Below are 121,896 nucleotides of genomic sequence, written 5' to 3' on the forward strand. Positions count from 1 at the left end.
ACAACTAATTTCTGTAGCAAATAACACAATTTCTTATTAAACTTACCATTAAATCTATATTGAATTAATTTTCGATTGTCAATCACACCCTCAAAACTGGTGTCAGTGGGCACCCTTCTTGCAAATGGAACAAGTTTGATTTTATTTTTCAAGAGCAAAGGTGCCTGTACATCTAGTATACTTAGAGAAGATGGAAAATTAGAACAAGAAGAAGAGTAGCAGATACTTTTCCAAAATGACTTCCTTATGGGATTCCATATGACCTGAAACTCTCATTCTTCAACTCATTATTGTGACATATATCTATAGAGTCACTGTATATTTTTATTATTTTCTTGATTATAAAAGTACTGCATACCCACTGTAGAAAATTTTGAAAACATAACAAAGATAAGAGTCAGTTTACCTCTCATGACCAACTTGCCCTTTTGTTCTATCCTGAAATTTGCCCTCAGCCGCAAAGAGCTCTTTTTGCCCAAACACTGTTCCATCCCTTAAACAATCAAATGCATGTAAGTTTTAACCATGAAGTTAAATAACTCTTTCCTGAAGGCTTGAGTGATGACAGGAGTAACTAATCCTCCTACTAGCAGTGGCCACATTAAAAACCAGGGCCCTATATATCTGAAGAAAAGTCTAATTCGAAAAGACACATGCACCCCAATGTTCATTGCAGCACTATTTACAATATAGCCAAGACATGGAAGCAACCTAAGTGTCCATCAACAGATGAATGGATAAAGAAGATGCGGTCTACATATACAGTGGAATACTACTCAGCCATAAAAAAGAATGTCATTTGCAGCAGCATGGATGGACCTAGAGATTATAATACTAAGTGAAGCAAGTCAGACAGAGAAAGACAAATATCGTATGATATCACTTGTATGTGGAATCTTAAAAAAAAGGTACAAATGAACTTATCTACAAAACAGAAATAGAGTTACAGATGTAGAAAACAAACTTATGGTTACCCAAGGAGGAAGGGGAGGGAGGGATAAATTAGGAGTTTGGGATGGGCAGATACAAACTACTATGTATAAAATAGATAAACAACAAGGTCTTACGTATATATCACTGAATCACTTTGCTGTACACCAGAAACTAACAACATTGTAAATCAACTGCACTTCAATTAAAAAACAAACAAACAAACAAACAAAAAAGAGCCAGGGCCGTAAACCCAACACAGTGTTTCTCTACCTTCCTACAGGCTCTCCCACCAGGTAGGAAGCAGCCCAACCCCACACCAGAGACATTTCTAGATTTAAATCCAGTTTACATTCATTCAGCTTCTATTAAACTTAATTTATATTAAAAGGTAAATCTTGATTAAGAATAGAAACCCAGTATAAACTGATGGTTACCAGGGGGTAAGGGGCAAGGGGAGGAAGGAGAAATTGGGAGATTGGGATTGACATAAGCACACTACTATATATAAAATAGATAACTAATAAGGACCTACTTTATAACACAGGGAACTCTACTCAATACTCTGTAATGACCTATATTGGAAAAGAATCTAAAAAAGAGTAGATATATGTATATGTATAACTGATTCACTTTGCTGTACACCTGAAACCAACACAACATAGTAAATCATCTATACCCCAATGAGTTAATGCCCTCTCCCAGGGCAGAGGCCATTGAACAATTTGCACATGTGAAAAAACATACCTGACAAGAGGCACCCTTTTTTCAGCCCAAACTCATAACTTTGGCACATTTCCACACCAAGGAGAGGCTTGGGCGATGTATCTCTGTTTTGAAATACACATGCTAAATTGTTTTCCTTATAGTAATATGTTCTGACCTTGTGGGACTATGATTTTTCCAAATATATTCAAGTTACTTGGTGCAAAAATAATTAGCTTTCAGAGATGTCAGTGTTTACTTAAGAGGGAACATCATGCTTCTTTATCTGATGCTACAATTCAGAATCTTTCCAATTTATCCTTCCTGATAAATTAGGTTGTATCTCAATAGTTTTAACTTTTCTGAGATGACTGTATATTTTATTTCTGCAGCAAGTATGCAGTAACCCCAGATTTATCATGTTTTACTCCATTAAAATTTTTATATGTTTACACTAAAAAAAAAAAATAATAGAAACCTGGAGAGTTCAAAAAAAATAGAATATCAGTGGCCAGCATAGGGGTCTGGCTGCTTAGAAGGGTGGGGTCGTCTGAATTGGGCTGGTGGAAGGAAAAACGTGGCACAGACAGGGAAGCCTTACCAAGAGGGAGGGTGGTAGGGAAATGCTGAAAATTGTGTTCCTGGGGAATTGTGTTGTGTGAGACCCTCCCTTATTTTGCCTGCCTGGGAATGGCCCGAAATGCCCTTGTGCCTGTATCTGACAGCCCTGTATTCCAGAACACAGAAATGGAAACCTTTAAAAAGAAAATAAAAGTGCACCTGGACAGATGGCCTTTTATAACTTGTCTACTGGGGGAGACTCTTACTCACTGGGTCAGCAGCCTGAGTCAGCCCTGAAGAAAAGGTGGCCTTAGGAAGTGAACAACAGATTGAGAGTAATTGCTCCCCTGGGGCCTCGCAGATTTTTCAGAATGACTCGGAGTCTGCATACCTCTAACTTGGGGAAATGAGCAGACAAAAAACTAAACACTGAAATTTCCCATTAAGAACACTGATAAGGACCAGTTTCATTAAAAAAAATTTTTTTTTTAAATTTCGAAACAATCTCAAACTTAAAGGAAAACGACAAGTACAATTATTTTCCTGAAGTACTGAAATTGGGGAGTGGGTTGCTGACCTGATGCCCTATGACCACTGTATACTTTAGGGTATACTTCCTATAAAAAAGGACATTCTCTTACATAATCACAGTTCAGTCGGGAACTTAACATTGATATATATTACTACTTTAGTTTTTAGAGCAGTTTTAGGTTCACAGCAAAACTGATTGGAAGGTACAGAGTTCCCACACACGCCCTGGTTCCCACACATGTGCATAGCCTCTCCTACTGAGAGCACCCTGGCATCTGTTATAATCCATAAACCTACACGGACACATCATTATCACCCGAAGTCCATGGTTTACATTAGGGTTCACTCTTGCTGTTGTACAGTCTATGAGTTTTGACAAATGTGTAATGATATGTACCCACCATTATAGTATCAAACAGAATAGCTTCACTGCCCTAAAAAAACTCCATCCTCTGCCTATTCATCCCTCCTACCAACCCCTAGAGCCCACTGATCTTTTTACTGTTTCCATCGTTTTGCCTTTTCTGAAACTGCCACATGGTTGGAATCATAGAGTATGCAGCCATTTCAAACTGGCTTTTTTCACTTAGTAATATGCATTTAAGTTTGTCTTCTCCATGTCTTTTCATAACTTGATAGCTCGTTTCTTTTTAATGCTGAATACTATTCCATTGTCTAGATGTACCACAGTTTATTTATCCATTCACCTATTGAAGGACACCTTGGTTGCTTCCAATTTTGGGCAATTATGAATGAAACTATAAACACGTGTGCACACATTTTTGTGCGGATGTAAGTTTTCAACTCTTTGGGGTAAAATACCAAGGAAAGCAATTGCTGGATCATATGGTAAGAGTATGTATAGTTTTTTTAAAGAAGTCGCCAAACTTTTTGCTTATCGTTGACCATTTATGTTGACTTCCTTTTTTGATTTTACATACAAGGTTGTAAAGAGAATTTTGACACCCAAGAGTTTCTCTAGAGTGTATTCTAAGAATGGAATTGCTGTCACACAGGCTTTGTGAGTATTTAACTGTACCAGATAGTACCTAATTGCATTCCAAAATGATTGTAGCAATTGACATTTTTTATACCAGGAGTGTGTAAAAATCGCCCGTTACTCCACATTCTCACTAATGCATATTAACAGACTTCTTTGCTTTTTCCAATCTAGTGATATAAAATGGTATTGCATTGTTGACTTAATTGGCATTTTCTGATTACTCATAAGATTGAACATCTTTCCATAAGTTTATTGGACATTTGTATTTCCTTTTCTATACAATGTCTATTAATGCATGTTACTAATTTTTCTACTGAGTTGACATTTTCTTACTGGTTTGTAGCTCTTATGTGTCCTGATTACTGATGCTTTATTGGTTTTATATATTGTAAACATTTGCTGCCTGTTTGAGTTTTTACTTTCATTTTCTTTGTAGTGTCTTGAACTGAAGTTCTTGGTTTTACTTTCATCAAATTTATCAATCTTTTCTTCTATGTTGGTATTTTTTGTATCATGTTTAAGAAATTCTTCCCTACCTCTCTGTCCTAAAAAGATTTCTTATATTTTCTTCTAAAACTTTTCATACTTGAGTATTTAATTTTGTGAAAAGTATAAAGTAATAATCCAATTTCAGTTTTTCTTTAGATAACCAAGTGTCCAATACAATTTATTAATAGTCAGTTCTTTCCCCAGCAATCCATAATGCCTGCACAATTATAAAGAAATTTGCATATATACCTTTTCTCATTAGGCCATTTGCCTATGCCTGACCATAATTACATGGTACTGATTACCATGGCTTTACAGAAAGTCTTCAAATTTGGTAGAGTAAGCTTCTCTATCTTATTCCTCTTTAGAGGTATTTTAGGTATTCTTGGACCTATGAACTTGAATCTAAATTTTAGAATCAGTTTGTCACCATCCTCAACAAATCCCATTGGGATTATTATTGAAATTTTATTGGATTCTACCTCCATTAATATCTTTATGACAGTAAGTCTTTCACTCCATGAATGTGAATTATCTTTCCATTTATTTAGCTCTTATCTAGTGTCTCCCAATACAGTTTAACAAATTTGTCCATACAGACCGTGCACTCATTGCGTTAGATTTATGTCAATGTACTTTACATTTTTATTGCTTTAAAAATGACCTCTATATTTTGTTTTTAATTAACCTTTCAATTTGGAGATAATTGTACATTCACATGAAGTGAGAAAAAATAATACAGAGAAATATTGTATATGCTTCATCTAGTGTCTCCTAATGGTCACATCTTGAAAAACTACCTTTTTGTTTTGGCTGCATGGCTTGCGTGATCCTCCATCAGGGATCGAACCCATGCCCCCTGCAGGGGAAGTGCAGAGTCCTAACCACTGGACTGCCAGGGAAGTCCCTTGCATAACTGTTGTACAATAATACAACCAGGAAACTGATATTGATAAAATCCATGCATCTTATTCAAATTTCACAAACTTTACGTGTGTGTATTTAATTCTAAAAAATTTTATCACATGTGTAGATTCATGTGACCACTATCATATTCAAGACACAGAACAATTCCATCACCACAAGAACCCCTCTCCGCTATCCTTTAGCAGTCACCACTGCCTCCTTCCTACCCACTCTCCAACCCCTCTCTAACCCCTGGCAACAACTAATCTGCTATCTACAATGTTGCCGTGTCAAAAACGTTACCTGAATGGAATCATATATTATGTAAGCTTCAGGGATTGGTTATTTGACTCAACATAATTTCATTGAGAGCCATCCAAGTTGTTGCACATACCAATAGTTTCTTCCTTTTCATTGCTGAGAAGTGTTCCATGGTATGAATATACATATATTCAACCATTCACCCATTGAAGGACATTTTAGTTGCTCCCAGGGTGGAGCTATTATGAATAAAGGTTTCATTTCTCTGGAGTAATGCCCCAGAGCGCAATTGTTAGGTTGTATTGTAAGCACACGTATGGCCTTATAAGAAATAGCCAAACTGTTGTCCATTGTATGTCTGCACCACTTTACATTGTGTTTGTGAGATTAACTGAACTTGATCATGTTGTATTCTCATAGTTATATGTTACTGGTCATTTTGGATTACCTCTTATTGATTGTTAAAAAAGAATTTACCCTTCATTTTGTTAAACAAATTCCAACTTGATATTTATATTCTGTCTCTGATGACGTCAAAATCCGAAATGTTGGAGTCCTAACCTAATTTTTGTTGTTTCTGCTGAATTTCATTCAGGGTGATTTATTTCCTGGTGTGTTTGATGGGTTTTTTTTATTAGGAGCTCATATTTAGTTGATCTTAATCTGTGGGGAAACTGGAGGCCATACTTGAGTATGATTTCCCTCCGGAAGGATTGTGTTCGTCTCTGCTGGGAGTCAGAGGTACAACCTGCCTGGGATGCTTTTAGCTCCTTTCCAGTAACCTGCCTGGGATGCTTTTAGCCCCAAGTTTAATTTAGGACTCAAATTCCATTCCCCCAAATTGCACTTATTTCACACCTTGGTCTCCCAATTAAAAGTAGATATGGATAGGATAAAGTAAGCAGGGAGACAGCAGCGTGGAACCAAGTGCTGAGTGGCTTGGGACAATGGCATGGCACGAGCAAAGGAGGTAGACCCAGTTGCAGTCTCTCAAAATGCACATTGAGCCCTGCATAGGAAGAGGCAGAATAAAAAAATAAGTATGAGGATTCAGTGCAGAAAGGGTTCTGTAAGACCCAACCTGGGAATGAAAGGTTTTCAGAGGCAAACTAGTACCTTCTTTCAAATTTTACCTAAGACCAACCCTGGAAAAAGGCCTTTTTGGCAACTTTCAGATATTTGAAAGTCTCCTTTCCAATCTTACTAAGAGTATTAAAATAATGAGACCTCGTTTTGCTAGAATTCCAGCCCATCTAAACTGTCATGTCAGTTAAACAGCTACTTTAGGTAGTGAAGCTGTAAGTAATGTTCCCTGAGACCATTGTGAACTAGAGCAGTCTCCATTTATGGGGCTTGTAGCCCAACTTTTCCATGAGGCCACAGTTACTTATCCTGAGCTAGGGGATATTTCCATGCACATAGAGTTAGCCAAACCTGGATACTATATTAAGTGGCCTATTTCCATGTCTAACAATCCTTTTTGTTGCATAAGGATACTGAAACATAAACAAAAATGTAAACTCTTGGTTATATATCCCTTACCAAGTGGCAGAAGCCTGGGTCTACCAGTGTTTAAATATTTCTATTTTGAATATTTTCAAACATACATAAAAATAGAACAACATCATAAACTCCCATAGACCCACCACTCAGAGTTAAAAATTTATCAAGATTTCTGTCATACTTAGTTTACCCCTTTTGAGGTTCTCTTGTTTGTTGTGTTTTGTTGTTTTTTTGAAATGGATTGTTGTTTTTGTTTTAGCTAAAAACTTTTAAAGTTACAGATGCGATATTTCAACACTAAATCGTGCAATATTCATTACTAATTATTATGAGTCCATAAAATTATCTCCCATATGCACAATACCATTATTGTACCTAAAAACTTTAACACAATGCAGGCTGCACAGTAAGGATTTTTCATAATTTTTTCAACCCGTCCTCTATAGAGGATAATTTGGGCTATTTCTAGTCTTTTGCTTTTATAAGTAATTATCAGACCTTTCATGACTAATTCCTAAAAGAACACAGAAGTTTAATTTTGCTTTGAGGCTCCTCCTTCGAATATATGCTTGTTTTACACATTCAAGTCCCCCTGTATGTAACCTGCTCTGGATTTTGGCAGGAAGAGTAAATATGTTTACTGAGAGCATTTCTTGAAATGTACTAATGTGTTTTGGTTTCCTTGGGTGAAGATGACTGAAGTCAATGTCAGACAGACAAATGTGGCCAAAAAAAACATGTAATTTACAAATAGAAAGCAAACCCAGCCTCTGGTCATCCTAAATGAAAAAGTAGTTTGGATTGCTTCCCACTGATTTTTTAAAGAACAAATCTTGGAATGTTCTCAATTTCCTTACAATCTAACATTTATTGGCTTCCATTTCCGTGAGTTCTTTTTAATCAAATGAATCTTTTGAATATCTGAGTCAGTGTGAGGTCAAGTGGCAAATTTTTATATTCACCATTTGTTCAGTGAAATGGAACTTCTAAAAGACAGTCAGTAAATCACTCTGTCATTTGAAAAGTGAGCTAGAAGAAAGATAATGGGAGTGGTAAGAAAAATTATAAAATGCCAAATATATTCATTGCAATTCATTCATGAAACAGAAGAGAACCAATTTCAATCTTTGAAGCATAATTCCAATATAACCTTTCTTTTCTTTCACTCAAGGAGCTCAGAGAACCAACCTCAGCTCAAATGTCTCTAAATATAGAAAATCAGTTTAACTTGGGAATATCGGCCTGTAAAATGTTAGCAGCCTTTTTTTAAGCTTCTGAAGTCCCAGTTTTCACGTGTACACTCCATGTCTAGTGTAAAAGGTGAATATCATCGACTCTCATTTACTCAGGGCAGGGCCTCCTTGCTCTCCCTGCCCTGTTCTCTAACAGAATCCATCAGAGAGCAGAACAGCCTGTGGAAAAGCCCAGGCCCTGGAGTTGGGCAGAGCGGCATTCCAGCCCTTGCTTTGACACTTACTGGCTGCATGACTTTGGATAATTTATTTATCTTCTCAATATTACTTGTGCCACTATATAAATTTGGATTATAATACCTGCCCTCTAAGGTGGGGGGAGAACTGAATTGAGTGGTTCTCAAACTTCATTGTAATTTAGCATCACCTGGGAAGCTTTTAAAAACCCAGATGCTCAAGCCTCATCCTAGACCAATAAAATCAGAATCTCTGGGGGACACCCAGGTATCAGTGTTCTTTGTTAAGCTCCCCCAGTGATTCCACTGTGCAGTTAAGTTCAAGAACCCTACTGCTCTGGTATATATAAGTATCTAGTATACCTGTCCCTCAGCAGACTCTGTATGTGGTGACTATGACTATTATGTCCTATCCAATTTCAAAACGCCTTCTTTCTTTCCATTTTCTCATCTGGGATGTCTCCAGACTGTTAAACTGGGTAAAATTTGATATTAGAGCTTCCTTGCTCTCACCGTCATCCTGTTTTTCCCTTTGAGATTTCCCTTTCCTTTCTTATCACCATTGACTCCTTTAATAAAATAGCCACCTAGGGAACAATATTCAATATCCTGTGATAAGCCATAATGGAAAAGAATATGAAAAAGAATGTATGTATATGTATAACTGAATCACTTTGCTGTACAGTAGAAATTAACACAACATTGTAAATCAACTATACTTCAATAAAATAATTTTTTTAAGGCAAAAAAAAAAATAGCCATCTAATACCCCCAAAATTAAACATGCCAAGAGAGGGTAGAAAGTTAATCTCTCCAAGTAGAATTTCATACTGCCTGGCCTCAAAAAGTGAGATGGAGATCACTGGGTCATCTTGGTGATATCTCAATAATAATCCTTGTCACCACTTACTGTACTAGGGTAACCATGGGGTTAAAATTTATGAGTCACCATTTCCCACTCTATTCAGTGACACAGTGTGGCTGTTTCGGTTCCTTTTTCATACGATTCCATATTTTTATTCCAGTTCTTCTTTGTGCAGTGCAGTAAAAATTGTCCTGGTTAATTTCACATCACCATTGTCATGGGTGCCATGGCACGTGGCCAAACCAACACTGCAAGCATCTGACTTGAGACACATCCATTCCCAGGGTTGCCAGACTGTGATTTGTGTGCTTTTAACTGAAATGAAAATATAAGTTAATTAAGATGAGATGATAAGTGATGAGTCCGTCCTGAGTCAGAGAATTGTTGCTTCAAGAAAACAAGTTGTAGTGTTGCTGCATGCATGAACCAACTCGTGTTTATACTGACGTGCTTTATAAGTGTATGTCAACCATCCTCGGTAGACTTCTCACACAAAGATGAATAATTTTCTCCAAGGCTTATTTTTTTTTTTTTTTAGAAAGTGTTCTTTTTAAAAAAATTTCATTTATTTATTTATTTAATTTTGGCTGTGTTGGGTCTTCGTTTCTGTGCGAGGGCTTTCTCTAGTTGCGGCAAGCGGGGGCCACTCCCCATTGCGGTGCGCGGGCCTCTCACTATCGCGGCCTCTCTTGTTGCGGAGCACAGGCTCCAGACGCGCAGGCTCAGTAGTTGCGGCTCACGGGCCTAGTTGCTCCGCGGCATGTGGGATCTTCCCAGACCAGGGCTCGAACCCGTGTCCCCTGCATTGGCAGGCAGACTCTCAACCACTGCGCCACCAGGGAAGCCCTGCAAGGCTTATTAAATCAAGGTGACGATTGAAAATTGACAGATGAAAAGTTGAACCTCCCAAGTAAGGCAAACATTCGAACTGAACAATATGAAATTTCAATCTCTGCCTCTTTAACATCTACAAAGTCTTCTATCAGTTTGTAGCTCAGACTAATAACACGAATCGACGAAGAAGTTTCATTCTTGTTGAGCCATCTCCACGTCCATGAAGATAAGGTTTTGAGGGAAGGTATACAGCAGCATTTAGTTTCCATTGTTCTGTGTTTGCTGTTCAGCTGCTTCAAAGAGTAGTCGACATGTCCACACGGCTATATTTAAAATGGATGACCAACAAGGACCTACTGTATAGCACAGGGAGCTCTGCTCAATACTCTGTAATAGCCTAAATGGGGAAAGAATTTGAAAAAGAATAGATACATGTATATGTAGCACTGAATCACTCTGCTATGCACCTGAAACTAACACAACATTGTTAATCAACTATACTCCAATATAAAATAAAAATAGAATTTTTAAAAAACACAAAAAACCATTAACGTTGCAACATATCTAAAAAAAAAAAGAGTAGTCGACATTCATATCAACCATTTCACAGCTCAGCTCCCTGCAGTAAGTGGATATAAGAGGAAACCAAATTTTAACTCAATGTCTAAGTACCTTTGTTTTGATTGCCTCCTCTTTTTTTTTTTTAATTTTGAAATAGTGTATTTTATTTTATTTTATTTTATTTTTTTAACATCTTTTTTGGAGTATAATTGCTTTACAGTGGTGTGTTAGTTTCTGCTTTATAACAAAGTGAATCAGTTATACATGTACATATGTTCCCATATCTCTTCCCTCTCGCATCTCCCCCCCTCCCCCCCTCCCCATCCCACCCCTCCAGGTGGTCACAAAGCACTGAGCTGATCTCCCTGTGCTATGCAGCTGCTTCCCACTAGCTATCTATTTTACATTTGGTAGTGTATATATGTCCATGCCACTCTCTCACTTTGTCCCAACTTACCCTTCCCCCTCCCCATATCCTCAAGTCCATTCTCTAGTAGGTCTGCATCTTTATTCCCGTCTTACCCCTAGGTTCTTCATGACCTTTTTTTTTTTTTTTCTTAGATTCCATATATATGTGTTAGCATACTGTATTTGTTTTTCTCTTTCTGACTTACTCCTCTTTACTCCATAGGTGAGGGAGGGAATCTCACCCAACGATTTCAAGCCAACCTGCAACACCCACACTGGACAGATGGCAGTGGCAGTAGTTTATTAGTTACATATACTCCCAGCCCGAAAGAAAAGGACACCGTGCCATGCAGGGCCGCCCTGGGGGTGCGCTCTGGAACAGGGTGACCAGTCAGAGGCTGGGAGAGGCAGGTTCTGTAGTAACAGGAGGGTGGGTGACCCCTGGTTCCAGGGCAAGGATGAGATTGGCTCGTTTGAATAATTCTGGGGGCTGTCAGAAACCTGCTCCTCAGGGATGAACAAGCCCTGGGCCTGGCTCCCGCAAGGAGTGAAGTTGTTTGGCTGGGGGACCCCATCCGGGGGAGCAGAGCAGGGAAACTTGCAGTTCTGCCACTCAAGGTCCTCCCAGTTGTCCCCACATGTCAAGGCACACAGTACTGAGCTTTAACTTAAGGTCATATTCCAGGACCTTATACATTGAGGGCTGTCCAGTCACCTGATGGGATAATGGGAGGGCGAGATGACCAGTGGTTGGCATTCTCAACGGGCACTTCCTTGTTTAACTGTGTATCTTTCCCATTAAGTTGGAAACTTCCTGCGGACAAGGGCTGCGTCTCTCTCGCTTCCCGCTGTCATCCCAGCTCCACACAGAGCACAGGACATCCATTCATTCGTTGATTAATGTCTTCATCAGCTCTCGAAGATCCTCTGGACGTCACCATTTCATAAATCTGATTCAGGGAGGCTAGTTCAGCTTCATGTTGACAGAGAGAAAACATATTAACTTCACCACCTTGTCATCTTCAATTCTGCAGCATCGCCTAATCCTATCCTACTTCATAGAGCTCTGGTGAAAACAAATACTAAATTTCAATCTCTTAATATTGTTTTTTGACATGCCTGTTGAGAGTCTAAGGGCTACGAAAATATAACGTCGGCAGAAACAGAGAACAAAAAGAGCCAGCCTCTAGCCAGTGAAAGTGAGAGTGATTGTGTTAGCTGATATATGCCAAGAATCCTTTCCTTCATTGCTCACTGCAGATGTCAGGATGTACACTCCTTTGTGCTGCTCTCTTCAATGTGTATAATTCTGGAAAATGAGTCAGCCTGTTTGCTTCCCCCTTACTCCCTCTTTAAAATTCAAAGGCAAGGCCCAATCCCAAATACTGTTTCTTAAATGTTGACTCAAGAACAAAATATACTGAGAGACCATTGTTTAAAGTGAATCTAGCAAGAGCTGCCCAGAAAAGAAGTAAAATAATGGACACCAATATCCAGATGGCTTTTCTGGTGAATCAATTGGATTAAATCCTATCTAGTATCCACAAGCTTCCTTCTCATATATTGTAATTTTTCACTATTTTGGCTGATACAATTTCAATTAATAAAGTACACATGACACAGCAGCCACTTGAAAGTGATTTCAGTGAGAAGAAAATGATCTGTAATGAACTGTTTCAATGGAGATTAGAAAATATTTCACTCTTCACAATTTCCCCCTACTAATTAATCCTTAGTGGAAAGAATTCTGAAGACTTCAATCTCCATTTTATAAGCTATCTGGGCTTGGAGATCACAGTCTCTCCAAGCTTCAATTTCCTCATCTGTGTAAAGTGGGGACAATAATACTTGTCTTGCCAAGTCATCTTGCAAAATAAATGAGATAGTACCCCTGAAAACACTTTGCAAAGTACAGAATGTTATGTACAAATGTAAGATACTATCAGACCAAAAGTTCTTTGGTATTTTCATTTCATGCTTTTTCCCCCTGAATCCTCCAGTTATTTTTCTGTCAATAAGTGAAATAAAAACTAAAATGTTGCTATTACTACTGAAACTGATCTCTGTAATTTCACTACTCCTAAATGGGCAGCCCAAATGCAATCTCAAACTCCAAACCCAGACTCCAAACAGAACTCGTCTATGGAATAATGATTAGAAGCCTGGTCTCCAGACCCAAGTGCCTGGATTAGATTCTTGTTCTGCCGCCTCCTTGCTGTGTAGCCTAGAACACGTCATTTAATCTCTCTGAGCCTCCGCTCCCTTTACCACAATATTGGAATCATAATGGCTTCTCCTTCATAGTTCTCATGAGCATTAAATGGATTCTCATATGTTGTGTATCTAGACAGTGCCAGACATGTGGTAAGCCCTCAGTAGATCTGGTTGTTATGAGTTGTATTACCTCCAGACTCTTTCCACCTGCTTCTCCCCCGACCTGGTGCCCGACTATCCAGCAGGTTTCCTGTTTCCTTGGGGACCCGAGGGCTAGAGCCTCCTATGCCGCCATCTTTCTGATGTCATTCCTCATTCCTCGATTTCTAAGCCATTTTCACTTCCGTCTCCTCTTTCTTCTTTTCTTTCTTAATTTTCTTTTTTTTTAATCCCCTCTTCTCTAATCAGTGTCACCTGGCCCCAAGTACTTTTCAATTTAACAATGCTTTGTAAAGATACTCAGATACTTTGGGTGCACAAAAATATTGCTAGTCAAGGTTAAATAGTATTTAGAATTGATATGAAATGAAGGTAGTCAAACTTAAAAGAAAATTAAACTCTTCCAGGGTAGTCTCTTAATATTAGGAATCAATATTTAGACAAACAGCATCTACTACTGAATGCTTAGCTGGATTTGGAAAGAAACGCTTAGTTTCTCTATGGTTTAATCCAGAGATGTCTCTGTATAACCAGAATACTCAGTAAGTAGTACACTAATAATGACACTAAAGCCAGGGCCAGCTACGTAATCTGCCAGGTCCAATGCACATTGAAAACGCAGAGTCCCAGCTGAATGGGGGAATCAGTCTTCCCTTCCCACCAGGTCCTCTGCCCCCACCCACAGCCGACCACCGACCCTCAGGGACTGCAGCCTCCTCCCAGGACACACTCAGTACCCACGTGGGCAGTGGGCGGTACCTGGAAGGGGATGGACCAGAGCACCCAGGGCTGCTCCCCTGCCAGAGTCCTCAGGCGCGTGCGGACACTGTCCATCCAGGTGTCCACATCCAGGCCCCCAGCCAGGGAGAAGGCGATGGCAAAACGGGGGCTTCCTCCCAACCAAGCCGTCCTGTCAGCTGCTGCCTCGACTGAGAGTGGGCAGGGGCGGCCCAGGCACCAGGTAGCCAAGAACCCATCCCAGGAAGGGGGAAGGAGATGAGACAGGCAGAACCACGAGGGAGCCAGTCTCGAAGCCCCCAGCACGTGCCCCCTTCAGAACACAGGTTCAAAGATAAAAGTATTAAGAATTTCAAGACAGCAATTACCGAGCATTATACCCCAAGCACAGAGCTCTTCTGAGTGAGTTCAGTGCAACTGCACTTGTCACTGCCGAGGCAATGTAGTTAAACGTCAACTGAAGAGGAAAATAAGTATATTATCCATCAAAGCTAAGGTTCTCACTACTCAGCCATAAAAAAAAAAGAGTGAAAGAAGGCCATTTGAAGGAACATGGATGGACCTAGAGATTATCATAGTAAGTGAAGTAAATCAGACAGAGAAGGACAAATATCACATGATATCACTTATACGGGGAATCTAAAATATGATACAAACTGACTTATTTACAAAACAGAAACAGACTCACAGACATAGAAAACAAACTTACAGTTTCTACAGGGGAACGAGCTGGGTGGGGATAAGTGAGGCGTTTGGGATTAGCAGATACAAACTGCTACATATAAAATAGATAAACAACAAGGACCTACTGTATAGCACAGGGAACTATGTTCAAACCATAATGGAAAAGAATATGAAAAAGAATATATAAAAGAAATGTATAAAAGAAACTGAATCACTTTGCTGTACACCTGAAACTAACACAACATTGTAAATCAACTATACTTCAATAAAAAATTTAAATTTAAATAAAGTTAAGATTCTATTTGTATTCTTATCAGTCATTAACTAGTGTTTACTCAACACCTACTGAGCCTTGTATTGGAATTAACTAGGATTGCTGCATTTTAGAAAGATGGAATCCAGGTACATACTTAATTGCATGAAACCTTTCTCGAATAATATTGAATTATTAGGATAATGATGATGAGAAAAAGGAGGAAGAAGAGGAGGTGGGAGAAGAAGGAGGGGGAGAGGGAGGAGGGAAAGAGGAAGAAAGAGGAGGGAAAATAAGAGGAAGAGGAGGGGAAAGAGGGAGGGAGGAGAGAAAAGTGGAACAAGGTGGAAAGATCAAACAGAGCTCATATTTTTAGTAAATCACAACAGTTCCTACTAATTTCTTCTTGCTGATAAAAAAAATCACATAATATGTCAATTAGGCATGATTAGACAGAATTCAGACAGAATAATGTCAATTGTTTATGTCATTAGTCACATAACTAGTTTAACTTGCTCTGAGTTCTCCTACTATAAAGCAAATATAACACAATTTACTGAAAGCATTTTACCAGGCTTTAAGAACACCACAAGCTCCTACTTTTGTTTCCTAGGCATATATTTATGCAATTTTACTTTCATAGTGTGTTTAGCTTGTTTTTTTAAAAAAATACTTACAATGATGTTTCTGCAAATGTTCTTATTTACAGATTGAGCTGTAGTTATAAAAACTCATTTAAAAAAAAAAAAAACTCATTTTGTTTGCATCTGACTTTCAGAATTTGTAGAGTGACATTTATATTAGCTACCCCCCAAAATGAGTTATGTTTTACTGCTGCTATTACTATTATTGGCTCTAAGCAAGACAGAAAATCAAACTTAATCTAAAGAAGCTACAAAGATTTTTAAAAAATTTTTATTGGAGTATAATGTTGTGTTAGTTTCAGGTGAACAGCAAAGTGAATCAGTTATACATATACATATATCCACTCTTTTTTAGACTCTTTTCCCATATAGGTCATTACAGAGTACTGAGCAGAGCTCCCTGTGCTCTACAGTAGGTCCTTATTAGTTATCTATTTTATATATAGTAGTATATATTTTTAAGGATGTCCATTTTATGTGTTACTTGTAATGATCTTCTTGAATACTATTAAAGTACCAGTCCAGTAGTCTGCTCTGCCTTTCCAGTTTTGATATTAATTTATGACATAAACACATTTTTAAAAGACTTTTTTCCTTACCCTACAAAGAACCGTGACTGTTGGGTACATGGGATGAGCTCTGATGACTGTTTATTGAGTGCCTACCATGAGCTGTATATCTTCTAAATATCATGTAATAATATGACACTCACAAGAGCCATCTGATGTAAATGCTACTCATCCCCACATTTTCTTGTTTAACAGATGAAAAAACTGACGTTCAGGTAGATTAAGCAATTTGACCAAGGACGAAACAATCCCTAAGTGGATTCAGTCCATTCCTGAACGACTCCAAAACTGTTGCTATTTCTTATCTGCGAGACTGCCTTCCTTCTCATGGTGGATAACTTTATATTTCATCTTGTGAGGCAGTTGTCAAACTTTTAGAGTGAAAAGAGGTGCGGGACACCTTTAATGAGCCTCAGTGTTTTCCAAAATAAGCTTCCTAACATCTCTGATTACATATGCATAAGTTTTGACGTTCTTTCATTCAGCTTGAATTTAGGAGCTCTAATAATCAGTACCCTCTACTCAAAAACAACAGTAGTTTAAGCCTTTGAAGTCTCTGACGTTGGTTCTGCTTGAGTCACGGTGGGGGCGGGGTGGAGGAGCTGTGGGTCTAGGTTCATCACAGCCACCTGAGGGGCTATAGGACCCCGAAGAGGGGAAGCTGGCCTGGCAAATGAGAGTGTCCTGCTTTATGACGAAGGATCAGAAAAAGACGGGATGGCCTGGGTGGTGCCGCTTCCGCTGTTATCCACCAACAGGACAGTCGCTCTCTAGTCTAGCGTACGGTGCCTAATACAGCACCCAACAATACACTAGGAATTAGAATTTTGAGCAAGTAAATGTCTGAGATTTTCAATGTTTTGAAACGGAGAAATTTTACTTCCCTATGACTGTTTTTAAATGTTAGAAATGATCAGTATGTTCTACAAATACCTACTCTACTAAAAAGCTCAGGGAAAAAAATTCTTTTCAGAAAAATCACTTCTATAGTTTATGTATTAAGAAAATCTATTTTGAGGAAAAAATTGCCAGTCTTCCATTCCTGGCAATGTGAATGACAGAACCAGATAAATTGCATATACACTCTGACAAATTTTTCAGAGATCTATCACTGTATTATTTAATACAGTTAAACAACAAGGAATCTACCAGGAAATTGTGCAGTCAAAGACATGAAATGTGTGGATGCAAACCCAGTCAGTTTTAGAGGAAATCTTGAGCTATGAAACTCCAAGTCCTGATAAAATATCAACCACACACCATGAATACACAGAGGTACCAAAACTGCCAGAAGACAAAGGATGAACACGTCCAACAAGATGTTTTTCATTGTATAAGTGTTTATTACAACACAGATTTTAGGGAAAGACACGTTGTTTTTTTAGCGGGAAAAACACATTTTTCTTAATTATAGTAATTCCTGCTGGCATTGTCTGGGAGGTCTCAAGGCATTTAAATATGCTCTGTCAGTGTAAACACCATATAAGCTGTATTAAATATTTATTTAATATAGTAATTAATCATCTTTTTTGAATCCCAGATCCTTTGAGGGAGGTGATGAAAGCTCTGGATCAAATTTTCAGGAAAATAAGCCAGTTGTGCCCCAAATTGCAGGTGCTCCATGGACCTCCGGTTAACAATCGTGTAGCTGCAAATATCCAGGAGCTACTCAGATCTTTAAATATATGGATATTTACTATATATTATTTCACATAGTATAATATAATATATATTTATCTTCTGCAACAGAATAGTTTGAGACTATTTTGCAAAAGGAATCACATTATATAATAATTTATTACAAAATTAAAATTACAGGAAATAAAAATGATTTAAACTTTATTATCTAACTAGCAGGGTTTCACTGATCTCTGATGGATAATGTAATAATATAATAGAAACCAGTAAACAAAGAGAAGAACATTTTCATAATGAGCAAATTTAGAATATATTAGGATTTGAGGAAACTTCTTTTCATGGAGCATAATATATCAAATTACCATGAAATGAGAATATAAAACCTTTTTTAAAATTCAGTTTGCTTACTTTAGCAAAAATGACTTCAAGATAGTCACTAGTTTTCCACCCTTTGCTTGACCGTGACATTTGTCTAATTTTAGGGGCAAGGAACCATTTCTTCGTTCGTTCGCTTTGTCAAAAACATCCCGTTATCTCCCATGAAAATATGGACCGTCCAGGCTCAAAACTCTCTTCAAAACCCGACCTTTACCTTAGTGCCATGTGCTGCTGCAGAATAGCAAGAATTCTTTCCAAGAAGAAGAAGCTTCGAGAAAGGAAGATCACCATATCTGGCATGCTTGTGGGTGGAAATACAGGTTCTTCAAGGAGCTGCTTTATCTGCTTCATCTTTCTGTCTTTCCCCCATGACAACTCCATGGTGACTCATTCAGCAAGGAGGCTGATTGAAGACACACACACACACACACACACACACACACACACTATAAGGTTCCAGAACTTCAGCCTTGCGCACAACGCACACTGTGTATAATGGTCTACAGAAGCCAGTGCTTTTTCCTGCACAGAGCAGCTGCTCCACGTTTTTGCAGGGAAATGAAATTCTTTTCTTGTTGCTTTTTCCCCTGTAAGTTAGAAGCAAACACTTGCCACCTGGACTCTTTCTGGTCTTCAGCTTCTGTTTGATGCTAAAGCAAGCCTGGTAGGCCAATGGATAAAAAAATATGCTTCTAAGACCCAGACTAAAAATAAGAGTTAGGCTTGTTCATGTTTTACTCATATTACTGAAACAAAGCCTTAACCGCATTGCAGCTTTACAATTTCAGGACCAGCCTTTCAAAATCAGGGCGGACAGCCAATTGAATTGCCTAATCCTGGATGCATATTTCTTTCTTTGAATTCTTCCAGTAATTGTACATATAGCACTTTAAGGCGCCCTATAACATCAGCGTGTTTGTAGCTGTGTGACTTATTAACCAGATTATATAACACCTCCCTGATCATTATACACACCCTTTCCTTCCTCATACATCCAAGGTCCTTAGGAATGTGTCCATCCTTTTGTTGAAATGAGCGTCAAATATGTGACTTGCCTTTAAAACTATTTACAAACAGCACGTAGATCATAGACTCTTTAATTTCTCAAGCTGGTTGAGCAGAATTAAGAATATACAATTCTTTATGATGAGTAAATAAAAGTCACATAAGACACTCAGCATAGTACATGCAGGTACCCTGCAGGGCCTTGATCAGTTGCTGTTTTGGTTGTTATAGTCTCCTCATCAAGCTCAGCAATTTGTAAGTTATAGGAGTTCAATAAGTATTTGGCTGGATAGATGAGTCAATGATTGAAGAGAGAGTTATCTCAGCCCTGCAAACAGATTTTTTGAAAATAATTGCCTGGCATCAATAAATTAATTAAGGTTTGCTTGAGAGTTTTCCATACACATTAATATTAGAACAGAGGAAGACTTTATGGACTATACACTCCACTCTAGCGAGGTTTAAAAGTTCACACTAGTCCTGGGACTTCCCTGGTGGCGCAGTGGTTGGGAGTCGCCTGCCAATGCAGGGGACACGGGTTCGAGCCCTGGTCCGGGAAGATCCCACATGCCGCGGAGTAGCTAGGCCTGTGCGCCACAACTGCTGAGCCTGCGCTCTGAAGCCCACGAGCCACAACTACTGAGCCCATGTGCCGCAACTACTGAGGCCCCCGTGCCTAGAGCCCGTGCTCTGCAATGGGAGAGGCCACCGCTGTAAGAAGCCCGCGCACCGCAAGAAAGTGTAGCCCCCGCTCGACGCAACTAGAGAGAGCCCGAGTGCAGCGGCGAAGACACAACGCAGCCAAAAATAAATACATTAATTAATTAAAAAAAAAAGTTCACACTAGTCCTGATAGCTACGTGTCTTCTATTAATCCAGACCAAGACCTACTCTTTAAAAATCATTGATTAATATGATAGACGACTCAGTAGGAAATGTGATCAATGGAAATTTCACTCCGGATTCTCAAGGGACCATAAGAAGCTCATTCACTAAAGGTGAGGTGACCCTAGACCCTAATACACTATTTTCTCCGACTGACAAGAACCTGATTTTTAACACAAAAATACATAATATGCCTATGTCTGCATTCATTTAAGTGCAAGAATAAGGAAATATAGAACATATTAAGTATATATTGCTTACGTTATAAGGAAATTTAAGTATAAGAGTAAGGAAATATATGCTACCTGGGTTGATGTAGGTCGTGACTAGAGACCAAGCAGTTGATTGGGAAGACGTTGAAAACTTAATTGCTATTATAAATAAATATTGTTAGTTTTGTACTTCATTTGAGAAGGGCAAGCTTTTACCTCACCTCAGGTATTAAAATAATATTGAGTGGGCCTTGATGCCTAGAGGAAAAGATGTTTTCATTTCACTACCATGTGAAATTATAGGTTATTTTCCTTTATTCCCTGATCTATTTATTCGATCGATATTTACTGAGTACCTACTAGTTGATGGGAGGGTAGCTTGTAACCAGCCCCTTATATGTGTGGTTCTTATGTGCTTTGATTATTGAATTGGCAAGATCTTGTTATACCATGGGGGCAGAAAGACGAACAGTACGTAAAAGGTAAAATTTCACAGGAAACAGGAAGTCATTCATTTTGAGAAAGGGGATCTTTCTGAGCCCAGAAATCGGAAACAAACAGGAGGCTTTAGTTGGGCAGAATTCAGTATAAAACACTATGCCTGGAAGACTAGAAAGGCCCCTTGGCCTGAATGTGCTACAAATCAATGCAAAGGGAGAATCTACTTTCTTTGGGCAAATTTGTTGGTCCTGGTTCTACATAAGAAGGATTCAGAATAAATGTTAGGGTCCCGTGTTGTTTGTGTATCTGTCTCCCTCGAGACCTCAGCTTATCACTAGCAATCATCAGTTAGTAGGCAATGAGAGGAGACAATGTCTTGCATACCATTTGACCAGTTATATTTGGAATGCTGCCGGAACTCAGAGGAAAAGTAAGCGATACGTTGGGTTAGGTCGGGATGTCATTACTGGGATGGGATTTGAAGACAGAGCAGAAGAAAGTAAAGACATGCTCGGAAGCAGGAACAGCATCAGTAAAGGTACAGAGGTGTAAAAACATTTGTTTTATTTGGGGACCGATAGCGAGCAGTCTGATGTGGCTAGGAAACAAGGAGAAGAAGTAATAGATTAGCAAAACAATTGTTAATGCCTTTAATAGTGGAAAAACACCTTCCTTAAAACAGAAGTTTTAGGTGTGGGACCTTGAACAAGCATCCTAACCATTTAGGACCTCAGCATCCTCAACTACCACAGAAACAAAGGAAGGTAGATAATCTCCAAGATTCTTCTCAATGTGAAACACTCAATGATTTAGGAGACAATCAAGTGAAAAATGTACCTTAATACAGTGCAGATATTTATTCAACAAGTTTTTGTTATGTCATAAACTACACAGCACAGTGGGGAGAAAAGAAATGAAACCAACACCGAAGATTTTTAGGGCGGTGAAAATGTTCTGTATGATTCTATAATGATGGGTACAGGTCATTCGTTACACATTTGTCCGAATCCATAGAAGGTACAACACCAAGAGTGAACCCCAATGTAAACTATGGACTTTCGGGGGATAATCACATGTTAGTGTAGGTTCATCAGTGTTCTTTGAGGGGCCAATGGTAGGAAGCACCTATTGTGCCATTTTGCTGATGTCACCCTGTCCAGAGCCCTGCCTGGCCCCTTCTCACGGTCCTTCTACAGCAAATAACATTTGAGTGCCCTTGCTTCTGGAATGGGGCCTATGAAACTGCCTTTTAAGCAAATATCTCAACTTACTCTGAGGCAAATAGCCTGTGAGCCACACTGTGAAAAACATTTCAAACACAAAGCCTTCAAGTCAGACATGTCCCTTCATTTTTGTGTATTTGCTTTTTTGATAGTACAATAATTCCTGCATTAAAGACTAACACTGAATAACAAAACTACTTATCTAAGATACATTAGGACATCCTGTCTTCAGGCCAAGTCTGAGTCCTCTATCATTAACTGTGATTGCTAAAGCAGAGCGGCCTCAATTAACTGAGAATATGCCAAAGCTATCATCAATACTAGATTGCTAAAATTGCTAACATCATTGGGAAGAGGAAAGAGAAATAAATGGGCCTTTTCAGGCAAGGAATTAATAAGGGGGAATGGCATCACTTGCCAGGAAAATAAAAGCTATTCCTTACGTCAAAAGAGGCTTCACAAAGAAGCTTGAAGCCGAAGCTTGCCAGTGACAATTAGATATCAGCAATTCTACCACTGTCCAGTTAGCAATAGGGTAAGTTCTCAAAAATGTGTTCCCCAGGCCAATAACATTAGCATCATCTAGGACCCTGTTTAAAAAAAAAAAAGGTAACTTCTTGGACCCCTCCCAGCCCCACTGAGTGAGAAACCCTGGGGATTAAGCCCAGCAATCTGCACGGTAACAAGAGCCTTCTGACAAACACAGTGAGTGCTGGTGAGGATGTGGAGAAATTGGAACCCTTGTGCACTAACAGTGGGAATATAAAATGGTGCAGCCACTATGGAAAACAGCGTGGAGTTCACTCAAAAAGTTAAAAGTACAGCTACCATATGATCCAGCAATCCCACATCTGGGTATATACCCAGAAACAGTGGAATCAGGATCTCGAAAAGTTACCAGCACTCCCACATTCATTGCAGTATTATGCACAACAGCTGAGATGTGGAAACAACCTAAATGCCCATGGACAGATGAATGGATAAAGAAAATGTGGCGTATACATACAATGGAATACTATTTCATCTTTAAATAGAAGGAAATCTCACAATATGTAACACCATGAATCAACCTTGAGGGCATAATGCTAAGTGAAATAAGCCAGTCACAGAAGGACAAATACTGAATGATTCCACTTACATGAGGTATCTAAAGTAACCAAAGTCAAAGAAGCAGAGAACAGAATGGTGGTTTCCAGGGGTTTGGTGGGAGAGGGGAAAATGGTGAATTACTAATAAATAGGCATAAATTTTCAGTTAAGCAAAACGTGTAAGCTCTAGAGATCTGTTGTACAGCATTGTACAACCTATAGTCAACAATGTATTGAATTGTGCACTTAAAATTTTGTTGAGATTAGATCTCATGTTAAGTGTTCTTATTAATACAAAATAAAAATCCCCTGGTGATTCAGATACAGGCTAAACTTTGAGAACCCCTAGTGTAGAGAGAAGTCAGGAGCCAGCTATTTCGCTATCATGCTATGACTGAGAGTAAAACAAACAAACAAACAAAAAAAAAAAACAAAGCTAAACTCAAGTAGTTACAGGAAAGGATGTAAAAAGCACTAAGAAAAAAAAACCAAAAAATAAAAACTCCAACACAAATCAGATTTACATTAAGGAATCTGGTTATTTTCAGACAGCTGAATCAGATGTTTAACCTTTTATAACATCCTACACCTACCTCTGGTCTGTGTCTTCCTCCCACTGGAAAAATCCTTCAGCTCAATTTAATTAGCATGACAGTTTACAAAGTGGGTTCATACACATTATCTCATTTGATCCTCATACTAATCCATGCACTAGGCAGGGATTAATCCCATTTTATAAGTGAGACAACTGAAACAGATTAAGAGATTTACATGAAATCACACAACTTTTAATCAGCAGAGGCAGAACCTGAATTCCAGACTTTGTCTCATTCCCTAATCCATGCTGCCTTTCTGTCGACTCAACTTACCTACATTCCGGAAATTCCTCCTAAAGGATTTAGTGCAGAATTTCTCAACCTTGACACAATGGACATCTGGGGCTGGTGAGTTCTGGGGTGCTGTTTGCTGGGGATGGGGGCTGTCCCATGCGTTGTAAGATGTTGAGCCGCATCCCTGACCTCTAACCACTAGATGGCAGTAGCACTCTTCCCCCAAGTTGCCACAACCAAAAATGTCTCCAGACATCGCTAAATCCCTCCAGGACCAGGTGGAGGGTAATAATCACTCCTGTTGAGAACACTTGATTTAGTTTAACTAAGCCTCCATCAGAATCAGCTGAGAGCTTCTTAAACCTCAGATGGCTGAGCCCCACCCCCTGAGCTTCTGATTCAGTAGGTCTGGTGCAAGACCCGAGTATTTGCATCTCTAACAAGTTCCCAGGTGATGCTGATTCTGAACCATTTGTGAGGTCAGAAAGTATATCCCTAAAAAAGATGTTTGCTTTTTTTAAATATTTCGTCACAAAACAATGAATAATCAAAACAAGCAAAGATTGCCTTGATCCACAGCCAGCAGTTCTATATACAACATCTTCCTGTACACCCGCATGAGGTTTCCATGATTAATACATGGCCCTTGAATATTATTTAAACAAAAAGTACTCTGATGTTACTGACTGGAAAATCCCTCATACTTCTTACTTCCTACATCTCTGTATGACATTTTAAAATTTATTAGATCTTCAAATCCCTCTTGTGACACAGGAAAGACAACACTCTAGCTTTTTTTTGCCTACCACAGTACTAGAGTTAGCAGGCCAGATCAAGAGATGAAATGAATAATTCTCTCTCAGAATTACGGGAAGGATCATATTTTATAATGAATTTAAAGTGCTCTCTGTGTGAGAGAGAGAGAGAAATTCTGAAGTCCCAGGTGTAGAACTTTTGATAGATGTTATTCAGAAGATAAAGCAAATCTGTTTCTGAGGATAAAAGATTCTTTTACATTGCTTCCTGGATTTTAAGGAACTATTAATATGGCTCATTCAAGATGTCAAAATCTACCCTCTTAGTTTCCTTTAAAAGTAGATTTTAAAATTATTTTAAGGAGTTTTTATTTAATAACTCAGATTTATCTTTAGAAATTTGAATCTTAAAGTAAGATTTTTAAGGAAGTTTTAAGAGAATAAATTGGCTTTTATTCAAAAATTTTAGAGTTTTCTAATGATAAGGAAATTGCCCATCGTAAATACTCTTGAAACAGTAGGAAGGCCAGGGAAGGGGAATTATCTCCTATGATGTGCATTTCATGGCCAGTCTACACAGGCAGACCTCAACTCTGTCCAGCAAGTTGGTTTTCAAGGAGTGCTGAGACAGCTAAAGGTTTGAAAAGAAAACATTTCTCTAAGTCCTTGATGGTTAAAATATAGACCATAGACCAGCAGCATCAGGCATCCCCTGGGAACTTGTTAGCAATGCAGAGTATCAGGCCCCACCCCAGACCCACTGAATCAGAAGCTGCATTTTAACAAGATCCCCAGGGGGATTCACATGCATTAAAATCCGAGAAGCGCTGCCTAGCAAAAGCTGGCAATTCTTCAAAATAGAGTTATTAAATAGGAAAAAAAAAAAAGAAATCTTGGAGGTTAGAAAAGGCCAGAATCGAATCCTTTTATAAAGGAAAGAAAACCAGACCTATTCCAGAAGCTCACAAATGTTTAGCTTTAAGCTATAGTAGAACTGTTTTATTGAAGATGCAAAACTTCTCTGAATTTTTAGAAACTAAATAATTAATATGGGGGGTGTCTGTAAATAAAAGAATGTTACTTTCTCTTTTCATATGTACTCTTTTTAATTAAAAAATATAAAGGCTATAGCTAAGATTCATGGAGAATATCATAGTTAGCAGAATTTTATAATTGAAGTATAGTTGACTTATATTAGTTTCAGGTATACAGCATGTGATTCTATATTTTTATAGATATTCCATATAAAATTATTATTAAATATTTTTTATATTCCCCATGCTGTACATTACATCCTTATATCTTATTTATTTTATGCCTAGTAGTTTATACCTCTTAACCCCCTTCCCCTATCTTGCCCCTCCTCCCACCCTCTCCTCACTGGTAACCACTAGTTTGTACTCTTTATCTGTGAGTCTGTTTCTGTTTTGTCATATTCATTCATTTCTTTTACTTTTTATATTCCACGTATAAGTGAAAACATACAGTATTTGTCTTTCTCTGTCTGACTTATTTCACTAAGCATAATACCTTCCAGGTCCATCCATCTTGTTGCAAATGGCAAAATTTCATTATTTTTATGGCTGAATAATATTCCATTGTGTGTGTATGTATGTATATATATATATATATATATATACCACATCTTCTTTGTCCATTTATCCATATATATACCACATCTTCTTTATCCACTCTTCTTTATCCATTCATAATATTCCATTGTATATATATATACCACATCTTCCTTATCCATTCATGTGGTATATATATATATACCACATCTTCTTTATCCATCCATCTTGTAAATGGCAAAATTTCATTATTTTTATGGCTGAATAATTTTCCATTGTATACATATATACCACATCTTCTTTATCCATTCATGTGTTGATGGACACCCAGGTTGCTTGGTGCTTGTCAACAGTGCTGCTATGCATGTATCTTCTTGAATTAGTGTTTTTGTTTTCTTCAGATGTATACCCAAGGAGTGGAATTGCTGGGTCATATGGTAGTTCTATTTTTAATTTTTTGAGGACCCTCCATGCTGTTCTCCATAGTGGCTGTATCAATTTACATTCCCACCAACAGTCTATGAGAGTTCCCTTTTCTCCATATCCTTGTCAGCACTCGTTATTTTTTGTCTTTTTGACGATAGCCATTCTGACACGTGTGAGGTGATGCCTCGTGGTTTTGATTTGCATTTCCCTGATGATTAGTTATATTGAGCATCTTTTCATGTGCCTGTTGGACATCTGTATGTCTTCTTTGGAAAGATTCCTGTTCAGGTCCTCTGCCCATTTTTTAATTGTGTTGTTTGGTTTTTTGATATTGAGTTGTGTGAGTTCTTTATATATTTTGGATATTAACCCCTTATCAGACATATCATTCGCAAATATCTTCTCCCATTCTGTAGGTTGTCTTTTTGTTTTGTTGACGGTTTCCTTCACTGTGCAAAGCTTTTAAGTTTGATTAAGCCCCATTTGTTTATTTTTGCTTTTGTTTCCCTTGCCTGAGGAGATAGATCCAAAAAAATACTACTAAGACCAATGTCAAAGAGTGTACTACCTATGTTTCCTTCTAGGAATTTTATGGTTTCCAGTCTTACCTTTAGGTGTTTGTTAACAGAGTTCTTAAGATCTGATGATTTTGAACAAAATTTGCTTTAGCATTTGAGTCTAGGTGATTTTTTCGTTAAATTTGTCTGAACTGAACAGCTAACTGACTGGATTCATTCAAATAGGCACACTGGCCATGTAATTTTTATTTCCTTGTTAAAATATTGTATCACAGTTTTCTTTCCTTCCTCTTTATTTTAAAAGTGATATTCAGTAGATCAATCACCTATACATAGATTTTGAAACATTTTGAAGTTATTATGAGAATAATTGATGAAGAAACAGTTGCTTATTTCTTCCACCTTAATAGAGAAAAAAAAAGTGATGTTTGTGTAATGTGACTAGAAATTCTTTCACTGTGATGGTGCTAATTGAAATACAAAAAATACGTTTCTGTTGCATATCTTCCTTTTGAAATCTAACTTGACATTTTAAAACTAAGCATTAACATTTTAACAACCAATAATTATGTAATTATAGCCTGTATATTTTTAAATGATTGAAAGGGTAATGGCCCAGGACAAATGTCTTATAATTAATTGAATGTTTTATGTGAAAAATAGCAAAATGACTCAAGGCTAAAGCAGTGAAAATTTGCAAAATTATTTCTTTGCAATAAACTCACTGTATATTACATTTAACTAGGATATACAGGCACAATGGGTAATTCAATCAAATGCTAACTTTCCAAAATAAGAAGTGCGTTTTCATGGTGGTCTTCAAAGGTCTGCACTAAAGGAAGTGCTTCAAGCCCCAACCCCCCAGCTCTTCCCTTGAGTGGTCCTCCCTCCCACCAGGCTGGGGCCCGGTTCATACAGACCCGAGCCTCAAACCACTTTGAAGAGCCAAAGAGATTCCTGAACCCCCGATGTCAGGAGGTTCCCGATAACGGCACGGAGACCAGTCTCACAACCATTATTTCCACTCAGTAGTTCGACAACTCCTTTTTCTCCTGAAATGTCTGTCGTAGGGTTCTCCCCTTACCCCTCGCCGTTGACCAATTGGTTTCATTATGACTATCATTTAGTCATAGGAAGTGAATCTAATCCTCTGAAACTTATCAATCAGGAAAGGAAACCTAAGACAATTATCCAGGACTTCCCTGGTGGCACAGTGGTTAAGCATCTGTCTGCCAATGCAGGGGACATGGGTTCGATCCCTGGTCTGGGAAGATCCCACGTGCCGCGGAGCAACTAAGTCCGTGCGCCACAACTACTGAGCCTGTGCTGTAGTGCCCACGAGCCACGACTACTGAGCCCGCATGCCACAACTACTGAAGCCCGCGTGCCTAGAGCCCATGCTCTGCAGCAAGAGAAGCCACCGCAATGAGAAGCCTGTGCACCACAACGAGGAATAGCCCCTGCTCGACGCAGCTAGAGAAAGCCCGCACACAGCAACAAAGACCCAACACAGCCAAAAATAAATAAATAAATAAATTTATTTAAAAAAAAAAAAAGACAATTATCCAGGTGACTCAAACAAACAAATCCTTCAGCTGTATCTACCTAATAGGAAAAAAACAAAAAAACAAAAAAAAAAACAGACTTGGCAATTATTTGGTAACAAAATAAAGTAAAAAATCTGGGCATTGCAATACCCAAGGTGGATTTTATCTTAAATTAGCCATTTGTGCTGTGTTTAACCTAAACAAATCATATTTAATCTACATCTGCCCATAACAGCTTGAATATACTCAGACTCCACTGTCTGAATATTGGAGAGAAATGTGTTTCTGTCTTAAACCGTCCACACAATTCCCTTGCTTGCCTACTTCCCCATGGGGTTGTAGGTGGACTGAGTGAGGCGTTTCCTGCCATCAGCCTCCTTTCCAACACAGAAATTCAACAAGAAGGAGCCAGCCACATCCCTCGCACTAAAGCGACCTGGAAATCCTGGTACTGTTTAACGTGTAAATATTTCAGAGATAACCATGGACATTTTTAAAAGGAAAACTGAGTTAGGAAAAATATGTAATGCCTTCCTTTACTTTGCTTCCTCAATACCCTGTGTCACTGTAACTGAGCAGGACCCTTTGGGGCCTTCCCAGGACAGGCTTTCCCCCATATCCTCTGCTTTAGCTCCTCTCTGAAGTACCTAGATAACAGTATCTGATGCACATTTCCTGAGTTGCTTTCCAGATGGGAAAACCCCCCACCAAATGGAAGACGTTAACTACTTGATGACCATGAGCAGGTAGCCCCAGGTCTCCTCCAGTCTAAGGACTGAAAATGTTAAGCCCCGTGACACCACCCTGTTACCTCACCATCAGCCAATCAGAGAATTGTGCACGAGATGATCACTTACCCTGAGACCCTCCACTCCCTCACCTGGCTTTTAAAAATGCTTTGCTGAAACCCTTCGGGGGAGCTTGGAGCTTTTTAGGGCATGAGACACTTGTCTCCTTCCACGGCCCTGCAATAAACCTTTCTCTGCTCCAAATTCCTACATTTCAGTTTCCTTGGCCTCACTGTGCGTCGGGCACATGAACTTGCGCTAACATCACAAATTGTGTTTGTGATGGTGGGCATAAAAGTGAGTCAGGTACAGCCTTTGTCTTCAAATATTTCATGCTCCAGTAGGAAAGACAGACCAGAACATCACCAATCATTGTAGATGTTGACGAGAACTATACATAAAAATGCCCCGAGAGCTTTAAGAGTAGAGTTGAAGGCCCCTAAAGTGCTCTGGGCAGGGGTGATTGAGGGGAGTTAGATTTGTGTAGGGAACTTGGGAAAGATTTGGGAGATCAGTGGTGTGAGATAGAAACTGTGTAATCAACCTTGAGGCTTTCACAGTAGTGATTACAAAGGGATGTTGCTTATGTACTGACATGGCTAATGCATATTTTAAGAAGGGAAAGTACTCAGGACTCATAAAGTGATTAAAGACAGCCTTAAACCTGAGGGGTGTTTAAATACGTTAATTTTACCCCTTTAATATTTAAAGCCCTAGTCAGCCTTGTTATGTGTTAAGCTTCTGCGTTTATGAACAGGAAGTTTCTGTTAAACGCCTTATTTTTGAAACAGCAGATATGCTCCTGTGTTTACATCTCTCAGCCTCTCAAGATCTCGTTCCCTTTACATATCGTTTCTCTACATTTCTCTGCTCCATGAGGTTAATAATAATGAGTCAATGTGAAACCTTCACAAAACACTTTAAATTGCCCTAGAAATGAAATTCTCAATTATTGTGATTAAATAAGCTCCCTGTGGAAAAATGGAGAATAATTTGGGGCTGCTAACAAATTTAGGCAAAACAATATCTCAAAATATGGTTTTCTTTTACATCTCTTCAATTCCTGTTAGTATCGCCTGGCATTTTAACGCTACTCTTCTGAGTGAGACACAGCCCCCTCCTTTGTCTCTTTTTATAATAAACAGGGCAACAAAGACCATAACAGCCTTAGGATATAGTCCAAAGAGAGAAAGCCTTGGGGTAGAGGCAATATTAGACCAGAAGCGACAGGAGGAACAATTCTGGACACATTCACACAGTAGAAAACCAAAGCTTGCCGTGAGAGCTTTGTGAGAATAAATCCTATTGACATTCTAATGGACCTACAGTGATATATATATACAAATATGGATATATTCTCTCTCTATAGGAATACCTAGATAACTATATATACATTTGTATACTTACATACATAATATACATTTATACAGATACTATATATAATACATGTATATATAGATATCTCTTTGTCTATGTATACAAAGTATTTATGTATTATATATCTTATATATGTATATATTATGTATACATATACACACATACATGTATAATACACAATATATACACATTATATATATAGTATATATATGTGTATATCTATGTTTAGTATAGGTAGGCATATACATTATATATAGTATATATGTGTGTATAAGTATATGTTTATTTTACATAAATATATATATATATATATATACATATATATATATATATATATAAACGTGTCACCAGTTGCACAGAGGAAATTTTACAGATTTGTAAATTAAACAGTGAGGTTCTTTCATGCAATAGCTATCAAAGCTTTGTGACTACAGTAGTAAGATGTTGTCTCAGTAAGCTCTAAGGTATTTTTAAATCACCTTCTCACATGAAACTTTCTACGGTATATCTTGACCCAAAGAATTTATTTAAAATTTTGGAAAATACAGCTGTCTTTTTCCATTAAAAAAAAAACTTGAATATTAAAATTTTGATTTCAGAAGTTGTATGCTTAGCCACTTGTAAATGTCTAAGTAGAATATTTCCTTTTTGACACGTGGAGGACAACCTGAGAAAAGCTTGAAGCAGTTTCCAGAGGCATTCAATATGAAAAAAAAATAATTAACTCTATGATGATCACTGTTGCCTGGCCAGCAGTCATTCCCCCATCCTCCCTCCCGAACAGGTCCCCAAAGGAACTCCTGTGCCCTTCCTTCCCTGGGCAGCCAGGAGCTGGGTCATCTTTGTGAGGCTATTAGTCAGCAGAACACAAAAGGACAATCAAGATAAAGAAAAGAGAGATCACAAACCATAAAGAAACCTGGGTAAGACACTTACTACAAATAAACATGCCTATACTGGTGAACTGGTGGCAGTCAAGGCCTGAAGAAAATGTGATATATTATGTTAGTTGCAAGAACATGCCCAGAAGCTCAACAATTACAGAAGCAGAATTAATGTGCTTGTTTCTAGTTGCTGCATCCATCAGCGCCACCTACATTAAAGGCTAGGATAGGAACTGTAGATGGACATCAAATTCCCACACCCCATCCTTCCCAACAAGCCACCAGCCCCCTGCCCAGATGGGCCCAGAAACCAGCCACCCCTGGTGCTTCCCAGGCCTGCATGACTGAGGGATGGAAGGGGAGAGAAGCCAGGGGAGGGTGAGAAGTTCAGCCTCTGTGCACCCCTATTTCCTGGGAAGCCTGTTTCCCCTGGGATCACAGGGGGCCTTGTGGGTCATTCTAACCAGTGAGGTTTTTATGCATAATGCACTGGGAGCCCCTGGAGGGGGTAAGCAGAGGAGTGATGTGATCTGACTTATGGTTAACCTTCCACTGGAGAGGGAGGAAGACAGAGCATGAACAGCCAGGAGAAGCCTCCCCGCGTGGACTCTGCCCTGTGTCACTCCTCTGTGCTCCAGCCCCTTCCTCCCCCATCTCTCTCTGGACCACTGCGACGGTCCTCAAGGTCCAGGTGGCAGATCCCTTCCAACTCTGGTGAGTATCCCGTGTTCCCCGAGGTTTGCCTCACCACAGACCAAACTCTCCTGTCCCCACTCTCCTGCTAACGAAGGCTATGAGCTCCATGTCCTATTTCATTAAATCCTAACCTTCCTCTTTGTCACAGAAGGCTGTTTCCAGTCTAAGCTGCAGCCTCATTGCCCCACGCTCTCTCTCGGAGCGCCACACCTCTGCCCCACTGAATTCTAAGTGTACCAGGCCTTTTCGGGATTCTTTATGTTTCTTTATCTTCTCATCTGTTACATAGAAGGATAATCACAGTCTCATACCTTGTTGAAAGGACTCCAAAATGGCAAGATCCCTATGGGGGAAATTTTTTTTTTTTTTTTTTGGCTGCGTTGGGTCTTCACTGGTGCGCGCGGGCTTTCTCTAGTTGCGGCGAGCGGGGGCTACTCTTTGTTGCCGTGCACAAGCTTCACATTGCAGTGGCTTCTCTTGTTGCGGAGCACGGGCTCTAGGAGCACAGGCTTCAGTAGTTGTGGCACATGGGCTCAGTAGTTGTGGCACACGGGCTCAGTAGTTGTGACTCGTGGGCTCTAGAGCACAAGCTCAGTAGTTGTGGCACACGGGCTTACTTGCTCTGCGGCATGTGGGATCTTCCCGGACCAGGACTCGAACCCGTGTCCTCTGCATTGGCAGGTGGATTCTTAACCACTGCGCCACCAGGGAAGTCCTGGAAATTTTTTTTTTAACCCAGCAACCCTATGACTAGTAATTCATACCCTGCACACATACAAAATAACATATGTGCAAGATTACTCACCACTGCGTGTTTTGTGATAACAAAAGATCAGAAGCAACCCAAGTGTTCCTCGATAGAGGATTGTTTAAAACACAAGTTCTCTACAAGGGGTGATTTATTTTTGGCTGTCACAACTGGGGAGGACTCCTAGCATCTAGTGGGTCAAAGTCAGGGGTGCTGCTAAGCATTCTACACCGCAAAGGACAACGTCCACAACCAAAAATTATCCTGCCCAAAATGTCCCTAATGCCAAGGGTGAGAAATCCTGAGTTAAACAAGCATACATATAATGAATATTATGCAGCCATTTAAATAAGAATAGGATAAAAACACTCTCTATGTACGTACAGATATAAAAAGATCTTCAGAGTACATAAAGTGGAAATAGCAAGGTGAGGATGGTTTATATGCTAACTTCTGTATAAGAAAAGAAAAATAAGAAAATACATAATATGTGTATTTGCCTGTGTCTGCATGAAGAAGCACTAAAAGGACACATGGGATTAATTAATGAAGATGATTACCAACTGGGGATTGATTGGACTTGGAGGGGGAATGTTTACAGACATAAGTAGGAGCAGCGATTCTCAATGTACATCTCAGTATCTCATTTTAATTGGGAACCATGTGTCTCTATTACCTACTCAAAAACAGCACAAAGACTTAGGACACCAAGATAAAAAAAGACATGTGAGGTCCTTGAGAATGAAGGGGTTGTATCTTACTTACCTTTGTGTTCTAATTATCTAGCATTATGCCTTTTCTAAAATGGACACAGCCATTAAAAGAATTTAATTCAGTTCAAGCCAATGGCTTTCACACCATTAAGGGCCTACATAAATACATTCATAAGTACAGGGCTAATTACAAAATAAATGATATTATAACTTGTAGCCTTTGACCTCATGGAGGTTACAGTCAGCTATGAAAACAAACACATAAAACAATTAAAGAACAATAATCCAATTCTTTGGGTTACTTAATGGGGAAAAAAGAATTTTTCACTATAGATTTTCAGAAAAATGAAAATGAGTTAAATAAAGCTGAAAGTCAATTTATCAACTGCTTCTTCATTGAACATGCAAATTTGTCCTCTGTTCATTTACAAAGACATCTGACTTTGATTCATAGGTTTATTATTTTAGTTAATGGACTGAGGCAGAAATGAAAACAATGACATCATAACAAACTAAAATGGAAAAAAAAAACCCAAATAAGCCGACAGTGATTCACTTGAAATTTAACCTCATCTAGTCTGGGAAAATGTCATAAAGAACTGAGGGATTGCTGCCCCCAAGAGGTTAATCAAAAAACTCCAAAATAAAAAGGATGACATTTAATTTCAAGAGCCAAGCAGCTGAGAAAGGAAGAAATAGGACGGAGCCTTTAAAAAAAATATTTATTTATTTATTTATTTATTTATTTATTTATTTATTTATTTATTTATTTATTTATTTATCTGGCTGCGCTGAGTCTTAGTTGCAGCACGCGGGATTCTTTGACGGCATGCGGGAGCTAGTTCCCTGACCAGGGATTGAACCCGGGCTCCCTGCATTGGGAGCTTGGAGTCTTAACCACTGGACCACCAGGGAAGTCCCAGAGCCTTATTTTATAAGGGAGTGAGACCCAAGCCCACCGATTCTGGAAGATAAAAGAAAGAGAAAGTTGTCTGGAGCTTCTAAGTGTGGAGAAGGGCTTGGAGCAAAGGAAAGAGAGTGAGTTCCCGCTCATGGCATCCAATGAACATTAGGGGCAACTTCTTTGGGGAGTCTTCTCAACTTGTGAGTTTTTTCTTTTGTCACTTCTGCCCATATTTCTCCGTAGATGCTAGTGATTAATAACCGTGACACATTCCCAAGGGGCTCTGTTCTTATTTCAGTTATTTAAGAAAAGCTGTGAGGTTTTGTCTTACTCAGCAGTAGGCCAGAGGAGGGTAACCCCTATCAGAATTAACTCTTTCATGCAGCGGAAGTGAAAGCTTGCAGACAAAATCTCTGTACCATGGAACTCTTCTTAAAGTAACAGGCAGAAGGAAGGGAGCCTGGGGCCCAAAGGTGCCCACTAGGTGTCTAATCTAGCAAAAGACCATGAGAAACTTTGCATCTCTTTCATGACCTTAAGCATCTACCTCAGCAGAAATCCTACCAAGCCAAGGAGAACTTGGCTAGTTTCCAGTAACCTAGAGTTTTAAATTCCCAAATTCTGCTGCCTCAACTGGGAAGGATGTATTCAAAGTAAACCAAATTGGGATTCATATGCGAACATTTATCTATGGCTGTACATTTTAGGTTAAGTAAACATATGGGAGGTACTGCTTCTCTGAAAAAAAATATTTAACTTCAAATTACCAACTTAGAGAAATTTCTGAAAAAGCAGATTAACCCAGTAGAAAGGCTTTGGACTTTTAGGTCAAAGAGATAGCAAATTTCAATTATGATTCTGCCCCATATTACCTGTCAGTTCACTTCTTTGAACCTCAGCTTCCTCATCTATAAAATATAGATAATTCTTACCTTGCAGCATTGCTGGAGGGTTGAGAAATGACATATATTTTTCATAATATATGGCTAAAGAAGATGTGGTACATACATACAAAGGAATATTATTCAGCCATAAAAAAGAATCAAATAATGCCATCTGCAGCAACATGGATGGACCTAGAGATTATCACACGAAGTGAAGTAAGCTAGACAGAGAAAGACAAATATCATAAGGTGTAACTTATGTGTGGAATCTAAAAAAAAAATGATACAAATGAACTTATATACAAAACAGAAACAGACTCACAGACATAGAAAACAAACTTATGGTTACCAAAGGGGAAAGTGGGTGTGGGGAGGGATAAATTAGGAGTTTGGGATTAATATATACACACTACTATATATAACATAGATAACCAACAAGGACCTACAGTATAGCACAGGGAACTATACTCAATATTTTATAATAACCTATAAGGGAAAAGAATCTGAAAAAGAATATATGTATATATATATTTGAGATTAACAGCAAACAGATGGGTGCTTATGATGAGGAGGCAAAGATGGGCTCCAACAAGCCTGGAAGCGAAGGTAAATTGATTTTAGGACAGATGTACGGGTGGTGACGATGGAGCCAAGACAGTCAGAAGCAACAGCTGAGGACTCTCTAGGGAAAAAGCCCAAAATGAGTTTAAGAAAAAAATCAGCATGTTTAAAGGGGTAGCTTAAGAACTCACTGGTTCTAACATGGTTATTTGATCCTAACTTCATCTTCATCTGACGGACAGTACCGACAAAGAATACAGCATTGGATGTGTTATTATACTTACTTTAATTAGTAAATTATCTTTGCCTTGTTGTATGAAGGATTTCACAGTGGTGATAATGTAGGTATCCATGCCAAACAGACATGATGTCTTAAGCTCCATCTTTCTAAGCCTCATAAAGATTTGTAATATATCTTACATAGTTATTTATGGAAACGTCTAACATAGTATTAGACTTGTACCTGGCCTTCAATAAATGTTCTTTGTTTTTTGGTTTACAGTAGAAGTTCAGATTATGAACAAAAAGTTAAAATCAGAATGAAAGAAATTTTAATTTAGAAAAGTCTTTGAAGACCAGGGGGAAGTTGAATACAGATGTGGAAACCATTGGGTTGTAGTGGACACAATGATACACCATCAAGATCCCATTTCAGTGAAGAACTGGGGCCCAGCTGCTGGCAGTGATGTCACAGGCAGCCTCTATGTGTCAGCTCTTCAGGAGCAGTCATCACCGTAGGTGAATGGTCAAAGTCAGGAAGGATGCACAAGAAACCGGAAAGAATAGGTATAGAGGAAGGGTAGTGACCAAAAAGACCCATAGCCTCTGACCACAGCTAGTTCGGACAACAATGAGTTTGTGAGCTAATGGGATCCAATGGGGTTTCCTTGGGACTTTTGACTGTCTGCCCCCAAAATCCAAATTACCCACCCCTCTCTGACAGTAAAATCCAAAAGACTTTGGACTTGATACTGGAGAGAGCTAAAGGACAGCCTTTCTCTAGGGGCTGACACCGTGAGATGTAAAACTCAAGAAGTCAGAGTCCGTGTGTCCCACTAAGTGAAGGAAGTGTATGAAATGAGAGACTGAAGCCAACATTCTGAGTAAAGCAGAGTCAAGAACTGGAAGAAGGCCCTTGGTGGCATGTGTGTCCCTGGTTCCAGTGGGTCCTCAGGCTCTGCTGCATCTTTTCTTTTCCAGAGTTGTGTATGGGCCTGAAGCTCTCAACTAACCAATAGAAAACCACTGCATGTTTACCCTAATAGATTTCCTAAGGAACTCAAGAGTCCTGTTGTGCACACCTCCATAAACAGAGGCATATCCTGGGGTATCTCCCATGGTTCTAACACCCCCAGGGTGGCTGAGGAAATCAGGAATGGTCAAAGGCACTGCCCACTGCAAAGGCTGTTTGTGCTCTAGCACAACCACAGCAGCCAAGGTAACCTTCCTCTGCCGGCTTCTTCCCACAGACCCCAGCCACTGCTTCCCCTCTTCCTGACACACTCTCCTTCCCCTACCGAAATCATCTGCTTCTGGGCCTGGTTACTGCTGCAAATGTTCCCCACATCTCAAGTCTAATAAGTGTGACACTCATCCCGATACTGAGGGAACATAGCTTCCCAAAAGGGGGAAATCATAACTGCCCCAAATCTGGCAGAAATACCAGAAGTGCATGGAATCACCCACCACACTATGAGATGTAAGTCACAGTTCTACGTCAATGAGTATTTTCTCATGATAGCAAACAAACAAAAATAGAGGACCCTCAGAGCTGTCTTGGAGACATTCCACAGTCAAGATACGCATTATTCCAACACAATTATTTTAGCCACCATTTACACCTATGATGTCACCAGTTACCAGCTCATGGACACATAGAATAGCCCTCATCTTGCACTAAACTCCAGCGTTGCTACTGCAAATACTAATTAGGAGTAAATTCTCATCTATCACTAAAGCATCAAAACATGACCTGTCAATGTTCCCTTATCACAACAGGGTTACATATGCTAACTAAATGAGTGAATTAGTTACTTTATGAATACATGAAGAGCTTGGATTACTTTCCATTGTTTAAAAGTAAATTTTCAGCTTGTTGTCAAAGACGAGCTATGAAAATCCTCCTTTTGGGTTCAACTTTGTTAGCCTATTTTTGGCTTATGGTAGAAGGTGATTTTTCTGCCACACTAATGTATCCATGTGTCCTCATGATTTCTATCTCAGTGGTAAATTTTTTCAGATGTTTAGGTAAAAACACTCTCCTATCTGATCATTTCACATTTTAATTAAAACAATGACTATTTTTAGCTAGCAAAAACACATCCTCACCTTTGTATTTAAAGTCCCTGGATCCTCCAGAAATAGACTGTAAATGTGAAATACTTTACTAAAAAAGAGAAGTAAGAAGTGTTTAGTTTTGGAGTGTACATGTTCCAATAAACTGATTTAATGCCAAAGTGAAGACATTTTAAGCATGCTTTCCCAGCTGAATCCAAACAGACACCTTCCCATTTGAGGGGGTGGCACAGGGAATCGTCTGAGCAGTCGTCACGTACGTATGCTCAACAGAATTCATCATAAGCAATGGGAAACTGCATTCTGGTAGGGAATTTACGATATTAGATTGTTTCTTTAGGGAGATTCATACTTAGAAATACAGGGCTGGCTTGTTTTTTCAAAATTTCCATTTCTCCAGCCAGAATGGTGGGCTGCAAAGACGGCATCCATAATGCCAGTCCTAGAAACCATTAATCCTAAATATTTATGAAGCACCTATTGTGCGCAAGACACTTTGCTCAGAAAACCTAAGAGGCTATTATATCAAAGACTTCTTGCAAGTCACCCAGCTCTTAACGCAGTGCCTGGCTTTGCCTAGCAGCCAGGAAGAGTCTGGCACCACCACCCCAGGTTGGGCGCCTTCCTCAATCCTCAACTAAGGAGGTTGTACATCCTGGGGAATTCACTGAGATGTCAAATTTGGGGGAGAGGGAGGGCAGTCCCTCAGCGATGAAGGGAAGTAGAAGACGGAAAAGACATAGGAACTGTGGATGACAGTCTACAAAGGAGCATGTGCCAAAGCTCCACATGCAAATTTCACTGCAGTGTCATCCTTCTGTGGTTCTAGGACGGTTCATCCAGCTGTTCCTGACACTGAGCGCCTCCCCTCTGCTTGGGCGTGTGGGTACCACACTGCAGCGTTCTCATGATGGGTGGCCTCCCATCTAGGTCAATCACCCCCGTCACCAAACTTGTGAAATACTAAAATGAAAAGAGAGTTGCTCTATCTCCTGCTTTCATGACTTCTCCCCCATCTCTCAGCCCCTAACTCTCACCTATATACCTGCTTTACAAGTGTTGGCGTGTCTTATTTTCAAAAGGAATAAAGTCCATGCAAATAACACTTTTCCAGCCTATTTGCGGTATCAGAAGAAAGTATCTCCTCCAATCTTCACTCCCACTGAGCCTTGGAGCTAATTTCGCCAGAAATATTACCCATTCCTTTTTCTTTGACAGTCGTGCAAGGGAATCATTATACACATGGCATATATATTTTTCAGTCTAAAGATATGAGCAGTCTTCCTAGTAGGGAACGGTTACTGTAGAGGCATGGTTGCCTCTGTTCCATGATACTCAACCACTGAGTCTGTTGAGATGCTGTATTGAAAGCCCTTTCTAAAGTGAACATTTTATTTGAGTTGCATTTCCAGGGGGCTTTTCAATGCCAAATCTGTGAAGTATCTGTTGACTGGAATAAATACAATGTGAGTAGTGACTTAATTGAATAAATACAATGTGAGTAGTGACTTTTGAGGAAATTGTAAACAGGTTAATATAGAAATTAAATTAAGGCAAACCCCATGGCTGGCTGTGAAGTGGAATTAGAGTGCAGGCATAGATAGCAAAATTGATATTCTTCTGCTGCTGTCTTTGGCTGATAACAGAGAAAGGATGCTAAAAGAGACCTGCTGGAGACAGGATTGGAGGGAGTGGGCGGAAGACAAGCTGGCTTTGCTACAGCCAGAGCTGTAGACCAGGACATAAAGCCAGAGGTGGAGATAGAAACCTACCAACAGAATCCACGATGTCTTGGGGGGTGAGGGTGTCCCGGGAGGACTCAGCAAAGAGCCATAGATGGGATGGTTCACTCTACCAGTAAAGAAATTCTGGATCATATAAATATTCATGAGAAATCGTGCAGAAAATATTGGCAGAGGCAATATTTGAGGATAACAATGCAAGATAGGGAAACCAGATTTTCAGTTACAGAAAAGGATTCCACGTTAGTCACATGGAGCATTTCTAACAACAAGTCAGAGTCACATGGAAGCCAAGGGACTAGCTCAAATCCTAAATCCCTTTTTAGGATAAAATTTATAGAGTGATTTTACTTGAAGCAGAAATGCAATTATATTAAATATAGCTCTTTGTTTTACAGTAAACTAGGGCTTAGCACCAAATCTCTGCTCCTGTAGAAATGATTTATCTAACTGAATGAATTAAATTGTAGTTCTCAGTTTCAAAACGTAGAGTTTATGGGTTTTCAAAAGGTCAGAGAGGCCATATTGAGGTCAAAAGCCTAAATCTATTACCTGTCACTTTCCCCTCACTCTTAGTTGATGACACTATGCTGTATATCATCTACTCTGGTGATGCTTTCCAGAGACATCCAAAGAAAGATCTCTTTAAGTCTCTCTATTAATTCATTTTTAATAGCCACGTGACGTCAGTTCATTGAAAACAGTTAAAGGAGGGTAAATAAGGAACTTGCTTTTCTTTCTTTTAATTGACATATAACATTGTGTAACTTTAAGGTGTACAACGTGTTGATTTGAGACACTTAAATCTTGCAAAATGATTACTACCTTAGCTTTGGCTAACATCTTTGTCATGTCACATAATTACTGTTTCGTTTTGTTGGTGAGAACATTTAAAATGTTCTCTCTCAGCAACTTTCAAGTATGTAATATGGTATTATGAACTATAATCTATTATAATCAATATTATAAAATATATGATATATTTACTATTATCAACTCGTTTTTCTTAAATAAAAAAGTCTTGGCTAACTTGAGCATCTGGGAAGCTATAAATTGAGAGCAATAAAGATTGATCAACCTTAACTGGAGAAAACGCCTACAGACTTGGAAATACTTTAGTGTAGGAGTTGAAGAATACGGCTGACTAATGAGCTCACAAGCCCAAATATAACTGGTGAACCAGAGACATCTACAGGCTCTTCCTTGTTGGGAACGCTGCTCAGCTCCTAGTTCCTTGAGGGAAATCAATATTTATGAGCCAACATATCTGGTCTGTCAGGTTGATTTTTAGTTGTGGTGATTGACGGACATCCAGATAACATGAATAGGTTTTACAAGTAAATATATAAATACATCTGTGAGATTTAAGGGCTTTGCTTGCCATCAGATTTAGAGAGGGAATAAAAGGAAATCATCAGATCAATTTCTCAATATTCACATATCAATTCAAGACTAAGTTTTGGGTTGTTGGCTGCAAAAGTGATCAACAGGCACTTTGTCCGCTTTATTTTGTGTTGAGAAGTTTGGCAACTTTAGAAACCAAAAAGAAAAAAAAAAAAAAAGCCAGTTAACCTTTTTAGGTGCCCATTTTTATCTTAGAAAAGACGCCTGTATTATTTTCCATGACTGAGAATTATGAGTATATGCCTTTTGCTTAAAAGTATCACTGTATGGGGACTTCCCTGGCTGTCCAGTGGTTAAGACTTCGCCTTCCAATGCAGGGGGTGCGGGTTCAATCCCTGGTAGGGGAGCTAAGAGCTCGCATGCCTCATGGCCAAAAAACCAAAACATAAAACAGAAGCGATACTGTTAACAAATTCAGTAAAGACTTTAAAAATGGTCCACATCAAGAAAAAAATCTTTAAAAAGTATCACTGTACGACAAGAATTTCATGCATCTGGATATTCATTTAGTAAGATGTTAGTGGCCTTGGCTGTAAGAAGGTTTTGCTTTAAGCACATTCTGAAAGGCTGAGTAAATGAGAATAAATAGTGCACCCACAGTCATTCAATTTGGGACATTTAGGTGGGAGAGTCTCAGCCTGAGAGTCTTAACATAAGTTGTCCTGATTATGCATGTGGTTTGTCTCAAGTTAATTCTCACTACTTATAAAGTGCCCCTTTTGTGGTAACCAGGGGCCGTTTGAAAGGTGCGGGTTTTCTTATCTTGAGACTGGATCCAAGTGGCTAGTCCTTGAGCTTTATACACGGGAGGGAATTCATGGGTTTTCCTATAACGGAGATGCTCACTCGCACCTACAAGCTTCCCTGAGTGAGAAAGTGAACAGTGGAACTGGGGAACTCTCTGTATCCTGGACCCTAATGAAGCAGGAAATTTAGCATCTTTGCTACTGACTGTGAAGAGTTGTGTTGAATACAAATTGCTGTAATGCATTATTTTTACCAAAATAAAAGAGGGAATAGCTTTTGTGAAAATCTGGGTGTGCCTACGGCAGTTGTCTCAAATTTTAACTTCATACTTTAAAGGGAAAAAGGTGAGGGGGCGGGGCTTAGGGTCTATCACTTTAGATGAATTCAAATGGCTACATTCAAAGGCTGAGATGAAAGATAAGCAGAAGTCCTTGTAGCCTAAAGACCCACCTTGGACAGCTCCTGACCCACGTACACCCACATTTTTCATTTGACATTTTCTGCGATGTATACAGTTCCACTGTATCTTTCTAAAAGAGAATGGGTCAATTACAAGCAAAGAAGCATTGCAAGTTTACATGCTTTGTCTATATGCTTGGCATAACTTCTCAGTTCTCTCTCTGTTTCCTGCATTCCCTATGTCTTTTGTCCTCTAGCACCTAGCAGACCAGCATCTTTAGGGTTGTAGTCTGCTGAGACTGATGTACCACAGTTCACTCGCTGGAACAAAATCACAATTTACCGAGCCCCGTGGGATCGTCTGGACAACACACCAGCTTGTAAAGGCAAATTCCAACCAGAAGGTGGCACTATTACAAAGCCAATGCTGAGTGAAAAAAACCTAAATGAATTGCTTTTGATAAAGAACATTTTCCAGGATTTACACACACACAGATATTGAATGAAAGTTTATGTGAATAAAAGAATTGAGAAATTTTTACTCCTGTTAAGAATAATTATAATGGAATTATAATCATATTTTAAGCTTGCGACCACAGCAGGCTACTTTCCTACAATGTGTAGATTTGCAGTTTACTTTCTTCTATAGCCAGTTTTCAGTTGTAAATATTACAACCATTTAATTACTTAGAAACTATTTAAATGTTCAGAAATTGGGAATGTTTCAAAAGATTTTGGTATATCCATTGAACTATATACAAATCATGTTTATAAAATAAGTTTTTAAACTCTGAAAATAAGAACAATATAATGCTAAATGAAAAGTTTGTACATGACATTCTAATCCACAGAAAGAGTCTAATTTTGGCTGTTGGTCTCTGTTTCAGAGCAGTGGAATTACAGAGCTTTTAATTATAATCAAAGGTGCAATGAGGTATCACCTCACACCTGTGAGGATGGCTACTATAAGAAAAAACATGGTAAGTGTTGGCAAGGACGTGGGGAAATAGAAGCCCTTGTACACTCTTGATGGGAATGTTTAACGATGCAGCTGCTATGGAAAACAGTATGAAGTTCACTCAAAAATTAAAAACAGAACTACCAAATGCTCCAGCAATCCCACTTCTGGTTATACACTGGAAGAATCAAAATCAGGATCTTGAAGAGATATCTGCACCCCCATGTTCATTGCAGCATTATTCATAATAGCCAGGATATGGAAACAATCCAAATGTCCATCAAAAGATGAATGGATAAAGAAAAGGTAGTACATACATACAATAGAATATTATTCAGCCTTTAAAAAAAGAAGGGAATTACCGTTTTCAACAACAGGGATGGAACTGGAAGGGATGCTAAGTGAAGTACATCCGTCAGAAGGACCAACAGTGCCTGAGTTCTCTTACAGGAGGCATTTAAATGTCAAAGGTATAGAAGTAGACAATAGAGCGGTGGTTCCCAGGATGGGGGAGGGGAGGATGTGAGGAGTTGTTGGTTCAAGGGGTATAAAGTTACAGTTACACAAGGTGAGTTCCAGACATCTGCTGTACACCAGCAGATATAGTTAATAATACGGTACTGGTACTTGTAAGTTTGTGAAGAGGGTAGATCTCATGTTAAGTGTTCTTACCCTCCCCCCACGCCACCCTCACACACAAAGTGATATTTATAAGCTGTCCTCCAGTTATCATTCTTTTGTTAAGGGGAAAAAAAATAGTTCTACGAAATTGGAGATGTATTTATTACAGTTAAAAAAACCCATCAAGTTCTAGAAACAGTAAAATCATATCTGCCCATGTTACGTTTCACCAGTGATGGAGTAAATTGTTTGATCTATTTACCTCAAGGAAACAGGCTTATAAGGTCTCTGTACTACATGCCTAAGTTGATTTTTAAAACCCATTTCTTGCAAACTGAATAATCCTTTAAAAAAAAAAATCAATTTGCCTGCTCTATGGAAGTCTTAACTTTAGATAGTGGGATGCCAAATGATATGGCCAGCCTCAGTGCATTGAATCGCTGCTGCATCCCAGACACGATAGAACAATAGCAATGATTTATTGTCACTGCGGAAGGTACCTTTTCTCATTTAACGCTGACGAAACCCTCAGATCTGTAGCTGAGGTCACTGAGGCTTTGTTAAAGACCGTGGAGCGAATTAGTGGCAGAGCCAGCCCCCAGGGACAAGATCCCTTAACCTCTCAGTGCTTTCACCCGCATATTCTCTGCCTCTCTCTCCATCAAGTCAGGGTACTCAGGATCATCATCAGGATTAGGCTTTCACCGGAATCCAAAGCCTGACACGTTTGTCTGGCACTCCAAGTTCGGGCAGGTGGATGGGACTTAGGAAATCCCACGCAGGTACTGCAAGTAAAAACAGCCACGGTGGCTGGGCAGATCCCGGCCTGTGCCCATCTCGTGGAGAGACCCACAGCGCTGAGATGCTTCCTACAGTGAAACCACAGAGGGCAGGAACTACCCGGGGACAATTCCTGCATCGCACAATTTAATTCATGTCTGTCCACATAAGTGTGATTTACTGTCACGGAATTCAGTGGGAGTATGTGTTTGCTAACTAATACACATCAGGAATGGGTGAAACAAAATAAGCACCATAGGCTCTGTTCTAGGTAAAGCTCTTTTGATTAAGGAAGAGAAAATTCCAAAGCATATCAATATGAATGTTTAATATAAGGATACGGAGGGATCATAAATCAAACCAAAAGCAGCAGCTCGGTGCGCCGGGGCTTGTCTGAGAATAGAGCAGTTGTGGATTAAAGAGAGCTCTCAGCCTCCCAACAGCGGGCCCCAAGGATCCAGCTTTCAAGAACCTCACTCAAACGCTCCACCACATACTACATGCCCGTGGGCTTCTTTCATCTGCCTCAGGACAAGAACAACTCCTGGTCCCATCACCTATGGCCAGAAAGGAGGTGGGGTATATCCTTCCTGCCCACTTAGCAGGGACTGGGAGCTGAAGTCCTCCAAGTATAGGAGTGAGACTTCTATAGCTATGCATGGAAATTTGACTTTGTCAGAACTAAAGGAACTGAAGATTTAAAAAAAATTTTTTATTGGAGTAGAGTTGCTTTACAATGTTGTGTCAGTTTCTACTGTACAGCAGAGTGAATCAGCTATACGTAGACATATATCCCCTCCTTTTTGGATGTCCTTCCCATTTAGGTCACCACAGAACTTTGAGTAGAGTTCCCTGTGCTATACAGCAGGTTCTCATTAGTTATCTATTTCATACATAGTAGTATATATGTCAATCCCAATCTCCCAGTTCATCCCACCACCCCCCCCCGAAGATTTTTATGGCCTGAAACGTTTACATTTTAGAAACAATTGTACTGGCAAGGAAGTACCCATTTCCAATTTCAAAAACAAGAGATTAAAAAACTAACTTACTTGGGACTTCCCTGGTGGCGCAGTGGTTAAGAATCTGCCTGCCAAGGCAAAGGACACGGGTTCGAGCCCTGGTCCGGGAAGATCCCACATGCCGTGCAGCAACTAAGCTCGTGTGCCACAACTACTGAGCCTGCGCTCTAGAGCCCATGAGCCGCAACTACTGAGCCCGTGCACCTAGAGCCCGTGCTCTGCAACCAGAGAAGCCACCGCAATGAGAAGAAGCCCACGCACTGCAATGAAGAGTAGCCCCTGCTCACCACAACTAGAGAAAGCCCGCACGCAGCAACAAGGGCCCAAGGCAGCCAAAAATAAAAAATAAAACTAACTCACATGTTAAATAAATGATGACACAAGCAAAGGAATAGTATGAAGCTATTAAGAAGAAAGAGAAATAATTCTCTGTACTAATATTCATCAGGAAATAGTGTAAAATTAAAAAAAAACAAGGTACAGGACAGTGCAGTATGTTACCATTTATATAAAAAAGGAGAGAGGAATCATATTTTTTCACACACATTTACACATTTATGTATGCATACATACATACGTATACAGAGTCATAGAGTATATGTACACATACACACATACATACACACATATTCTTTTTATGCATGCAAAATTTCTGCAAAGACACACAATACAAAGAAGTCTAGAGAATTTTACACTCTTCAAGTTGAGATGTTTCTTGGGCATTCCTATTTATCCATGGTAGTAGAAACCATAAGATTACTCTATTTTTCTATTATTTTCTTTTCTCACTTATCAGAACCAAAAAAAAAAAAAATAGAGCCCGAGAGACAATGCAATCAGTAATAACCAAATAGTGTGCAAACTTGAAGATTAAATTAGGCTAATACACAAAGGTTGAGAACTTATTCTGTATTAGAAGCCATGTAAGAAGCAATTGGCTATTTCAGAACAATTCTTTACCCAAGGAGGACCTGGTGTAGTTTAACTATTTATCGAGCACTCCTGTGCTAGGTGGTATGTAGTTGGAAGGATAGAACCATCTGAGCTTAGCAGTCATAATCTACCCCTTCTATTTTTTTTTTTAACTTTTTATTTCATATTGGAGTATCGTTGACTAACAATGTTGTGTTAGTTTCAGGTGTACAGCAAAGTGATTCAGTTATACATACACATATATCTATTCTTTTTCAAATTCTTTTCCCATTTGGATTATTACAGAGTACTGAGCAGAGTTCCCTGCGCTATACAGTAGGTCCTTGTTGGTTATCCATTTTAAATATAGCAGTGTGTACATGTCAATCCCAAACTCCCCAACTGAATGTTCTATTTCCGAACCCTAAGATGTATTTCTAGCTCCCCTGAGGCGACCTGGAGTATTTGCCATCCTGGGCCTCCCCCTAGGTGGCCATCCAGGAATAGATGTCCTCACTGTCTGTCTGGCAGTTCATACGGGATACTGACCATGGGGGAGAGGAGCACTTCTGTTTTGGGCATCACATAACCAGCTTTCACTACAGTGAAAACGTCTTGAACATCAAATGAGGTTCTGGTAGTAATTAGGACAATTCAAATATCCCAGTTATTGTTCCCTTGGGCCCTTGATAGAACTGCGTTTCTCTGCCCCCTTGAACGTGGCCATGACCCTGGGATCTGCCGTAGCCGGTGAAGTGTGAGCAGAGTGACGGAAGCTTTAAGATCAAGTGCATGTTTCCCCATGTTCTCATTTTCCTGCTGTGGTGACCAGGAACATTCCAGAGACTGCCAGCTCTTCCAGCCTGACTCCAAGACTGGGTGGAACTTGGAGCAGAGCCCGCAGTGGAGCTGGAGTGGAGATGGAGCATGGGTGAAAACTGCCTTTATACCACTGAAACGTGGGCTTTCATGCTGCCACAGCATAGCCTGGACTGACAATCAGGTGTTTGGCAGTCAGCGTTTTACTGAAGATGGCAGTGAACACAGCTGGGGAAGGCTGCAGAGAGGGGCACGGACTTGCGCCTGTGGCCACCCACGGCTGAGCTCCTCATCTGCTTGTGCTTTGCATGGAGGGCAGCCTCTCTGCCTAAGCCCTCCTCGTGCTTACCCCAGGACACACCATCCCGACCTACACAAATAATCAAGCCCCATCCACCACGTTTTTCATGTGTCTGTAAGTCTACCAGCTCCAATGTCCTCTGGAAGCCAATGGATTTGCTATTCTACCCACTTTCTACGGATTCTGTAGAAGGAAGGGATGGTCTCTGCTCCTAAGGACAGCTGGTCAGAGCTGTCAGGAAGGGAGAAAGGGCAGCTCTGGTCCCACAGAAGAGAGGAAAACGGTGAGAGACTTTTACTGTGGCTTGTGAGGCACCTATCTTTCCTGCGTGAAAAGTTCACACTTCTCCTATTTATATAACATGGACTCTATTTCTCATGAACTGACAACCCTAGCCTTAGTATGCTAAGAGCACATGATCTTTCTCTGCCCTGGGGGATATTTTAATACTTTTTTTATATTAACTGACCATAAAACGTACTGTTTTGAAATTGATTCAAATCCCTCCCCCACCCCCTACCCCCGTAGCTACGAAAGAAGTTGCATTAACTCTTTCCCAAGCAAACAAGGAAACTGAGGTCCAGAGAGGTTCACTGCCTTGTCTAAAAATGACAAAGCAAGAGAGGGCTAGGACTAAAGTTCAGATCTCCGGATTCCTAAAGCCAGCTCTCACCCACCTCCCAATACCAACTTCTGCACTGGTTAGACATGAATGGCCATCCGACAAGGCCCACCTCACTGGCTCATGGCCTTCACTTTTTTATTTTTATTTTTTTATTGGAGTATAGTTGCTTTACAACGTTGTGTTAGTTTCTGCTGTACAGCAAAGTGAATCAGCTATACGTATACATATGTCCCCTCTTTTTTGGATTTCCTTCCCACTTAGGTCAAAAATATGGAACGCTTCACAAATTTGTGTGTCATCCTTGCGCAGGGGCTGTGCTAATCTTCTCTGTATCGTTCCAATTTTAGTTTATGTGCTGCTGAAGTGAGCACTGGCCTTCACTTTTCTAATTTTTCAGGATTTTCTCCCCACTTCCTTTTGCCCTGAAAGGCAAGGCTGTCCCAAATGTTAGGCTCAAATTTCTGAGTTTACATCTGCTCCAGAAATTCTTCACCATACTGTTAGCCTTCTTTTGCCGATGAGTATACTTTTTCATGTGTTGTCCAGTTTTTCTGATTACTCTCAGCAGGAGTCTTGATCCAAATTGCCTAGTTTATCATTTTGTTATTGAAGGTTCAAGGACCTGGAACTGTGTTATAATGCTTAATTTAATTTGGAGGTAGAAAGAATAGAAAGTGAGAGGATAGCAGGCATAATCTAAAGTATTTAGAATCATGAAAGTCTTAAGGCTAAATGGATATATTATAGATACATATATGTTGGCAAAGTGGCTATTTGGTATAATTAACAAATCTTTTGAATTAAGAGGCATCTTTTGAAAGGCCTTTCTATGTTTATAGAATTTCCCACATTATCAGTCCTGCCTACCCATGCAAGAAGTCAGAACTTAACCTCCCAGCCTCCTTTACAGCTAAACGCAGGCATGTGATTTAAGCTTTGCCGAATACCTTTGTCTGTCTGGCTTTGCACTGGAGAATGTCTAGGAAGCCGGCATATTTGATAGGAATGGGAATAATGGCCTTGGCCTCCAGGGGGCAGCAGTGGTGAGGTTTGAAGCACCTGAATCTCAGTTTGGTGTGAGCTAGTTTAGTCCGGGTCCTCCGAGAAGCAAGTGCCAAGACTGGCTTAAAGGTGCAAGGATTCTATCGGGGGAAATGCCTGTGTAAGGTAAAATAGTCAAGGGTCCACCAAAGGCTGGGAGGGCCATCAGGCCGCGAGGCAAGTTAGACCCTGAGAAAAGAAGAGAAAAGCAAAGGCTGGGTGCCACGCAGCCTAGGGGAGGCTTGGCAAAGCCGGAGGGGAGTCCTGCAGCCCAAATCTGCTGTCACGGAAGTTCCTCATCGCCCAGGAACGGCCCGGCCCTAGCGTTCCTGCTTCCCTCCATCACCGCCTGGGAGCAGCCACGGGAGGAGTGGCCTCGCTGCTGACGCTGCGCAGGACTTCTACGCCCGGCCTCTGGGACACGCTGACGCTTTCCCAATCTCTGCGCAGTTTCGGATACTTGATTAAAGAATATTCTCTAAATGATACGGTGCCGCAATAGCTACAAAGGAAGTGACTCATGGGAAGCGATGCGTTTGCCCGCACCTCTGCACTGGCGCGCGGCCTCCCACCCGGCAGGTGATGGGGAAGGGAGGTGGCCCTCGGGAACACCCTGCTCTGCCCTTCCCGCTCCCAACAACTGTGTGTGGGAGGGTGCGTGCGTCCAGCCTATTTATTACTTTACCCCACATAGGATGCCCCGGTCTGCTGACCCTGTTGTGTCCTGACATCCCCTTCCTCCTCCTCCTCCTCCCCATTCCTAAGCCCTAGTTGTATTTATCTATATCTTCATTGTTTTCTTCTGAAAGCCAATGAACTGTCAAACTGTTTGTCAAGTTGTGCAAACGGACTTGGCACTGAGAGCGTTCCCTTAGCTGGCAATGTCATTAAATCCAGAGAGGAGGAGGTGTAAACGCAGAATGTGGAGAATACTGTGGCTGGAAGACAAAGAGTAAATGACTTCGTATTGAGTTAAAGTGATTTCAGGGGTTTTATAAAACAGTGGTCTTCAAACTGTGGTTTAAAGTCATGGATAATTTCAATATGATCAGTTTCCAGAGGCTTACATGTCCTATCTACTCTTTCCCAAACTTGTCTGCTTGAAGACGTGCCTGTGATGGGAGGACATACCGCCTCCCCTCTGCACCTGTTTCACAGCTGGGTCTCCAGCTTCCTAGAAAAAAAAAGGCATCTTACTATCGTGCATCACCTTCAGGTGGAATAGCTTCTTGGGCATCAAATAAAGGGACCATTTGAAAAACTGTCAGTAAAACCTTTCATCAAAGCCCCGAAACATGCATCTTTTTAAGAACTGCATTTTCAATAAAACTTTTCTTTTTGTTCTGTAATTTTTATCTTAATCAAATATTTATCAAAGCTTAAGATTTATTTATGTCCTTTTGATCAACTTTCCAATAATTGAAAGATAATCCAAAAGGAAAATTTTAACACTTTGATCCCAGGAAAACATTTTAAATTAAATATTAACATACATATTTTTGTTGCAGATAATAATAAATGATCAGTAGGACTTTCCATAATAAGTGTAAATTACATTAGGATAAAATTCTGTGTAGAAAGTTAATAAAATTTCAAGAAGAAATAGTGATGCCAAACAGAATGGCAGATATCAAAGAATAACAGTCAACCGGCTGTATTTAAGTGAATGATGTAGAAGTTTCATTAAAGAATGTCAATATTTATAAAATGCCAGATATCACATCCTTTATAATTTCTTGAACGTATGATGACAAATTTCAAAAGTTATATTAAAACTATACAAGAGGGTATGTAATTTTTCTAAAACATTTTTATGGGAGCTGTACACACACACAAAAAAATTTTTTTTTTTTTTAAAGAACATTGTTATAGGAGTCTAATAAAAAGTCTGCCACTTTGGTTTCACAATGAACAGTTCATTCACCATCCATTCATTGGGTGACACTCTGGTCGGAGAGCACAACAGGTGTGGTAGAAAACACTGGGGGGGGGGGGGGGGGGGGGGGGCGGGGCAGAGGGCTTCCCTGGTGGCGCAGTGGTTGAGAATCTGCCTGCCAATGCAGGGGACACGGGTTCGAGCCCTGGTCTGGGAAGATCCCACATGCCGCGGAGCAACTAGGCCCGTGAGCCACAACTACTGAGCCTGCGCGTCTGGAGCCCGTGCTCCGCAACAAGAGAGGCCGCGATAGTGAGAGGCCCGCGCACCGCGATGAAGAGTGGCCCCCGCTCGCCGCAACTGGAGAAAGCCCTCGCACAGAAATGAAGACCCAACACGGCCAAAAATAAATTTAAAAAAAAAAAAAAAAGTTAAAAAAAAAAAAAAAGAAAACACTGGGGGCAGACTATGAGAACAGAAATCCAGCTTTCTCACTAACTCCGTTTCAAAACCCGTGGCAGTCAGTAAACCTGTCTACCTTTGCTCCTCATCTGTAAAATGAAGCGACTGGACTACCGGTTCCTTTGAAACTGGAAGCTATTCCATTCTGTCACTACCTGTTCTATTTGAATATCTTCTGAGTGTGTCTTTTCTTTACCATTAATTTTAAGCCCTTTTCTAGAGGTAACATAAACACAGTTGGGAGTAGGAAAGAAAACATTAACTACTCTCCATTTCCTCTCCGCTAAAGAGAACATGCTTCTCTAAGACTTATGGACTAGAAGAAATGGACCACTAATGAATTCAAAGAAATTGCACAGCCATTACAGTAATTTTTGAGATTTAGTGGAGAATCTCCCAATCCTATGGATTGGAAACTCGTGTACATAGGATTTCCCTTTACACCAAGCATTCTTAACCTGGAGTCCATGATAGAATCGGAGGGGTTCAAAAACTTGAGTAGGAAAAAAAAAAAAATACATCCTTACTTCCACTAACCGTTTAATTAAATGTTCCCTTCAATTACAGATGTAGGTAATAACCAGACTGGTATCAGCACTTACTGTTTGTTACTGTTTCACCAATAAAAATGTTTATCACAGTACGTTACAGGTGTCTCAAAATACTATTTATGCTCTTTACTATTTTGAAATTATGGGAGCTTTTTAGATTTGGCGCTAGCTCCGGTTATTTCATGCAAAGAAGCATACATATAACTATATGTATAATACTTGCTATATAATAAAGCTGGTTTTCATATTTTGATAACTATTTCAACATAATTTCCGGAGTAATTCTATATATTACATTTTATGAGTTTAAAATTGTTCTGAGGTGTCCATAAGCCCCGCCAGATTGCCAAAGGGGTCGCTGGCACACCCACACAAAACACTAAGATTACCCTGGCAAGAATACAGACAGAAAGATCATTAAGGGCCACTAGTGCAGCACGGAGCAACTGATAGCCGCCACTGTTAATCTGAAAGACTGCAAATTATGGCTCGATAACTGAGTGGAGAACCTTCAGAACCTTCAGGACCAACCAGGAACATCAATTTAAAGAGAGAGTGAAAAAAAAAAAAAAAAAAAAAAAAAGAATGTTTTTCAGAAATCCCGGAAGCCCAGGGTGAGCAATGAGGATAGGAGGGGCCCACTTCAGGCTGGTATTTGTTACTGGCTACGAGGCCGACTGAAAGGCCAACAACCCACTTCCTGTTGATTGCAGCTCTGGCCCATCCCCACCCTATACGCGCCCCCCGTCCCCCATCAAAGGGACACACTCGAGAAAGGGGAACACAATCCCTACACCACTGAATCAAAGAACTCCCTCTCAAAAATTTTTGTACCGGCATTTCGCCAAAATCCGACACTCCTAGGGGTTTAGCGAGAGTGAGTTGGCTCCCTTTCCTCGGGTCAACCGGGGATCCTGCAGCAGCTGACCGAAAAGTTTAGTCCACAACCACAAGTTCGGAAACCATCGCTTGCCAGCGGGAGGTACCTGCTACAACAGACTGGCAGCCCATTTCCTTTCCCGTCCCCGGAGGAGTGTTTCGGCCCAGAACACGCGGACCCTTTGCCTGGGAGCCGGCCGTCCCCTAAAAAATCCCAAACGCGAGTCTCTTTAAGACCCCAGGTTCGAAAACTGAAGCCTCCAGCAACGCCTCCGACTCCGCCTCCTTCTCTGCGGCCCGGGCAACACTTGGGCCCAGCTCCAGAGAGCGGCGCCGTTGGCTTACGTGGCAGCGCATGATTGGCCGCCTCTCCCTGGCGGGCCGGGATTGGCCGGCGGCTGTCCCCGCCCCTCGCCCCCGCCCAGGCCCGCGGCCGCCCGGGTGTCCTCGCGCCGCTCGTCCGCGCGTAGGCTGGCAGTTTGCCTGTTCTTCGCCCTCCAGCTTGCGTCCATGGCCACCGCTGCGAACGAGGAGCCCTTCCCTTTCCACGGCCTCCTCCCGAAGAAGGAGACCGGGGCCGCGTCCTTCCTCTGCCGCTACCCGGAGTATGACGGTCGGGGGGTGCTCATCGCCGTCCTGGACACGGGGGTCGACCCCGGGGCTCCGGGCATGCAGGTGCGGCAGCCGCCGAGGGCCCGGGCGCGGGGGCGCGGGCGGCCGGCCACCGGGCCGGGGACGCAGAGGGGACGCGGCGTCGGAGCCTCGCAGGCCGAAGCCCGCTCTGCGGCCGAGCGGGAGCCGCCGGGAGGAGGCGGAGGGCCCGGCGGGGGGCGGGGTGCGAGGGGCCGGCGGCCGGGCGCCCCGGCTGGGCCCTGATCCCGGCCCAGACAAAAGCGGCTGGTCGGGGCGCCCGGGGCCGCCGGTCGACCAGGAAGCCCTTTCCTACCCAGGCGCCTCCAGGCCCGGGCCCTCGGGCTCCTTCCCGGCACACCGCCTTCTTCCGCGGGTGCCTCGTGTCTTGGGCACCGACCGGCCGGTGCCTGTTATTTGCAAACGAGGATTTTACTGTTTTGTTATTCATGGGAGCCGGGGGTGGGAAGGAAACAGGGAAGGGGCAAATGACCTATCAGAACTTCATTTTTTTGCTGTCGTTCGGGAGGTTTGGTTTGGGGAGGAGTAGTTTATCTTGAAACACGAAAGCCGGCTTTCAAGAAGATAACTCGGTCAACTTCCGGAATTGTTTCCTCTGGTAGTTTTATGTATTCTATTTTTAACCCTCTTCCGCAGTGTACTTGTTTAGGGTCAGCGAAACGCATGGCTTAGTCTTTGATATAAAGAAGAACCCAACTTTGTTTTTGGCGAACTCTTCAGACTGCATTGAATTATGCTTCCGTATTTTTTTTTTCAGCCTCAAAATGTAAGACAACATACTTCATGATTTTTTAAAGTTATTTTGTTTTGCCTTAGCCACCTTTGAAATCGTTAGATCAGGGTACCATGCCGAAAGGTAATTTTTTAAAATGTGTCTCTCTGTTGAAAGCATTCTCATTAAAGTCTTCAAAGTTTGACGTTTGTAAATTTAGTAGCCTGAGCCTTACACCGAAACCCAGCAATAAACAGAATTGCAGTTGTTCAAGACTCGTCTCCCAAATGTCTAACCTGGCTAATCCTCCTGTATGCTGATCTCTTCCTTGTATCAGTCTTTCCCCTGTATTTCTTAAAACCCTGAAGTTTAATAATTCTCCTCCTCCCCCATGCCTCTCCCTCCTCTGCATCCCTTATTGTGCTCTCTTATAACTGAGGTAGTATTTTGGAAGTTAGGATGTAATGCTGAGGGAAAAGGGAACCAGTCTGGTTCCCGGTCTGGCCGACTCTGTAGAGACTCTCTCTAGGAATGTTGCTCTCTCCTGTTCATTCTTCAGCAGCACTCTGAAGCGCAGCACACCTCATGGTGGCCCTGCCAGGCAGCTCTGGTGCGTCAGAAGGGGAGCAGGTGATGCCTTCCCTCCTGGTAGCTCTGGTGGTCCAGTTTTCTTAAGAACTCCGAAGGCTTACAGCAGTGACGGCTATCACCTCATTGAGGCTTCATTACAGGGCAGTAATGGTTTCCATTCTGGTGTGGTGTGTGTTTACTTTTTATAGGGATAAGTGGGAGGAGGACAGCTGGGTAAGTGGTTCACTGGCTCTTTTGTCAGGATAATAAGGGGATCGGAAGAGTTTGGAGGAGAAGTGTCTCAGTAAAAATGCTTTTGTAGAATTCCCCAGACCTGCTTATCAAATGATGCCATTACTCTCTCTGTAAAGTAGCAGAAATTCTCATCCCACAGTGTTGCTCTGAAAATTGAGGCAATCAATTACATGTGCTTCTTAAAGTGCTCATGAAAAGTGTTAAACAAACACTGATTTTTTTAAGCAAGGCTATTTAGTAGAGGGAGTTTATGCTGGATCTTGAATCACCATCTCTCTGAAGGATAAATACGCATTAGATATTATGTGCATGTAATCATAAATGTTTGAGCAACAACATGTTTGAAGTAAAATGAAAACATAACTCTTATCTTCTAACAACCTGAACTCTGAGAGATTGACCTAAACATGGCCATCTGAAAGAAGTTCACTAAGGTGGCTTGCAAACATGAGTGAATTTTTAAGGTTTTTTTCCCCCCTTTACCTTTAACAAATGTATTTTGTAGATGTGTGTGTACATCATTAAGATAAGAAGGTGGATAGAAATAAAGTGGAAGGAAAGGGTGAAATAGGAAGAGGAGGTTGAACTGGACATTTGGAAAGGCAGATGGTGTCTGAGTAGGGGACTAGGGGTGCAAGGGAGAGTTTTCAGGAACACAGTGGGGAGTCCCATTCTAGTCCCATTCTTCAGTGACGGCCTTGGGCCCAGTTCTCTTTTGTGATGGCCTGTAGGCTTCGTTAAATGTAGGGGGTGGCCAGCATGAGAGGAGGAGTAATTAAATGAATGAATAAGTCTTTTCCTCAGCAAACATTCAGGCACCTGCCAGGTCCCTAACATTCCACGTTAAGAGATGATGTAGTCCTGCAGATAACTGTTAACAGAGGTTGATCAGGGGACCAGTGAGAGCTGCAGCAATCAGGCTTCGCGGACAAGAGATGGGGCTTGGACTGGACCTGGAAATAAACCCACGGTGGCCAGCGGGTCTCCTGGCTGCCATTGGTCACCCTTCACATTGCCAAAGTTACTTTCCTTAAAACAAAAAAACAACCCATCACACCTTTGCTTAATATAAAACAACTATTTGGGCATCCCAGTTGTCTTTGCATTAAAACCCCCGGATCTGAACTTTGCACGGCTCTTTGCCATTCAGCTCCAGCTCTTTGCGTAGCCTCGGTCCCACCGCTTCTTCTGTCCACATCCACTCCACCCCACCATTGAAGCACCCCGCCTGTGCTTCCACCAACAGCATTCCACAGCTTTCCTCTCACCCAGATGTTCCAGGTCTTTCCCCAACACATGCCTTTGCATGTGGGGTTTAATCTGCCTGCAGGCCTTCTACAATCACCTGTAAATGCCTACTTAATCCCTTAAGACCAGCTGGGCCTTCACCTGTTACCTTTGGGGATATCTAGTGATATTAATTCAGCCCCCCGCTGTGTATTTATGTGTATGTGCCAACGGCTGTGTTGGGACCTGGGGGTCCAAAGAGGAGTAAGGCCCAGTCCCTGGTGACAGTTACTTAGTTTGCTCTCAGCAATTTTCTTCATATCCTGTAGCACTTAAAATTATTTTTTTTTTGGCCGCACTCAGGCCCTCAGCAGTGAAAGCGCGGAGTCCTAACCACTGTACCGCCAGGGAATTCTCTAAAATGTTTCATTTTAGTATATCGGCTTATATATCTTTTTCCTGGTTCAGTTAAAATTCCTTGAAAGCATATATCCAAATTCATTTTGTATGAAATGTGCTTGTAACAATTTGTGTTGAATGGGAAAAAAATGTATATATGTGATAATGTCCGCAATTTCCTCATGGGGAATAAATAGTTTGGGAAGGAGGAAGTAGTCCTGTAAAAGTCTTTCTAATTTTACATTCACTAAAATATAATGGAGTACAATAAGGAAGTTATCATAGGTATGTACTTGGTTACTAACAGTGGGTGCTCTCCATTAATTTAAGTTTTATTACCTCCCTTTCAGTTAGCCTTTCCTGATTCCCCCAAGCTGGCTTTTGTGTTCTTACATGCTTTCCTAGACACTGTCCTTATCATTATTATTTATTGTGCTATATTGCTGTCCTCTTTTCTTTTCTCTTTTTTTTTTTTAAATTTATTTATTTATTTATTTGGCTGCGTTGGGTCTTTGTTGCTGCGTGCAGGCTTTCTCTAGTTGCGGCGAGTGGGGGCTACTCTTCCTTGTGGTGCGAGGGCTTCTCATTGCGGTGGCTTTTCTTGTTGTGGAGCGTGGGCTCTAGGTACATGGGCTTCAGTAGTTGCAGCACTTGGGCTCAGTAGTTGCGGTGCACGGGCTTAGTTGCTCCACGGCATGTGGGATCTTCCCGGACCAGGGCTCGAACCCGTGTCCCCTGCATTAGCAGGCGGATTCTTAACCACGCGCCTCCAGGGAAGCCCCTGATTTAAGTTTTATCATAATTTTATCAGGGTTTGGTATGATTTCTGCAGTGATTTTTGTTTGATTATGATTTTGAGCCTTCTCAGTGTATTAGAATACTTGTTACTAGTATAGACGGCCCCCCAGAAATAAACATTCAGCTGATGAATTACCATACATAAACATAACAGCTGTGCGGCCCCTGACAGAGCTGTCAGCCCCCAGTTGGTCGATGATTGGAGTGAGATCCGGGATCCACCAGCCACCACCTTGTTTTGCCTTGTCGGAAAAAAAACACGTGTGTTTGTTTCCTCCACATAGTGAATTCCCCCGCCTCCTTTCGGGTACACCTTAACTGCAGGGCTCTGAGGACACTGCGGTTGGTGTTGGGGAGGAGGGCGTGAGACCAGAAAGACGCCTGGTGATGGACCCTACACTTCATCTTAAAGAGGGGGAATTCTCCGGGTGGAAAAGGAATCTGAAGGCTGTACTCTTGTCACACCGTAGGCATTTTTTTACATTCCTGTTTCTCTCTTGAGGGTGGGGGGGGGGGTCTTCATTTTTCTGTATTTTTTGTGTCTCCATACCTGATTCCTGCTGGTAACTCAGCATGTATATCTTGAATGCTGCAAATTCCCTTTGCAAAGCTAGCCCAGAAAGAGCCCCAAAATGGTTTTTCCCACAAAGACAATGAGGATATTCAGTATTACTGTTAGCTGTAGCAGTCAGCATGGCCCAAATGAAAGTCTGGGGCTGGCCAAGAAACCACAGCTGAGGAAAATCAATCTTAATGCTAAGTAATTTGTGTCAGGCCATCCAACAATCCCATAGGCCTTGAGTACCTAACAGGCACTGCTAGGTGTGGGGTAGTTTGGTGAATGAAATAGACATAGCCGTTGCCCTTATGGACCTTATCTTCTGATAGTGCAAACAGGTAAAGAGCCACAAACTGTAATTACGAATTGAGTTAAGTTCTGTGAAGGAAACAAGGTACAGTGAGAAAGAGTAATCAGGCTTAGGATGACGGGCACTTAAATGAGACCATCAGGGAGGCCTTTCTGAAGGGGGCGGCATTTTACTAGAAAATGGAAAGGTGAAACTGGGATACCTGTGGAACAACTGAAGAAACAAAGAATTCCCAGCAGAAGGACCTGGCGCAGAAAGTCATGAGGCAAGAGGAAGGTGGCCACGTCCGAGGAGTTGAAAGGAGACCAGGTGGCCAGAGGCGGGAGTGACTGGCACCCTGGGCCGGGTCCGGTCCCGAGCTCTGTGAGCCCACTGAGGGTGTTCACTGGAGGACCGGCACGGCCTGGCTCGCTTTACTGTTGCTCGTGGAGGGCCTCCCGGGAGCCGGCATCGCCTTAATGAGCAGGAAGTGACGGTGGCGGAGGGGTTCAGGACACCAGCAGTGAAAAATCAAGGGAAGGTGGGTCTGAACTGTACCTTAGAGGTAGAGGGAAGAGGACTTCCTGAGAGATTTGCTGTGAGGTATAAACTAAAGAATCTGAGGACTCTATAAGTTTCTGGCCTGAGCAACTGGGTGTGTGTTGGCTTCCTGAGATGGCAAGGCCTGGGGAGAGACAAGTTTGAGTGCTAAGTTTGAACTTGATTTAAGAAGTTTGAGTGTTAGTGTGGCCTCCAGTAATGAAATGTTATTAAACATTTTCCCCTTGAAGTTTTGTCCAGCCAAAAACTCACCTTCTTCAGACCTTTTCTCAAATGTTAACTTCTCCGTGATACCTTTCTTGACCAGCCTAATTAGTATTGAAAGCCCCATACCACCTGTCTCCTTTCCCTGCTTGATTTTCTTCGTAGTGGTGATTACCATCTGACATGTTATATATTTGACTTGTTTATTGAGTCCATGTAACACAGAGTGTGTGAGGTCAGGAATTCTGTGTACTGATCATTGCGGTACTCCTGACACCGAACAGAGTGTGGTCTGTGGTAAGTGCTCAAGAAGTATCTACCTGAACACATGAAACCACTTGAAGGATTCTGTGCTGTTTTCTGTGACTAAATCTTCTCGTTAGTATCTGTCAAGCTTTTGGCTTAAAACGATTCAGTTCTCTTTTTAAAATGAATGCAGATTTTATAGGATATTTTAGGTATGGGTACATGTGCATGCACACACACACATACGGGAGCTGGCATTGCTTTAAGGATAAAAACTAAAATCTGTAATTCATATGTTAATTGTCTCTTAATTTTCAGGTTACAACTGATGGAAGACCGAAAATCATTGATATCATTGACACAACAGGAAGTGGTGATGTGAACACTGCTACAGTGGTAGAGCCAAAAGATGGTGAAATTATTGGTCTTTCAGGAAGAGTGCTTAAGGTTGGAGCTTTTATCTTTTTATTGAATTTTTTTCTTTCTTTTTGTACCATCACCTCAAAGCATTTTACGTTTTTACCTTACATTTCATGGTATGGTATTAGTTACCTATTGCCGTATAACAGATCACCTCAAAACTTCATGCTTTAAAACAACAAACATTTGTTATTTTACAGTTTCTCTGAGTCAGAAATCTGGGTGTGACTTAGCTGGGTGCCTCTGTTCAAGATCTCTCCTGAGCTTGCTAAGTGTTGGCCAGGGCTGTGATTTCATCTGAAGGCTCGATGTGGCTGGGGAAGGGGAATTTGTGGTTATTGGCAGGCTTGGTTCCTCAGCACATGGGCCTCTCCATGCGGCCGCTTCACAGCGTTCAGCTGCCTTCCCCCTGGTGAGCAGTCAGAGAGAGCCCAGGTGGAGGCTCTGGTCCCCTTATAAAATGATGTTGGAAGTGATGCCCATGACCTCTGCCATGTTCTTTTCATTCGAAGTGAGTCAGTAGATCCAGCACACGCTTACAGCGAGGGGTTTTACTAGGGCATGGGTACCAGGTGGTGTAGACCCTTAGGGTCCATCTTGGTGGAAGTTACTGTTTTTGTTGTTTGATAGTGGGCTTGGAATTGGGATTTTTTTTTTTTCCCAGTATGGCTGCTGAATTCTAAAAATTTTAAGATTTAAGTGGAAAGGTGGGAAAAGTGATGAGAATGTAGTTTTGCCTTCTGCTTTTCCCTTCTGGGAACTTGAACTTGAAATATTTAAGCTTTAATATTTGTGGACTTAAATATCTGACCTTGTCTTATTCCATTTACTTGGTAGAAAGGCTGGGGTAAGCTAACTTGAAAGATGATTAGGAAACAAACATAAAGCAGTTCATGAGATATTAGCTAATGGGTTTGTTAGATGGCAAGAATTTGATTGTGTTTCAGTACTCTTTTCAAACAATAAGCAGAATTAGTTTGGAAGGTAAATTTGTGGTTATTTAGGTATCTAAAGAGCTATATTTAACTTCCCATCTTTTACCATCTATCTGAATCATGTTTAGACCTTGTCTCTTGGGTAAGATCGTCACGGCAGTGTATTAGTTTTCTGTGCTGCACAACAAATTAACACAAACGGCAGCTTACCACATACGTTCCTACATTTACTATCTCACAGTTTCTGTGGGTCAGGAGTCTGGGCGCGACTTTTTGTGGTTCTCTGCTCAGGATCCCACAAGACCTCAGTCAGGTGTTGGTTGGGACTGTGGTCTCAACTGAGGCTCAGAATCATCTTCCAGGTTCACCTTGTTGTTGGGAGAATTCATTCATGGCAGCGTGTTTCTTCAAGGCCAGCAGGAGAATCTCTGCGACCTCGGGGGTGGCCCCAGTCTCTCTTTTAAAGAACTTGCCTGATTAGGTCAGGCCCACCAGGGCACTCTCCTTTTGATGAACTCAGTCACCTGATTAGGGACCTTAATTGCATCTGAAAAAGCCCTTCACCTTTGCCATATTACTTCCCATAACATAATCACAGGAGTAATATCTCCTTATGTTCACAGTTCCGCCTTCTCTAAGGGGGAATCTGCCTGTCACAGGCAGATGGCAGGCATTCATATCCCAGTTTTGCTTCTTTTTCCGCATGTTGTGGACTGCATGTGTGACCCCTGAATTCGTATGTTGAAGCTCTAACACCCAGTGTGATGGTAGTAGGAGGTGGGACCTTTGGGAGGTGATTAGTGTTAGTTAGATGAGGTCATGAGGGAGGGGCCCTCGTGATGGGATTAGCGCCTTGATAAGTGCCCTTCCAAGGGAGAGCTTGCTTGCTGTCTGTTCTGTGAGGACACCATGAGACAGCCATGCCTGCAGGCCAGGAAGGGCATCTCACCAGAATCCGACCAGGCTAGCACCCTGATCTCATGCCCCTTCAGAACTGTGAGCAAACAAATGTCTGTTCCTAAACCACCCAGTCTGTGGTATTTTCTTACGGCCGCCCAAGCTGACAGAGGCACCACGTGCTTTAAAAAGAAACACTGCAGGGAAATGACTTTCTGCACATCCGAATTGCTCTAGTTTTGCCTGTCTTTCCCAAGTCAACCTTGTTATTTAGAGTATGTTTCAAAGAGAAACATGGGATTCCTGTGAGTTACAGTACTCTGGGAAACTAGAGAGCATTCTTAGTAAGTCAGGCAGATTTAGAATCATATAAAGTATTAATAATATCTCAAAAATCTATTTTTGAATAGTTGTAGCCCATGCTCTAGATAAACCATCCACACTTGTAATGTTACTAGTGCTTAAAGGTAGAATTAGTGTATCGTATACATGGCTGTGAAGTAAGATCAGAAAATTGATAGATTGGTATTTACATCCTTTCTCAACTTGGTGATGTATTTCTTTAGCTGTGCTATTAACTGTTCTCAGCCCATCAGTATAGTGAGTTTTTTTACTTTAATTTTTAATTGTATCCAGTATGTCTACATAGTTTAAAGAACCTTCTACAAGGCTTCTAAAGAAAAGTTCAGTCCCCTTTCATAGTTCACCACCAATTCCTGCTCAACCAAGGTTAAGGCTTTGATATATTATCTTCAGAGTTTTAAATGACAAGCTAAAATACTTTTTATCCTTAATTTTTCCCCCCTAGTGTTAGACTTTATCTGTAGAATTAAAAGTAGAAGAAGAAGGTTTAACTCTCTGGTCCTTCATTTCCGAGAAATTTTCTTGCATTGTCTCTTGGGTTACTTCCTCCCACTTTTTTGCTGTTCTTTTATCTGGGACTCCTGTTAAGTGGACACTGACCTCTTTAGTTGATCCTCCAATTTTCTTATGTTTTCTACCTTTTCTTCATTGCTTTTGTTTTATTTTTTTCCTTCCTGAGAGAGTTCCAAGATTTTCTCAACATTTTCTTCTAACTCATGTATTGAATATTGCCAATTTTTAATTGCAGAAGTCTGTTCATGTTCCCTCAGAGCACATTTTTGTATCATGTGTACAGCGATTTATCTGTGAGACTATCATTGTCTTGAAAAGTTTTGTCTCGTTATTTCTTCTGTTCCTCTTCTTTTTACTCACCTTCTGCTTCCTCCCATTCTCCGTCTTCCTCCTGATCTTGCTCTCCTTTTTTTCTTCATCTCTCCTTTTTTCTTCACCTCCTCCCGACCCTCCTCCTCCTTCCCCTGCCTGTTCTTCCGTGTGCTTTGCTTTTGACGTGAGCGCTTTTCCTTGGGTGTCCCCTCACCCCAGCTGTCTCTGATTTAGTGGCACATGAAAGGTGATTGGAAGTTCTCTGCTTGTGGAGAGTCTGTGGTGTGGGTCTCACTGTAGGGTCACGACACTATCACGGGAGGCCCCAGGGTCTCCGTATATTTTTTCCATTGAGATGCCCCGTTACCTCAAAGAGGACCTTCGCCTGTTTGGCCTGGAGTTTGGGGGCAGAGGAGTGAGAGAGAAGCCTGGCCGTCAGCATCCGGGGACCTGAGCCTTGAAAGGCACTGGGGGAGATTTCTTGCAGACTCTTCACTGTGTCTCATCTCTCCCCTCTGCTCCATAGACCTCTCTAGAGAGTTCACATTCCCAGCTGCCTCTCGTCAGCTTCGTGCAGGATGTGGGGTAGGCAGCGGGGGACTAAGTGGTCCTCATACCAGCTTTCCACCCATCGTCTTGGTTACACTTCCCTTCTCCAGCCATACACAGACCGTAGCTACACACACGTTCAGTTACTTTTTTTTCAAGCATGTGCAGGTGTTCACATATTTTGCAGTAGTCATTAAAAAGTATAATGTTGTTAGTCACTGGGATTCTAGCTAGTGGGATCTCTCAGAACTCTTTAGTACACAGTTTTCAGAAAGCAACACAGTAAAGTCTTCAAGCTTCTTTGATTTAACCATGCTTTAAAGTGAGTTAAATACCTGTATTCTACTTCTCCTTCTTCCAAATAGCCCGTAAACTGCTGACGGTTAATGTCTGATTCTTCTGCCAGTTTAAGATCAACGACAGTTAGGTGCGTTGACGATTCCTGCCGTCGCATTCTCTAAGGATGCTGTTCCTAAGCTGTCTTGAGAAACTGGCAGTCCGTTACTTATAGCCAGCGGCACTCGTAGGAGCAGGTAGAAGCAAAAGAGTGAATAGAAGGATAACACCTTTCGTGGTAAACTGTACAGGCAAGAAGAAAAGTGCACAAAGCACACATGTACCGTTTAATGAGTAATTTAAACGGACGCCATTTTATCCACCCTGGGTAAGACCGAGAGCGTTGCCAGGCCTCAGAAGCTTTCTGTGCTCTCCAGATCCCAGTGCATTTTGACTTTTGTGATAATCTCTTCTTTGCTTTCCTTTACAGTGTTGCCACCTCTATGTGGATACATGGAATATATTTGTTAGTTTTGCCTACTGTGACCTTTATATTGAATGGCCTCGTTTGTGTGTCATTTCATGTCTTCTTTTCCTGGGTGTTTGCAGGATTCATGAGATTCAGCCATGATTTTCCTGGAGCGATGATGTGTTGACTTTCATTGCTGTGCCTGTGACATAGTTTGTATGTACCACATTCTGTCCATTCTGCTGGGGAACAGTTGAGTTGTTTCCAGTTTGGAGCTGTCACTAACAATTCTTTAGAGAACATTCTTGCAGACAGATCCTGTGCACACATGTACAGATAGCTCTAGGATGTGTACTTGGGAGTGGACTTGCTGAGTCATAGAGATACACCTTTACTAGGTGATGCCGAACAGTTTTTCCAAGTGTTTATGTACTAAAATACATTTCCACCAGCTGTATATAGGAGTTTTAATAGTTGCACTGCTAACACGTGGTGTTTTTAGGCACTTAAAATTTTGCTTATAGGCTGGGAATCTAGCTGTATCACGTTGTGGTTTTAATTTGCATTCCTCTAATTACTAATAAGATTGAGCACCTTTTCATATGTTGCTTAGACATTTGGATTTCCTCTTTTGTGAAGTGACTCTTCGAGTTCATTTGCCCTTGTTTTTAATACTGAGTTGTCTGTTGTTTTCTTACTGTACGATTTGTGGGATTACCTGTCCTTGGGTTACATGTGTTTCGGGTGTCTTCTCCCACTCTGTACTCGTATTTTCACTTTCCAGATGATGTTTTTTGATGAGTAGGAGTTCTTAAATTTGATGTAGTTGGATATCAATCTTTTGCCTTTTTGTCTGGGGCTTTTTGTGTCTTAAGAAGTCCTTCCTCCAGCTGACAACCAGTGAGAATCAGTGGCCCTCAGTCTCACAGACAGAGGGAAGCGAACTCCGCCAAACCCATCACCAGTCAAGTGCCAGATGAGAGTAGGGCCCTGGCCAGCACCTCGGTTGAAGCCAAGTCGAGGATCCAGCTAAGCTGTGCCAGCTTCTGATTGACGGAATGTGTAAGATTGTAAATAGTGTGTTCTCTTAAGTCACAAAGTTTGTCGTATTTATAGCACAGCAATAACTAATACACTCAGCAAAGATATAGAAACTGTAAAAACACTCACATGGGTATTTTAGAACTGAAATTTACAATGACTGAAATTTTAAGAAAGCATCGCTGGGTGGATGTAGTAGCAGAATGGAGATGACGGAGGAGCCTGAGTCAGTGGACTTTAAGATCAACCAATGGCGAATATCCGTTCTGAATAATGAAGAGAAAAACACTGAAAAATAACTAACTTAGCTTTGGGAACCTGTAGCTCAATAACAAATGGGCAGATATTTGCATCATCAGACCCCAAGAAAGAGGAAAAGGAGTGTGCTGCTGAAAAAAAAAATATTTGAAAAAATAGTGGCAGAGAATCTCCCAAGTGTGGCAAAGATATAAACCTACCAATTCTAGAAGCTGAGTGAACCCCAGGTAAGATAAACCAAAAGAAATTCATGCCCAGAAACATTCTAATCAGATTGCCAAAAATGAAAGACAAGGAAAAAAATCTTGAAAATTGCCAGAGGGAAGGGACCCATTGTATAGATGGCAAAGATACTCAAATGACTTTAGCTTTCTCCTCAGAAACCCTGGGGGCCAGAAGGATGTGGTACAACATTTTTCCAGTGCAGAAAGAAAAGATCTGTCGATTGCAAATTCTATATCCAGTGAAAATATGTTCGGGGAAAAGGTGAAATAAAGACATTCCCAGATAAGGTAAATCTAAGAGTATTTATAGCCAGCAGATACACGTTTAAGAAATAGTAAAAAGAGGCTTTTCAGACAGGAAGAAAACATGGTGCAGCAGAAATGAAGCACTAGCAAAAGAAGCAAAATGTCTGAGTAAATACGATGGACTGCTTTGAGTTTTTTAAAATCGTATTTGATAGCAAAAAAAAAAAAAAATCCTTCCTGACCCCAAATCATGAAGATATTCTCCCATATTTATTTTCTGAAAACTTTCATTGTTCTTCTTTTCATATTTGTTCTTAGAAGTCACCTGGAATTGATTTAATGCTTAGTTTGAAATAGGAGTCCTGTATCCTTTTTGCCATCTGAAGACCCACTTGTCCCAACACCATGTATTAAAATTCCGTAGTTGCCCCACTAATTTTCAGGGCCTTCTTTTTACTTTGCAACTTTCAAAATGTGGTGACTTTTGGCTTCTGAAGCCTCATGGCCCATTCTTTGTCCTTTCGGTGTTTGGTTTTTTCCTTTTCCTTATTCTAATTTTAGTAGCATTTGGAAGGGAGCACAGTGCTTTCTAAAATTTTACCACATTTAACTTGAAGTCATTTTTTAAAATCATCGATATTTAGCCTCACATGGTAAAAAAACGGTTAGCCCAGAGACCGTGAATGCCTTGGCCAGGTTTAGCACTGTAGTTAGATGCAGTGATAGCTGAAGGAGAGAGGGTCCGTGTGTCCTGGCAGGACCATGAGGCTGACGAGGCTGAAGTACAGCTCTGAGGCAGAAACTCAGATTTTCCTGCGTGGAACGTTAACCAACTCATGATGACACTTGTCTCGTGAAGAAAACCTTCAATTCGTTAAGCATCCTCTCTCTAAAAAAGAGTCAGGGAAATGAGGTGTAATTAGAAATTAAAGACATTCTGTTTCTCGTTTGAAGATCGGTCTTACCACATTGTAGTTACCACGTAATTAAAACTCTTTTAGAGAGAGCAGCTTAAAATGGTCAAAATAAGCACTTTGATTCTTAAAAGAGACCGAAAGTAACTTCATATTATGAAATACTCAAGTATGTAAAATGACATACTCCATAATTGCCTCAGAGTAAAGTTAGCTTCACTCTAACTTGGTTAAGGTTAGCTGGCAGAACCATGATTATACATAATTTCTATTTTCTGATTTTTTTTTTTAGCTCAATTTTTGTAAGTAACTAGTCTGCCTTTACTTTGAGGAAAATACATAGTAGTGATTTGAGAAGTATCTGGTTCATGGACCCTGCAAAATTTGGTCTCATTTTAATTAAATATAAATTATGTCTGTTGGATTATTTTTATTGTATTATATACGTATTTTAAGTAATTGTGATTGTCTTAACACCTGATTATTTTGCAGTCATTTTAATTAGTTACTCCATTTAATCCTTTGGCATTTCACAGCTTTTTGTAATCTCTTTGCCCAAAGACATTGTCGCTAGCGTAGGGTTACAAAGCCACCTGTGTCGTGAGACACCTGTGATGAAATAGTCTTTGGATTTGCCAGCTAGTGACGACTTACCTTTTTGTTGTTGCAGTGCTTTATTTATTGTTGTTGTTATGTCACGGGCTGTTACAGGAATGTTAGAGTTAAGAATCTCTGTTCTCTAAAGAAGGCTGATAAGTTTTGAATGAGAAGCACTAGTTTGTGTGCCAACATATTTGAAATTTCACAAACTCCAGACATCCAGTTGATTCAGAAAAGATTACTGATATGCATGCTTTTTAAAGTCAGTACATCTTTGAAGTTCTGTGAATGATTGTCTTCTTCTATTTAGTTGTGAGAAAATTTCCTCCAAAGGCTTCCTGCCTGGGGAATAATTTGACGAAGAGGGGCTTGGGGATGAGTCGGTTAAAGATCCTGCACGAGTAAGAATCACTGGTCAGTCCACCAGCTCTGAGTGGTTGATGGCTCAGCTCCATAATCTATACGCATTTAAAAGCTGTTTTTAGTGATCATGGGTCCTGTGATGACAAGGAGTATGAAGGGTCCCCATTGTCTTGATTGACATTTCCAGTTGGTTGATGTTCATGCGTCTTACTATTCATGCAAATCGGGAGGTAAAGATTATTTTCTTCCCTTTGCATATGAGGGAGCAGAAGCCTGTAGGTCCCACCTGGTTAGTGGCAGAGTTTGGGCGCACTGCCAGGTGTATCTGACTTTAAATTCCATATCCCTTCCACCACGTTTTTGTCTCTGTGATAGAACTAGATTCCAGTTTTCTTCTCAACCTTTCTGTTGTTTGGGCCAGCAATTTAATTTCTTTTTGCGTCTTTGCTTTCTCCATTTGTAAACTGGGCATACTCTTTACATCATTCTGTTAATTAAAAGCTGGAACTGTTATTTTTAAATACTTTGAGATAGTGGAAAAGACTATTGTAAGATGTTATATGTAATTAACATGATTTTATAGAACTTTTTTCTTAAGAACTCAAGGAGCTCTTTTTTTTAGTATCTGGGCATATCCCTGTAGTATCGTAGAGGACAGAGTGAAGTTCTTTTTCTTAATGGGAAATCTCAGGGTGGAGAGGTTCTGTAAGTTGCTTCCCTCCCCCTGGTTGATGGGCAGTGGAGTGGCGAAGGGGGAGGTGAGGTGTCCTTGATGCTTGGGAATTGAAGGTCTTAGTGGTTTAATGTGATGTTGAAAGCACTTTATAAAGCATTGTGTAAATGAAAGATATTCTCCTTAAACCATCTCATTGATGGAAAAAAAAGAGCCAGAGAGATACTAAGTGGCAACTTAGAATATTAAAAGCGTTGCTCTAACTCATGAGCCTGCCGATCCAAGTGGAGCCGTTCGAATACCTGTTTCCCCGGTGCTACGTTATTGGAATTGGGAAGCATTTAGTGAGTGAGAAAGTTACTTTTTATTTTTTATAGATTCCTGCGAGCTGGACAAATCCCTCAGGCAGATACCACATTGGCATAAAAAACGGCTACGATTTCTATCCAAAGGCTCTCAAGGAAAGAATACAGGTAACGTGCGATCTAGTATCAGTGACTTCTTTTCTTCCTCAAATTTTATTCATACTGAAGAAAAAGATTTCCTAAAATTTCACTAACTTAATTGTTTGGGGGGTCTGGGAGGCTTTCAAATGGTGACTGCTTAAAGCAAGATTCTGTTCAATGGAATGTCACGCATTCGTGGTTCTTAATCTTGGATATATGGATAAGTTTAGGGAATCTGTGAGTACCTTGAAATTATATTCAAATTCTGTGTATTTGTGTTTTTCTGGGAGATGGGATATGCTTTCATTGGATTTTTGAAGGACTTTTTTTTAACTTCAGAAAAGTTAAAGACAGTCGATTTAAAGTGGATTGCCTTATTTATTCCCGTTGCTATTGTTTCTATGGTAATTTGTCCCATTTTCTTAGTCTTTACCTAGCTTTCTTGATCCCAGTCATCATTCAGTATTAGGGAAAGAATTACTCAGACCTAAAGCAGCTGAAGGATAGGAAACACAGTCTGTCATTAGAGAGGTAAGAACTGTGAATTGAAAGAGAAGGAGCCTGCTTTAAGACAACGCAATAGACCTTTCAGTGAGATGGAAAGGTTTGAAATGTTCATTATCCGTCCATCGTGGTGGCCATGAGCCACAAGTAACTGTTGAGAACTTGAAATGTGGCTAGTGTGATTAAGGAAATGAAATTTTAATTTTATGTAATATTTTAAAATTTAAGTTTTAATAGCAACATGTGGCTAGTGGCTGCCGTATTTGACAGTGCTGTGTTAGAGGACCGCTGACACTAGTAGCCCATACACGTTTCAACTATAAAACAAGATGTGATCCTTGCAGAGGAGCCTCATGGGTAAGACCTGTGGGCCCTTTTATCTAATCTAGTATTGTGATTTGCTTCTCCAGGGGTCAGTGAACCATAGGAAGTTACTCAGTACTTTACATATATAACCTTTACTTATTTGTCAGATTCCAATCATTCTGAAAAAAAAAATACAAAAATTAAATGCACATAACTCAACTTTTATTGGATACTATTTTATTTTAAAATTTCAGGCTGAAATGCATAGGTTTTGTTTGTTTGTTTGTTTGTTTTGTTTTGTTTTTATTTATGGCTGTGTTGGGTCTTCGCTTCTGTGCGAGGGCTCTCTCCAGTTGCGGCGAGTGGGGGCCACTCTTCATCGCGGTGCGCCGGCCTCTCACTGTCACGGCCTCTCTTGTTGCGGAGCACAGGCTCCAGACGCGCAGGCTCAGCAATTGTGGCTCACGGGCCTAGCTGCTCCGCGGCATGTGGGATCCTCCCAGACCAGGGCTCGAACCCGTGTCCCCTGCATTGGCAGGCAGATTCTCAACCACTGCACCACCAGGGAAGCCCCATAAATGCATAGTATTTTTATGCACTATATTAAATTTAATCAACCGTGTTAAGGTACAAATTAACATACAAATAGGGTGGTTACATTAAAGCGGATCCCCTTCCTTAGCTCAGTGGAGTTGATTATTTTACTGGAAAGGATTTCTTTAACTAGCAGACTTCCATTGAGAGGCACTAGAGATGAAAGTAAGACCAATTTCAGTAGCAAAGAACCCTATCAAGTCAACGAGGGTGGGGAAAAAAAACAGGCTAGAGAGGAAGGAGATTGAGGAAGCCGGCAGGTCCATCAAAATGCAACTGCAGGCACTCTTACTCCTGTCTTCTGCTTGCTCTTGGCTGAAGGCATTTCCCAGTTCTGTAAGGGTTCAGAATAAACTTTTTCTTCAATGACTGGGATTTCAGTCAGTTACCTGACATGGTATTAGTTATTCTTGGAGAAGGGAAGGATTTAAATTGGGACATATGATGTGTAAAAATACATTTGGTTGTGCCTTGGTAAACTTGTTCTCTTAAAACCTAGATGTGGTGAGTTAACTAATCAATTTTTTATAGCTGGTCCTTTGCTTTATCAGCTTGATTATAAATGATTTTTTTAACCTTTATAGGAGAATTGTATAGCATCACAACTCATAACAACTATAAATGACTGTCTAGGTTTACCTGAATATTTGTCAACCTCATCGGAAGGTCATTTTTCTGTCTTTGCAGAAAGAACGGAAGGAAAAAATTTGGGACCCTGTTCACAGAGTCGCCCTTGCAGAAGCCTGTCGAAAGCAGGAAGAATTCGACGTTGCCAACAGTTGCCCTTCCCAAGTTGGTGCTAGTCGCTTTTATTTAAACGTTACCATGTCCTCAGAGAATTAAGAGTTCTTAGAGAATTAATAGACTCTTTTTCACAAGTTTTAAGTTGTTTGCTTTGACTAATTTTTCTTTGCTTATTTTTCCTGAAGTCAGTTTATATATGTATCTATCAATTGTTTAAAAGTTCTTAACAAACATAGAATACACACACGTAAAAGTGCATGACTCCTAAGTGTATTGTCATGAATTGTCATGAATTGTCACAAAGTGAGCACCCCCTATATGCAGCACCCCGGCCCCTCTCTTGCCTCTTCCTACTCGCTGCTGCTTCCTCCCCAAAGCAGCCACCATCCTGATGTCCCAACACTTATCGGATGACTTTAACCTGTTTTGAACTTTGTAAAATGGACTCATACAGTGTGTGTTCTTCTATGCGTAGCTGCTTTCGTTCGTTGTTTTTTGTGAGGTTCCTCCATGTGTGGGGTGTTGCAGTAGTTTACTTTCCTTGCTGTATAATTGATGGGCCATGATTTATGTATCCGTTCTGCAGCTTGATACTTGCTTTGTTTTCAGTTTTTGGCTATTACGAAAAATGCTATTTTGAAAATTCTCGTGCCTGTCTTTTGACGGGTTATAAAGTGATCGTACCAATTCCACAGGAAGCGTACGAGAGCTCCCATTGTTCAACATCCTTGCCGTTATATTTTTGTGAATCAGTTTATAAAATGAAAATAATTCTTGGTTTATTATGAAAATAATGAATGGTGGCTGCAGAAACTTTGGGGCAACACAGATATGTAAAGTTTAGCAAGTGAAAGCCTCTGAAATGCCACCGCCCAGGGATGGTAACAACAACTTGACATTCATCCTTCTTAATTTTTCTTTTAATGCATGCATTTCTTTTCTTTAATGAATTTTTTTATTGAAGTATAGTTGATTTACAATGTTTTAGGTGTACAGCAAAGTGATTCAGTTACACATACATATATATATATTCTTTTTCAGATTCTTTCCCATTATAGATTATTACAAGATATTGAATATAGTTCCCTGTGCTATACAGTAGGTCCTTGTTTATCTATTTAATGTGTAATAGTGTGTATCTGTTAATCCCAAATTCCTAATTTATCCCTCCCGCCTTCCACCTTCGGTAACCATAAGTTTGTTTTCTGTGTCTGTGAGTCTTTTCTGTTATGTCAGTAAGTTCATTTGTATCATTTTTTTAGATTCCATATGTAAGTGATATCATATGGTATTTGTCTTTCTCTTTCTGATTTACTTCACTTAGTATTTAATCTCTAGGTTCATCCATGTTGCTGCAAATGACATTATTTCGTTCCTTTTTATGGCTGAGTAATATTCCATTGTGTGTATGTACCACATTTTCTTTATCCATTCATCTGTTGATGGACATTTAGGTTGCTTCCTTGTCTTGGCTGTTGTAAATAGTGCTGCTATGACCTCTGGGGTGCATGTATCTTTTCAAATTGGAGTTTTCGTCTTTTCCGGGTATATGCCCTGGAGTGGGACTGCTGGGTCATATGGTAGCTCTATTTTTAGTTTTTTTAAGGAATCTCCATACTGTTTGCCATAGTGGCTGCACCAGTTTACATTCCCACCAACAGTGTAAGAGGGTTCCCTTTTCTCCACATCCTCTCCAGCATTTATTATTTGTAGACTTTTTGATGATGGCCATTCTGACCGGTGTGAGGTGATACCTCATTGTAGTTTTGATTTGCATTTCTCTAATAATTAGTGATGGTGAGCATCTTTTCACATGCCTGTTGGCCATCCGTGTGTCTTCTTTGGAGAAACGTCTATTTAGGCTTCTAATGCATGCATTTCTTAATAAGAAATGGAATTGTATTAGTGGTTCTCAGCCCTAGGTGCATATTAGAGTCACATCAGGAACTTTAAGAACTGTCAGTGCTTGTGCCCGAGAGAGGAATTAAATCAAAACCTTGCAGAGGAGGCAAGCATTTTTAAAACTCTTCAGGAGTTTTAATTAACATGCAGCTTGGGTCAAGGTCCACTGGCCTGTATAGATCTACGTACACATTTAACTTTTATTAATCTGTGTACATCATCCTTTTTTAACAGCTGTATAATCTTCTATTAGACCAAGATTTGTTCTTCAGCCTCCTATTGGAGACATGAAATGTAGTATTTCAGGTGCTACGTATAGACAACTAACTTTATAGAAGAGGGATCTGAATTTAATTATCCTTTTTATATTGTATGCCAGAATTGTTTATTTAATTGTCTTTTTCCTTAAGGAGGAGTAAATGTTGAATATATTGGATAAATAAAAATGAAGCACAACTTCAGATTTTGGGAACATGTGAAACTTAAATTTTTATTCATTAGGACAATTCAGGTGAATGTAGGGCAGTCTAATATAGTATGTAGTTTAAAAAAGTGCCTAGGTTGAAGCATATGAATTTCCCATTTTTGTAGATCTAAATGGTTGAATAGCAGCTTGTATGTACTTGGTCATGAACATAGTATGTACTTAACTTAGCAAATTCTAAAAGAGGTAAGACTGTTCATGGTTCCTGTTATTTATTTGGGTTCTTAAGAAACAAATTTGAAATGGAAATGTTCCTGATATAAAAATCTAAAAGTCAATAGAGAAACGATTTTATAACAATTTTAGCATTACTTTTGGAAATGAATTACACAGTTATAGGTATGTGACCAACACCCTTGGCCAAATGATAGCACCACCATGTAGCACCGTGTCTTTCCCAAAACAGCTGTAGGGAGTGACTGAATATGATAGTGAGTAAAAGAAGTATTTTTTACTGTTTAATATTTTAATTGTTACTGCCACTAAACTAACTGGACTACAAGTTGCACAGATATGAAAAGAATATTTTCTTACATTTTTCCAGGGTAAAATGACTTTACTGTTGGGTCACACTGTGCCTTTGGTGTCTTTGGTTGTATGTTAATATCACTTTTCAAGAGCACAAAATGTGCTAATGTTAACATCTGTTCTAATTGTTTAGGCAAATAAACTAATCAAGGAGGAGCTTCAGAGTCAAGTGGAATTGCTTAACTCTTTTGAGAAAAAATACAGTGATCCTGGCCCTGTATATGACTGCTTGGTGTGGCATGATGGTGAGACCTGGGGGTAAGCCGTGTGTTTCCAGTTCTTCATTTAAAAGTCATTTTATCTGCTCTGAAGAACATTAAACCCTCAGAACTGCCCAGAGATTTGGTTTATGTGACATTAATATCTCCAGGCAAAGCTACTTGAGGGCCAAATTGGCTCTTGGGTAGTTTTAGTAGATAAGCCTTTTGAACCTCTTAGTATTTTAGACACGAAAGCTGACCCTTATCTGTTTTAAAGAATCTTATTTCATTAACCAGATAGTAGTCATTAAACAGATAATATTAGCAGGTTGACGATTGGTGTATGTAGAGATGTTCCTGATTGAAGCTGGGCAGTTTGGAAAGTAAGTGCACGAGGATGTTGCAGAGCATCTACTATAAATGTTTTAAGAGCAGAGGAGGAAAGTTGGGTAAAGATTTACCAACAGAGACCTAGTAGCTAAGTTGAAGCGAGGCAGCGTGATGCGGGCAGCAGTGTAGAGCTCAGATCTGAGACGGAATCCTAGCATGTGAGCTTGAATGCTTTATCTGCACCTCTCTAGGCCTATTTCCTCATCTGTTAATTGGGATGATAATCGTACCTCCTTAGAGGGTTTTGTAAATTTGATGTTTCTAGACATAGTAGGTACTGGATAAGTGTAAGCTGTATCTGCTGCTTCTGCTACTACTAATAATGATGATTTATACCAAGTTACCTATCACGTACATTTTCCACTTTCTTTCTTAGTGAATCACACACTGCAGTTGTGTTTCTTTATGTCAGCTAGTATGTCTTCTTGAATTACTATCTGTGTAGAAGCAGGAATATGTTCTTAATACAGGTATTTAGGCATATATATGTTTCAGGGTCGCTGCAATAAACCAGGGACCCTTCCAGAAATTGTTTTGTAGTTTGAGTCCCTGCTCATACGCAAAGAATTGTTTCCCGAGATGTGGCAAACACAGAACAAGATACGGTGATTTGATTGCCATCTCGTTATTTAGTTTATAATGCACTGACTTAAAAGGGGGCTTTCCTCTCACAGATGTGGGTACTAACTCATCTTTGATAACGGGTATATAAAATTGTCAGTTGAATCGGAAATCTCTACTCCATTTGGGCCTGAAAGTGGTAATAAAATATTTGCATATAACAATATTTCAATCTAGGTGATAGTTAGCATTCATGCAACTTTTCCGTGTATTGTAGTATGTTTTGGTGTGTGTATATGTGCAGGTCTGCACACACTGTGAACAGTTTTTTTCCAAAAGCTTTGCAGAAGCTTTGATCAAGTGTTTGTAATATTAAAAAGTTGTTCAAACATATGGTTTAGTAAATTTTGGGACATCTACCCCGTGGCATAACACGATACAGTCGATCCCAGTCATAAACGTTCAGTGATTTTTGTCATGGGAGAGGAAGCAAGGTTAAGTGTGAGGAAAATACTAGATACAAAATCCGGTGTACACGGAAAATTTACTACAAAACACGCAGGAGGACTTAAGGAAATACTTTAATGTGAGCGGGGATCGGGTAGTGGAGCAATAGGTGGTTTCAATTAAAGTGTTTCTACAGATGCTGAAAGCGCTGCAGACTACGTTGTCCTAAGGGGAAGGGCTTGAGGTTAGGATGTTCAGGGGGCCAGTGTATGTTTCCAGAAGGTTTTCTTGGTCTTTAAGACAATTGACAAAGAAAGTGATAAGTGTAATAGTTTGTCAACAGTATGCTAAGACATCTTGAGGAATTTTTGTGTTGGAAATGAAATTTAATCAAATATTAAGTGAAGTGAAATCTGTGGTAACTAGAAAACATTTTAGAAAATGTTAGTATAATCAGTGAAAAATACAGCAGAATCATGCTTTCAAGCGCTGCTAGAAATAATCTAACTTTTTTTGCACAATACTATATATTGTATGGGGCTTTGGTTCCCCCACCCCATCTCAGAGTGAGATCCAGAATTTTTTGAAGCGAATCTTAAAGATCTCAAATCACCTAAGGCAAACCTCGGCACTGTCTGCAGGTGTTCTCACGTCTCATGTCAGAAATGCCAGCCATTTCTGAGGGGAGGTATAGTGACCTTAAGAGTCTGTTTTGTTTCAAGAATGTCAGGTGTGCCCTCCCCCTGGCACAATTCTGCTAATTGTTAAATCCCTGTCTCTGCACTTAACCAGGTAGCCTAGTGTGACTGCACTCAGGTATTTGCCAGGATGCATAGCGTCAAGTACTGTCCCTCAATAGGGAGCAAAACCTGGTTGGAGAGACACTATTTATAGAGGACTGCGTAAAGGAGAAACACTATTTATAGAGGACTACGTAAAGGAAAGACTATTAATTGGTTTCTTTTCAGTGGTTTTTGACCTCGTTTCAGTTTTTCTTTGAGAGTTTGATGAAGAGTGTGGATTCTTTTCACACACACGTACTCTAATCCTGTCCACAGGCCTTCTCTGTCTTCTAACGACTGCCCCTTGAGTTAAGCCAACCAGACCTTCAGAAACGTGCACCCTTGCGCCGTGTTCACGTTTGCCCTCTGTGGAGCTATGTAGTGAAGTCACTAAGTTTTGTATTTACGTTTTGATACGGTGCTTGAGTTGTTGAGTCCCTCCATGTAGATGGTGGTTATAAGAAGTGCTCTGTGAAATGGGTCACAGTATTTGCTGTGAGAATGCTGTTAAAAGGTGTTGGCGCCTTCTTTCATCATTTGGCAAATAGCTTCTTTGTACCAAGCAGGCTCTCTAGAAGGTGCTGCATGGCCTCTAGACTCTGGAAGCAAGTTCTCCCTGGGAACATCTGAACCTGACTAGGAAGCATCAAGAGCGATGTCGTTGAAGGGCCAGCACGAGTTGGCTGAGCGGAGGGCAGGAAAGGGGCTTGAGGGTAGAGGGGAAAGATGCAGAGAGTGATGGAGGAACTGTTAGCAGTTCAGTGTGTGACGGGCCGCGTGAGGGAAAGGGAGGACTTGAGAGTGATTCCCAGCGTGGAGGCTGGCCAGGTACTTAACGTTTTGGCATCAACGGTGCTGCTGCTTCCAGCAGACGTGGAAGCTTCGTTGGCACACGCTTTATCCGCTAACCTCAGCCCTGATTCCATTTGATATGCTGCTTGTTTTCTCTTTGCCTCACTCTCCCCGTAAGTGTTCATTCTCCCGTGTCTTGCTGCATTGTACGTATTTTGCTGAAATGCCGTAAATCATTTTAGGCACACATTGGACTATGCATAGAAACAAACCGATGATTTCAGAGATTCTTCTTTCCAAATTGTTGCAGCGTGTCAACGAAATGCATGCCTTAGTATTTATAATAACGCCCTCTCTACACTAATACTGGTGGGCTTCCGTTCATTCATTATAGCGATCGTGATTGATGTACTTCGCTTGTGAAAACACAGTTCTTCTTATTTAGAAAATGAGCAGAAAGGTCTAAAAGCTAAACACGTAACGTTGATCCTTCAATGACGTACATTTCGTTTATGACTGTTTTAGATTTATTTAGTTTTAATCAGACTGTCTTCTAAAGTGTTTGGAATATATATTTTAAAAATTACAAAGTGAATAAAATGAGGAAAGAGCAGACAGGAGGACAACCGTGAAACTGTAGAAAATGCTTCCTGTGAAAAATAAATGTTTGCCGAAGGCTGTTATAAATATGAGTCCGAGGCTCCGTGTAGTTCATCTGGTTTCGAGGGCCTACGTACGCTGTTGGAGTCATGAAATCAGTTCGAAAAGAAGCAGCAGGAAGCAGGGCCTAAACTGTGTTGTGAGAACCACCCTAAACTATTCTGAAGGTCGAGGCTAAGCTTTGGGCTGATTCCTTAAGCAGATAGAGATGGTCTTGTGCCTGGAGTTTTCGTGAAGGACAGTTCCTAAAGCTCTCCGTACATGACTTCATTTAAGGGCTGGTTCCTGTAAGTTATTTTACCTAATCTTTACTGTCGACTCTGTGAAACAGGCAGTTGCCATGTTTGTTATGGTAAAAGCAGATAGAGTGGTGAGAAGACATCCGAGAAACGGTATTGCGTGATTTTTTAAGAAGTAAGAAAATAAGATAAATTTCATTAGCTACTCTTTATTCTCATCTTACAGAGCCTGCATTGCTTCGAATGAAGATGGGGATTTGAGTAAATCTACGGTTTTGAGAAATTACAGAGAGGCCCAGGAATATGGCTCCTTTGGCACAGCTGAGATGTTGAATTACTCCGTTAATATATATGAAGATGGAAACCTGCTCTCCATAGTGACGAGTGGAGGTATTCTGCTTCAGATTTGCTAACTAGAGATAAACTTACAAAGTGGTAAGATGACAGATTCTTCTAGCCAGAAGCAGCCTTACAGAGAATTTAATCGAATGATCCCTAGTAAAGAACTAGGTCTGGAATAATGGATGTGACTTGATTCCCTGGAAATTCCCTGGCTTTTTTTAAAGCCATAACCATGTAGGCTCCATTCGAGGAGTATAAGCATGGTCCAACCACAAAAAATACGTCAGCATAAGTCATCTTACGAACAGTAATCTCACCTCCAAATATTAACCCTTGAAAATTCACCCATGAGTGCAAAGAGTCAGGTAAAAGGATCCTCACTACAGCATTCTATGTAATTTTGAAAAAGTTGTAAACTTTTTAAATACCCATCAACAAAAAATAGGTTTTTTAAAAAACTTGTGTTCTTCATCCTGGGGAATACATTATATAGGAATGAAAATGAATAAATCTACGTATACCTGTATGCATAAATCTCAGATACATAAACTTTACTGAAAAAAACGTACTCGTGGTAAAACATTTGTGTAAAATTTTTAAACATGCCAAACAACATTATGTTTATGTGTGTGTGTGTGTGTGTGTGTGTGTGTGGTAAAAATATAAAAACATAGGTGGGAAGAATGTGCGTACCAGCTTCAGGGTAAGGGTAGTGGGTACTTCTGGGGCGGGAGAAGGAGAGTGAAGTAGGACAGCCAGCTCTTTCCCTCCGCCTCCGCAAGCTCTGTTGAGGTACAGCTGAAGGACGGGAAACGGCACGTATGCATACACGCGGTTTGGTGAGTTTTGATACGTGCATACACCCAGGACACCATCACCACAATCAAAATTACAAACGTATTCGTCACCCCCAGAAGTTGGCGCGTCTTCCTTTATAACCCAGCCCTGTCTCCACGCACATCCTCAGGAAGCCGCTGAACTACTTTCTGTCCTCCCTAGCTTACTTTACCTTTTCTAGAGTTTAATATAAATGGAATGAAAGAGAAATTGTTTTTTTGCCTGCCTATTTCAGAATCCATGTGGTGATTGTAACTAGCTTGTTCCTTATTGCTGAGTAGTATTTCGTCATGTGCATCCACCATGGTTTGTTTATCCGTTCACCTGTTGATGCACATTTGGATTGTTTCAGCAGTTGTGTACAGGTCTTTGTGGAAATATGTTTTTGTTTAATTTGGACCAGCATCTGGGAGAACTGGTTGGGTGTGGTGGTTACCTATTTAAGACTCTCGGAGCTCCTCTTCACAGCGGCTGCTCCCTTTACGCCCCGCAGCAGGGGGTGCGTGCACGTCCCCACCCACAGTTGCCACTGCCAGGCTCAGAGCCGTAGTTAAGAGGCACCTCAGTGTGGCTTTCGTTTGTATTTTCCGGGTGACTAACGACGTTACACATCTTTTCATACGTGTATTTGCCATTTGGTTATTCTCTTTTGGGAAATGCTTTTTCAAGTGTTTTACCCGTTTTCCTTTTGAATTCGAAAGATTATGTTCTGGATATTAGCTCTTTGTCAGTTACATATGTTGCAGATATTTTCTCGCCTCTGTGACTTAACATTTTCACTCTCAGTGAACGGGGTGTAGGATCCAGGGTGACAGAATAGTGTGTGTAATTCATTTTTTGTGAATTATCGTTACGAGACTTAAGATAATAATACACTATTAGATGTTAAGATAAGACTATATTTTTTTATTCTGTTACCTTTATTGTGATTAATAATGTGCAAATTGAATCTAATGGTTAAAACTTGGAGTCTCTGAGGATGTTTTGTCGTCTCCTCCCCTTTTTGCCTCTAGGAGCTCACGGAACACACGTAGCTAGTATAGCTGCCGGGCATTTTCCAGAAGAACCTGAACGGAATGGCGTGGCTCCTGGTGCTCAGATTCTTTCCATCAAGATTGGTGATACAAGGCTAAGCACCATGGAAACAGGCACAGGCCTTATCAGAGCTGTGAGTATTTGTGAGCTGTTGACTTCAAAGACTAATGACTAATGATCACGGATATTTTCAGGTTTATAAAGTGCTCTGGCTTTACAAAAAATATGTGGAACTGTATTTGGTGTATAGGACTTTGTTTTTAAAAGCAAAAATGCTTATTAATTCATTTAAAAAATATTTTTATTGAAAATTATTAGGATAAAGTTTTTTGGAAACTATGAAAATATTATTTACATTATACTCTCACTTCTAGTAAATCCCTTAGCAAGCTATCTTGAGCTACTTTAAAAAGCAAAAGGACCTCTTAGCCGGCTTGCTCCGTCAGTGGGAAGAATTTATTATTCTGCATTTCATTTTAGCATATGAATTACATTTTACTTTAGCGAATTTAGACTTTAATAAGAACCATTCCATCCCCCTTCGTCTCCCCGACTCCACTCTGCAAATGCTAGTTTGTTTTTTATTGACTACTTCCTGTACTCTGTGACTCCCTCCTACATTTTTTTAAGTTTATCAGCCATATGCCTGAGGATAACTCATAAGTTTAGATTTGAATTGGAATACGATTGGTTAAGAAACTATGGGATTCCATGCCTTTATTGTACTGGCTCATCTGTTTCTATAAATGGCTGCCTAAACTGGACTCTTAATCTTTTCAATAGATGATAGAGGTTATAAATCATAAGTGTGATCTTGTCAACTACAGCTATGGAGAAGCAACTCATTGGCCAAATTCTGGGTGAGTGTTCTTTGGCACTTGTCAGCCATAGAAGCTTAGCTGATGAAAAGTATTAAATGCTTTTTAGAACTGGATTGGATATTACAACTGAAAAAGAGCAGACTCGGTGGGGAGATGGTAACTGTCTGTCTCTGAGAACCCCGCCCCATTCCCACAGTCACATCTTTGATGTAGTTTTCCCCTCCTAGCCAGCCAGGTGGACCCAACGGCCCATCCGTCACTAGAATTCCTCATCCACGCGCAGCCTGACCTCTTCCAGGTGTACTTTCCTGACAGAATCTAGACTTGTGGAAGCCCGGCAGATCCTTCAGTGATCACACAACTCATCTGCCCGGGTCTGTGGAGGTCACACTGATGTCATACTTCGTTTATGACCGCGAATCGGAGGTGTTCGTCAGCATCGTCTTTGGTCACACTGCACGTGCCCTTCCACTCCTGGATGGCCATTGTACACCTTCTTTTCTCCTCAGAGACTTTCAGCGACCTCCCCTTTCATTCCTCCGCTGATGTCCTCACGTCTTTCTTTCCCAGAGAAAATAGAAGCGCTCAGAGGGAACTTCCATGCCCTTCCTGTGACCTGTCTGACCCAACCTTCTGCCTTCCCTTCCTCTGTAATGAAAGAAGTGCCGGGATCCAAAGCCACTCAAGCACTTACGATCTGGCTCTCATCTCCTCTTTCCTCAAAAGACTGCTCCAGCATCATCCCTCTCCTTTCCTGGGCTGTCGTTATTACTACACAGACATGCTCTAGTACCTGCTAGCTTTAAAACTAACTAACTAAAAAACCTCTTCATTTCACACGGCCTTCACTTACTTTCCAGCAAAACTTAGTTACGTACGTTCACTGTTCTCAATGGACGTGTCTCACTGCCCCACCCCCTCCCTGTGCCGTCAGGATCTTCCTGCCGCCAAGTCCACTGGCTTAGCCTTGACCTCATGTTGCCTTGCCTCTTTTTCCTTCATAGTAATAACTTTGAAATTACCTTATTCAGAGTGTTTACTTATTGAACACCTCTCCCCCACTCCCCACCACACCATACATATATACCCACCATCCACATACACCCACCATCCCCATACACCCACCGTCCCCATACACCCACCGTCCACATACACCCACCGTCCCTATACACCCACCGTCCACATACACCCACCATCCCTATACACCCACCGTCCACACGCACCCACCGTACACACTCACCCACCATCCCTATACACCCACCGTCCACATACACCCACCATCCACATACACCCACCATCCACATACACCCACCATCCCTTTACACCCACCATCCACATACACCCACCATCCCTTTACACCCACCATCCACATACACCCACCATCCACATGCACCCACCATCCCTTTACACCCACCATCCACATAACACCCACCATCCACATGCACCCACCATCCACATACACCCAATCTTGTATATCTCAAGATTGTATTTATGTGACATGCTGAAAAAGACACAATGACTGGAATCAAGAATGATCAGTGGTTGCCAGGGCTTAGAAGGGAACATGTAGCTACAAATGGACAGATAACACCGGGAGATTTTTTAATGAGGTGCTAAAATTATTACTGTGTTATGGTGGTGGTTGCACAGTCTATACATGTGTTAAATCTCATAGAACTGTACACCAAAGAGAAAGTCAATTTTACTGTATGTTAATTTAAAAAATAAGTTTAAAAAGTTAAAGAAAAAAAAAAAAAAAACCTTAATTTTCTCAGATCACTGGTACTAAGTCCCTTGTGGGGCAGGAAAGGAATGTCTCACAAGTACCCTCTGTCTCAGTTGTTTCATCCATGAACGTAATCTCACCTCTTCTTCTCTTGCTTCAGTAGCTTGATTACCTCAGTGTATTTCTTTCTCTCCTTTAACATTCCTTCTTTTAAAGTCTTCTTTCCCTTGTGTTCTTTCCTTCACATTTATCACTTTGGAGTGTCCTTGGCCCTTTACATTTTTTATATTGACCCCATTTTCTTCCTTGTGGTCTAACTTCGTCTCCTTTAATTAATACCTGTAGATTTTTCTTATTTGCTGTCAAGCTCTGACCAGATTTCTCATATTTTAAATCCCACACTTAAGGTCTTCTTAGTGCCTTATTTCCACTTTCACCTTTGCCACTCGTCACGACTGTGTGTGGGGATCCCCGAGGAGTCATTTCTGAATACCTTAAGTGGTAGATGGAGGTGGACACCCCATTGTCCCACCACCCAGTCACTGCTAATGGTTCAGTCTTTGCTCTTGGTCCTTTTGTAGTTTATTTTCCCCACATATGTTCAGTTTTGTATCTAGCGTTTTCGCCTTGTTTAACCTGGGGCCTCCTAACTCCTTCCCTCCACTAAAATCCAAGTAGGGTGTATCTCTTGGGATGGCTGTATCGTGTTCCACCAGTGGTGGATGTGCCGAAATTTACTTAACCGTGCATTTGAGCGTATTTTGGTATTATAAACACTTTGGGAATAGGAGCTAAGCACTTGTAGTTTGAGAATGTCCCTGAGTGATTCTAAAGCACCCCTCCTGATCCGTGACCACCATCTTGCTTCTGCTACTTAGAACCCTTGTTTTGATTTGTTTTTTCATATAAACCATGTTTGAAAATATTTTCATATTGTAATATATTTCTTGAAAAGCGGGACAGTTTTATATGTTCAGCGGAATTGTCTCTTTCAGGAGAATATGTGAAGTAATTAGTGAAGCCGTGTGGAAGCATAACATAATTTATGTTTCAAGTGCTGGGAATAACGGCCCCTGCCTTTCTACAGTCGGGTGCCCAGGAGGAACCACATCAAGTGTGATAGGTTAGTTTCCTGTTTTACAAATAGACTTAAAAACAAGCAGGCAAAAAAACCTCAGTTCATCCAATGTTAGCTGTATCTCTACTCTATGCATAAAGACACTGTGAGCCTTAAGTAGGTCCTTAGGAAAGTGAAATCTAGTAGGGACTTGCTGATCTAGGATTTCCCCTACGGCAGCCTGGAGTAAGGGGTTTGCTGGAAGTACAGATCCAGGGCTGTGGGATTACAGATGTGCAGTTACCTCTGCTTTGAGAATTTGGGTGAGGCTTTCTGAAAGCAGTGTGGGAATGAGGATTTTAATAGGTAGAAACGAGCAAGGGAAGGGCTTTCCAGGCTAAGTAAACAGCATAAATAAAGACGCTTGCTTCACTTCTTATTTATAGTGTAGGGCAACTTATTTATAGTCGCGCTTCCTCCTTTAATTTCTCTTGGAACATGCAGAAAGATTTAGATGTAGAGGAAGGGAGCTTCATTATTGTGAAAAGCAGTCGAATCACATTTCTTCTATGAATGTGGCTTTTTCCCGCTCTTTGGTCTTCAGGATCTGATGCAGTGTTGTTTCACTGTAATCTAACGGGAAAAAATGCCTGTCAACAGGAGTTGTAGGAGAGCAAAATTAGTTGCAGTCATAATATGAAAATAATCAAATTAACTTCCATTATAGTACAGTAGCTGCCACCTTGTGCAAACCCCCCCCCCACAAAACATGAAACCCACCCCTGATTTTTTTTAATATGAGCATGAATGAGGAGGATGAATTGAGAGATCCCTTATGTAGTAAATGAGGCCTAAAGTTTTTTGGTTTATTTTTAAATTTGGGATCAAAATAAGGCTTGCACCTCTTAACATTTGTGATTGGATGCATGACTATAAAAACTGGTCCCAAACAGTTTTTCTCATCTATCCATCAATAACTGCACAGATATGTACATATTATACATATCATAGGTGTTATTATAGTTGTAAAGATATTATTGATGTTGTAGACACAACACGACAAAATTTGGGCATCAAAGCTTAGAACAAACTGGTCCTTTTGAAAATGTTTTTGTTTTGAAATATCAGTGACCTTATGTTTATAGGACGTGCTTTTATTTATAGCTTGTAAATTTTAAGCAAGGTGTAGCTTGCTTTATGTAATTTGGTTTTTTTGGTTTTTTTTTTTTTTTTTTTTTTTTGGCTGCGTCGGGTCTTTGTTGCGGCACCTGGCATCTTCGCTGAGGCATGCACGATGTTTTTCGTTGTGGTGCGTGGGCTTCTCTCTAGTTGTGGCATGCGGGTTCCAGAGTGCATGGGCGCTGTAGTTTGCGGCACACGGGCTCTAGTTGAGGCGCACGGGCTCAGTAGTTGTAGCACACGGGCTTAGTTGCCCTGCGGCATGTGGGATCTTAGTTCCCAGGGATCGAACCCACGTCCCCTGTGTTGCAAGGTGGATTCTTTACCACTGGACCCCTTTATGTAGTTTGAAACTTTTTGATTCAGTAATTCTGTTAAATCATGTGTTAACAGTGCCTGCCAGTGATACATCCCTTGTGTATTCCGGATCTCTAGATATCTTCAAGTACACAAATTAAAATGAAACAGAAAATAGATCTCAAAGGTATCTAATGATCAATATGCACTACGCTGCTACAATGCTCAGTATTTTGTCATTTTTTTTATCCCCAGTTTCACTGAAAATTTTAAGCTAAATTTTACAAAACGATTAGAGTTTTATGCGGCAGCATTGTGAACCTGAGTCCTCGTAACTCACTCATTTTATCCAGCCTTCTGCCCTGAAAATGTGTGTTGTGAAGAAGAACGAGGAGCTGCTAGACTTCGATTCGAAGTCTTGTCTCTGCCGGTCATTTTCTTCAGTAAATTTTTTTAATCTCTCTAGGCTCTGCTTCCAGATTTCTAGAATGAAGGAACTGAGTTTGATCTCTGTGTTCTGCGATTTCAGAGTCTAACTAGTTTGCATCTGCACATTTATCTAAAAGACTGTAGCTGGGACGAAGTGAGGTAGCGGCATGGACACATATACACAACCAAACGTAAAACAGACAGCTAGTGGGAAGCAGCCGCATAGCACAGGGAGATCAGCTCGGTGCTTTGTGACCACCTGGAGGGGTGGGATAGGGAGGGTGGGAGGGAGGGAGACGCAAGAGGGAGGAGATATGGGAACATATGTATACGTATAGCTGATTCACTTTGTTATAAAGCAGCAATTAACACACCAATGTAAAGCAAGTATACGCCAATAAAGATGTTAAAAATAAATAAATAAATAAAAGGGACTTTTAAAAATCTAAAAAAAAAAGACTGTAGCATGTTACATGTTTGTTATTTGCTTATTTACTACAGCCATTTTTGTGGGGAGGGCTGCTGCCAGCTGGAAGAATTTTAGATACAGTGGTCATTTAAAAATGAAGACCAATCAACTGATTCCTTATCTTTCTAAAGTTATATTTTTAAAATTTGAAACACATTTCTCTTTCTCTTTTACACATAGATACACTTTTAGATACATTATTGTATTTAATCCACGTAATCATCCTGGTAGATATTTTTATATACAAAAGCATAGCACCTAGTGTAACACCTGGCATGTAGTGAACTTGCCTTGGTTATTAAATTTTCTTATCTTTCCATTTTGTGAGAGAGAGCTGTGGTATCGGGAGAGTAGGTGATTTACCAGGGTCACACAGCCGAGGGGGCAGTGGGTTTAGAATCGGGGTCCCTGTCTTGTGTCCTTTTGTTAATGACCGGATCCACTCCACAGGTGTTGGTGCCTACGTTTCTCCTGACATGATGGTTGCCGAGTATTCTCTGAGAGAGAAATTACCTGCAAATCAGTACACATGGTCTTCTAGAGGCCCCAGGTAGGTTGAGAATAGTACAGAGGACTGTTACAAATATTTTGTTAAACTGCATGGTGGGGAGGGGCAGAGTTTTGGTCATTTTACCAGTTCTTTCTATTGGTTTTTGCATTTTCATTTTGATTAACAATCTCGTTTTAGGGAAACAGGTAATTAAAGAAATAAATTACAGTTACTTCATTGTTAGATGTATGACATAACTATTCTGTTATAAATTTTACGCCCATGTCTACAATCCTTCACTAAGAATATGTAAGGTTTATATAAGGAAAATTTTATTTTTTTATTTCAATGAAAGTTCTATTTACGTTTTATGGAACCTATTTTTAGAACACTTTCCAACACCAGAAATGCTTTATGATCAGCCACTTTAACAGACTAGTGGAAAATTAATAGAGAGTAAGGAAGTAGTCAGAATTCATGAGTCTTCCCAGTTATTTGTTCCGGTTACAAGATATCAGGGTTCAGTGCAAACATTGGTAGACAGCATAGAGAGTGCAAAGAGAAAAGTGGGAATCACCCTAAACCTCATCGTCTGTCGTGTGTATGGGTCAGATTTCGAAGAGCATCTTTTTGTCACTGCCGTGTGCGTAAGTGGAAACACACGCTACTCAGGCACTTTTATAACCTACTTTTGTCACTGGGTAATACAATGAGAACATCTTTACAGGTCAACAGATATTTACCCAATAATATTTGTTTTAAGATAGTCACCAGAAGGGCTGCTACCAACCCGTTACAGGAGTTGTTTGCATTGCTTTCAGTTCTCTGTTAAAATGTGAAACCAAATAGCCTCAATATTCCTAGCCAGGAACAGCAGTAGTTGTTGAGCTGGTGCTTGGTGACGATGCGATGGTGAACTCTGCGGGCTTTAACTCAGCAGACCCTGCTGGCTCGATCCAGCGTGGCAGCCACTGGTCACACGAGAGTCTGAACTGAGCTGTGCTGCAAGTATGAAATGAACACCAGATTTGCAAACTTGGTACAAAAAAGAATGTAAATTAATTCATTTTTTCCTATCAATTTCATGTTGAAATTATAATATTTTAGATATGTTGGATTAAATAAAATATGTTACTAAAATTAAGTAAACCATCTTTTTGTTAGCTTTTTTTAAATATGGCTTTTAGAAAACTTTAAATGCCATGTGTGTCCCACATGCTTCTCCTGGACAGGGCTATTTTAGACTTTGTAGACTAGAGGGTGCTTCTGCTTATTACAGACGAGTAAAGTACATTCATCAGGCGTCTGAGCAGTGACACTCATTTACTGTCCTTATATAAAACATACTTGATGCTATGGCCTGCCACGTGTAAGCCCAGATACGCGCACGCGCGCGCATACACGCACACACGCGCGCACACGCGCGCACACACACACACACACACACACACAGACGTTTTGTCTACTTATGAGGGAAACAACTGCTGCGTAATAGCAAAATAGCCGTGACTGCGGATGGTTCGTGTGTTGTACTGTGATTTATTTGGCCGGTGGCCTTTTTGCAAAGGCCCTGTGTATCCAGTGTCCACCGTCGTAAGCCGACTCTTAACTGCTTTCGTTCAGTGCTGACGGGGCCCTTGGAGTGAGCATCAGCGCCCCCGGGGGCGCCATAGCCTCTGTTCCCAACTGGACGCTGCGCGGAACTCAGCTCATGAACGGGACGTCCATGTCTTCTCCCAACGCGTGCGGAGGCATCGCCCTGATTCTGTCAGGTAACCACGTGGCTCACCTTACAGCCGTTGCTCAGCTTCCCAGTGAAGCGACAGTGAGTTGTCGGCTGTTCCGCGTGTACTTCAGCCACAGTTACGTTACTTTTCTTAATAAGATAGAAGTACCATGATAGAACGGATTTTAAAAGTATCATTTATATTTCATCTTGGTCCTGGTTCTAAAGTGCATGATTTATTTATAAGCTTAGTTAAGTAGGTGTGAAGTATCTAGACAATTTCATGTTCATAGCATAAAATGAAGTCAGATTGTGGCCGTGAAAAGTAATTGAATAAATTTCTCTTATTTCAGGCAGATACATACATATATATATATATATATATATATATATATATATATATATATATATATATATTTTAATTTATTTATTTATTTTATTTATTTATGGCTGTGTTGGGTCTTTGTTTCTGTGCGAGGGCTTTCTCTAGTTGCGGCGAGCGGGGACCACTCATCATCGCGGTGTGCGGGCCTCTCACTATCGCGGCCTCTCTTGTTGCGGAGCACAGGCTCCAGACGCGCGGGCTCGGTAGTTGTGGCGAGCAGGCCTAGTTGCTCCGCGGCACGTGGGATCTTCCTGGACCAGGGCTCGAACCCGTGTCCCCTGCATTGGCAGGCAGGTTCTCAACCACTGCGCCACCGGGGAAGCCCAGGCAGATATTTTTAATTTCTGAATTTCTCAGGGTGAGAAAATGTGGTACAACTGGCAATGTCCTGGCCCAAAGTAAAGTTTAAGGTGGATACTAGTTTATGTGATGATAATGATTTGAATGTGTATTCACTCATTCAGCAAGCGTATTTATTGGGTATTAATGACTCTTAAGCATTATTTTAGCTCTGGGGCTAAATTAGTGAACAGAACATCAAAAATACCTGCCTGTGTGGAGTTGATGTTAAAGTTGGAGGAGAAACAGACTGTGAACAAAATAAAAAATGATTTCTGTTACATGTGAGAAGACAGTGAATACTGGCACGGAGCCAGCGAAGCGGACGGGGCGGTAGGCTGGCGTGCGAGAGGCTGCCGTGGTGTTGGACGGGAGGGCGTCGGCCCTGACGAGGGCTCAGCGTCCGGGCAGCCCGGTGGCCATGAAGATCCCTCCCCAGCAGCGTCCCTCTGGTCAAGTCCCGGGCTCTCCACCCACACTCCTGGTCCTGTCAGCCTCACCGAGTATCTCAGGGCCGCTCGCGCCTCTTGTCTGTGGCACGCTGCTCTCTTTGCCTGGAGCTCCTTTCTGCCGTGTCTCGGCCTGTGTGTTCCCTGTGTCTCCTCTGATAGACACTACTAAGGATACCGACTCACGCATCTGTTCTCATGGAGTGTCACCCTTTCGTGGATTCTCACTGACACAACGGTCACCTTCTTGACTGGCTCTCAGCGCCGTAGCGTTTCCATGTTTGTTTTGCTCAGGGCTCACTCTCCTGAGTGTCTGCGTGTTCCGTTCTGGAGAGGACAGGGGTGCGCTCTTACTCATCTTGCACCTCTAACAGCAGTCGTTATCGGAAGGTGAACAGCTTGGCGCCGCCGCATCCTTCCCAGAGGACAGTCAGCCCCAGCCTCGCTGCTCCCTGGCATTGCCAGGGAAGCTTCTAATCGGTGCCCATGCCTGGGATCCGGTCTCAAAGGTGCTGATCTAATTGCAGCGGGACCTCAGCATCTTTCTGGCTCCTTTCAGTACTCTTGCTGTTTATAATGGGCACCCGGGTTGAGACCTTCTGCCAGTGACCATGTTGTTTGACCAGCAGTATTCTAAGGAAGGTGTCACTCGATGCCTTTTGGTACTTGCTCAGACGTTTACATTCCCAGTGCAGAGCCCGCGTTCACGCCGCTGCCTAGTGGGCGCACAGGAATTTTCGTTGAATGAAGTCTTTGCGTTAACCCAAGCAGCTTGAGTCAGACTGTTTGTCAGTTTTTTGGTGTTTTGGTTTTTTTAATAAAAAAAGATTTAAAAGTGCTTGTTGAAGCACAAGACGTTAAAACCAGAGGATGTACGCGCTATCCGTACTAGTGAGCGGAGAGCGCTTCAAGTAACCAGCTCACCTGATGGACACTACTTTCTGGTTTTCTGTTTTTGGCTTTTAGGTCTGAAAGCTAATAATGTTGACTACACGGTTCATTCAGTCAGAAGAGCTCTCGAAAACACTGCAGTGAAGGCTGACAATATAGAAGTATTTGCCCAAGGACACGGTATTATTCAGGTATTGTCGTTTGTACGAAAAACGGGTTGTAAATCAGCAGGATAGTATTTTAGTGATTACTGGATAATATTCCTATTATAATGACGATTGAGTTTTTCTGATTGATTATATGCCAGAGTAGTCTCTGAACTGTAAGCAAAGAGGGTATGAAAACAAACTTTGTACTTAAGACAGATCTGTGGGGCTAAGATGGAGAAACGTAATAGACGTAGGGCACGTAGAGGGTGGAGTTCACGGCAGAGCAGCAGAGGGCAGAAGCCGGCCAGTCGTCACGGCATGTGGAGGTTTCCTAGCTTCGTCACTTGGGAGTACAGAGGGTGGAGTGGAAGGCGAGTCCAGTGGCTAGACCAGTGTTTTGGCCAGTGAGGTAGAATTGCCCTCCTAAATGGGGTTTCCGTGTAGGTCAGAGAGGCGGATGGAGAAACTGACTTTTTGCTTGTACTTTGCTACAACGGAAAAGGAATTGGTGATCTGCGATAAAGTACTTTCTTGACCCAGCCGTGTATATCTTACTGTTTGTATTCTCTTAATTAGGTTGATAAAGCCTATGACTACCTCGTTCAGAATACATCATTTGCTAATAAATTAGGTTTCACTGTTACTGTTGGAAATAACCGTGGCATCTACCTCCGAGATCCTGTTCAGGTGGCTGCACCTTCAGATCACGGTGTTGGCATTGAACCTGTATTTCCAGAAAATACTGGTGAGTAATAACCGGACAGTAAGCTGATGTGCTCACATTTATGCTTTGAATGAATTGTACCACAATAGAGAAATGCTGTTTAGGCTAATGTTCTAAAGAGAAGACAGGAATTGACAATGTTATTATTTTGTATTTCATAGAGGTGTAGGGGACACTGATGGCAGTTAGGGATCCTGATACAGTGGCAATTCAGTTAGCAGTGTGACTACCAGAAAAACAGTAGAATGGGCCTTCAGGGACCTGGAGCTTTTATTAAATTGTGGATAGTAAAGCATCAAATTCCTTTTCTTTCCCACTTTTACTGCTTGGGTGTAAGACAGAGTTTTTGGTTGGAGAGTGGGAAGCAGAAGTGGCCAGGAGAACCCCAGCTCAACGAGTGTAAACAAAATGGTCATCACCATAAACTTAGGAGTCTTTTCTCTTAGTCAGATTCTGCTAACTGTATGCAGTGATGAAAAATACTCACTAAAATGGTTTGTGTTGAGGTTGTAGCCGTGTTGGGGGAACACATGAATGGATTCCGAGCATCCTAAAATAAGTGTGAGGGAGGTTCTGTGGCTGTTTTATGTAAGCTGTGTTTCGGGAGCCCGTGCCTACCGCATTTTACAGCCAACCACATTTATCTGCGGAGTTTTCTTGACAGACGACAGAATGTTTTAAAATGGAAGAAAAGGAAAAAATAACTAATCTTTACTTTTTGGTCTTTTTAACTCCAGAAAACTCTGAGAAAATATCCCTTCAGCTTCATTTAGCTTTAACTTCGAATTCATCATGGGTTCAGTGTCCCAGCCATTTGGAACTCATGAATCAATGCAGACACATAAACATACGTGTGGATCCCAGGGGCTTAAGAGAAGGATTGCATTATACAGAGGTATTTATCGGGGTATCTTCATTTTTACTTTCTGTAGTCTTTAAAATGTGTAGAAGTCTTTGTGTAGCAGTCCATTTCCCCATTAGTCTGAGTAAGTCAGGGGTGGTCATGCGTGTATTTGTCCAGGCTGTTTGCCATTAATTATGTGGCCTGACATCAGAAAATGGATGCCAACTTGTACTTAGGACCTTTACATTTTAATATTAGATTAATTTATTCTCTGAGTAGATTCACCCTTTTTTTTTTTTTTTTTTTTAATTTTCTCTTTTTAAAAAAGTCTGTTTATGGATACTGACACTTATTCCTTTTTCAAGGTGTGTGGCTATGATATAGCATCGCCTAACGCAGGCCCTCTGTTCAGAGTCCCAATCACTGCAGCTGTTGCAGCAAAGTAAGTGCCCAGCTACCGACAGCTTGCTGTTACGTGTAATTATGTAATGGCTGTTGATGGAAGTGGGGTGAACTTTTAAAGGATCCATAGGCCAGAACCAGGTGACTGGGTTTTGGTTCTGCTCCTTGATTAACGTTCAGGGTGGTGCGTAGTCAGTCACGGTGTTCCTTGTTCACGGTGAGGGTAACTGACGGCATCTGTCACCCGCCCTCCACCAGGATGGCATCTGTCACCCGCCCTCCACCAGGCTGGCGGCGCCCTCCTGACACCTGATTCAGAGGCTGTTTCAGCCTTCATCCGGCCTGATGCCTCTGCAGTGTTTGACAATGACTTTGTCCCCTCCCACCCCCGGCCCACGTTCCCCCCTTATCTCTGGCATTACTGTTATCTCCTCGTTTCCAGACTCTTCCCTTTCCATCTTGTCTTCTACCCGGGAGATCTGATCCCACTGCTTCCTGTATAAAGTACCTCAGCGGCGTGCCCAAGGGTCGTGCTCCTTGAAATCGCAAACGGTGGCGCTTCACAGCCAGTGTTTGCCGCGGCTCCGTCACCAGATGACACGTTTCCACGAGCTCACCAGTGCTGACCCCCCCGGTTTCCTCAGGACGGGTGCATTTGCACAGCTGGCTTCTTGGCTTCAGTTTCCTGTCCCTTAACTTAATGACCAGGCGTGTTCTTCTTGGTCATCTCCGGGCGGAGGGAGTCCCTCCCTGCTGCTTCACGGCGCTTTTCACGTGCCTGTGGTACAGACTTTCGCGAGTGTCTTGTCATTTTTAATTCACCCCATCTGACTGTGAGCCCACGGGAGACGCGGGGACTGCATCTTACGTGACCCCATATGGAGCCCGTTGTACAGAATGTACGAAACAAATCATTCAGTTCATGAAGGGCAAGATGGAGATGAGAGTACTGGACACGATAGAGAACTCTGAGTTAACAGCTTCCATTGAGTTAGTTGCACAGTAATAGTTAATATGCAGTAGGTCTCAGCCCATATGAAACACAGGATGAAACTGAGGAGGTAACAGGTGACACACACGTGAAAAACTTGCAGAGCAGTTAAATTCTCAGCCGCATATTCCCTGTAAGTCCTGTAGGAACTTCGACAAGGTAATGTACAAGATTCAGGAGTCGGCTGAGACCTCATCTTCTTCAGGAAGCTTTCCCTGACCGCTCCTTGTGAACCAGGGACCTTGCATCTTCTCCACTAACGCTTCCTGTCTCCCCAGAGCATATTACGTTCAACGTCCCTGTTGGGTTTTCCGTCCCCACTAGATTGGCTGGGGAAAAGGAAAACATTATATTCATTGTTGTAATTGTAGCACCTATAGCGGTGCCTCAGGTATAGTAGGCACTCATTAAATGTTTGTCATACTGACTAGAGTTTGTCCTTAGTACGTATGTACTTCAGGTTTCTGGGTTGGGTAATTATACATTTGACCTTTATGTTTCACCGATCCCTTACAAAAACGCTATGGAAGTACCTTCTCATCTTCACTGTGTCATTTATGGCATGGGTGCATTTTGAAGCTACGAAAGAGATTAAATTTAAATATCAGTCTCAACTATAAGGCAGTATCAGTGGCACAAAACATTACTTTTGATTTTAATATTTTGGACTCACAATAGTCCAGATTCTGGTAACTGGAAAATCCTGTGAATGTTGTAGAATTCCTTTAACCAAAAAAGAGGGAGCTGTGTGTCTGACTTCAGACAAATTATAAAGCAAACAAGTAAAAAGCGGAAAAAGCATCTCCACAGTGTATCTCTGCTAACATGTTGCAAAACTGAGATGACATTGTGCGTACTGTTTTGTTGCCAGCTTTTAACTCCCTGTGTTCATTTCTCGTGAACTGTTGAAATCTAGAGTACCAATGGGCTTAAAATCTAAAGCTTTTTGAATGAGAGTGTCATGTTTAATCATTTATTTTTACTAATTTTCAGAGTAAATGAATCAACCCATTATGATCTAGCCTTGACAGATGTACATTTTAAACCTGGTCAAATTCGAAGGCATTTTATTGAGGTTCCTGAGGGTGCAACATGGGCTGGTAAGTAAAATTAATGTCTTGTCTTGCCCATTTACCTTTATGTGCATTCTATCTCTGCTCTGATTATGACCATGTAAAGTTCATATATCTGCAGTAGACTTTTCTCACAACAGTAATAGGTGTCTGGCACCCTAGATTTGCTATTAGGTTCAAACCTTTTTAAAGATCTAGTCCTATTTTGCCTTGGCTCATACGTCAGTCATCTGTCTAGGCCAGGGGTCTCCAACCGCTGGGCTGCGGACCCGTAGCGGTCTGGGGCCTGTTAGGAACCCGGCCGCAGAGCAGGAGGTGAGCAGCGGGCGAGCCAGCGGAGCTTCATCTGCCGCTCCCTCCCCACCGCTCGCATTACCGCCTGCACCATCCATCCCCAACCAACCCTCCCCACCCCCCCAAGTCCACGGAGAAATCGCCTTCCACGGAACTGGTCCCTGGTGCCAGAAAAGTTGGGGACCGCCGATCTAGGCTATCTTAAGATGTCTTAATAGTCCGGATTTTAATTTGGTTCAGAATAATGCCTTCTCTGTTCACGATCAGAGTCAGAGTTGCATCGTGGTACAACTCAGGGCTTCCACTCACATAGGCCCAATGCTTGTGTAACATCTAACTCTAATAAAACGGGCGCTAATCATACCAAAGAATAAAGATCTATATAGTTAATTCATATTGAACATGATGTCTGGTAAGTGTCAGTGATTATAATGCCCTAATTATGATTTGTTTAGGTTGGGTATTGAAAATAATTAGTTCTTTGGTTTTTTTGTTTGTTTGTTTTTTGTTTTTAATAAGAAGTGATCAGATCATCCAGAATAGAAGTAGCTCAGAGCATTTAGCAGTCTTTGATTAGATATATACTGTGGGAGGTGGAGAGGTGGGCGAGATGTTGGTCAAGGGTACAGACTTTGTTATAAAATGAAAAAGTTTGAGGGATCTAATGTCCAGCATGGTGACTGTACTTAATAATACTGGATTGTATACTTGAAATTTGCTAAGACGGTAGATCTTAGATGTTCTCTCCACCCAAAAAAATTGGTACCTGTGTGAAGTGATGGATGTGTTAGCCAACCTTATTGTGATAATTGTTTCATAACATATACATATTCGCCAAATCATCACGTTGTACACCCTGAACTTGAAAATATTATATGTCAGTTGTTTCTCAGTAAAACTGGGGTGGGGGGGGAAGAGTCAAAGCAGGGAAAAAAAAGAAATGTACTACAGATGATTCCTATTTCAAATACTTAGACATATTGTCATAACACTAGATTCTGTGTTCTTAGCAAGTGATTAGGTTCCCAGAGCCCTGTGACCACTTGATCTTGTGAAGCAGAGAATTAAGCGTTGCTTCAGTTCCTTGTCTCAGGGCCAGGTATTCGTTAGATAAGCTGCTGACCTGGCTTCACGGTGATCCTGGCTCATCTCCAGCTCCGCCGCAGAGCACGGCTAAGCATATGTAGTTCTGATAGTCATACTTTCCAGAAGCAAACAGTGGAGATAAACCAAGAGCGAGAGACTAGGAAAAGTTACCAGTGAAGTTGGATAAATGGATACTAATGGAACTTAGGCATGCTAACAAATAGAGGTTTCTAAAATTAATACCCTCTTTACCAAGAATTGACGGGTTTTTAGCTAAAGCAAGAGGAAAGGTTGAACTTAGTAACAGAGGAGGGAGGGATTTAAAAAATTACCTGACTAGGATAATTGTGTGTCCATCTGTGGACAGCTTGCTGTTTCCTGCTGTTTGCAGCATAGCGGTTGCTTATTTTAGTCCTGATTTATTTATTTTCCATAGCTAAATTTTCTACCCTCTCATCTTTATTAATACTCTGTCAGTTCACTGTTTTTAAGGAAATATGCAGATTTCATTTGAATATATCATTTCATTCTCTTGATACTGTATTTCCCCCAAAGTAGGCATTATGAAAGCCCTTTTGTGTCCATTTTAAATCTTGTCAGTTAAAATGTTGCTTCTTCCCTTCTCGTCGTAGAAGTTACGGTGTGCTCCTGTTCTTCTGAGGTGTCTGCCAAGTTTGTTCTTCATGCGGTGCAGCTTGTGAAGCAGAGAGCCTATCGAAGTCATGAGTTCTATAAGTTTTGTTCCCTTCCAGAGAAAGGAACGCTGACTGAAGCTTTTCCTGTCTTAGTAAGTTTTAATTAACAGTCTGGAATCCTGAAACAGTTTCCTTTCTTTCTGGGTGTGGGCTAAGACTGAGTATTTGAATTTGATTTTATAGTTTGTATTCAGAGCACATTGGGACTGTATATTTTATTAACGCGGAATAACGTGGGAAGATAGGTCGTCTTACTAGGATACTTGCGACCAAGTCGAGGTAAATGTTTATCTCTTAGGAAAGTGCTGGTCTGCTAGATGCTGACGCCTCACAAAGTGGACCCTGGTTGAGATTGTCTCCTCATCGTACAGTAGATTATATCCATGTTTAAGACTTTTCTCCATGTTTTCTACTTATTTTAGTTATTTTATTAATGCCCTGTTGTTAAGAATCCATGAGGTTAATTTGCTGTGTAGGTGAAACTGCTACTCCTTCCTACAAATTACTTCAAGTGTGGCAGCTCGCCAGGCTTGTCTGTAGTGTTAGAAATGGTGCCCAGCCCTTCCTTCTAGAAGGTGAATGCACTGATGGTCTTTCTTGAACTTGCTACTTAGTTTTTTCAGATGGCTGCCTCATCTTTCCTGTATCTCTTATGTTTCTGATAACTTTGACTTGTGTCCTTGTATGTGTTAGAGAGTAACATGGTTCACTTTAAACTTTCTAATGCACTGATTACTAGAAAACTTAATTTAAAACTCAGTGTTCAAAGAACAGCTTTTGTTTTTAATTTTTTTAATAGGAAGAAAGATACGAGTGACCATAATTTCATTTGGCTTTGGTTGCCAGGCAGCTCTTGAGCCCAAAACTCAGCTGTGGCTATTGAATATGCCTCACAAAGCTGTCATACCCCTTCTCTTGTCATTGTTCTTAATTATTTTTCCTTTGGTCCCAAGTTTTTATTCCAGTTTGTTTTCACCATTATTTTATTACATGTACTTCAGAAGCTACCTCAGCCCTCTTACGACAAGCAGTTTAGGATCATGAGTAAATAACTGTGTATTTAAATACCTGCACTCTGTCTCAGCAACTGTGATTTGTGTAACTTCAAGCATAGCTAATGATAAGGTTCTGTGAATTTTCCTGCTGTACAAATAGGAAAAGTTTGAAAGCATAGAACTGCTTTGAAACACCTATTTATGTTCTGTGATTTACGCATTGATAATTTAATTTCATTTTTCTTTGCAGGGTGGGAAAGCAATTGAGTTTTGCATTGCTCGTTGGTGGGCAAGTCTTAGTGATGTCAATATCGATTATACCGTTTCTTTTCATGGGATAGTATGTACTGCTCCTCAGTTAAACATTGTAAGTTCCACATTGCCATCATTTTTAATGTCAGTTATTTGTGTTATTGTGAAATAATTTCAATGGTTGGGTTTACATTTTAATGGGGAGGTTACCTATGGTTCTGGAAATAACAATAGTCTTTGTTCATGGGTGCTTATAAACTTTGTGTTTGACACATTTAGGTCCAAGTATTGTTTAAAAATGCAGTTTGTTTTCAGTAAAGTTTGAGAAACTAATTTGATAAATATCCTTTGTAGCACGCATCAGAAGGAATCAACCGTTTTGATGTTCAGTCCTCCTTGAAATATGAAGATCTGGCTCCCTGCATAACTTTGAAGAGCTGGGTCCAAACACTGCGGTATCTTCAATGTTTTAGGGCTGCAAATGTTGGGTATCAGTGTGACGGGGGTGGGGGGATGGGCGTCTCTTCACTCTTTGGAAAGGGTCTCTTTTATTTTTAATCATGTGAGTGCTGGACGTGAAAATTCAGTTCATGACTTTCCAGCCCAGGGAACCCGGCGGGTCTCTGAGAGGCAGCCGCAGCAGCAGCTTCTGGCTTTAAGTAACATGTGCCTAGAGCCCTTGCTGTGGCACCTGGCAGGACCCATCCCGTGACGAGGGCAGGGCTGTCTGCGGTCAAACCCTGTCCTTCAGCACTGTGAGGGATTGTCACCTAGTCCTGGGATCTGATTCTGTTGAGACTGTCAGTTGATGGTTGAAAATGTTTTTATCACGAGAAGATTACCTTTGTAATACTGCAAAATTTAACTGTGTATTGCTGTGGTTCAGTCAATAAAGAATTATATAAGTTAATGATTAAAATATTACAAAATACACGGAAAAGGACAGCGTCTAGGAATGCTCATTTGTCATTTATTGTGATATGATATAGATTTTGCTGATTATAGTTTTCTCTCATTTAAATGAACTCTTATGCAATTGTCTGATTACAGCCCACTGAGTGCAAAAACAAAACCTTTAGGATCAAGGGACGTTTTGCCAAACAATCGTCAACTTTATGAGATGATCCTGACTTACAACTTTCATCAAGTAAGTGTTTGTGTAACCAAGTATACCCTTACAAAGAACTCTTGTGTTCTATGAATCATAAAATCAAAAATGGAAGGACAGTGTATTCAGTGTGTGTGTGTGTGTGTGTGTGTGTGTGTGTGTGTGTGTGTGTGTGTGTGTGTGTGTGAGACATACATATATATGAAATAGAAACAAGTAATTAACCCTGGTTAATTTAGAATTATTCTTTGGGAAATTATGATATAGAACGATCTAAGTACCATTCAGATCTGCAGTCACAGATTCTAATTTAGTGGTGACCTGGCCTTTGAGCCTTAGTTTTTGTAATCACTGACACCTGCCTGTTCTGTGATAGCTGTCCACTGGTTTGATGTCTTGTCAAAGCCAGATGCCTTCTGATTATGGAACCAGGCCTGATTGCTCTCTGTGAAGCAGGTGTTGGCACAGTGAGACATCAGAATAGCTCCTGGTTGAATGGGTGGTAAAGGTGGTTGAGACGGGCATAAAAATAAGATGGAAGTTTATGGAGGATCAGTAAGATTTTAGTAAAACTCTTATTGAAGCATAATATGAATTACTGTTGGGGAGATGATTGATTTTAGTGGATTGTCTAATTTCAACTTTATAAAGAAATTTTTAGTTTTATTAAAAAACCAGTTAATTAGGGGTCCTGAAGAATAGGTATTGCTTTAGTAATGAATACAATTAGCTAGGTTTGTGTTTTTTAAACCTTGTAAAAGAGAAGTACCTTTTATTAGTCCCGAAATCCTGGATGTGTTCTGCATTTTTGAAATTGGTTACTACAAGAAAATATTTTTAATACTTTTAATGTAAAAGTCTGATCAATAGCAATATTACAGATCTACATTAGAAATCATATAAACCACATCAAATAATCATTCTTTTTTTTTTTTTTTTTTTTTCCCCCCCACAGCCCAAGAGTGGGGAAGTGACTCCAAGCTGCCCCCTGCTTTGTGAATTGTTGTACGAATCAGAATTTGACAGCCAGCTGTGGATTATATTTGACCAGAACAAAAGACAGATGGGTTCCGGCGATGCTTACCCTCATCAGGTATGATTTTTAGAATTAACAGGAGCTGTTTCTTGAGCTGATGAAGCCCGGATTCTTGCTCTGGTAACGTGCCTGCTTTTTAAACACCAGTGTGGTTGTGCGTTTAGTACTTGGACACACGGCTAGCAGCTCAGCTGTCTGTTGCAGGACAGACCGTGACAGCTTTTCAGCCCCACGGTTGGGCTGGTTCCGGCTTCGGGGTAAAGGAGGGCCAGGGGGATGCTCGCAGACGCCGGCCAGCAGAGCTTTTTATTTTTAGTATTTCTCCTTCCTACCCAGTGCTTGCCCCTATCTGAACGGTGAAAGCACATCATCCGGGATATGTGAGCGCCTTGAAGTGATCCCAGGTCTGAACTGGATCCAGAGCACAACGGCAGTGCCAAGTATCTTCAGTTTATTAGAACTTTGAAATATGTTTCTTCTTGGTCAACCGTGTAGTGAGCACTTACTATATGCCAAGGACTGTGCCTGGCACTGTCATTTGGAAGGGAAAAAAATCTTTTAATCGTATAATTTATAGAAATCTTATCCCTGATTGAAAGACTGTGACAGAGAAATGAGCTATTTCCTGTAACCTTTATAATTTTATGCTAAATAATAAAAATAATTTACGCAGGGTTTTCAGTTAGTCGTTCAAGGAATGGTTTCCTTTTTCTCCTCAAAGCCAGGCCCTGGCACGTCTCCTCAGTACAGACTGGGTTATTGCAGCCATTCCTTTGGTTGCTTTTAAAATCTCAGAAGAAACTGCTGCTGCAGAATGCAGCGTTCCGTCCTCTTGAGCAGGTTGCCTGGGTGGAGCGTGGTAGATCTGTACTCCTGTGTCTCCACTGGCTCCCTGTCGTTCCCGTCTGCAGTAAACGGGCGTGGCATGGTGGTTATGATCTAAAGGTTACCAGTCATGTGTATCCAGACCCGTGTGTGTGTCTGTCTTAGATAGTACACAGCACCTCAGTTTTGCTCGTTCTTGGTGTCGTTTTATCCGTGCCTGTGAAGACCCAGGAACTAGAAAGTCGTTGCCTTTTCCAGTCTTGAGCGGATGCTGATTCAGCTGGGTGCCTAGGAGTGGCCTATTGTTGTGGGAGGGCTGAGGGCTGAGGGCTGAGGGCTTGGCTGCCTTCAGCTCCCTTATCCTCTGCTCTGGACGTGACCTTGGCCAGCTCACTTGACGTCCAGTCGGGACGTTGTGTGCGTGTCATGTGTGTGTCGTAACTTGCACTGTACCTCACATACTGTAAGCACTCTGTAAGTGGTAATTCTTACTATTTATCCTCTTACTGTAACTTTCGTTCATGTGGCTAAACCTTACTTTTCCCAAATGTTGTTTTTCTTTTATAGTATTCTTTGAAACTGGAGAAAGGAGATTATACAATTCGACTACAGATTCGTCATGAGCAAATCAGTGATTTGGAACGTCTTAAAGATCTTCCATTTATTGTTTCTCATAGGTTGTCTAATACCTTGAGCTTAGATATTCATGAAAATCATAGTCTTGCACTTCTAGGAAAGAAGAAATCAAGTAACTTGACATTACCACCCAAATATAACCAGCCATTCTTTGTTACTTCCTTACCTGATGACAAGTAAGTGATAACGCTGCTTAACACTCACTCTCCATCTTATCCTCTGTAGTCCTTAAATGCTAGTTTATAATATTAGGCTACACTGACAACTGTGTTGTCATTTGCCATTTTAGACTAAGGTTATTTCTCCCTTTGGTTTTTGAAATCTTGGCTACGAAAATTATTTCAGAATGCAATTGTTTTGATGTTTTTCCCCCTAATTCTCTTTGTGAAACTTTCTTTTTTGTTCCTTTTCCCCTCTTTTGAATCTTCTTATTAGAATACCTAAAGGGGCAGGACCTGGATGCTACCTTGCAGGATCCTTAACGTTGTCAAAGACCGAACTCGGAAAGAAAGCTGTAAGTATTAGGTTTTTTGTTTTTTTTTTTTACACTGAAAAGTGCCTGTTCCAAAATTTCCATTTCCTTAAAAATGGAAATTAATTCTACATTTCAGAATGAGTAAAAGAGAAGATCTCTCTGGAAAAAGAAATTTAATAGTTTTTTTTCCCCAAGTTGCTAGTAAAGGTCAATTAATATTTGGTTGTATTTTTATATATTTAGTGTTCTTTTTCCCAAGCCTAAGTACTTGGGCCTTGAACCTGTTCTGCCTTGCACAGCTAATATACTTGAACTTCCCGTGAAATATGTAGATCCAGATCAAACTTGGCTTAAGTGAATGGGATGTTTTTAAAATTAGAGAATTTATAGAGTTTTAACTAACATAATATTGTGGATATAGGAATAAATCAGATCTTCTTGGGTGACTTCTAAAAACCAGTCAGGACAATTACTACTAATAAACAGTATTTTTCACTTGTACAGATCTTTCTCTTATTGGAATTTTGTGTAGTTATGTAGTTAACTACAAGGTAGTTATTTCTTTTGGCATTAAGGTTTATTTTATAGTTTCAAAATTGTGCTTTTTGTTAAAAACATGTTTCTGGTTGTTATATTTTAGAGATAATTGTTATGGTTTGATAGTACCTGTTTTAGTTTTTCCATCTGTTTTCATTACAAATTTATTGTGAGAATAGTGTTTATATAAATCTATCACCCTCTGTCATAATGTCATTTTAGCTCAATGACAGTAAAAGTTGTCATTCTTACAGTTCTGCATTTCTCTTTAGCATTAGTTCTTACAAAGTAAGTCTGCCACCTAATTCTGGAATTTATAAGTGCTGTTATCAAAATGAATAGAACTCAAACCTCTTCACAAGGATTCTCATGTCTTAACCGCTGTTGAACCAAAGATGGTTTATTCGCTGTCATAGGAGAGTCATCACGTAGGACTTTGTGCTTGGAACAAGTCGTGTGCCCTGACATTTCTTGAGTCTCATTTCAGTCCGTACTATCTGCTTATATGTACTTTAGTATGAATTATAAGTACTTCAGTATAATATAGCCTTAGTAGAATGTGAAGTGAATCAGTAGTTACTGGAATTCATAGGTGCACTGATTTAAGAAGTCCTGGTCTAGGTCTTTTTAAGTAGGTTTCATTTTCCGCTATGGGAAATATTGCTGCCTCTGCTATGGGGCTTCGACAGTGAGGCTTCTCATGCAGATAGCTTCTGAAGTGTCCACTGCCTGTGATGAGTAAGAGAGCAGAAGAGCACTGTTATTAGAAGTATGCTTTCAGCAATTCAGAGATAGTTACTGCTTCCTGGCTGCATTCTTTAAGAGGCCGTTGTGAAATTAAATTATAAACAGGTGGGGTTGACTATAGTTATTACTTACCAGGGTAGATTTTCTTGAGAAAACCTAAAGCTATAGAGTTAATTATAATTCCCAGCACATTGTTTATTTCACCGGATCTCAGTCGTGGCGCATTCCTTGCGGTTCTGGCAGCTGGGAAGGTAACTGTCCCTCTCGCTCCTCTCTGACATTCCCAGTTACCTCGAACGATGCTGTTTCTAGTGCATGGGCGTGTGTGATTGTTGTGACAGCCTTGAACGTCTGACTCTTGCGGACCGTCACCTAAATTTAATGTTCTCAAAACTGTTTGGGTAACTAATGAATTTTGCTCTACAAACTTTTGAAATAAAAAGCTGAAAAACATTGACCCTTAGGAAGAACACGTTTGAGTGCATTTTTATTAAAAAAAAAAAAAAAAAAGAAAAAGAAAGTGGCAGTATTGCTTTCTTTAAAAGCCTGCCATTTTGATGACAGACCTGACCCTTCTAAGTACTGTGACGCATACAGGTGGGACGGAAACTGGCAGAAAAATAGACAGAGGTGGTTATCTCCATCCTGTGTAGATTACGCATGTTTTCTTACAGAATGTCGTTCTAACTCCCAGGGGCAGTCTGCAGCAAAACGACAAGGAAAATTTAAAAAGGTACTGATTGTCAGTTCTTTAAAAAGATGTCTTAAAGCCTTATTTGCATATTAGTTAAACTTCTTTTTCTGTCACTATTATCTTTTTTTTAAAAAAATCTCTCCCTGAGTTTCCTTTCTTTAAGTTCTGCAGTATAGCGCGGTGTTGACAAACTGCTTTCTTAAAGTTTTTTTTCCTACCATAAATTGCTTGAAGACCCCTGGTTTATATGTGTATAGAGAACATGTTAATGCTATTCATTTCTTACTGCAGGTATGACCAAGTAATAATATTTGAACTTTGGCATATCTAAAATCCTATAGAAAGGTGAATGATTTTTTTTAGCTATATATGACAGAACAATTATTTTTGAAGTCTAAAGTCATTCTTAAATTGGATGATTGGATTAATAAAATGTTATTAAAATGTTTAAAGTGAAGTTTTTTTTCCTGCTCTTGCATCTTCTGCGTCCTGGAAAGGCAGAGACGGAAAGGGCAGTGGGCGGAGCAGAAACAGAAATGAGGACTGCTGGCCCCACATTAAAACTTACACTGAGGGCTTCCCTGGTGGCGCAGTGGTTGAGAATCTGCCTGCCAATGCAGGGCACACGGGTTCGAGCCCTGGTCTGGGAAGATCCCACATTCCACGGAGCAACTGGGCCCGTGAGCCACAATTACTGAGCCTGCGCATCTGGAGGCTGTGCTCCGCAACAAGAGAGGCCGCGATAGTGAGAGGCCCGCGCACCGCGATGAAGAGTGGCCCCCGCTTGCCATAACTAGAGAAAGCCCTCGCACAGAAACGAAGACCCAACACAGCCATAAATAAATAAATAAATAAATAAATAATTAAAAAGAACTAAATCTTAAAAAAAAAACAACTTACACTGAGAGCAGGAGCAGCTTGTACGACCGTAACTAGTAGGTGATCCGAGCAGCTTCTCTGCAGCTTACCTGACAATCTCTGATTGACTGCTGGAGCCAAATTTAATTTGAAAAATGGTACTTCAGGTCTAGTTTAGAGAAAGGGATACATATTTGATGAGCTCTCTGGCATAGGTGCTTTTTTAACAAAAAGCACAATTTTGAAACTATAAAATAAACCTGCCTGTTGACCTGCTGACGTCATTCGTCATCATAGTGACTTCTCTCCTGCGTGCAGGGAGCACTGCAGGGCAAGAATTAGTGTTTTAAGAAGAAACAAAAGATAATTCAGTGCTTCTTAATTCATAGTGATGTGAAACTGGGGGCCACCATTTTATAATAGATAAAATGTCTTTATTAAAATGACCTCTAAAATTCTATATGATTATGTAGTGGTAAAGACTTTGTGCAAACAAAATACACCACTGGGGGTTATCTTCCCAGGTAAAGGAATATCGGCTTCTCTGTAGACCGTATTTCTCAACTGAGCGTCTTTACCCATTTGAAGGCCATGTAACTTCATTTAATGGAACTTAACCAGCATTAAAACAAAAACAGAATAAAAACAGAAAATGTCCGTTCATCAGACTCGTAAAACTGTAATTTCATTTTATGCACAGATTATCTTTGATTCATTTTGAAAATAGCCTGAAAGCCACTGCTTCAGAGAATGAGGAGCAGGCATTCTCAGAGCCTACTAAAAAGAAGGTGCACGTCCCGAAGGCAGAGCTGGGGTTTTTCTTTCTATTGTGTTGTTTGGTGGATCTTGTGGAGTTTTGGTGCCTTTGGTTTGTATTAGATTATTTGAGATGGGAAACTATCAAATGAACAGGAACGTTATTGTTAGTTGACGGTTAGTGAAGCTTCTAGAGCTGGGCAGCTGGAGTCACTTCCTCCCGTTTCTCCCCATCTTCAGTGCGAGTGCACGTGAAGCTCTTGTTTTAAAAATAATCGTTATTTTATATAGTTTTATAGTCACATTACAAAATATATAATTTTATTGCCTGAACAAAATACCAACTTTGTACACATAATCCTCAATGGATTTGTCCTCTGGGTTTCAGTGACTTTTGAGTTGAAAATGTATGTTACCCTTTTTTAAGTTCATTGTAATACGAAAGAATATAGTTATTTTTAACATAAATAGCACTCAGATATGACATTAATTTTTTAAATAGCTATTTTAGTTTGTGTAAAGATATTAAAATTTTGAATTTATAGTTTTTAATCATATAAGAGCTAAGGGTATTATGTTTTGAACCGAAATTTAAATGGTGGTATGTTAAATAGTTATTGGTTTGGCAGATAGATTTGATTTTCTAAATATCATTCAGTTCAAACACTGTTGAAATACTTTGTAATAATGGAGTAATTTTTTTCTTAAAAAATATGCTTACTGTTAAGTGTCTGCTATAGAGAGCTTATATTGTAGTATTTCTGCTCTGAAGAGTCTTCTTTGACTGTCTTTTTAAATCATAATCAAGATTTCTTATGATTTAATGGTACACAATCATTTCTGTTAAATGGACCCTATGCTAAGCCCTTGAGAAGTTGAGTTGTAAAAGTACTTACTGACAAAAAGAACAGATGACCATGATAAAATAAGTGAAAAATAACTTCATGTCTCTTTTGGTTGGGGACTAAAACTACCGTGTCCATAATATTTAGTAACAAGAAGCAGCTCTTGTCCTGAAATATTTTATAGGATAACACCAGCCTTTATGATTACTAATTTGGTACAGATTTACTATGTAAAATGCCGATTACAAAATCTTGGTCCCCCCACCCCCACCCCAAGGCCATTCATCATTAACTCTCCCAGTGTCTTTTGCATTTTTAGGGATAGTTTATGGCTGCTGTTACATCTGGTTTCTCTCTATTTGCAGATCTTTGTTAGAGTTCATTGTTGACCATCGATTAAGTTTAATGGATTGTTCACTTTCAATTCAGTTCTGTTTTCTCTCTTTACTAAAACTTCTCAGCAAATGCCTTAACCTCTGAGCCTCAGAGGAAGAATTGCCTCACAACAGAGAGACCTGGCCTCCTGAAGTGTGTCCCTCTCCCTGCTCAGGCGAGGAGGAGGGGACAGCAGGGGGGTGCCCGCAGTGAACGCAGGTGCAGGCACGTTCCAGCACACTGGGCGGCGCAGGAGCCTGACTGCAAAGGAAGTGGGGCCCTGTTAACAGAGTAAATGTTGGAGGCCACTTACACCTTTAATGCTTAGGTGCGTTGTCTCTGCTAAACAGAGGACGCTGAAGTGGGCTGTTACCCTGAGAACTTGGTGGTCAGTTACCCACTCAATGTTGCAGACCCTTTTAACTCGGCTTACGCTCAGGGCAGCGTCCCCCTAGCAGAGTAAACCTCGAGAAGGAGCGCAGGATGGGTGGCAGGGACCGCAAGGAGGCTGCCCACGGGAGGGCTGATTCCCCTTCCCAGGCTCACGCTTTACTGAAGACCTGCGCTTGCAGACTCGCCGCCTGACCTCAGGGGAGAGTGGTGCTCAAACGGCTAAGAAAGGCTCTCTGCGGTTCTCCTCCACCAGTGGTTTTCTGCGCTTTAAATGGGTTGTACTGAAATGGTGGTTACTATTTTATTAGAGCTACGACAACAGTAGCTCCTTATATTTACTGTTATATCCCCAAATAAAGTTTAATTGTGAAAATTGTTAAAATGGACATATTTGTGTAGTATTTACACCTCAGGGAAGATGGGGCCAGTACTAGTTTGTGACTCAACCTGTGCAGAGTTTTTTTCTGAAATTATGTGATGGAGGGCCTTAACAATTTTGATAGTGTAATTTGTTCCAATTTTAGAAACTTTGTTAATTAAAACAAATACAAGATTTTAAGTTTAGCAGCGTTTTTAATATAAACCTAAAGATAGAGTTTTAGAAATTGTCTTAATAAATAATGATTTAATTGGGGACACCTAGTTACTGTGCCAGAAACGGATCTAGCAACTATAACAGGTGATTTCATTTCCCAGATCCTGCATTACTTTTCACAAGACTCACTTGCTAATAAAATAGACACAAATAGGTGTAGTTACACTTGCTCTCTTTAAAGCAAAACTTCTCAAAAGGACCACCCATACCTATTTACTTCTCATCTCCCTCTCACTCGGCCTTTACTCTCCGCCCCCTGCTCCCCCCCCACCCCCGCCAGCCTCCCCTGCCGCCCTTGCTCTGTCGGTGATCAGCGGCCGCTGTGCTGTCAGGTTTGACAGTTACTTCTCCCACCTGATGCCGCCTTTCAGCAAGCTGTCACTAGCCGGCCACTCTCGATCTTCATGCTGGCTTTTCCCCGGGGCTGCCGTGACCTCAGGCTCTCCCTCCGCAGTGGAAAGCTTTGGACCACTCCTGGGCTTGCTCTTTTCCCCCTTCCCCACCCCTGCTGGTCTCATTCAGCCCCTCGTCTTAAATACCACCAGCAACCACCATCGGTCCTGCCTTCCCGGGACATCTCATGTCCGTTTATTGCTTCCTTTTCTATAGCCTGTCCTTTAGTTCCAGGCAGTGTCGGGACACCTGGGTCTGCGTCCCAACTCGTTTTCTCTTTTTCCACTTTGGCCTCTGTCATCCATTCTCCACGTAGTATCAAGAGTTATTAAAAAACAAAAACAAAAAAAAAAACCCCAAAGTGTTTAATCCATACAGGATCCAGAGTTATTAAACAAAGAGCAAAGATCCTTAATCGTGTCACTGCCTTGCATACAGCTCTTCCTGTGGCACCTAGAATAAAACCTGTGTTTTTTTGCCCGTACTCTGTCCTCCCTGCTTGCTTACTGTGGCCGCTGCCCTTTCTCAGAACCCCACCTTGCGCTTGCTGCGCCCCCCTCAGGTTTCTGCAGGTGCTCGTCTCGTACCCGCACGTCTCCTCCTCTCCGCATTTTGGTTATTCAGGTTCACTGCGGTTTATTCCTTGAGGTCACTGAGGCTCCGTTAGGTCGGACATCGGCTCCGCAGAGTGTCTCCATGACCACTTGGTCTGCGCGGGTCCCCCCCCTTACCCACCTGTCAACGCTCTGTCCCCTTACTCTGTTCTGTCGTCTTCATATCACGTGTCGTTCCTGAAGTTGTTTATTTACCTACGCGTTTGTTGGCTGTCTTCCCAGAGGGTGAAAGGCCCTTGTCTGCTTTGTCCCTCACCTCTTCGGAGCTATTACCCTTGCACACCGCGGGAGCTCAGTAAGTCCTGTGGATTGAATGAAGAAAGAAATTTCTCTTTAAATTTAATTAGAAAAGCGGATCTTTTCTTTCTTTCTTTAAAATTTAATTATTTTCTCTTCTCAGATGTAAAATGTGAAAGCTCAGTACGTTTTTGTAGTCAGTCTGTCAAGTAAAACTGAGAATACCAAATAACACTTAAGTGGAGAAAAGTTTGTTCTTATTTCCTTGTTTTAAAGGAGTTATTAGAAGCATGAGCTTTAAAGTTTGGGAGAAAATTACTTTGATCTCAGATTGGAACTTTAGATGTATTTTTGGCCCTTAGAATCTGAAATACAGTGTAGTACCGCTCAAGTGCAGCCGATGTTACGTGCTGTTCGGCTATTGAAGATTTTTAAATAAGGAAAATTAAGCATGTTAATCTAAGACTCTCTCCACGTTCATTTTTCACAGGATGTAATCCCCGTTCATTACTACCTAATATCTCCACCAACAAAGACTAAGAATGGCAGCAAAGACAAAGAAAAAGATTCAGAAAAAGAGAAAGATTTAAAAGAAGAGTTTACTGAAGCATTACGAGATCTTAAAATTCAGTGGATGACAAAGTAAGTTTTAAATGAATTTTAATCCTCTAAGCGTTTACTTCTATTTTCCCAGTTACTACAATATGGTGTGTGTATGCAAAGGCTGTATATATTCAGAAATGTTAACAGTGGATAGGCCTGCAAGTGCTCTTCAATTTTCTTGTAATTATATTTAGTCTTTAATTCCCTTTTGTGATAAGAATTTTTAAAATTTTAATCCTTACTCTGACCTGCTCTTGGAAGAGAATTTTATTGGAAGGTACAAAAGAGAAAATAAATCACTTTTTGCCCCCTTTCCAAAGATAATCATTGTCCTGTTTAGTTGTCTCTGTATTTATACACGTAGCAGGTGAGTGATACTGTGTCCTGGTTTTCCAGTTACTATTTGATTACGAGCAAATTTAAAACAACCTTTTTAAACCTCTGGAAGTGATCCTAAGGACAGACAGCAAACGGAGAAACACCTATTTAAGAATATCTACAAAAGTTCAGTAAGAAAAGTGAGACTCTGGTATGTGAGCCAAGGTCACTCTCCTCCCGCTCCCAGCTCAGTGACACGGAGCCTCCTCCAGACTGGCTGCAGCCAGGACCGCAGGCTTCCTGTCCCCTTGGCTTGGAGGACTCTCCTGCCGGGAGGAGCAGGGGGTCGGCACGTGTCGGCCGGCACCCCAGCCCCGCGGCCTGCTGCTGAGGCCAAGTCCTGGGTGAATTGCGTTGGGAGGCGGGGGCTCTCTCCTGCTCAGCCCCTGCTCGTGGCGCAGAGGGTCTGCCAGGTGGGCCCTGCTGAGAACGCGGGCCCGGTGGCCCCGCCCCCTACTGGGAGCCGTGGTGTCCCGCCAGGCGGGGCGAACCACGGCCTCTGCCTCAGCCGCTGCCCCTCCCACCGTGTGTAGTCAGTAAGAACAGACGCAGTTTATTCAGCCTCCCCAGCTGGGAACGTGGAACTTCTGTCTCTTTGTTCATTCAGGACTTCAGATTCTTCCAAAACAGTGGAAATTTTCCTTCTTTGTAGACCTTAGGCATTTCTAGATCTTTTAATCTTTCTTAACTGTTTTTGAATGTTTTTTTCCCTCCTGTTGATAAATCTACTTATAGCTGGTACGATGGAAAGCTGTTGATGCTTACTTTCATCTGACCATCTTATTAAACTCATAAATGAAATAATTTCCGGTTTGATTTTTTTTTTTTTTTTTTTTTTTTTGGTTTTCTCGGTAAGCGTATTTATACTGCCTGCAAATAAATACAATCTTTGTCAGTAATTATATTTCAGATTGATACCTTAGGTTATTGACTGGAACTTCAAAACAATGTTAAGTAATATGAAAGACAAATTATTTTCTTTCTAAAAGAACTGAAATAATGACTGTTTCTCTTTCTTGCATATGTAGGCTGGATTCTAGTGACATTTATAATGAATTGAAGGAAACATACCCTAATTATCTCCCTCTGTACGTTGCACGACTTCATCAGTTGGATGCTGAAAAGGTTGGGCGTGTTCAATTTTACTATGAGTCTCTTATTTTGTTTGCAGTGTTAGATAAGGTTTGCCTTTGGAATAAGGGGGCAGTCTTTGTCTTCTCTTCTTGCTGACTGAAAACGCGTCGCCTCAGATTGAATGTTCTGTTGAGCTATTTTCATTAAGCTGACTCAGGACTCATGTTTGGTCAGTGGGAGGAGGAGTAGCTAGGAAACCTTAAGAATGGCTTTTCTGACCTTGACCTGAAGAGCCGGGAGCACAAGGCAGTGGTCGTGGGCCTGCTGGAAGTCTAAGGCACCCGCCGCAAAAGCGGAGCTCCTCTGCACTCACTTGGCTAACTTTGTTTCTAAGTTCTAAGAATTGGCCGTGTAGCTCCCAGCTGCCTTCAGTGGACCAGCTCTCACTGGGAGTCCTGGCTGTAGAAAATGCTTGTAGCCATAATCAGTTAAGAGTCCTCAAGGGTTGAGTGTGAGCCCGAAGGCCCTGTGAGGAGCCAGATTGCTGAGGCCACCGGGACACCCCAGTGCCCATAGTGAGACTCTGTTGGTTCTATTCCTGTTTACTCTCATTTCTGAGATTTCAGTAATAAGTTAGAATTTGTCTCATCAGCTAGTGCTTTTTTTACTTCTGTTTTCATGTGCTGTGGGACTGGGGTAACATAGCTGATCACGTTTCTGAACTTTTAAGTTACCCAAGGAAAGAGCTGCCTCTGTAGAAAACAGTTTAGATTTCTGTGAACTTCGTATCTTGCGTATTACTCTGTTCAGCGCCAGTGGGGAGCGTAGGGTAGGTATTTTCCCGTCTGAGCTCAGGTTTTCTAGAGATGCTGACCGTCGTAAAGGTCACACCAGGAGCTAGTGCGGAGCCCCTGGGCCGCACAGCCTACCTGGTCCCGCACCACGGGAGTCCTGACTCTCACGGGTGTGACCCACGGAAGTGAAATGCGTCAGGAGGCTCATGGGTACATCCAGTTTTTTCTTACTTCTTCTTTTTTTCCTCCCCAGGAACGAATGAAAAGACTTAATGAAATTGTCGAAGCTGCAAATGCTGTTATCTCTCACATAGATCAGACGGCCCTAGCAGTTTACATTGCGATGAAGACTGACCCCAGGCCCGATGCAGCTATTATAAAAAAGTACCTAACCAGTAAATACTCTTTCTTGCATCTCATTTCTTAGTTACTTTTTTTAATTATTGAAAAGATCCTTCTCTTCTGGTATTGTTTATATCCGTATCATTGGAGTTACCGATTTGGGGGTACTCTGTCCTTAAATATCTTATAGTAATTTTCTCTAGTCGTTTAAGATTAAGCAAAAGAAAAGTCGTGTGCTTCCTCCGCCATCAGGTGCTGTCGTGGTGGAGAGGTTTGAGTGACAGTGGTCAAGCAGTCCAGCCATGTGGGGGATATGTGTGAACTGGACACATGGAGAAGGAAACACAGAGCGCCCTATAAAATTAATTTTTCAAGTGTTTATTGACCAATAGCGTGACAGACTCCAAATTTAGTTTATAATGCTTATTAGTAAAGTGGTAAGAAATAAAATTGGGTTAAAGCCATTATCTGGCAACTTCAGTTTTATGAAACTGGGTTTACAGTACTACTTGAGGAGAGCAGGGGTGGGGGGATTATAGTTTAGCCTTAATAAACTCTAACGTGATGTGTACAGCAGACACGTAGCTGGGTTTAGGCGTTTGTAAGGCTCCATCCTTGTGAGAGTGTGGTTTCCACTTGCTGGTGTGGCGGTCCGGCGGCTTTCCCGTTCACCCTTCCACGAGCTCTTACCATCATCTCCTGATAACACCCCCAGTACCAGTTTCCCCTCTGTCGCTTTGGCTTATTTCCAGCCCTGGGGATCCTTAACTTACAAGGGTGGAAGTTTCCTCCTCTTAGCTTTGTTGTAACTAATAAACTGAAACCGTGCAGGCTGCCTGAAAATATGGTAGTTTCCCTTAAAGATTCCATCTGCTTCGGTCAGAATTTTTTTTATATACATACAAAACGCTTGATTTTAAACTGCTAGAACTCTTGGCCTTACATCGTTTATACTGATATTATAGGTCTCAACGAATCTTACAAGCAGCAGTGTTCAAGCGGAATAAAATTTGTTCAAAATAGGTTCTTGGCCATTGTCAGCACCCTTTCACACTTTCCAAAGGAACCTTCTCGAAACATGGCTATTTTATTGTTGTTAATAATAATAGTGGCTGGTGCAGCCACCATTTATGAAATGCCAGTTACATACAAATGCCAGTTATGTGCATTATGAAATGCCAGTTACAGCCAAAGGATTATTTGGGGCATGCATTTCTCATTTCCAGCTGCTTTCGCTTAAGTCACTCGTGTCAAAAATTGCAAGATGGCCATTTTGCAATCTTAAAAATATTAACTTTTTGTAGGGGATCTAAGTTTTAATTAAACTGCAGTTTACTTAGGCCACTAAAGTATCTAATTGAAGTTGCTTCCTAAAATGTAGCTATTACCACCTTGATCAGTCCCTAACTAACTTTGATTCAGAGACCAAACACTGTATGTAGCACCACTGAGAGGGATGTAAAAAAAATGAACAAGACACTCTCTACTCTTAGAAAACATACAGCCTAATACAGAAGATGATAATTGCTAGATGGAATGTGATTAACGGTCATAATAAGTATTTTAAACTGTGAAAGCCCATGCGAAGGAGAGCAGGGAAACCGTCATGGATTAATAGGTATTTAATCTGAGCAGGTCAGTTCAAAATTAGAAGAGGGTAGGAAGAGAACATTCCAGATATGTGGAATTTAGGTTATTGGATCAGAGAGTGCGGAAGTAGAAAGGGGTCTTAAAGGTGATTTAATCCAGGCCTGGTGAGTCCAGCACGCCTGTCACCCCAGCTCGCCCTCCAAGCTCTGCATCCTGCAGCCCTCCTCTGGGCGACCAGGACAGTCAGTCAGGATGCCGTATGTGAGTGGATATCCAGACCTGCCCTGCCTGCCCAGTTCTGTTCCACGGCCCCCGTTCTCCCTCACAACGTGGGGAAAGCACTTGACTGCTGACCGCTGAGGCTGCTGTAAAGCATGAGTGAAGTACTGCCGAGACATGTCAGGCGCCGCCTGGCATCGAAGAGGTGGGGTGAGGAGGGAGTCAGTAAATGAAAGCCCGACCATCCTTCCGTTCCTAAGTCCACAGTGACCAAGCACTTCAAGTCCCCAGAAACGCTTCCCAGGAAAGAGAGTGAAAGTTGGCTCTTTTAAACTTTGAAACTCTTTGCTGATAAACTCTTGGGCATCTTTTAGGCGTAATTTCATCTGCATTGCAAATGTATTAAGGTGGGTAACTTAGGTTGTAGCAGGTTATTGGCGTTGTTTTGGGTTTTTTTTTTTAATTCTTCTTCTTCTCATTTTAATTGTCTTTTGTACAAATTGTTGATTTTATAGTCCCAGCAGATTTCATAGGTGGCACGTTTCACTCTGGGTCCTTCAAAATCATGCTTACCGTTAGACAGTTTGTTCATCCCATATCTGAGTGCCTCCTGGTCATCTTCTCAGCACTTTTAATCCTCGTCTTTAGACGTTATCTGACAGGAGTTGGACAGGATGCGTCAAATAAGCATTCTAGGGGCCAGTACTGTCCCAGGAGTGTAGGCTGTTGCTGTATTTCATTCAGCAGCAATTTACTGGGTGTCTGTTCCGCGCCAGGCGTTGTTCTGGGCATTTGGAACACATCAGAAACAAAGCTGCCTGCCTGGAGCAAGGCAGGTGGCCCCGGCGATTAAGAGCAGGGGTTCCAGGACCGGCCGCAGAGCTCGGAGTTCTGGATCTGCCGCTGCCTAACTGTGGAACCTTGAACAGATCACCTGATCTCTGTGTGTCTCGATTTCCTCTTTTGCAAAATAGAGGCAACTGAGGGTCTTTTGCTCATAGAATTATTTTGAGTATAAATGAGTTAATGTGTTAAAATGCTAGAGTAAGCCTTGTATTCCTTTGCTCTGTGTATGCGTGACAGTTCACGACTACACAAGTATGTAACGACTGACATTTATAAGAAGTTGAAACACTTAAAAGATACTGTTCTAAGAGTTTCTTAGCTGGCAGAATTGAGAACCCAGCAGTCTTTCCCCTGTGTTGCGCAGGGCCTGCTGTTTCAGCCAGTTACAGCGACCCTAACTCATTTTTAGTCTGTGTGTGGAACACAGTGGCTCAGGTGTTGTGCAGTGCAGACGTCTCTCCGTGGCCGCACCGCATTCCTGCGTTGTAAATCTTAGGGAGAGAAGGCCTGAGGCTAATTTCGGGTGAGGCTGCGCTCTTGAAGCCGCTCTCCTGATGTGTGGAATGTGTCGGTTTGGCGCACAGTGACATGGACAAGCTGAAGTCGACGCTCGTGGACGCCCTGTGTAGGAAGGGCTGCGCCCTGGCCGACCGCCTTCTCCAGGCCCAGGAGCAGGACGGCGCCGCCTCGAGCGACCTGGAAGGGCGAGAGGAGGAGGGAGAGAGCGCCCTGGATGCTCTGACGGAAACTTTCTGGGAAGCTACAAAATGGACTGATCTTTTCGACAGTAAGGTACCCTTTCTCCTTCTTGTTTCGCTGCAGTTCTTGGGGGTGCATCCCAGATCCCTTGTGCCCAGCGGGCCCGGCCGGAGAGGATGAGGGTAAATGGAACGAGGCTGAGCTGGGCTCCGAAGAAGACGAGGCGCTTAGCGAGGCCTCCCTGGTCTTCCCGGCTTAGAAAGCACTTGACCATTGTTTGGTCTGTCTGCACAGTGGCTGGTGGACCACGCTAGCTTGGGAGACAGTTGGAGGACGTGTGTGGCGGGCCTTTGGTTAAGCCGTTTATGTATCAGCTAAAATTAAGGGCATCTGAAAGCTGTCTTCTCACCTTCCCGCACCTGTCCCTGTGCGCATTTGTCAGGGATGGAGATGGGGGTATTCTGGTTAGTTTAGATATTTGTTATTTCTCTCCAAACTCTTGTAACTTCTAAATAGCTATCATCTTTTTTTTTTTTTTTTTTTTATAACTATCATCTTGATTTATACCTGATCAGTTTTTAAAGCCCAGTTTAGAAAAAGTAACATTGATGAACTTTTTGGGTTTAGATTATAAAAACATGTAAAATGCCTTCTAGCTCTCTACTATAATTCTTAACAGTAGAGATTATATAGCTACAGGTATTTGCCAGTCTTCCTTTCTTCTGAACATAAAGGAAGGAAAAAGGAAATGAAATCAGTGGAATTCTTCTTCCAGCACAAACTGTTGGGGTTTTTTAGTAGACAGGTGCTTGTTTTCAAGATTAACTATGGTGAACAGTAGTAAAGACTCCTGAAGTAGGAGAAAATTCAAAATTCTTCCTATCTGCTTCAGGTTTTTCCACCTCAGTACAGTAGTGCTTTTATAGAGGGAACTCAGTAATGTTCCAGAAACTGAAGGAAGCAGCACCAGAGGTTAAGAATTTGGATCTGAAATCAGGCCCTTGGAGCTTGGATTCTGCCCCTGCCACTTTGACCTGTGTGACCGTAGGCGGGTGACTGAATGCTCACGTGGGGCTGTGGTGCTGCGTACCGTGGGCTTTTATGAATGAGTATCACGTACCTGGAAGGGCGTCAGCAATACTTGCTGTTACTACTAACAAAGTTATCTCGTGTCTGCTGTGTGCCAGACACTGCGCTCGCTGCTGGGAAAAAGGTGAATAAGAGCCTGGCCCAGCATCAGGTCGATGGACACTTGATGAGCATCACAGTAAAGCTGTCGTAAAGAATTCTGTTCTTGCCACAGCGCTCTTACGTTAGGGGCGTGCATTATGTCACCTGTCTGTTTACTGTGTCTGTAGCAACAGTTGTTGAGCCCTTTCCTTGTCTCTAGAACACAGGTAAGTGTGACAGGATTCCTTTCTTTGAGGACATGCTCCACATTCTAAAAGTGGAGACTAAAGATATAAACAAACGGTTATGAGTATTTTTGACAGATGCAGTAATTAAAGGTAGAAAACTTGTACAAAAGGAAGCAGTTGAAAGTAAGAACATGTTTATATAATCTGACACTTCATTTGTTTACTTTTACGCTCTTTTGCAATTTTAGGAATTCATAGTGACTCTGTAGTTTTGTACTTCTGACTTGCAATTTTGTAATCACTTATGTTAGCTCTGCTTTCTTTTGCAGAGAGGTATTTTGGTATGGTTTCCAACAGCTAGTGACTTATCATACTAGCTTTCTTTCCCCAAATAAATTATCTGTTCTGTGGGATACCCAGCTCTTTTAAAGATGTTAATTGTTGTTTTAAAAAGTTGTTAAAATTTACTTGATGTAACATGTTCATTTGAAAAGCTACACCTCTGTTAAAGCCTCAATTCTTTCATTATTTTTCTTCTTTACTTTTTTTTCTTGGGTTTTTATTTATTTATTTATTTATTTTTGGCTGCGTTGGGTCTCTGTTGCTGCGCGCAGGCTTTCTCTCGTTGCGGCGAGCGGGGGCCACTCTTCGTTGCGGTGCGCGGGCTTCTCATTGCGGTGGCTTCTCTCGTTGCGGAGCACGGGCTCTAGGCACGCGGGCTTCAGTAGTTGTGGCACGCAGGCTCAGTGGTTGTGGCACACGGGCTTAGTTGCTCCGCAGCATGTGGGATCTTCCCGGACCAGGGATCGAACCTGTGTCGCCTGCATCGGCAGGTGGATTCTTAACCACTGCGCCACCAGGGAAGTCCAGTTCTTTCATTATTAAAGCAATATGCCTTAAGTTGTGAATATTTTGTTAGATAAAGCTGTATCTTGTTTTACGTTGTAGGTTTTGACATTTGCATACAAGCATGCCTTCGTAAATAAAATGTATGGGAGAGGCCTTAAATTTGCAACTAAACTTGTGGAAGAAAAACCAACAAAAGAAAACTGGAAAAATTGTATTCAAGTAAGTGATATTTAAATTGCCACTGTTGGGTGTCATTTCAGTATTGTAGAGTGACAAGATAGAAAGCCTTACGGTAGTGATAAAACAGTACCAACTTTATCATGACTAATTATTAGTCTAATTAACATAACGTGAACTATAAAATAAATGCTTGAAAGGTAGTCAGTAAGCTGTTTAAATTTTTAAAACATTTTTCACTCCTGTCCAGAAAACCTATATTTTTGGCTTTTAGTGTTTTCAACATAGGCAAAATGCATTGCATATTGTGTGTAGTTAGAAGACAGGTTTCCTTTATGAAGGAAACAGATGGTTTCTTTTATTTATACATGTTGGCTCAGTTCTAAAATGGTTGAACTTCTAGAGTTTACGTTTGATCTTATTCTTCATTTGACATGATAGGCCATTTTTTATTTTACCATGTATTATATGCAGGGAGGTTCTGTGGTTGAGCTCTCTGCACAAATTAAATGTCAAGTGTAAGAACTTACTGAACTCTGCAGAAATTGTTTCAGCCTCGCCTTGTCTTTGTACACGTACAGTTGGTTTATGCTTAAAGGGTGTATGGAGGTTGGGGTACGCTGGTCCTGCCAAAGGCGGCCGAGGGTCTGGTCTTCATATTGAAGGTATTCTTTGGATGTAAAACTCACCTGTAGGTTCCTGGGGCAATTTCTGGTAATTAGAGTAAACTATAGGTTATCTTTCCTCTCAGACCTTTTCTGTCAGTTCAAATTGTAAGACATTTCAAATTCACTTCTTCAGATCTTTGAGGAGGTTGAGAGAGCTCTTTCTGGAACTTAATGTCTTCTCATCACGTAGGCTATGAACTGAGCTCTTACATTTGTGAAGCCCACGATCCACCCAGATGCTCACATCAGGGGATGTTTCGTAACTTGTCTCCCCTCCACTCTGCTCGCCTGCTGGCTCTTCTCCACGCAGCAGCCGGAAAAGATGGCTTTAGACCCCTCCTGGTGAAGCTCCGTCACACTTAGAGTAAAATCCAAACTCCTCCCCGTGGCCTGTAAGGCCCGTGTGGTCCGGCCTCTGCCAGCGGCCTCTCCAGCCGCATCTCCTATCGCACTCCCGCGTCCTCACTGCTTCCGCCGTCCCAGCCTCCTCTCTGCTTGGCTGACACCGCGCACCCTTCCCCTCTCGAGGACCCAGCTCTTCCAGCTGCGTGGAGAGCTCTTCCCCAGATTTTCACAGAGTAGGTTTCCTCTTGTCATTCAGATTTCAGCTTAAGTGTCACCTCCTCAGAGATCCCTTTCTTGACCATCTCACTTCCCAGTCTGTATTATAGCAAGTTTTATTTTTACTATATACCTGATACATTTCTTATTATTTACTCATTTGTTATCTGTTCATTAGCTTGCCGACTTTCTGTTTGGCTTTCCTGAATAGAACTTAAGTTTCCTGAAAGTGGGAAGTGAGTTTGTTCAGTGCTTTTTCCTAATGCCTAGAACAGTGTTTGACTACCGTAGGCACTCAGAAAGAATGAGGGAAAGGAAACTAGGGTGGTTGGAAGGAAAGGAGCAAGTCACGTCAAGTCGATAGGAAGAAAGGAGGACAGAAGGGAGGGAAAGCAGGAGGGTTGGCAGGGATGATGGTAATCACCACAGTAGGCTGGTTGGTAGGAAGGAAGGTTGGTGGGTGAGTTGATGGAAGGAAAGTTCTACCTGCTACGTCTTTATTATTACTAAATATTTAATACAGAATTTACCCTAAATGCTGAGCTTGAAACATCTGTTCTTTAATAACTGTGTGTGTTTTATTATAGCTGATGAAGCTGCTTGGATGGACCCATTGTGCGTCTTTTACTGAAAACTGGCTCCCCATCATGTATCCTCCTGATTACTCTGTATTCTAAAATAGGAACCAAGAAAGATTTTAAATTTTAAAAAAGAAAGTTTTATAGTGAATGGATATAAAAACAAATTTGTGGCATTTTTAGTCTAATGCATGTTTTCATCTGCTATCAAATGCTGATTATTAAAATGATGTGTATTTATCAGAGAATTTGCTGGTGTGTGGCTTAATACATGTAAATCTAGACCTCTGACATCATGGTGTGTTCTTAATGCCTCACATTGGTGGCAGCGGGCTGTGCCCTGGCTGCCAGCACCAAGGACTTTCAGTTGGGTTGCAGCTGTTACATGCATGAGAGGTTTTCAACAGTAACTTTTAACTGCAAACCTATAAAATTCTATTTTTTATTTTATAAATGAACAGGGTTTTAACATGCGCGACTTTAATTTTTTTCAATTGTGTGAAGGCCTTAAAAAAACTACATTAAGCGTAGCTAAAATTATTTATTAGACTAAAAAGTAACAGAACTTCATTTCCAGATTTTTTTTTTTTTTTTTTTTTTGGCAAACGTTTACATTCAATTAAGGGGAGAAAATAAAACCGGCGCAAATGAATGCGTGGCGGACGCTGGAGCATAACTGCTTCAGTCAGTCTTCATCTTGGAGTTATTTCAGGCCGATCACTTTTAACACCTTCTTGACGTGCAGAGCATCAGAATGAGCTAATAATACATGTATAAGTGCCAGACAGCTTAAATCTGTATCAGGTATTGTAAAGATACATTTATGGTATGTTTATATTAAAGTTGAAATAATGTAAACACGTGAATAAATGTGCAAACCCAAGATCGCAGTACACCATATGCACTCTCGTACCGTAATTTTTTTATAAATAATAAAAGTGAATATTGAAGCTTCTTAAAGTTGGTCTTAATTTTTCATAAATAAAATTTGGGGTTAGAACAGAAATGAATAATATATTAAATCCATAGACAAAAAATTCAGCATGAAATAATTTATAATGTTTCTTATAGGCTTGCAATTATTTGAATATATTTCCGAATCTTATTATGTGATTAACTTTTGTGTAGGTTTAATTTTTTATTTTTTTTCTCTCTGGCTACTATACTTCTTTCATCCTTCCTCCGTAAAATAAACACACGTAG

The 121,896-nt window shown here is 41.0% G+C and overlaps 1 protein-coding gene and 1 non-coding gene across 4 annotated transcripts; one reads left to right on the forward strand and one right to left on the reverse strand.

The window, feature by feature from the left end:
* Positions 1–49,208: 49,208 nt before the first annotated feature.
* On the reverse strand, positions 49,209–49,315 carry LOC137752291 (U6 spliceosomal RNA). Its single transcript, XR_011071136.1, has one exon. It is a non-coding gene; the product is annotated as a U6 spliceosomal RNA (small nuclear RNA).
* A 4,871-nt stretch (positions 49,316–54,186) lies between these two features.
* On the forward strand, positions 54,187–121,653 carry TPP2 (tripeptidyl peptidase 2). Of its 3 annotated transcripts, XM_068526725.1 has the most exons (30): positions 54,187–54,428; positions 60,543–60,671; positions 69,655–69,750; positions 71,815–71,919; positions 74,919–75,043; positions 79,083–79,246; positions 81,049–81,203; positions 81,854–81,930; positions 84,613–84,740; positions 87,499–87,598; positions 89,162–89,310; positions 91,404–91,519; positions 92,054–92,222; positions 92,939–93,096; positions 93,411–93,487; positions 95,432–95,538; positions 97,524–97,678; positions 98,832–98,948; positions 99,188–99,288; positions 99,884–99,980; positions 100,897–101,034; positions 102,370–102,614; positions 102,874–102,952; positions 104,892–104,930; positions 110,448–110,599; positions 111,967–112,063; positions 113,060–113,190; positions 116,388–116,595; positions 118,809–118,928; positions 120,703–121,653. In XM_068526725.1, exons 1-30 carry the CDS (start codon positions 54,264–54,266, stop codon positions 120,790–120,792), a joined length of 3,789 nt encoding a protein of 1,262 aa, XP_068382826.1. In that variant the 5' UTR covers positions 54,187–54,263; the 3' UTR covers positions 120,793–121,653. The 3 variants fall into 3 exon arrangements, 2 of the variants coding, with proteins under 2 accessions (XP_068382826.1, XP_068382827.1); XR_011071023.1 differs by lacking the exon at positions 120,703–121,653 and having other exon boundaries at positions 113,060–113,201; XM_068526726.1 differs by lacking the exon at positions 104,892–104,930.
* Positions 121,654–121,896: the final 243 nt, after the last annotated feature.

The sequence above is a fragment of the Eschrichtius robustus genome, chromosome 18, assembly GCF_028021215.1.
Source record: "Eschrichtius robustus isolate mEscRob2 chromosome 18, mEscRob2.pri, whole genome shotgun sequence".
NCBI classification, from domain to species: domain Eukaryota; kingdom Metazoa; phylum Chordata; class Mammalia; order Artiodactyla; family Eschrichtiidae; genus Eschrichtius; species Eschrichtius robustus.

Coding starts and splice junctions, on each gene's coding strand:
- TPP2 (XM_068526725.1), top strand. CDS start 54,264: ATGGCCACCGCTGCGAACGAGGAGCCCTTCCCTTTCCACGGCCTCCTC. Junction 91,520..92,053: donor AAGGACACGGTATTATTCAG/GTATTGTCGTTT, acceptor TCTCTTAATTAG/GTTGATAAAGCCTATGACTA. Junction 98,949..99,187: donor CTGCTCCTCAGTTAAACATT/GTAAGTTCCACA, acceptor TATCCTTTGTAG/CACGCATCAGAAGGAATCAA.